Source organism: Pan paniscus, chromosome 13 (genome assembly GCF_029289425.2).
Source record: "Pan paniscus chromosome 13, NHGRI_mPanPan1-v2.0_pri, whole genome shotgun sequence".
Lineage (NCBI taxonomy): Eukaryota > Metazoa > Chordata > Mammalia > Primates > Hominidae > Pan > Pan paniscus.
Window position 1 is genome coordinate 77,098,181 of NC_073262.2, and position 114,936 is coordinate 77,213,116.

Below are 114,936 nucleotides of genomic sequence, written 5' to 3' on the forward strand. Positions count from 1 at the left end.
GCCAATGAGACCAGTTCTTCCCATCTACCATGTGGGGACACAGCAAGAAGGTACCATCTATGAGCCAGAAATTTGCCTTACCAGACACTAGATCTGTTAGTGCCTTAATCTTGGACTTCACAGCCTCCAAAACTGTGAGAAATAAGTTTATGTTGTTTATAAGCTATCCAGTTTATATTTTGTTTTAGTAGCTAAAATAATAGACTAAGAGAAAAGGCAACATTTAGTAATTTTAAAAATTATATATTTTTATACATGGACACTTTAAAAAGACTAAATTCTAAATGTAATCTTTAGAATTTTTTTTTTTTTTTTCTGAGACAGAGTCTCACTCTGACACCCAGGCTGGAGTGCAGTGGCACGATCTCAGCTCACTGCAACCTCTGCCTCCTGGTTTCAAGCAATTCTCCTGCCTCAGCCTCTTGGGTAGCTGGGATTACAGGTGCACACCACCACACCTGGCTAATTTTTTTTTTTTTTTTTTTTTTTAGTAGAGATGGGGTTTCACCACGTTGGCCAGGCTGGTCTCGAACTCCTGGGCTGAAGCAATTCACCTGCCTCGGCCTCCCAAAGTGCTGGGATTACAGGTATGAGTCACCATGCCCAGCCTAGCTTTAGAATTTTTAAATATTGGCTTGAACTATATAGTTTTTTTTTTTTTAACTATAGGGAATAAAGTAGAAGTTATCCTGCATTACGATGCTTTGTTCAAACACAGAAATGATACATCATATGGCAATAATTTTGTTGATAAAATTCAAATTAATCTACTCAAATTATTATTTGTAGCATGAAAGTTAAAGATCAGATTGTACTTCTGCAGAAGGACTGTGGAGATAATAATACATATGGAGGTTCTTATTCCTTTCCTTAATGGCATAGATTAGTAATTTGGGTAGAAAAGAAAAGACAAACTTTAAAAAAAAATAGTGCCTATAGGTTTTTTTTGCTTGTTTTTTGTTTTTGAGACAGGGTCTTGCTCTGTCACCCAGGTTGAAGTGCAGTGATGTGATCTTGGTTCACTGCAATCTGCGCCTCCCAGGCTCAAGGGGTACTCCCACCTCAGTCTCCGAAGTAGCTGGGACTACAGGCATGCACTACCACACCTGGGTATTCTTTTTTCTTTTTCTTTTCTTTTTTTTTTTTTTAGTACAGACTGGGTTTCACCACGTTGCCCAGGCTGGTCTTGAATTCCTGACCTCAAGCGATCTGCCCGCCTCAGCCTCCCAAAGTGCTGAGATTACAGGCGTGAGCCACTAAGCCTAGCCCTCTAGTTTTTAAATGAGTACTATTTGTCAAGGAAATGGAAAAAAGAAAAAGAACCTCTTATTAGAATCATTAAAATTCTTTTTCAAGAGATGCTATCAAAAAATATAAAGTTGTCATAATTTAAGGTCCATCTCCTGCTAGCAATACACTTGCCAAATTTGATAATTTATAGGAACAGTTAATAGGATATTAATTTTGAAATTATAGTAAACGGTTGCAGAAAGCAATGATTATATAATGTTGGCATATTCGTATTATTTATAGTACAGTTGACCCTCCATATGCACAGGTTCCACATCCATAGATTCAATCAACTGCAGATAAAAAGATGTAGTCAGGCTTACAATGGTTGCATCTGTAGTGAACATGTACAGACTGTTTTTCTTATTGTTATTGCCTAAACAATACAGTATAACAACAACTATTTACATAGCATTTACATTGTATTAGGCATTATAAGTATCTAAAGATGATTAAACTATATGGGAGAATGTGCATAGGTTATATGCAAATACTACACCATTTTATTAATTATTTTGTTTTATTTTATTTTATTTTATTTTATTTTATTTTTGAGATAGAGTCTTGCTCTGTTGCTCAGGCTGGAGTGCAGTGGCACGATCTCGGCTCACAGCAACCTCTGCCTCCCGGATTCAAGCGATTCTCCTGCCTCAGCCTCCTGAGTAGCTGGGATTACAGGCACCCGCCACCACACCCAACTAATTTTTTGTATTTTATAGTAGAGACGGGGTTTCGCCATGTTGGCCAGGCTGGTCTTGAACTCCTGACCTCAGGTGATCCACCTGACTCGGCCTCCCAAAGTACTGGGATTACAGGCGTGAGCCACCATGCCCGGCCTACACCATTTTATATAAGGGACTTGAGTATCCTCAGATTTTGGGATCTTCAGGAGTCCTGGAACCAATCCCCTTGGATACTAAAGGACGACTATATTATATTCATTATCAGAACTTTAATTTGGTTTTCTCTTTTTCCTAAGTCAGCTTCCTATGTGTTTTACATACATGTAAAATCACAGACCCTGAGCATGTGGTGGGAGCACATCTTTTCACATTTTACAGAAGAGACAACTGAGGCTCAGAGAGGTTGCCTCTGTTAACTTGCCCAAGGTCACCCAGCTAAAAACTAATGAATACGCGGCTAGAATATGATTCCATGTAGGGTTCTCCCCTGCATAATTTAGGTCTTAGGGGAATGTGAGGGTGGGGATGAATGCTCAATTTCTTTATATCTTTCCTGTTGGAGAGTGTTTGCATTAATAGCAGGAGGACTCTGTTCAGGACTCTTTTGAAGAAATCTGTAAAACAAGTACTCATCCCGGAATTCATACTCGTTGGTAATATGTTGGATGACTCCCCCTTGTACCAGCCTGTCTCCATATATCACAGCTTCACCACGGTCGGAGGCAAGGCCGACTTCAATTAGCCAGTTCACCAGGTCACAGCCACAGAAAGTTCCAGCAGAAGTCTTTGCACCACACCTGTGTCAAAGGAATGATTCACCCATATTTTCTGTAAATCTGGTATCAGCACTGCATGATAGAGGACAAGCAAGAAAAAACAGAAGGAAACAAGGAAAGACAGCATGGTAGTTAAAAGCATGGCAGGAAGGAAACTGTTCTGAATAGAAAGGGTTTGTTAACTCTCCTGACCTAGAAAGACCCACTGGAGAAAAAGAAAATATGCCAGTAATGCTTGTGAAAACAGAAATGCTTAAACAATACCAAAAAAAGTCATAGATAATGTAAATGCACTTACAAAGAAATACTTTTTATAGTAGCCTGTTATCAGATCTGTCCTGTAATAGCTGAATATGATATATTTTATAATTTATACTTTTAGTTATACTAAGTAATTTGTGTCAGGAACACTAAATATTTTTCACGAGCTCTTAAGAAGTGATTATTTTCACTATTCAAATCAAACTTTATTTTTAGCTCCATATACATCATGTATACGTATGCACTACATACATCATAGTGCCCCACAAGTAGCCTTTCTTCTTGCCCTCAGCAGGCAAGACAATCCTACTGATATGTTTGTCAGAAATTTGCTTCATTAGGAAGCAAGGAAAGAATAAGTGAGATCTAACTTGCTACAAATCTAAGACTTTTAAAATGTGCTTTGTGAATCTACTTCTTGAATATTTAAAAATCTGTCTTCCTGATGCAAATATGGGATGTCTTAAGTATGTACAAATAAACAAAGGATAGAGAGATACAGGGAAAAAAATCCAATTACACGAGTGCTGTACATTTCCACACAAATACACTATAGATAGACAACATGAATCTGTCCACAAGCATCCTTCAGGCTACAAAACCTAAAGTGCTTGACGTGGGAAATGGTGGATGAAGATCAAGGTGAAAGGGGAAATAGGTGACAAAAATTTAAAAACATTTCACCATAAATGAATATTCATTAGAGTTTATATAAGAATTAGAAAAAAAGGTTAATACTCATGAAAAGTTTTCTCAAATACATAAAACTACATTATTTTAACATCAGTATTTCATTTAGAGATAAGTTATCTTAATTTATGCCTTGCAACTAGAAACACCACATTCGACAAAAGCCTGGATATTATACTCTGTGTTAGCCTCCTTTTTGCTTGTTGATTTTTTTATTTATGGCCTAACACCTTTTTTTTTTTTTTTTGAGACAAAGTTTCACTCTTGTTGCCCAGGCTGGAGTGCAATGGCACGATCTCAGCTTAGCCCACAACCTCCGTCTCCTGGGTTCAAGTGATTCTCTTGCCTCAGCCTCCCGAGTAGATGCGATTACAGGCATGCGCCACCACACCTGGCTAATTTTGTATTTTTAGTAGAGACGGGATTTCTCCATGTTGGTCAGGCTGGTCTCGAACTCCCGACCTCAGGTGATCTGCCCACCTCAGCCTCCCAAAGTGCTGGGATTACAGGCGTGAGCCACCGTGCCTGGCCTATAGCCTGACACCTTCTATTCCAGACACCAACAGAGTATTTATTTCCTGATGACTGTGATCAGGCAGCTATAATAACAGCCCATGGCTGGGTATGGTGGCTCACGCTTGTAATCCCAGCACTTTTTTTGGGAGGCCGAGGTGGGCAGATCACTTGAGCTCAGGAGTTTGAGACCAGCCTGGCCAACATGGCAAAACTCCATCTCTACTAAAAAAATACAAAAAATTAGCTGGGTATGGTGGCACGCACCTGTAGTTCCAGCTTCTCAGAAGGCTGAGCCCAGGAGATTGGGGCTGCAGTGAGATTGCGCCACTGCACTCCAGCCTGGGCGATGGGAGTAAGACTCTGTCTCAAAGAAACAAACAAAAAAACCAGCCCATGGAGCTGTACAAAGTGGCAGAGAATGTGACACTGTACAGGCTGTAGAGCCTGGAAAGGGGCAGGAAACAGGCTGGCACGCTCCCAGCCAGTGTCCATTCAGCCAAATGGGACTGAGGCAGACTGGCAGCCCTGCAAATTGCAAAAGCTATGCTTCCTTCCCAAGAGCTGGCAATCACACTGGGCCTCAAAGAGCTAACCTGGAGTTCTCTTTTTTAATTTTAAAAAGCAGGGTTATTTTGTGGGTTTTGTTTGTTTGTTTTTGAGACAGAGTCTTGCTCTGTTGCCCAGGCCAGAGTGCAGTGGCGTGATCTCAGCTCATTGCAACCTCCACCTCCCGGGTTCAAGCGATTCTTGTGCTGCAGCCTCCTGAGTAGCTTGAATTACAGGCGCCCGCCAACACACCCAGCTAGTTTTGTATTTTTAGTAGAGGCAGGGTTTCACCATGTTGGCCAGGCTGGTCTTGAACTCCTGACCTCAGGTGACCCTCCCACCTTGGCCTCCCAAAGTGCTGGGATTACAGGCGTGAGCCAGCACGCCCGGCCCTAAAAAGCAGTTTTAAATTGTCGAAACTATTCATAGATGGCACTTTGAAATAATTGTGCTCAGAAGGGTGAAAAACTAACTTTTCTTCATAGTTTACTATTGCCAGAAAGTGGGCTATGCCTATCACAGACATTCTGTCATCTAATTCAACAATCCCAAGAATTCGATATTTTAAAGAAGAGGAAAACTAAAATTTAGAGAATTGAACTTGCCCAATGTCACACAGCCAACAAGCGGCAGTTCAGGAGCTGAGTTCTAGTATTAGTCCACACCCACTGCAGCCCCTTTTCCACTCTCCATACCAGGCTACCTTCTGATTATAATGATATATGTTAAATACAGTGGCATAATATATGTAAATAAATTATCCTCCATACGAATTTTCATACATTTCATATTTTCAGTTATAGACATAAAAGTATTTGGTTCTTTATATTTTGTTTTGTTTTCTCTTTTATGACAAAGAGAAATACTGGTAGTATAGTATTTATTCAAAGTTCATAATTTCCTGCTGTATACTTCGTTTATAAAAAAATTTTTTTCCTCATCCAAAATTAAAAGAGAACCTGCTATATACTTCATACCTTAAGGATTAGCATAATAAATATTATGTCACAGACTAAAGATTAGAACTTGAAGTGAAACATAAGCAACAAAATTAAGAGGCAGAAATTTCATTTCATTTTCTTGACAAATACATTTGTCAAGAAATGCTGAGGTGGGAATATAACATCACTTCTAAATCCAATGTATCTCAAAGTTTTGTGAGAGACACTACTGGCCAACTTGAAATGAGTGTCAAAATTCTATGACATTTTGGTTCACTCTAAACTGAAGTGTTCACATTTTATATGGCAATCAGAAGTTATATGACATTTTTAAAATATTAAAATCAACGTAATATGGTTCTTTTATATGCCATTTCTGAAACTATAAACTCACTCATAATTCCTTTAACTTTTACATGCATATGTAAAAATAATCATGTAATCAGTCACAACCACCTCATTTAGCCTATTACAATCCAAAATTAATTAATCATTTAAAATATAATTGTCTAGAACCTGTACTGGCACTTTGCTTACCTTCTTTCTTTGACAATGTTTCGGATACAGAGGTCACGGTGATAATGGATAAATTGTTGACAGGTCATTTTTATTTCCTCTGAAACAGGAGAATCCCTGTTTTCTGCTGTTTCTTTATTGTTCCATAGGAATTCAAGTCTGAAAATCAAATTTATGGCCATTTTTAAGGAAAGAAAAGCACTGAGAGAGAACTCTTCCTGCCTTATCACCCCATCAAAATGGCTGTTCCAAAGCTGTCGATCACCAAAGCTGTCATCTACAATACCCAGACATCGTTAGTCTCAGAAGCAAAAACATTCTACATTCCAGACATCATTAGTCTCAGAAGCAAAAACATTCTACATTCAATTTCCTATTCAAAGCATACTGGGGTGGAAGACTTAATCATTTTATAAACCCTCCAGACATGTTTGATCCATTTCAGGTTCTACTAATAAATGTTCCTTACTCTACATTCTACTGTTTTGAAATGCAAAGATAAATTAGAGATCAAATATTTTGTTTAATCACTTTTCTATTTTAGTACCACAGAGACAAATACCAAAAACTCGTACTCCAAAAACTGGAGTACGAAACAGTTTTGTTTCAGCAAGCCTACACATTAGAATCGTTGATTATTTTACCCAGTCAACAAATGAAGCTGATAACTAAGTTCAATGACTTTCCAATTATGCTTTTCTTCTTTCATGAAATGATTATGAACCTAGCAACTACATCTTGATGATAATGATAAAGATGAAGAAGAAAGAACCATTAGCATTTACTGGGCACTTTTCATAGCGCTGGTGGGATACATTTCTTTAGCACTTCCAGTTTCTACAAATTTTGACTTTGAAAACACAAGAAGTAGAAAGATTTGTCCCGGCTTCTTCCTCCTACCCCCACATTGGAGTATTACTACTTGTTATTTTTCATAAAGAAATCCCTGATCTTAATTCAAAGAAACCCTTCACTAAGCTGATAAAAAAACCAACAATTTAGAAAGAAACTTGAGTTTTCTGTAAGCTGTCAGTTTGATAAAAAGAGAAATTGTGTTGTCAAAGGAGACAGACAATCAAATATAGACCATGGGGTCACACCACCTACTACTTCCATTTCCAAAGACATTTTCAAGTTTCATTTAACTTTATGTAATAGTTAATAGCATAGATAGAAATCAATGTCCATCAATTCTTGTTAAAGTGCAAATTACAATGCCAGATTTATAATAGTTCCTCCAATTTTTTTTTTGCAGTTGTTTATAACCTTTGTGTGGCATTTAGTGGTGTCTTCGCAGTTACTAAAGATTTAAAAACATGAGTATCTTTTTTTTAAGCATAATATAGCAAATTTTTATTTGACATTCAAGTGTTGAAATTAAGCATTTTATGTACCATCATTTGGACACTCAAATATATTTTCTTAGGTTTATAATTTAGGCATTAAAAATACGTCCTAGTAAAAGTTTCACCATACAAAGCCTAGGATAGGGGCATCACAGGGCTAATTTTACCAATCAAATTAAAAAATGTATATATTTAAAAAATTTATTTTTATTTTTATTTTTATTATTATACTTTAAGTTCTAGGGTACATGTAAAAAACATGCAGGTTTGTTACATATGTATACATGTGCCATGTTGGTGTGCTGCACCCATTAACTCGTCGTTTACATTAGGTATATCTCCTAATGCTATCCCTCCCACCTTACCCTACCCCACGACAGGCCCCGGTGTGTGATGTTCCCCACTGTGTGTCCAAGTGTTCTCATTGTTCAGTTGCCACCTATGAGTGAGAACATGCTGTGTTTGGTTTTCTGTCCTTGCGATAGAAAAACATCAGTATCTTTGTGTGTGTGTGTGTGTGTGTGTGCGTGCGTGTGTGTGTGACAGGATCTTGCTCTGTCGCCCAGGCTGGAGTGCAGTGGCACAATCTTGGCTCACTGCAACCTCTGCCTCCCAGGTTCAAGCCATCCTCCTGCCTCAACCTCCTGAGTAGCTGGGACTACAAAAGCATGCCACCACACCTGGCTAATTTTTGTATTTTTTTTTTTGTAGAGACTAGGTTTCACTATGTTGCCCAGGCTGGTCTCGAACTCCTGAGTTCAAGCAATCTGCCCACCCTGGCCTCCCAAAGTACTGGGATTACAAGTAGCCACCATGCATGGCCCCATATCAGTATCTTAATATAATGGCTTTGTCATCACATTTACGGATACAGATTTATTTCAAAACTTAATTTACCTTCTTTTGAAAGGCAGGATGATTAAATGTTTATCTAATCCAAAGATTCCAAAGGAAATAAATCCCTAGGGAAGAAAACAAAGTTATTTTTTTCAGAATTCAACAATAACATTTTAAAACAGAGAAGTTAAGGAAGTCACCAAATTTAGTGTTTGAGGAGACAAATCTATAGTGACAAGAGCAACATTTTAAGTGGAACACACAAAGTAGGCCCTTCAAAGGCAGGTATGATGCTTTGCTGCCTTTTCCCAATCATTCTATCCCACTCATTGTGATGGGTGATACAAACCAGGGCTGAGCAGCTGCATTTACATGATAGTAAAATGAAAACGTTTAAGGGCATATATGTCTTTGTTTCCCCTTTATAAAAAGAAAATATTTCCCACTGTGCGTAAGTATTTATTATTTTTCCATGAAACCTCACAAATTATATAATTAACAAGTGTTGCAGTATCTAATAATAATGCAGTAATTGAACAGACTTTATGTAAAGTGAAACTGGCTAGTGGTTAGGGGAAGAGTTCAAGGATTTGTGAGTGTCAAGGCAAACGCCTAGCACCAGGTATCAGCCACAGGTTAGGACAATTTAAGACTCTTTTTGAGAGACAGGAAGTTGGGAGCTGCCATTTGTGTCACACTGGGATAAGGATCTGAGTGCAAGTTGGTGGAAGTAGAATGGAGAATGCAGAAGGACCCAAATTTCTTCATCCCCCATACTATAAACAGCCAGAAGGGAATGAGCTTACCATACCACCTCCCCAAGAGGAAAATGGGATGGGAATGGGGTTTCTGTCTGTCTTGCTCCATTGAACCACTTCGGCCTTAAGTTGTGGGGCAGCATTTTAAATGCAACATTCCTGGCATTAGCTGCTGTTGATGACACAGCCCTATGGAATGAAGCTCATCCCAGTCCCAGTTCTGGATAGCTCAGCTTAGAATGGGCTTTCTGAATGCAAAATGCTAAGTCAGACTATGATTTTTCAACTCAGTATTTTATAGTTCTTAGATACAAAATCAGATCTTAAACAGTATCACAAAGTGAGATATCAAGTAGGATGCTCATGTCTGTCTGTAATAAACTGATTAAGGTCATTTGTCTCTGTGGGCATAGCCATTTTTGCTCCCATCATAATGGCCAAACAAACTGTAAATATTGTAAGAAATTAATATTAGGAAAAACTTACAGCGACATCTATTGACAAATGTTAACTCATTCATATGGCAAATTATTTTAGATTTAATAGACAAACTCAGTGATTTCAAATGTGTGGGTTTTTTTGTTTTTTGACCTGATACTCAGTCTGTGGACTAATATTCTGTAGTGCAAAAGTAAGGGCTGGGTGCGGTGGCCCATGCCTGTTAATACCAGCACTTTGGGAGGCCAAGGCGGGTGGATCACTTGAGGTCAGGAGTTCAAGACCAGCCTGGCCAACATGGTGAAACCTCATCTCTACTGAAAATACAAAAATTAGCTGGGCATGGTAGCAGGTGCCTGTAGTCCCAGCTACTCAGGAGGCTGAGGTAGAAGAACCACCTGAAACCCAGGAGGTGGAGGTTGCAGTGAGCTAACGCCAATGCACTCCAGCCTGGATGACAGAATGAGACTCCATCTCAATTAAAAAAAAAAAAGTAAGGAGTTAAAGGTCAAAATTTGGAATTTGCACATAAAAAATATTTTCCCAATATGTAAGATGTAATTTATCCTTAAGTATCCATTTTAATAGTGACATAAACATAGACAATAGCACCTATCATATTACTTGTTTATGGAATTTTAGTTTCCTAATTTATAAACTGGGGGTGATAATACTACTTTGCAGGTGTTGTCATGATGTTTAAATGAGATAATGAATGTAAAATGCTTAACGATGGTTGGCACATAGTAGACTATCAAGGAATGGTAACTGCTATCCCTATCCAAAATTTATTTATATACCACATGATTTTTCTTTTTAAGATTTAAGTATCTATTGTTCAAGAAACATCAAAATGTAAATGAAATGATGTCCACTAATTTAAGGAGATGGCCGGGTGTGGTGGCTCATGCCTGTAATCCCAGCACTTTGGGAGGCTGAGGTGGGTGGATCACCTGAGGTTGGGAGTTGGAGACTAGCCTGAGCAACTGGAGAAACCCCGTCTCTACTAAAAATACAAAATTAGCCGGGCGTAGTGGTGCATGCCTGTAATCCCAGCTACTCAGGAGGCTGAAACAGGAGAATTGCTTGAACCTGAGAGGCAGAGGTTGCAGTGAGCTGAGATCACGCCATTGCACTCCAGCCTGGGCAACAAGAGCGAAACTCCGTCTCAAAAAAAAAAAATTTAAGGAGCTAAATTAAAAGTTCAGGGAAATTAAGTTATTTTCCCAAAGCGACCTTTTTTTTTTTTTTTTTTTTTGAGACAGTCTCATCTCACTCTGTCACCCAGGCTGGAGTGCAGTAGCACAGTCTCAGCTCGCTGCAACCTCCACCTCCTGGGTTCAAGTGATTCTTGTGCCTCAGCCTCTGCAGTAGCTTGGATTATAGGCATGGACTACCATGTCTGGCTAATTTTTTTGTATTTTTTGTAGAGATGGGGTTTCACCATGTTGGCTAGGCTGGTTTTGAACTCCTGGCCTCAAGTGACCTGCCCACCTTGGCCTCCCAAAGTGCTGGGGTTACAGGTGTGAGCCAATGAGCCCGGTCCCAATGTGACTTATTAAGATCACACCAAAGTTACTACCTGGCATTTTTCTGGTGGAAGCACTCAGCGTACATTCTGATGACTTTAACCAATATAATAATTCGTCTCTACTAGAAGACAAGCAGCAGCTGTCAGCTGCCATGCATACCAGCAGCTGGCAAACAAACTAAATCCTTTTTATGTGAAAGAAAACAACATCCTAATCCACTCCCCACTTCCCCCGACCCCCTACCAATCAACCTATCCAGGAAGACAAAAACCCCTCAAAGTTCTCCATAAATAAATACCTGACCAAAGTTAAACACGGCACAGAAAAACTGTAACTCAACATAAAGTCTTCCAGGCTCTTGGTTGAATAGCCACCATAAACAACTGGAAAGATTCTGTAAAGAAAGGAGAAAAGAGTATTTTAAAATCAAGCAAGCTGATAATTCCTCTCCATCCACAGCATAGTACAATAACTTACCTACCTAGTAATTACAGGGAAAAAGACTAGACGGAAAAACACTGAGAGAATATAGAGGCTTTATCTTTTCAATAAGAAAGTTTCAACCTCTCCTCCTGACAGATGTCATTCAAACAGTTATCTATTCTGATCAGATTTGAAGCAAGAAGACATGAGCCATAATACAGAAGCTTACATAATGTATCAAGATTGCCAACTAGCCTAAGACAGGCCTGATTTTAAATTTAGTTCTACACAATGAAAACAATTACATCACTAAGCAATTCTTGGCAGCATTTCTTATTTTTTGATTTTTGTTCTTAAATGGTACTTAAAGTGGTATTGGCTGATATCACACTATCTCACGAGCATCCCAGTGTGCAAAGCGTTCCTTCATAGGTTATCTGGTCCATCTCCTACCTCTGGACGAGTTACACTTGAACCATCTCAAAGAATTATATAATAAGAACTGATAATTCACAAATAGGACATTTAGTAATCAAAGAAATGCATGTAGTCTAAAAATAAAATACTGTATTTTAATTTTCTCTATTTTGTAAGGGTCTATTATATGAAGTAGTTATGTTATTTTGATAATTGAAAATTATTTTTTAAAGTTTATCTGGGGAATATGTTCTGAGAGGTTTTTTGGTTTTCTTTTTTTTTTTCTGGTGGACACTGAGGTTTCATGTTCTGAGACATTAATGTAGGCATTTATCCACTTTGGTCAGTCAGGTATGTTAGGAATAAGTGGCCCTGTGTACATTATTGAAATAGCTGCTTTTGGGCCTGGCGCGGTGGCTCACGCCTGTAATTCCAGCACTTTGGGAGGCCAAGGAGGGTGGATCACCTGAGGTCAGGGGTTCAAGACCAGCCTGACCAACATGATGAAACCCCGTGTCTACTACAAATACAAAAATTAGCCAGGCATGGTGGCACGCGTCTGTAATCCCAACTACTCAGGAGGCTGAAGCAGGAGAATCGCTTGAACCCAGGAGGCGGAGGTTGCAGTGAGCTGAGATCATGCCACTTCACTCCAGCCTGGGCAACAGAGTTAGACTCTGTCTCAAAAAAAAAAAAAAAAAGCTGCTTTTACCAAATTCTAGGTTCAGAGCATAGAATGAATAAATGATTCTAAGCAGAATAAGCTATTGGAGCACTCAGGCCTCAGAGTAATGTGAATGATTCATCTCTTCCCCTCACACCCGCAAATATTTAGCTCAAGATCCAAATTCAGGTGACCTAGCTACCACACTTCTGGAAAGCAGCAACTAAGTTTTTCCCGGATGCCTGAATAAAACCTTAGCCAGAAATTTAAAGAAATGGCCCCAAAACAAAACCAGAAAAAACCATTACAGCGAACAGGCCAATGATGAGAAGTAAACACAGCAACACATGTCGGGTCAGTTGCTGGTCTCCACTCTGTAGATACTGTTCTTCTTCCTGGGCTAATATGCAGCTCTGGGAGTTACAGCGACTCACACAATGATTGTCTATGAAAGAGTAAGCACAACAATTTGTAATCAGAGCTTTTTATCTAAATGCATTTTAAATTTGTAATGACTTCCTAAGAGAAACAACAGAAAAGCACATTCAGCTAAGAATCAGTATATTATTTTAGATGAAATTGGAAGAAAGCTCCTTCATGTTGCTTTAGAAGAATTCTAGCTGAAATGTTTTTATCTCAAAAAACATAAGTAGAATACAATAGTTCCCTTTTATACTATTCAACAATGTTATATATATAATTATCTAACATAAGTTATATAATTTGGTCTTTAAAAATTATACATAATTTGCCTGGGTGCGGTGGCTCATGACTGTAATCCCAGCACTTTGGGACGCCGAGGCAGGCAGATTACTTGAGATTAGGAGTTCAAGACCAGCCTGGCCAACGGTGAAACCTCATCCCTACTAAAAATACAAAAATTAACTGGGTGTGGTGGCGGGCACCTGTAATCCCAGCTACTTGGAAGGCTGAGGCAGGAGAATCGCTTGAACCCAGGAGGAAGAGGTTGTGGTGAGCCAAGACTGCACCACAGAGTAAGACTCTGTCTCAAAAAAAATTAAAAAAAAATTAAAAATTATATATAATTTTTATATAATTAATATAATTAAGTATAAATTATATATAATTTTTATTTATTTTATATATTAGTTATATAAATAATATATACACATTACATATATAATTATATAAAAATTATATATATTATGTTATAAATGTATATTATATATAAGTATATATTATAATCATATAAATTTATATATAATTATATATGTAATTTGTGCATATTATATAAATTACAAATTAATATATAAGCATATATAAATAAAAATTTTATATTTAATTATATTTATAATTTACACATATAAATTATATATTAAATATAATATATATATTAGATACTATATATATCCTAAGTGAATTAACACAGGAACAGAAAACCAAGTACTGCATGTGCTTACTTATAAGTGGGAGCTAAATATCAGATACTCATGGACATAAAGATGGAAACAATAGAAACTGGGGACTACTAGAGGTGAGGAGGGAGGAAGGGGGACAAGGGTTGAAAAAGTATATATTTTTATTTTTATATTGTATATATTAAAATTATATACATATAATTTTAAAGGCCGAATTAATAACTCAACTTTTATCACTGATAAATCTACATATTAGTCATGAATACCCTATTTTGGCTAACTGTAAAACAAATTACTATTATCTCTTAACCTCTCATTAAAGAGTTTACAATTTGCCTTAACCCCTGCCTTTCACCATATACAAAAATTAACTCAAGATGGACTAAGATTTAAATGTAATGTCTCAGCCAGGCACGGTGGCTCACGCCTGTAATCCTAGCAATTTGGGAGGCTGAGATGGGCGGATCACTTGAGGTCAGGAGTTCAAGACCAGCCTGGCCAACATGGTGAAACCCTGTCTCTACTAAAAATACAAAAATTAGCCAGGCATGGTGGCGGCCGCCTGTAATCCCAGCTATTTGGGAGGCTGAGGCAAGGGAATTGCTTGAACCCGGGAGGCAGAGGTTACAGTGAGCCAACATCGTGCCATGGCACTCCAGCATGGGCAACAGAGCAAGACTGTGTCTCAAAAAAAAGTAATGCCTCAAACTATAAGAATCCTAGAAGAAAACCTAGGAAACACCATTCTGGACATCGACCTTTGGGAAGAATTTATGACTCAGTCCTCAAAAGCAATTGTAACAAAAACACTTTACTGGGAAGTTTTAAGGTAAAAACAAAAACAAAACCAAAAATTGACAAGTGGGACCTAATTAAACTAAAGAGCTTCTGCATAGCAGAAGAAACTATGAACAGAGTAAATAGACAACCTACAGAATGGGAGAAAATATTCGCACACTATGCATCTAACAAGGCCTAATATCCAGAATCTATAAGGAACTTAAACAATTGAACAAACAAAACACAAATAACTCCATTAAAAAATGCGCAAAAGACATGAACAGACACTTCTCAAAGAAGACATACAAGCGGCCAACAAACATGAAAAAATGCTGCACATCACTAATCATCAGAGAAATCAAAACCACAATGAGATACTGTCTTGCATCAGTCAGAAGGGCTATTATTAAAAAATCAATAAACAACAGATGCTGGTGAGGCTGCAGAGAAAAGGGAATGCTTTATACCATTGGTGGGAATGTAAATTAGTTCAGTCACTGTGGAAAGCAGCCTGGAGATTTCCCAAAGAACTTAGAACAGGACTACCATATGACCCAGCAATCCCATTACTGGGTGCATATCCAAAAGAAAAAAAATGGTTCTACCAAAAGACTCATGCACTTGCATGTTCATCACAGCACTACTCACAACAGCAAAGCATGGAATCAAACTAGGTGCCCATTGATGGTGGACTGGATAAAGAAAATGTGCTACATATATACCATGGAATACTATGTAGCCATAAAAAGAATGAAATAGGCCAGGCACAGTGGCTCATGCCTGTAGTCCCAGAACTTTGGGAGGACAAGGCGGGCAGATCGCTTGAGCTCAGGAGTTCGAGACCAGCCTGGGCAACATGGCGAAACCCTGTCTCTAAAAAACTAAACAAGTCCGGATGCGGTGGCTCACGCCTGTAATCCCAGCACTTTGGGAGGCTGAGGTGGGCAGATCACCTGAGGTCAGGAGTTTGACACCAGCCTGACCAATATGGTGAAATCCCGTCTCTACTAAAAATATAAAAATTAGCCGGGCATGGTGGCAGGTGCCTGTAGTCCCAGCTACTCGGGAGGCTGAGACAGGAGAATTGCTTGAACCTGGGAGGCGGAGGTTGCAGTGAGCCAAGATTGTGCCACTGCACTCCAGCCTGGACGACAGAGCGAGACTCCATCTCAAAAACAAAACAAAACAAAAATTAGCCAGGCATGGTTGCACACGTCCGTAGTCCTGGCTACTTGGTAGGCTGAGGTGGGATGATGGCTTGAGCCTAGAAGGCAACAGTTGCAGTGAGCTGCGCACTCCAGCCTGGGTGGCAGAACCAGATCCTGTCTTGAAAAAAAAAAAAAAAAAGAATGAAATAATGTCCTTTGCAGCAACACAGATGCATCTGGAGGCCATAATCCTAAGTGAATTAACACAGAAACAGAAAACCAAGTGCTGCATGTGCTCACTTATAAGTGGGAACTAAACATCAGATACTCATGGACATAAAGATGGTAATGATGGAAACTGGGGACTATGAGAGGTGGAAGGGAGGGAGAGGGCAAGGGCTAAAAAACTACTGGGTACTATGCTTAATACCTGGGTGATGGGATCATTTGTTTGTACCCCAAACCTCAGCATCACACAATATACCCAGGTAGCAAAACTGCACACGTACCCACTGAATCTAAAGTAAAAGTTGAAAAAAACTTTGCCTTAGGAAACACCTTTGAGGAACCATAAAAGTATTATATGCCATGTTTTGTTCACATATGGATACAAACACAAGTCACAGGCATGACTCTTTTCTGGCCAAAAATAGAGGTGAGGGACTTTTCACAGGAAGCCTTTGTTTTTCTACCTTAGCTCCATTCTATATATGGGAGCAAAAGCAAAGAAAAACATTTTTTTTACAAAATAGATGTCTAGTCCAACATATAGTCTTATACAAGTCAGTGATTAAAAACCACAATTCTATAGCTCTTGCCCTCAAGCTAAAAGAAAAAATTTGTATTTCCTAAAACCACATTTTAGAAAAGGCCATGTATACCCATTAAACATGGTCTAGCACAATTGCTGATGGCATGGGGGAAGGTTCATAATGTTGCTAAGTATAAAGAAAGTAGGTTGCCAAACTGTCTCTGTAGTATGATCCTATTTGAATAAAAATTATTTGTATATATGTGTGGAAAAATCCTGGAAGTATACCTATATATAATAAATCTGGTTTTAAAATATTGTGTACAAGCCAGGCACGGCAGCTGACGCCTGTAATCCCAGCACTTTGGGAGGCCGAGGTGGGAGGATCACTTGAGGTCAGGAGTTTGAGACCAGCCTGGCCAACATGGTGAAACCCCGTCTCTACTAAAAATACAAAAAAAAATTAGCTGGGTGTGGTGGCAGGTGCCTGTAATCCCAGCTACTTGGGAGCCTGAGGCAGGAGAATTGCTTGAACCCGGGAGGCAGAGGTTGCAGTGAGCCAAGATTGCGCCACTGCACTCTAGCCTGGATGACAGAGCGAGACTCCATCTCAAAAAAAAAAAAAAAAAATTTCTACAGATATTACAAAAATGGATAAAAATAAATCTTCTATCTTTCATTTGCTTTTTCATACATTGTTGCCATTCAACAATCTAAATGTGATACTTATTTTTGCCTTTGTACTATGCCAAGGGGTAGAGAATAAATTATATTGTCAACTCTAAAAATTCTAATTTGCCCATGGTTTAATTTCCTTCAGGCTTTATTTTAGGCTTAGGGATGACACTAAATTGTATGATTAGATGAAGTCCCTATATAATGGCTCTCATTCTATATAATTTTTATAAAATATGATCAGAAAATCCAAGCCCCTACAATTTAAGAGAATTTTCAACGATCAACTTTTTGTTTGTTTATTTTTGAGACAGGGTCTTGCTCTGTTGCTCAGACATGATCATGGCCTATTGCAGCTGCAACCTCCTGGGCTCAAGCGATCCTCCCACCTCAGCCTCCTGGGTAGCTGGGATTACAGGCATGAGCCACTGCATTCAGCTAATTTTTTTGATTCTTTGTAGAGATAAGGTCTGGCTATGTTGCCCAGGCTGGTCTTGAACTCCTGGGCTCAAGCACGATCCTCTTGCCTTTGCCTCCCAAAGTGGTGGGATTACAGGAGTGAGCCACCACGCTCAGCCGAGAATCAACATTATTAATGAAGAAAATGACAGATAAGCAAAGCCTAAGGAGATTTGGGGAGGGAAAAAGAAATTTGCCAAATCAGATTACATGTTGAATTTGTTAATGGATTTTACTACTAGGTATATTGTGTAGGGAGATAACAATAAGGAGGAAAACCTTGGGAATTCTGATGTAAAGACACGATTTTAGAAAAAAAGCAGACAGATAAAACAAAGACAGTGTAACTGCCAGAAAGAGTTTCTTGTAAAAGAAAAAAAAGTCAATGAATGTTTCATATCTGATATGTTTTCACTACTTTTTATGGAAATGTGAATTCTATTATTATTTAAGATTCATTCCTTGCCAGCAGATAGCCAAATATAAATCCCATCTGAATAACAATAATTACTACTGCTACTACATATTTTAATGACCATTTACTATGTATACCACATACTGTGCTAAGTGATTTGCATACATTGTTTTCTATAATCCTTACATTTCTTATATAAAAACATAATGCCTTTAGCAATAATACAGTTGACATAGGCCTTATCAAAAAGAGCATTTTTGGGGGTTTCCCTTTTTAGTTTGATTATAAATAAGTATAATCAATGAAAAATGCACTGCAATTCCACATAAGTATGTTCGGTTGTTTTGAATAATTTGAAATTTAGGCCACAAATGTAATTCAGCCTCTTAGTCAAAAGGTTATTACTTTTTTTTTTTTCCCCCTAGAGGGAGTCTTGCTCTGTCACCTAGGTTGCAGTGCAGTGGCGTGATCTTGGCTCACTGCAACCTCTGCCTCCTGTGTTCGAGCAATTCTCCTGCCTCAGCCTCCCAAGTAGCTGGGATTACAGGTGCCCACCACCACACCCAACTAATTTTTGTATTTTCAGTAGAGACGGGGTTTCACCATGTTGGCCAGGCTGGTCTCGAACTCCTGACCTTGTGATCCACCCACCTCGGCCTCCCAAAGTGCTGGGATTACAGGTGTGAGCCACCTTGCCTGGCCAAGAGGTTATTACTTTTAAAGGTGTTTGTTCCTTATTTTATAAGAATGGCCATATTTAAAGCATAAAGATTCAAAATATAATTAAGAACTAATTAATTAGTCCTGGTCCTAGGGGATGAGAATGGGGGAAAAGTCTGTTTCTACAACAAGAAAAAAGCTTCCCTCTCTCCACCTCCCACCAAAATGCCCTTTAGGGCAAACTTCCTGGATTTGTCACTTGGGTTAAATTTATTGGAAAATGTGTGTATGACACTACCTATTATCACTTTGTGAGAACTTTATTTTTTAAAGTGAGTATTCTGTCTATGCACAATTATTCCCTATTAGCCCTTCTTTGCTCTTAATTGAGGATCTATATTCTTGATGTTTGTAACTTCTATAGATATTCTATGTAGAGTTCTTTTGAGGGATAAGAATAAGGAATCTTCTGGCCGGGTGTGGTAGCTCACGCCTGTAATCCCAGCACTTTGGGAGGCCGAGGCAGGCAGATCACGAGGTCAGGAGATCAAGACCATCCTGGCTAACACAGTGAAACTCCGTCTCTACTAAAAATACAAAAAATTAGCTGGGCATGGTGGTGGGCGCCTGTAGTCCCAGCTACTCAGGAGGCTGAGGCAGGAGAATGGCGTGAACCTGGGAGGCACAGCTTGCAGTGAGCCAAGATAGCGCCACTGCACTCCAGCCTGTGACAGAGCAAGACTCCGTCTCAAAAAAAAAAAAAAAAAAAAAAAAAGAATAAGGAATCTTCTGTCCCTTAATCCCATCCTCATAGTCCAGAGGCACTTACTTTTCTCAAACGAAGGAATCACAGGCTCACTGGTGCTTGTGTTTGCTATCGGCTCTATTGATGGGCAGTGTAATTCACCATTTCCCATGGAGCAGGAGCAGCAACCTATATCAATCAAATAGTATGTGAGAGTAGAGCCCAACCACAACAGAAATGGACAATTTTAAGAAATGCCAAAGAAAACAAAACAAAATCCACTCACACACACTTCCCATGTAGCCTCAATAGTTTTCACATGGTATCTATCCAAAAGTATTCAAATGTTCTCACTCATATACAAAATAAAAAAAACTTAATCTCATAGAAGCACTGAATGTGGCCAGGCATGGTAGCTTACACCTGTTGCTTCAGGAGGCTGAGGTGGCAGGATCACTTAAGGCTAGGATTTTGTTTTGTTTTTTTTTTTGTTTTTTGAGGTGGAGTCTCACTCTGTTGCCCAGGCTGGAGTGCAGTGGCGCAATCTCGGCTCACTGCAACCTCCGTCTCCTGGGTTCAAGCGATTGTCCCGCCTCAGCTTCCGAGTAGCTGGGATTACAGGCACCCGCCACCAGGCCCAGCTAATTTTTGAATTTTTAGTAGAGACAGGGTTTCACCATGCTGGCCAGGCTGGTCTAGAACTCCCGACCTCAGGCGATCTGCCCGCCTCGGCCTCCCAAAGTGCTGGGATTACAAGTGTGAGCCACCATGCCCAGCTGAGGCTAGGAACCTAAGATCAGCCTGGGTAATACAGCAAGACTCTGTCTTTACAAAAAGCTTTTTAAAAAATAGCTGGGCATGCTGGCATATGCCTATAGTACAGCTTCTTGGGAGGATGAGGTGGGAGGACTGCTTGAGTCCAGGAGTTCGAGATTACAGGGAGCAGTCACACTCCAGCCTGGGGAAAGAAGGAAGGAAGGAAGGAGGGAGGGAAGAAGGGAAGGAGGGAGGGAGGGAGGGAAGGAAGGGAAAGGAAGGAAAGGAAAGGAAGGGAAGAAAGGGAAGGGAAGGAAGGGAGAGGAAGGAAGGGAAAGGAAGGAAAGGGAAGGAAGGGAAGGGAAGGAAGGGAAGGGAAGGAAGGGAAAGGAAGGAAAAGGAAGGAAGGGAAGGAAGGGAAAGGAAGGAAGAGAAGGAAGGGAAAGGAAGGAAGGATGAGTAGTGGGTACCGGATACTTGGGCGGGTAGGGGGTGGCAGGGATGGGGTCAACAGGTACAAAGTTACATTAGAATAAGTTCTAGTGCCCTATCATACAGTATGGTGGCTATAGTCAACAAAGATACTGTACATCTCAAAATAGAAGAGAGGATTTTGTATGTTCCTACAAGAAAGAAATTATACATTTTGAAGTGATAGATATGCTAATTACCCGATTTGATCATTACACAATGATCTCCAGCCTGGGCAACAGAGCGAGACTCCATCTCAAAAAAATAAAAATAACAACAACAACAACAACAAAAACACAAACAAATGACCAAACAAAGAAATTAGTGAGCTTCGGTTTTAAAGGCCCTGAAGAGAAGTGATAACATGAGTGCCGAGTGCTGGACGGACCAAAGAATGGAAGGTTCACTGGGTAGCTCAGGCAGCTGCAGGAAGAGGTGGCAGAATAGGCTCGGAGAGGGATATGGCTGGCAGTGGAAGGGCTTGGGCACTACGGGCACTGCAAGGCCCTTGCAGCCTCTGAAGCAGGAGCCTGATGTGGCCAGAACTCCGTGAGGAAGGTTAATTTGGCCATTTCCCTTATAAAACAGACTGGACCAGAGTGACAAGAAACAGGAAGTTCAGTTAGGAGGGAATTACAAGAATCCAGCAGAGAGACTGGAGGCCCAAGTGGGGAGATGGGAGGTCAGGGGGAGGAGGGGGACCCTACAGAGGGAGAACTCCACGCCCTGAATGGCTAATTCACCTCAAGGGGAAACAGCAGAGATGTTGCTGAGCTGGGAAGTTCTAAAGAATGATGGAACCACTAAAAGAAAGATAATTGTTTAAAAAGCTCCAGTACCTTTGACAAAGAGAACAAGTGCTGTCCACATATTCAGAAAGAGACGTAAATAATTTTTTTTTTTTTTTTTTAGATGAAGTTTCGCTCTGTCACCCAGGCTGGAGTGCAGTGGCACAATCTTGGCTCACTGCAACCTCTGCCTCCCAGGTTCAAGCGATTCTCATGCCTCAGCCTCCCGAGTAGCTGGGTCTACAGGCGTCTGCCACCACAGCCTGGCAAATTCTTGTATTTTTAGTAGAGACGGGGTTTCACCATGTTGGCCAGGCTGGTCTCAAACACCTGACCTCAAGTGATCTGCTTGCCTTGGCTTCCCAAAGTTCTGGGATTCCAGGTGTGAGCCACCACGCCTGGCTGAGATATAAATAATATATGTGTAGACAGCAGGAAATCTGGGATTGGATCTGTATAAAGGGGTCAGGTTAGAGATGAAACATTAGGAACAAAGTACAAAGGGTTCACATTAAAGCCATGGGAACTTACCTATTTCCTGTGACCCAGGAATTACCATCCTAGGTATAATTTTTTTTTTTTTTTGAGACAGTGTCTCGCTCCGTTTCCCAGGCCAGAGTGCAGTGGTGCACTCTTGGCTCACTGTAGCCTCTGCTTTCCAGGCTCTGGTGATCCTCCCACCTCAGCCTCCTGAGTAGCTCGGACTACAGGCACATGCTACCATGCCTAGCTAATTTTTTATTTTTTGTAGAGATGGGTTTTGCCATGTTGCCCAGGCTGGTCTCCAACTCCTGAGCTTAGGCAATTCACCTGCCTCAGCCTCCCAAAGTGCTAGAATTACAGGTGTGAAACACTGCACTCAGCAACATCCTAGGTATAATCTTGATGTATCTTGATGTATACTCAAGGAGATGTGAATAAAGCTGTTCATTACAGCATTGATTCTAATAGCAAAATATTTTAAAGCAACTTAATCCATCAATAAGGAAATTAATAAATAAAATTTGGTATATGCATATAATTGATTACATCTACAAAATGAATTCAAAAATATTGAGTGCAAGAAGACAACTACAGTATAAGATTTATATAAAAATGTAAAAGCATATAAAAATACTATATATTGTTGATGGAAAACCACACATATTGTAAAAGTATAGTAAAATTGTGCTCTGGAAGGATACAATCCAAATTCATAATAGTGGTTACTTCTGGAGTTAACAGGAATGAAAGATTCTAACAAACATTCTGACTTTATTGGTAAGTTTTATTTCTTTTAAAAAAGAAAACTGGGCCAGGCGCAGTGGCTCATGCCTGTATTCCCAGCACTTTGGGAGGCTGACACAGGCAGATCACTTGAGGTCAGAAGTTCGAGACCAGCCTGGCCAACATGGTGAAACCCCACCTCTACTAAAAATACAAAAATTAGCCAGGCATGGTGGCACACACCTGTAGACCCGGCTACTTGGGAAGCTGAAGAGGGAGGATTACTTGAACCCAGGAGGTGGAAGTTGCAGTGTGCCAAGACTGCTCCACTGCGCTCCAGCCTGAGAGACAGAGAAAGACTTTGTTTCAAAAGAAGAGAAGAGAAAGACTTTGTTTCAAAAGAAGAGAAGAAGAGAAGAGAAGCACCATACAATAAATAAGTTAATATATTTGATTACAAATCAAGACACAAAGAAATCTCAGTCCTGATAGGCTTAGGCAAATACTGAAGTCCTGTCTTAGACTTTTTTTGAGACAGAGTCTTGCTCTGTCGCCCAGACTGGAATGCAGTGGCACGATCTCAGCTCACTGCAACCTCTGCCTCCCTGGTTCAAGCGATTCTTCTGCCTCAGCCTCTGGAGTAGCTGGGATTACAGGCACCCGCCACCACACCTAGCTAATTTTTGTATTTTTAGTAGAGATGGTGTTTCACCATGTTAGCCAGGCTGATCTCAAACTCCTGACCTTGTGATCCGCCCACCTCAGCCTCCCAAAGTTCTGGGATTAGAGGTGTGAGCCACCGCACCAGGCCTTGACTTTTTTTTTAAAGACAGGATCACGTCTATTGCCCAGGCTGGATTGCTGTGGCGTGACCATGGCTCACTGCAGCTTCGACCTCCTGGGCTCAAACAATCCTCCTGCCTCAGCCTCCTGAGTAGCTAGGACTACAGGTGTGTACCACCACATCCAGCTAATTTTTTATTTTTTGTAGAGTCAGGGTCTCACTATGTTGCCCAGGCTGGTCTTGAACTCCTGGGCTCAAGCAATCCTTCCAAAGTGCTGGGGTTACAGGTGTGAGCAACCATACCCAGCTTTGTCCTAGACTTTTAAAGGCCAGATGCAAAAATTCAGGATTGGAGAGAAATTGTTCAGTAATGTACTCGGGGTGGGAGGCAGGTTTTTAGTTGCTCATAAATTCAAGATGAAATCATCAGAGTAAGTTAATGCAATGTTAGGCAGAATTAAAAGTTCCTTTTCTAAGTAAGGACAGGAATGATTCTCTTATTCTTCACTCCGTCAACAAGCATTCATCAAATATTGAATGCTCACTGTGTCCTAGGACCATGGTAACTGGAATGTTATATTCAGATCTAAGCATCCCATTTTAAGAGGTACACTGAGAAACTAAAATGAATCCTTGGTGTCTCATGCATCTCAAACTTAGAAGGGTCAAATTGAACTCATTATCTTCCCCTACATATTCTGTTCTCTGTGAATTCTTCTTAGGTAATACCCACAATTATACATTCACTTAAACTAGATTTCTGGAAGTTGTTCTCAGTTTCTCTCTTAGCCCTCACCCAGCTTCTAATCAATTACCAAACCCTGTCAATACAACTTTGCCTGAGTTTGGCCTCTCCTGTTTATCCAATACCTACTGCCTTAGTATAGGCCCCAAAGACTCAACTCTGCCATTATAGCATGAAGGTAGCCATGCTATGGCTTCATTTCCTAGTTAGGGCCTTCCTTCAGTTGTTACTTTTTTCTATATTCTCAGGTCCAGGGAAGTTTTAGGATTTAACAAAAGTGTATACTCACAATAAGACTTATAAACAAAAATCTAATGAATAATTTTACAAGCAAGTTTGTTGACTATGATTCAAATTCTTCATTTGACAAGCACTCATGATATTCAAACTAGTTCAAGGAAGTTTCCCATAAACAAAACAAATATGGCTATCATATTTAGATGATATATAAATGAATGAGCATGGCTATGTTTCAATAAAATTATGGACATGAAATTAAAATTTCATGTAGTTTTTAAGAGTCACGAAGTATTTGTCTTGTTTTAATTTTTCTTCAACCCTTTAAAAATGTAAAAAACATTTTTAGGCTGGGTGCAGTGGCTCACACCTGTAATCCCAGCACATTGGGAGGCCGAGGCGGGTGGATCACCTGAGGTCAGGAGTTCTAGACCAGCCTGACCAATATGGTGAAACCCCATCTCTACTAAAAATACAAAAATTAGCCAGGCGTGGTGGCGTGCGACTGTAGTCCCAGCTACTGGGGAGGCTGAGACAGGCGAATTGCTTGAACCCAGGAGGTGGAGGTTACGGTGAGCCAAGGGTACTGCACTCCACCCTGGGTAACAGAGCGAGACTCTGTGGCAAAAATAAATAAATAAACAAACAAACAAAGAAAAAAAAACATTTTTAGCTGGTGGACCATACAAAAACAGGTGGTGGGCCAGATTTGGCCTATGGACTATAGTTTGCCCAAAACTGACTTACATCATTAATCTGGCTTTAAACAGGCATCCTTTAGTTCATATTATTGATGGTGCTTGCCTGATACAATATTGTTAAATTAACTTATGTATGTGCTTCGTTTCCTAGTTAGGGCCTTCCTTCAGTTGTTACTTTTTTCTATATTCTCAGGTCCAGGGAAGTTTTAGGATTTAACAAAAGTATATACTCACAATAAGACTTATAAACAAAAATCTAATGAATAATTTTACAAGCAAGTTTGTTGACTATGATTCAAATTCTTCATTTGACAAGCACTCATGATATTCAAACTAGTTCAAGGAAGTTTCCCATAAACAAAACATTTAGGATACATGCTATAAAGGCATGTAGCAGTTTCTTTATATTTAAAGATCAGGCTGGCTCATGCCTGTAATCCCAGCACTGTGGGAGGCCGAGGCGGGTGAATCGCCTGAGCTCAGCAGGTCGAGACCAGCCTAGGCAACATGGCAAAACCCCATCTCTACTAAAAATACAAAAATTAGCAGGGCATGGTGGCAGGCACCTGTAGTCCTAGCTACTCTGGAGGCTCAGGTGGCAGAATCGCTTAAACACAGGAGGCGGAGGTTGCAGTGAGCTGAGATCATGCCACTGCACTCCAGCCTGGATGATAGAGCAAGATTGTCTCAAATAAATAAAAATAAAATTAAAAAGATCATACTTGTTTCTGGAATAGAGCTTGTAAAAAGTTCTGGTTCATTTATTGGTGCTGGACTCTCCTCAAAAGCAGTATTTCCAGGCTCCACCACTTTGTGGCTCTGAGACTGATCGAAACCTTCATAGCTTCCTGCTTGGGCAGTCCGGTTCATGCACATGAGGGATATGCCAGCTATCAGGATGCTGCAGAACAGGGTGACCGCTGTGGTGATCATCTGCCGACATGAACAAAAGATATCAGGCCACTTTTCACAACTTCATCTTGATAATCTTAGGGCACATTTTTTTTTTTTTTTTGAGATGGAGTCTTGCTCTGTCGCCCAGGCTGGAGTGCAGCGACACAATCTCGGCTCACTGCAACCTCTTCCTCCCAGGTTCACGCCATTCTCCTGCCTCAGCCTCCCGAGTAGCTGGGACTACAGGCGCCCACCACCACACCCAGCTCATTTTTTGTATTTTTTAGTAGAGACAGGGTTTCACCGTGTTAGCCAGGATGGTCTCAATCTCCTGATCTCGTGACCCACCCGCCTCGGCCTCCCAAACTGCTGGGATTACAGGTGTGAGCCACCGCACCCGGCCATCTTAGGGCACATTTTTGATGGACAATATATCTCCACAGTTTTAAATACTCTAGAACAGTAGCTCTTTTAAAAAGGTAAGTGTATATAAGGAATGTAAGTTACTTGGAGAGAAATTAGGGTTTGCTTGTAATTACACAAGGTTTTAGATGATGCTTTCATTGTATAACAATTGGTTACCAACATAGCGACTGGTTTCCTTTACAAGGAATCTAAATGATTTCTCTCCGATGTTTTCTTTACTCCTGTTTCTGCTCACTTTCACATATAATTCACACATACTTCAGTCACTAAGATGTTTTTCTGGTAATGATATTAAAAATAATTATAGCTAATATTTACTGAGCACTAACCAGATGCCAAGACTAGTCTAAATCTTTTATATGTATAATCTTATTTATTCTCACAAAAACACAATAAAATCCAAAACTGCAAAACAGAAAAAAAGAGTAAGAAATCAAAATTATGTGGAGAGGCTTTTTAAAAACACATCTTTGGACTCCACCCCTAAAGAATTCTGCAGGTCCCACAAGCCACCTACTCTATAGCTTTTCAAGAATATTTTTCCTAGATACGTTTTGTCCTGAAATTTATATTTATGATAGGATTAAGAGTCAAGAATTTGACCTTTATTATTACTGCTAACTTATTAAATGGTTTTAAATTAATCACTCTTTTCTCCAGCACAGGAAACACAATTCCTAAGTGTGATTAAGAACATTCAATGAGTTTTAAGCATTTAGAAATCTTCAGCTAAAAATGGACTTAGACATATAAAATGTTCATGTTCTAGATGAGACAAAGTGATATAGGATCACCAATCTGATATGCAATAAATTGAAATAGATTTTCAAAGTTAATTTTAATGTAAGTCTAGCAAGGCACATAACGAGCTAAAAAGAGACATTCTCAAGAACAGAACTGCCAGTAAACTCTTCCCACCTGTTCTTTTCCATAAAAGAAGGCTGAGTCAATGCTATCTCCATTGTGTTTTCCAGTTATCAAAAGAACACCAACAAGGAGAGCAGGAATTCTGTAATCACAAGGGATATTGGGAGAGAAAAAGAAAGGATGAATAGTAACTGTCTATATGGAAAGGTGTAAGCAAACAGAGAACTACCAACTTACCCCCAGCCAGATATTATGATTATTCCAACAGGAATTTGTACCCTCTCTCGCTTTTTCAAAAGAAACAAAGAAATTGCTAGAAGGCCTAAGAATAAGAAGATTGAAAGAGAGACAGTTACTCAACATTGATCAGACTTCATGAAACTTTATTTCCTTTTTATTTTTTTAAACCAAGCTTATTTCATAGTAGTGTGCAGTTTTTGCTTTAGAATTTATTCCTTCTAAATAAATGCTATCCTCAATATTTTGAAGCAAGTTTTAATTCAAAATCATTCATTGTTTCCCTCATATATTGTTTCTTTACTCAATTCTTTTTATCTGTGAGGATTTATTTTATTTTCTCTCTGGTTTTTGTTGTTTGTTTTTTGGATAGGGTCTCACTCTGTTGCCCAGGCTGGAGTGCAGAGGTGTGATCACAGCTCCCTGCAGCCTTGACCTCCAGGGTTCAAGTGATCCTTCCACCTCAGCCTCCTGAGTAGCTGGGACCACAGCCACATGCCACCATGCCTGGCTAAATAAGAATTTTTTTTTGTAGAGACAGAGTCACACTATGTTGCCCTAGCTGGTCTTGAATTCCTGAGCTCAGTGGATCCTCCCACTTCTGCCTCCCAAAGTGCTGGGATGACAGGCATGAGCCACTGCGTCTGGAGAAGTATTTCTTTCCAAAAGCCCTAATCATTTTATTGTTTTGATTCATGTGTTTGGAATCTAAGTATAACTGAAAAACTTTTTTTTTTTCTTTAGACAGAGTCTTACTCTGTTGCCCAGGCTGGAGTTCAGTGGCACGATCTTGCTTCACTGCAACCTCTGCTTCCCGGGTTCAAGCAATTTTCATGCCTTAGCCAAACAAATAGCTGGGATTACAGGTGTGCACCACCATGTCAGGCTAATTTTGTATTTTTAGTAGAGATGGGTTTCACCATGTTGCCCATGCTGGTCTTGAACTCCTGGCCTCAAGTGATCCACCTACCTTGGCCTCCCTAAGTTCTGGAATTATAGGCATAAGCCACTATGCCCAGCTGAAAAACATTTTTTAATTGAATACAGGACAATTCTAAAAATAAAAACATCCCCCTCTTCTGGTGCTAAGAAGTATGGGCAACTCTTACCCAGGTTATGTTTTTAGAAAACGCCCTAAGTGTAATGATAGCACTTAATACAAACACACTCTGAATTTAATACAAACACAAATGTTTTGAAGTTCTTGAACTTTCCTTACAACTTATATGTAATTATGTATGCAAGTAACATTTTATTTAATAAGTTCTACATAGTTATAGGATCTTAGAACTTTAAAGTTGAAAGGGACCTCTATTTTTAAATGAGCACCTTAGATGTGGAAATGAGGGTTTGCCCAAGTCATACAGCCAGCAGAGGGCAGAGTGAGACTAGAAACCTAGGCTTTTGACACAAGCTAAATTCTTTGTTTCTTGAATCAGTTTCTCAAACTCAGATTTGTGGACCCCTAGGGTACCTAAGACATATTCTTCAGGATCTGGGAATTTCTATGAGAAATTTTAAGTCTTTTTTTTTTCTTTTCAATGGTAGTCAGCTGTGTATCCACCTTGCAACCAACGTGCAGTCTCATGATTTCAGAATTTACATTGGGTTTATTTTTATTTTATTTTAGAGATGGGGGTCTCACTTTGTTACCCAGGTTGGGGTACAGTAGCACAATTACTGCTCAAAATTCTGGGCTCAAGGGATCCTCCTGCCTCAGCCTCCTGAGTAGCTGGGACTAGAGGCATGTACCAGCATGCAAAGCTAATTTTCAAATTTTTTATAGAGAGAGGGTCTTACTATATTGCCCAGGCTAGTCTCGAACTACTGGCCTCAAGCGATCCTCCTGCCTGGATCTCCCAAAGTGTTGGGATTACAGGCATGAGCCACTGTGCCTGGCCAGAGCTTACAATGGGTTTTATATTAAGTTTGAGTCAAGTGAAGGCCAAATGATATTACAACACACAGTCCAAATGAAATGGTAGTTTGAAGAAAGAATACCAGTGAGATAACAAGGTCAAAACCCCACATATGGAAGTAAAGGCAAGGCAAAAAAGCCATAGCAGTGAGTTCCATTTTATGTTTCAAGCTATGATTTACATTAGCAAAACAAGATCCTTTGTCGTGTTAATTAATGTTGCTAATTAGAATTACTGGGTTTGTAGTTTTGTTTGAATAGAATCTGTGAATTTGCTTTGGTTTTAGAATTGCATATCAGCTGTATATAAAGAATACATACCTAGATTTAAGATTGTCCAGATTAAATAACACTGTGCTAGATTTAATATAAATTGACATTGAGGTCCTTGAGAATTGGTTTTCTTTACCACTTTTCCTCCCTCAATCCATTTGTACACTGTGTAGTTGCAGTGCCAGGGAAACAAGTAACCAATCACAAAAGGGTGCCATCTTTGTTACAGTAGCAAAGGCAGTCTTTAAAATTCTAATGTGCATCACTCCTGCCTTGTGAAAAGAACTATATACAAACAGGCAGAATCCAGCTAGCCCTGGATGTCTCACTGAAGCTGTGAGAGCTCCTGCCTAAATCAGTCTATCTTTTTGGGCCTATTTCTCAGTTTGCAAAATGAAGGATTTAAATTAGACCAGTGTTTCCTAAGGTGTAGAGATTATAGGTGTCACAAAGGTGAAAATGTTTTGACTAGTTATATGTTTATTTTAATGCAAATTTGAAAAAACTAATTAGCAAATGAAACCTGGGATTTTACTGATATAAGGCTCAACTGATTAAAGTTTAAAAAAAAGTAAATCAATTTTAAGGAAAAAAGAACAAGTAGTATGCAGACATGGCAAAAATTGTGGGGATGGTATGAAAATGAGTAGAACTAAAAATGATCGAATGGGATGACTTAAAATGACATTTTCAGGTCTAAAATTCTGTCATAGCATAATACTCTGATGGTTAAAGGGCACCTTTATTGGGTTTTGGGAATTCAGAACGACTTCTTTGAATAGACTTTGGCGTGCATGCTTGAAGGGGGTTTCAGAGAGACTTAGGACATTTTAATTGATTGATCTAGTTGCTGCTCTCTTATTCTGATTATAAAGTTAACCTGAATAAGCCTAGTTATTAGACATCAAGTTGGTCCATCGATATTTTGAAATATAAAGTCTTTAGGCTCTTTTAATTTGACATTGCATAAAAACTCATGCTATGCAAGATGTAGTTGCCTTTAAGAAGCACAAACCATCTTCTGTTTGTGCTGAATTTTTCATTCCATGATTCCTCACCACATTGTTGCTTCACTTCAAAAGGCTGTTGACTGAGATGGGACCTGCTTTTGATCCTGAAGGCATGAAATCAAAGGTCCGTCCTTTGTGGACACTTCCTGACACCTGCCTCCTACCATTCTACTATTTCCTTTCATGTGCCATTTTATAGGTTCAAATTTGTAGGATGAATACAAAACAGCCAGACAGAATTTTTCACAAACATACCAGAATGCATGCATCCACATAAATATTATATTTCAAAATAGCAATGTGCTACAACATTTTGAATATCCTTTTTGGAGCCAGCTGAAATGAGAAACAGTCTTTCTCACTGGGTCCTTTTCTATTTCCATGCCTTTTTATTCCCCTAGTTTTCTTCTTCTCTTATTACCTCTAATTCTTCTATTTAATAACTAACATAGTTCCATTTATTTAATGCCTACCATGTACCAGACATAAATGCTCACATTTCATTTTGTCCTCAAAGTAACTCTGTAAGGTGCTGAACCTAGTTTTACAAATGAGGAAACTGAGGCTTCAAAAGTTAAGTAATTTGCATGAGGCAGAGCCAGAATTTCCCTGTTCAGCAGGACTCGATAGTGAGCTCTGGAGCACACCTCACGCATCTTTCCCATTCCTGCCTTTCTCCATCTGCCTTCAGTATCTTCCCTCTTGTCTCCAAAAGGGAGCAGCACTGACAGCAGCCTAGAGCCACAGGCCCTGGGGAAAAGGACCATGTGACTGGAGAAGGCTCTAAGCCCAGGCAGGAATAGAGTACATTAGGAAACAGAACTCAGCTTTGCCGATGGCCTCTGTGGGTGGGCTGATCTGCCTCAGTGCATGCCTTGATCCTGTACTACCAGACTTCAAATAGATCACTAGAAGCTCAGGGCTATTAGGAATGGGGTGGGGTGGGGAACAGATCTCAATTTCCATTCATAATCCAACTCACCTGTCCACAGGTAGGTGCTATAGAGGGAGCTGTACAATAGAACAAACACCAAAATTTGTCCAACAAAATTTTTTTCTTTAACAAAATTCCATATCATCATTCCAGCACAGACAATAGACTAAGGAAAAAATTATTAAAAGACTTTGTAAATAGCTAAGAAAACCATATAATTCAATACTGCAATAGAAAATTCCAATTAAGCCAGCCATATTCATCTTTCATTCACAGCAAATATAATTATTTGTTTAAAATTTTTTGTGAATAATTATCAAGCATTACACACTACTTATACTAAAACTTCAAACTTTATGTTAAAAATCCATTTTATAACAGAGCCTTTGACAATATACATATCCAATTGAAACAGATGACTACATTCTAAATATTAATTTTATACCTGTATTTAGTAATGGCTTACATTAAAATTGCTAAAGTTCTTTCCATTATAATTTGAGACATGCAAAAATTAATTAGAAAAATGATTGTGAAGAAGTTCAATTATTAATGATTAAATTGTTTCTATTAAAAAATGCAAAGTTATCATCAAATGCCATTATTAGCCTCAACTATAGATAGTTTAAGACATTTTGCAATATTAAATATGTTAGGCATATACTAGTTGTAATCAAACTGTAATTGACTGCATTTGGTAATACTTCTGACTTCATAACTGGAAAAACCTAGCAAAGTTATTTTCTCCTCTACAGTAGAATAATCCATTAGAAAAACATAGTTCTAAATATCAGTAGTTTTACTAACCTGAGCAATGAGTAAATTAGTTGTAAGCATATGAGGAAGCTGTTTATATTTCTTACTCAAAAGAAGAATAGCCAGAGACCAGATCTTGAAGACAAAAGGTTCAAAAGTTATTCATGTTTCTTAATCTTTATAATTACTTATTAAATAACACAATGATTAGCCTCTTTAAATAACCCTCTTTGTCCTGGTTTGGAAAGAATTTCCAATATTTTATTTAATCTGTCTAGTTCCAAAAAGGTAAATTATTATAACCAATGTAAAATAAAAAGCATGGAGAGATCCCATAATAAATTAACTCTCCAAAAATTACAGGGTCTTTAAGAACTTATGTGGCCAGGCATTGTGGCTCATTCCTGTAATCTTAGCACTTTGGGAGGCCAAGGCAGGTGGATCACCTGAGGTCAGGAGTTCGAGACCAGCCTGGCCAACATGACAAAACCCTGTCTCTACTAAAAATACAAAAATTAGCTGGGCACAGTGGCGGGCGCCTGTAATCCCAGCTATTCAGAAGGCTAAGGCAGAAGAATTGCTTGAACCTGGGAGGTGGAGGTTGCAGTGAGCCAAGATTGCGCCACTGCACTCTAGCCTGGGTGACAGAGCAAGACTCCGTCTCAAAAAACAAAACAAAACAAAGCAAAACAAAAAAAAAACTAATGCCTTGGCCAGGTGCAGTGGCTCACGCCTGTAATCCCAGCATTTTGGGAGGCCCAGACAGGCGGATCACTTGAGGTTAAGAGTTCGAGACCAGCCTGGCCAACATGGCGAAACCCCACCTCTACTGGGTGTGGTGGTGTATGCCTGTAATCCCAGCTACTTGGGAGGCTGAGGGAGGAGAACTGCTTGAACCCAGGAGGGAGAAGTTGCAGTGAGCCAAGCCAAGATCATACCACTGCACTCCAGCCTGGGCAACAGAGGGAGACTCTGTCTCAACAAAAAAGAACTAATCCCTTGACCAGGGCCATGTTCTAACTATGCCTACCTTCCGTGTCTGGGGTGGGACACAGGGTCACAGACAACTATTCAGGGAAGGAGCTTTAGTGGGAGATAGTTATAATAATGCACTATTCTAAGTTTTTTTCCTTTTCTATTTCCACCATATTGTCTCATGGGGTATCCAAATGCCAGGCTGTTTTACTTCAAACAACACATACCACCCACCTTTAAGATTAATCATCTTACATTCTTCATTTTTTATTCTTTGTGTGTGTGTGAGACACAGTCTCACTGAAGTGCAGTGGTGCGATCTCGGCTCACTGAAACCTCTGCCTCCCAGACTCAAGTGACTCTTGTGCCTCAGCCACCCAGGTAGCTGGGATTACAGATGCATACCACCATGCCTGACTAATTTTATATTTTTAGTAGAGATGGGGATTCTCCATGTTGGCCAGGCTGATCTCGAACTCCTGGCCTCAAGTGATCTGCCTGCCTCTGCCACCCAAAGTGTTGGGATTACAGGCATGAGCCACGGTGCCAGATCACATTCCTCATATTTTAAAGGATTGGGTTTCCATTCTACCTACGTAGTGGCCAGGTAAGTATCCTGGCTGACTTCCTTCTTTCCTCATTGCCAACTGAAATGTATATGGTCTCTTTCCCCAAACTGCCCTGTTATGAATGGGTGTAGTAGATTTTAAGAACATGTGACAGAGGTGGAATTTCTTTAAAATTAATCACACATTTATTTGTTACCAATATACGTATTCACCCCCACCTCCATTAACTGTACACATTGTCTTTTTTTTCAGCCAGAATATCTGTAGTTTTACTAACATGAATTCAATAGGCCATTTGATCTGTAAGATACTCTAGCTGTCATATACTTAATTATTTAATTTTAGTTAGATATATTCAGTTTGAGAAGTAACCAAAAGTTTCATTAACATTAAATAGGCGGTTGGACTTGAACTCAAAGATACCTTCTGACCCCATGATTCTAGAACAGCTAGGAATTCTATAGTGATTCATCATTTGCAGAATGCTTTTCACATATATTATTTCATGTAATCCCTTAAAAAACCCATGGAAATATGTGAAATTATTGTCATTATTTTATGCTGGAAAACAGAAATTTAGAGAGGTTAAGGTAACTCCACAGAGGCATACAGCTAGTTTGTGAGAGGGCCAGGAATAAAATCCAGGTCTGACTAAATCTCATGTCTTGTCTGCTATAGAACTCTAACTCCCAAATAGAAAAACAAAACTCAGTTAATCAGAAGGCTGACATTATATTTTATGGGCAGGCTTTAGCTTTCTTTATTTCATAAGAAACTAGATTTTTAAATCCCTTCTATTAACAATCTATTCTCAAAACTCATTCTGTGGTTTCCATTCATTTTGGGATGCAACGTACTTACCAAGGAGATCAGGCTGACAATACTTATATCAAAACTAACATTCTGGATGGCATATGCCAATGGCTTAGGGTCCATAGTGGGAAAGGTCAGTAACCAGGCAGAAACATACATGATGGGAGCAGACACAAACGTGCTTATCACCATCCCTGAGGTTATCTGCAAAAATGAAATCAAACGGAGGAGTTACAATCTCAATTAAACAGTATTTTAAACTTTAAATAACCACGGCACACTAAAGCATTCTAAAATAAAAATGAGACACAGTAAAGACATTATAAAATCCAGCATGTTATCCAATACCATACTTCCCCTTTCTGAGAATCCTTAATACAAAATACAATTGAGTTACCTTGGTTCCTCTTCTAATCTATGCTTAATTTATATTTACGCATAATAAATACTAGAAATTTACTGTTGATGGTTAGTTATCCTCTAAGTTCTAGAAAATAAACTGTAGCAATGATATAAATAAACCTGTTTCACAAACTATGCGGCAAAAAAGAAAAGGAATTCAAAAAAAGAAAATTACCATGCAAATATTTATTTTACAGATTAAATAACAGAATTGACCTCCATTAAACAACTTAGTTCCTTTGTATTATATTTAAAAATCATTTACTCTGATGCTGTAGATACCATTTACAATACATTTAGACACTTAATAATTTGGTGTCAATTGATTTTAGCTATCTGCTGCAGTTATGCGGTATTTTGCATCTGGTGCTTGAAATTATCAATGATAAAATAGGCATTTTTTTCTTCAAAATTTCAAAGTTACCTTTCTGTAAATAATTTTTAGGTTTCAGTCTAAGTACAGAAATAAAATAGTTAAAACTAAAAAAACTGATTTAAAAAAGTCATGGCTGACTAAAGACCCCAGATTAAATGACTGTTGTTACATTATGTTACATGATGCCTATTTCTTATAATGAGATAGCTTATAGGCATCAAATTCTCATAAAAAACAATGCTGCTTGCTCTGTCACCCAGGCTGGAGGGCAGTGGTGCAATCTTAACTCACTGCAACCTCTGCCTCCTGGGTTCAAACAAATCTTGTGCCTCAGCCACCCAAGTAGCTGGGATTACAGGCAACTACCACCACACCCAGCTAATGTTTGTATTTTTAGTAGAGACAGGGTTTCGCCATGTTGGCCAGGCTGGTCTCAAACTCCTGGCCTCAAGTGATCTGCCCACCTCAGCCTCCCAAAGTGCTGGACCTCATAAAAAACAACATTGCTTTCTATGTTTAGAAATTAAAATGGGCTGGGCACGGTGGCTCATGCCTGTAATCCCAGCACTTTGGGAGGCCAAGGCAGAAGGCAGGAGTTTGAAACCAGCCTGGGGCAACATAGTGAGACCCCCGTCGTCTCTATTTTTTCATTTTTAAAAAAGAATTTTAAAAAATTTGAAATGAATTTAAAAATTTTTTTCTACTAAACACACCATCAAACTTAGAAAGTACTATATACATACAATTTCTACTTCCATGTTGAACTGTGTTGCAAAGATAGCCACTCCTGGTGCTACAGGAAAGACACCATACAGAAATGCATAATTTGATAAACTTGTATGGTTCACCACACTGTCGCCCTTGTCCAAGAGTTCCACCATTTCTCTGCACAGAAGTGGCAGCACCAGACTGAAGAAAAAAGAAAAACATCATTTACCTGATATCAAAGCATGGTTGTCCCCAGTAGCAGGCTGCTCTGGTGAATTTGGCATCAGGTTCTCCTGCCCAGAAGGTATGTCTATTTGCATGCACATATTCTGTGCATGTCTACCTGGGCACATTTTGTTGAAAAAATCAAGAATTCAACTTGGAGCCATTTAAAGTGTAACAATATTCTGGAAATACCTCACACATCAGGGATTAGGAGGGAAAAAAAGATGTTTTTGGTTCTACAAATAATTTTTGTTTTTTGCCAAAAGATGGTAAAAGTTGCAATTCTAGCTACTTTCTTGCTTCCTCTATCAGTTTACTGAAATGTTCAAAGAAAGAAAGAAGGTTGACAATCTGCATAAAAACTTCTTTCAAGAGAATCACTAAACTCTTTTTCTTTCTTTCAAAGTATTCTAGAGAGACAGAAACTCCTGTGTTGAAAAAAAAAAAAAAAGCTGAACTTTATCATGATTAGGGGTTGAAATGGTTCAGTTAATAACAACATTGCTTAATAAGATTCTAAAATCCTGCCGGCATGGTGGCTCAAGCCTGTAATCCCAGCACTTTGGGAGGCTGAGGCAGGTGGATCACGAGTTCAGGTCAGGAGTTGAAGACCAGCCTGGCTAACATGGTGAAACCCCATCTCTACTAAAGATACAAAAAATTAGCCGGGCATGATGGCACATGCCTGTAATCCCAGCTACTCGGGAGGCTGAGGCTGGAGAACTGCTTGAACCCAGGAGGTGGAGGTGCAACGAGCTGAGATCATGCCATTGTACTCCAGCCTGGGTGACAGAGCAAGACTCTGTCTCAAAAAAAAAAAAAAGATTCCAAAATCCTGTAGAAAAATAGGTATCTTCAAGTAGCTCTTCATCTTTGTAAAAAAAAAAAAAAAAAAAAATTAGCAAAGGAACTAAAACAACTGAGATGGAGCAGAAAACTAGTGAAATGCAGACCTGTTGAAGAGTCAATTATTAAACAAATTTTTCAGGATTTCATAGAATGAGCAAATCCACAGTAGTTGAGCAAATAGGGCTCTCCTTTAAAATCAGCAAGACCAAGATTGTTAACATTTTCACAGCAGCACCTAGCAAGGCCCTCTGGGATGGAGTAAAGAACTACTTTGATCTGTACTTTTTTAATTAAAAAACTTAAATATCTAATTAAGTATCAAAGATCCCCCATCTTTAAAATTAGAATATTTAAATTCTACTTATAAGCAAAAGTTGATAATACCATTATTGTTAAAACTATACTTATTACTTCCACAATACTAATACTTTGTTTCTGAAGAGCATAACATCGCCATAAATAATTTTCAGTACTTATATTCATTTTTATTATTATGAAAACAGTAGATTATGTTGTACTGGTCTCATGAATATAACTGTCTATACATGAGGGGAATTCCATAGTTAAGTATGCCTCAAGTACTTTGGGATAATCTTGCAGTAAAATTATGTCACCTGCACCATCAAGTAGAACTCCATGGCTAATGGACCAAGTAAGCTGAAGAACTATTAACTAAGAAGTTGAGGCTGGGCACGGTGGCTCATGCCTGTAATCCCAGCACTTTGGGAGGCCGAGGTGGATGGATCACCTGAGGTCAGGAGTTTGAGACCAGTCTGACCAACATGGTGAAATCCCGTCTCTACTAAAAATATAAAAATCAGCCAGGTGTGGTGGCAGGCACCTGTAATCCCAGCTACTTGGGAGGCTGAGGCAGGAGAATAGCTTGAACCTACGAGGTGGAGGTTGCAGTGAGCCAAGATTGCATGACTGCACTCCAGTCTAGTTGACAGAGCAAGACTCTGTTTCAAACAAAAACAAAAACAACAACAACAAAAAAGAAGTTGATGAGCACTTTTCATTTGGCAAGCCAGGATCATATGGCTGATAATAATCATTCATATTGACTTGGCTGTATTTAGAAAATTTGGCCAACCTCAGAACTACAAAATACTTTTCCCAAATTCATGAAAAAAAGTTTGTATTAGAAATTATTGTTCTGGTTATCACTAAGATGCTTTTGTCTTTAGGGTCTTTATGGATTTGGAAAAGTCAGAAATGCTGCAAAATTTATTTGAAAATACTGTCAAACTGGGACATGAGGAGATACTGAGTAAACTTTATGTAAAAGCTGAAGGGAAACCCATCATCTTTATCCTCTGACAGTAAGATGGAAAGAATAAGCTACTGGGAATAAGGAAATGACTTTCCACAATACACCATCACATTTTCCTTTATCTCACAACTATTCTACAAGGAGGGGTTATTAATATTCAAAGGGGAAAATGGTTGCAGACATACCCCTGATGAATTGGCTAAATACGGCTTTCAAAAAGTACAATTCTCAAGTTAAATAAGTGATGCTTACAGTTTAGCTGTGATGAGAAGAATTAGTACTACAAATGCCGACTTCTTCAGTCTCTTTATTTTTCCCACCATCGTGAGACCAAGATAAAATAGGGCTGATCCAGAAAAAGAATTTCCAAGTCCATCAAGAAAATTTTCGACATATACAGGTACCTTTCGATCAAGAATAAAATTGAAGGCGATGCCAATGAAGACCATAAATACTATTGGGTTCTGTAATACACGCAGGAGTCCGAGTCCCACAATTTTTATTTTATTTTGAGAAGCATTTTGAGTGTCTTTCCACTTTTGGATTTCACAGAAAATAAACCCTATAGGGTTTAACATCATAAGAGATATTGGTGCCACCAAATAAATGTACTGGAGATATTCTGGGTATGTAGTTTGATATAAAGCTTCAACTGCAAAACAAGAATATTGATTTTTAAATGATGACCACAGAAATACAGATATATGTTATGTATATAACATTTTCTGTACTTTATAGCAATGATAAATCTAAAATTTTCAAAATGACCCAAATAGCCTATTTTGGAAAAGTACATTTTAGTAATAAAGCTGAAAAAAGAAAAACGTGATAAATATCATATAGCTTATAAAATGATAACCAAGTTTACACATTATTTTTAAACCTCACTAATTTTTACCATCTAAGGGTTAAAATTAGTCTCCAAAAATGAGCAGAATTGTAGAATTTTTAGAAGAAACAATTCAAAGTAAAAATCTAGGGACAAACTAAACATTTAAGTAGTAATAGCAAAAATGTGTTTATTGGTATCCATGGAGAGAACAGTTTTACTGGAGTGGTAAGAGACAGAAGTCAGATCACAGAGGGTTGAGGAGAGAGTAGGAGTTATTTCAGGAACTAAAAAGGAGCACGGATGTGGAATCCAAGCTGTGTAAGAAAAGAAATGAAGATGGGAGATGTTTGGAGGCCTCTAGGAATTAGGGGCAGTTGGAAGTGCGGGAGTTCAGAGTAAAACAGCTAATGAGCTACTCAGTTAAATATTTTCCAGATGACAAGGTCCAGGATGTGGCTATGGGACTTAGTGGCTGAAATGGAGTAAAGGAAAACATCACTGGAGAAGAGGAGGTCAAGGAAATGACAGGGCAGAGAATTTCATGGTAGTTCACAAGACAATGACAAAACTTGGGATAAAGGTAAATGAGAGGGAATGCCTAGAATGAGGTCAGCAGGTAACAGCAGAGAGGATCAGTGGTCTAGCCGGAAAGCATGAACCTCAAAGCAGTTTTTAACAGCAGAGCAGAGGGATGGTCTAGCAATGGTCCACAGTAGCTGTGGGGATGCCAGTCCTACCTTCCACTGCTCATGTGGTGTGCTGGCAATGGGAAAATGAACAACCTCCATTTGAGAGGAATGAAAAGGAATGAATGCCTTCAAAGAAGACCAGTGGCGATACTTAAGGAGTAGAGATAGAAAGGTGGATCTTACAGTGTTTGGGAGGGAAATACAGTAGAGTCACATCAATGCACATTTAGTTAACATAAATTCAACCATACCCTCTTGGGAAAACAAAAGCTTCATTTCCCCCCACCCCCCATAGCATGTTTCCAAGCGCAAACAAATTATTTCAACTGCTGTTCATTGAAGAACAATGCTAGCTAAAAAAATCTGGCTGTGTTAGACTTATGAAAAATGGTACAATATAGACAAAGTATGTGTGCTGTATTTGGTGGGCATTTTCAAGAGTTTGAATATACAAGATGACTTTAGGACTTAACCACTGCATAAGATTTTTTTTTTTTTAATCTCATGAGGGAGGTGAGTGAGTGGGATCAGACTTCTAGCAGTTTCCTGGTAGACGTGAGGGTTGGTGACCTAGTCTTTAGTTTATTAGAGCAACTTAGGGCCTTTCAGTAAACAACTGGTCTCTAGCACATTTTTGGCAATGGGTCCCGAAATTATACAATCTAATGCAAATAAAGGCTGATTTATAATTGATTTGAAGTTGAGAAAGATAAAAAAGAACAGCCACAATCGCTCACAAGGAGAGAGGCAAATGTGAAAACATGTAAAAGATTAGGTTTCTCAATTTACACTAAGATAAAATGATATAGGTAGGAAAATACACTTGTTTACTTACTCAGGATATGTAAGTTCAGTTAATGTCATGCACATGTCCCATTAAAGTTATATAACTAGATTATGCAACCTGTAGAAGGTCACCTTTTTCCTAAAAGCTAAAACCTGTTTTTTTTTTTAACAGATTCAATCCCCATTTTCTCAGCTAAGTAAATTCAAGATCTATAATATCTCCAAAATGAAGCAGTGGCTAAAAAATATTTGATTACATAAAACTTTATAAGTTCTTTCCACTGGTTTCCAAATTAGATATGCTACTTATATAAGTTAGTGGTTTTCTTTCAGGTTTCATAAGGCTTCATCTTTTAAACAAAAAGCAGCACTTTTGATAACTATTTTTAGATAATTATATTTCTGATTCTCTTGAGATATTTTATCTCAAGAGAAAGATGTTCATACCTGCCCACCAACTTTTATAATAGAGCAAATATTTTCGAAAAGTCTTACGTTTTCATCTGAGTATCAGAATTTTTCCTAACCAGCCACAACAATAAGATGCATAACATGTTTTCCTTTGACAACACAGCTATACAGTTCTGTGATCTACTCAAAGCCCCTTATATTAATGCCTTTTTCCAGAAATTTACTTTCCTGGCACACTAGCATTTAATCACTACCGCATAATGAACTTTACATTGTTTTAAGAACTCAGTGCAAATTTAAGCAACAGTTTTTATATTTGGCCATTCACCACGTACTTTCTTTCTTCTTTGGAAGGATGTTCTCCTCTTGATTGCTACTACAATTATTAGTCAAAAATCTCAAAATTAGATTACTTCATGTGTTTACCAACCAACATTCTCTTGGATTTTCTCAACCACCTTCTTCATCCATTTTATTCACAGCTAACAGTACCATCTAAATCTAAACTTTCAAAAGGTAAGATTTTCTCACGGTTCTCACTGCCCACAGAAACAGCTACAAAACCTTTCTTTTACCAGGCATGGTGGCTCACGCCTGTAATCCCAGCACTTTGGGAGGCCAAGGCAGGCAGATCATGAGGTCAGGAGTTCAAGAAGAGCCTGGCCAACACGGTGAAACCCCATCTCTACTAAAAATACAAAAATTAGCCGGATGTGGTGGTGCACTCCCGTAGTCCCAGCTACTTGGGAGGCTGAGGCAGGATAATTGCTTGAACCTGGGAGGCGGAGATTGCAGTGAGCCAAGACTGCACCATTGCATTACAGCCTGGGCAACAGAGTGAGACTCTGTCTCAAAAAACAAAACAAAAAAAAACCTTTCTTTTAACATCCACAGTCCAGTCTCCACAACTGGCCCCTTGCTTATCCACCCCATCCTTAATGCAAAGACTCCATCAGCCAGTTTAATAACAGTTATACGAGACAACCACCACATTCATAATTAGTAGTTCTTTATGCTGTTCATACCATCACCCCCTAACTTCTTAATATCTCTTTTTTTTACCTAAATCTCACCTACTACTTAAGGCCTGTCTCTGGCACTACATTTCCCACCAAGTCTTCAACCTACATCATTAATCTCCCCTCCTCTGCTATTCTGTAGTACTTTGTTTCATACTAGTGCCACCTCAACAAATTCTAAGTTCCTTGAAAGCACCATTTTAATAGCCCTCAGTCCCTGGCATAATGCTTGAGAAAATCTGAAAATACTTGCTGAATGGTACGAACACATCAATGAACGTCAAAAGTTTCAGATGTAGTAAACATGTATTTTCTAATACACAGCTCTTTACATTGAATTGTTGTCAATGAATCCATTTTTATATCCATTTTTAAACTTTATTTTTACTTTTAAAAATTTATTTTTAATTGACAAATATAAATTATATATATTTATAATGTACATAATGTTTTAAAATATGTATACATTATGGAATGGCTAAATCAAGCTAATTAAAATATGCATAATCTCACATATTTATCATTTTTTCTGATGAGAACACAAAATCTATTCTCAGCAATTTTCAAGAATATGTTGTTATTAACCATCGTCACCATGTTATACAATAAATCTAATGGAAATTTTGTAACTTTTTTTACATTTTACACATTATGAATATTTATAAAGCAGGTTACTATTGAGGTATTTTAAGTCAGCTGAACAAGCATAGAGGCAGAAGAAGTGTAGTCTAGAGGGAACACACAGAAAAATTGTGATTAAATAAATACATGTTAAATTACTAGAATAGGGTTCAACATGGGAATTTCAGTCTACTTTCTGCCATTCATTTGCATAATTAACATTACATCTTTATCTATAAATTGGCAGTGCTTTTTTTTGCTATCAATCTGAAGATGGTTTTTAAAACCTGAAAAAATATACATGAAAGCAGTACGGTATAGTATAGTAACTAAAATTAGGTTTACAATCATTTTATCAACTTTTAAGTTCTAATTAATTAATGCTTATAAATAAGGCTCTTGGAGGGCGGGGAGAATCCCATTATGAGGAGTTATTATATAGCTTTGAAGAACTAAGAGACAAAATTAGCCACCCACTGTGCTTCCTATTTTGATTCCTGCAGGGTTTCAATCCCTAGCATATAACACAAAGACCCAGATAAAATCATTCTATTATGTAATGGCATATAGTTAAATGCTTCATTTCCTTTCTGTTTACAGCTCAAGCACTAGACCATAATTATGATTAGTCAGAGTACTTATGCTATCAGCATTGTTTGAAGAATAAATTATAGGACTTAACTATGCTCTATTAGTATCTTTTAATGACAGAGGCAGGGAACCATTCTGATATGCTGAAATCAACATTTTGCCACGGGAGATTCTTAGTTTCTTCTCATACTTGGATTTTTAAAAGTACTTTAGAAAAGAATTGCTCTAAAACACAGTGAGCTTCTTTTATTTTTATTTTTTGAGAGACAGGGTCTCACTGTCACCCAGGCTGGAGTACAGTAGCCATCTGTGGCCTTGAACTCCTAGGCTCAACAGATCTCCTGGCTCAGCCTCCCAAGTAGCTGGAACTACAGGCTTGTACCACACCTGGCTAATTTTGCTGTTGTTGTTGTAGAGACAGGGTTTTCACTATGTTGTCCAGGATGGTCTCAAACTCCTGGACTTAAGGAATCCCTCTGTCTCAGCCTTCCAAAATGTTGGGATTACAGGCATGAGCCACCATGTCCAGCCTTCTTTTTTAGTTGCAACATGCACTATTCTGTTACTGGAGTAATAATACCTCGTTTTAATGTAATGTCATAGACTGTTATAGTTGTCATAGTATGTAGCGAAAGAAAACGTAACTATCTTTTTTCTTTGTTCATTAACTTATATGTCTTCTCCTTGCCAGCATTTCCTGTGTTACCTGTAAATTGGACAGATGTGGAACAAATGCAGTCTTAAAAAGGACATTTCTTATAACCCATGATCGATGCTTGTCTGTGAGCAAGAGAGTGGGAATTCCTTGGAGAGGCCAGGAAACAAAAGACAGAAAGGTCTTCTCTCTGGGGACAGTATTCTCTGTTCACCGAGAACAAGGCCAGAAGGCAGATGGGCACAGCAGCAGTAATAAGTTACCTCATCAGGCAGCAGATACTCACCCCTACTAGTTCTACATCACACCTTCCAACGTCTAGATATATGAGAAAGCACTTGTCTAATATATTGGTTTTTAGCAAAGTTATATTCTACAACTTAATATTACAAGAGCTTTTGTTATTGTGATTTAAAAAAACAAAAACATAAAAACAAAAATTATACCTCGAAATCAACAAACAACCATCAGGGAAATTTGGGCTGGCACACGGCTAGAAACATGATTATTACCAGATTCACTGATTTAATGTGGGACATAAGAAAAGCAGTGATAAAATGGCTGATTACATTTTTTATTTGGAAAGTCTGCCTCAATATGACAATAGATTAACTATTCTAATAGGTCTTTTTCCACTACTACTCATTTTATGGAATATTTTAGAGGAAAAAAACCCTTTGATTTTTTCTGGAACTAGTATATTACAAGGCTGGTTGGGTCTTCTGAAAATTGAACTGGCACATTATGTAACTGCATGGCATAAGAGAATGCCCAGGATTTGCAACCAGAAGACCTAGGTTTGGGTATCAGTCACCTGCTAGTTGTATGACCTGGGATAAAATAATTAAATCTCTGTAAGCCAGTTTCCTTATTTGAAAATGAGGATAAAAATATCTGCCCTACCCAAATGAGATAAGTATATAAGAAAGTACTCTGTAAACTACATAGTTAGAAATGTTAGCTCTATTTCATTATCGGCTCACTAATCTATGGGAGCATGAAACTATATACTTCTAGTTTATGTCTAAAGATACATAATATTTGTCAGATATTTAACACTGTGGTGCCGAGTCAGTTCTAAGGTCCTTATACCATAAATACCTTGAGAAATTTACCTTATTAATTCTCCTGAGGAAATGGACAAACATGTTAACTCCTTGCTGTTTTCTTTCCAAAAGTCTTTATTTCCTTTTGAAATTCAATAACCTTAAAGGAACACCTATCTAGTTTCTGACTATTTATAGCTCAATTATCTATGAGCCCAGTTTTTCCTGTCTCTTAAACCTCCAGCTTTACTGACAGTTATTTAACTTCTTAGGTGTTTCTCTCTTTCTGGTAACAAGATAGAGGAAAGTCAAAAGTAGAGACAGAAGTGAAAAGTATAGTTAAATAGAATCTTTTTGGTACCAGCAGTGAAATAAGTTGGGGTTTGAGGGGAAAGGATAAAACTGCTAGATAAGAAACTTGAAAGTTAATTGTAGATTTCAATTGCATCCTTCAATAGGCTCAAGTCTCTGCTCAGAAGACATATCATCAGAGAGGCCTTCATTGACCACCCTACCTCAAATAGCACCTCCACATTCCTATCCTTCTACGTGACTTTATTTTTATGGCCCTTGTCACCACCTGACATGATTTTAATTTTATTATTCTCCCATTACAATATAAATTTAATATGTGCAATAACTTTGTTCACAGCTATAATCCCAACAGTCAGCACAGCCACTGGCACGAAACAGTTCCTTATGAGTGAGTGAGTGAATGAATGAATGAATGAATGAATATATCTGTAATATTCAAGTCCTCATACTTGATAGATGATCAAAGTATATATAACTTTAATTTAAAATATAAAAAAGTAATTTAAAATATACATTTTCTTGGTGACAGAGTGTTCTGAAATATAGAATGTTTCCTTTCAAGATATGTCAATATCCCAAACTGGTACGTTTACTGTTTCATTAGTAAAACATATACACATAGAAACATAAAATTAGGCTGCTGAAAGAGTCAGAAACATAAAAAAGGAAAAGTTAGAAAGGTAAAAAAGCTCTCACCATTTTTTTTCTTAAACAAGAAATTAACTGCAACTAAAATACATTAAAATTTTGAATAACAAGCTCAAAAACAATTTTTTTTTTTAAATTTTAGACAGGGTCTCACTCTGTCACCCAGGCTGGAGTACAGTGGTATAATATTGACCCACTGCAACCTCTGCCTCCTGGGCTCAAGCAATCCTCCCGCCTCAGCCTCTTGGGTAGCTGGGACGACAGCCCTGTGCCACCACAGCTGACTAATTTTTTTTTGTTGTTATTTTTTTATACAGACGAGGTTTCACCCTGTTGCCCAGGCTGGTCTCGAACTCCTAGGCTCAAGTGATCTGCCCCCCTCGGCCTCCCAAAGTGCTGGGATTATAGGTGTGAGCCACATCTGGCCCCAGAACAATTTCTGATATAAAATAATACATATTCTAGATGGTAGGAAAAATAAATTCCTTTCACAAACACTTAATAATAACTATTTTTATATAGACATAAATCTACTTTTTTAACATAATTTAAATCACAATTGGATCCTTTCTAAAAATTAAGCTTCTTTCATATGTGCTTACCGGGAAGAAAAAAATACAATTAGGACTGTTCACAGTGGTTATTTGAATATGACCATTTATTTTAGGTAGATGTTTAAAGGATCCTCAAACTCTGAAGTTTAGGAAAAACTATGATTCATCCTAAGACATATTTGAGAAAAAAATGAAAAACTTCTTAGATATGAGAGTAAGAATCTGTTACTAACAAATGCCTAAATAAATTAAAATTGAATTTTTTAAACACTTGAAAAATAAAAAATAACTTACCTATAGGGTATCCCAATGCAAAGTCATTACTTTGTGTAGCAAAAATAGGGAATAGTCCAGCTTTGCTAAATCGACTATCAGGACTGGCAACCAATAAGGTTAATACACATACAATGAAAAATACAGAAGCTTTGGCAATTAAGATACTATATAGGAAGGACCAGTCCACATTGGAAAAATTAAGTACAACCATGTTTTTGAATAATAAAGCTGGAAGTGCAAATCTGGAGACAAAATTTCCTAGTCCTTTGGCCTGGGTTGATGTTATGACATTGGCCCTTCCTGCTATGTAGCCACAAAGGACAATGCCAAAGCATTCCAGTAAGGCTGGAAAAAGCCTTGTAATTGACATTGAAGGTGAGTCATTAGTGGAATTAAATCCATGCGTTACTGCTGTAGGCAAAGTCTTGGTCATATTGACTGCAATGGTTAAGTTCTCTGCAGGTAAATTAGAATTCATTTTCTCTCACCCTCCAACTCCAACCAGATCTCTGGAAAGAAAGGAAGAAAGATTCAGTATGGCCATCAACAAGAATTCTAGTTGAAATAATACACTGGCAAACCTAGATTTATTTACTTATTAAATGGCCAAATAAATATACATACCCCTAGATTTATTTACTTATTCAATGGCCAAAGAAATATACATACCATCAGGGAAAATACAATGGAAAAAAAAAGTGGGGGGTTGCTAACAATAATTGCTTCACTCTCAAAGGCAGGTCAGCTCAAAATATTTATGTTGCTAAGTTCTATATTCAGTATTAGACATGAGTAAAATAAGATCCACAAATATTAGAGCTGCAGTGATGCCCTGTGGTTCTCTCCAGTGATTCTCTCCATCAGTTGAGCTCCGCCTGGTGGATAAGGGCATTGGGCACACATAGTCTCCGCTGAATGTCCCCATGCATCCAAATTCTCTGGAAATTTCAGAAGTTCTCAAGGCTACATTGAGGAGTCACCCAGGGACCAGAGTCCTTTCCAGCCCGTGGTCATATTTGAGTATAGGATGGGAAGAAGGGTATAGTAGAGAACTACTAATCAACTTTAAACCAATAACTTTCTTTCCTAAAGACAGGGTCTTGCTCTGTCTCCCAGGCTGGAGTGCAGTGGTGCAATCTCAGCTCAGTGCAACCTCTGTCTCCTGGGTTCAAGTGATTCGTGTGCCACCATGCCCGGCTAATTTTTGTATTTTTGTAGAGACATGTTGCTTAGGCTGGTTTTGAACTCCTGACCTCAGGTGATCTGCCTGCCTCAGCATCCCACAGTGCTGGGATTACAGGCATGAGCCACCGTGCCCGACCTGAACGAATTAACTTTAACTTTTCTGTGTCTCACCTTCTTCACCTGTAAAATGGCAATAATAGTAATACCTACTACACGGGAACTTGCGATTATTCCACTGAAGACTTTATAATCACATCTGGAACAGAGTAATTACTTAACGGAAGTTAAATATAACTTTTGGTAGAATATGAGAGAGAGAAAAAAATGACGACCTCCCACCAATATACCTTTAGCTCCTTCTATACCCGCCACACACACTGGCCCCAGGGACTCTGTGCCACAGGGACTTTGCACATTCAGTTCACTCAAGTGTCACGGAAGCAGGGACTATGCATGTTTTTGCTCAATGTTGTGTCTTTAACATCTAGGACAGTACCTGGCACGCACGAGACAGAAAAAAAAATTTTTTTAATGAATAACTATAATAACTTATACTTAAATAAACCTTTTACCCTTTCATTGGATCAATGTTCCCTTTCAGGCACTATTTAGTTTACAGACAGAATTTTTTTGTTGTTTTCTGAATGATAAAGTATTATAAGTTTTCCACTACAGCAACAGAACCAAGAACACAAAATATGTCTAAAGGTGTTCATGAAATGTTAAAAAATACAAAATGTTTTGTAAAATGTTCTAAAGAGGTTCAGAAAATGCTAAAGCATGGAACAAATTCAAAACACGAATAGTACAATAATTATCAGACCCCCTCTTGCTGCCAGGAACACAATGAACATGAGGTCTGGATAACTCTAAAGCTAATCAGCTTTTATTACTATCTTGAAATTAAAATGACGACAATTGCCAATTTCTTTTTCTTTTTTTTTTCAGATGGAGTTTTGTTCTTGTTGCCCAGGCTGGAGTGCAATGGCGTGATTGCGGCTCACCTCAACCTCCGCCTCCCGGGTTCAAGAGATTCTCCTGCCTTAGCCTTCCCGAGTAGCTGGGATTACAGGCATGCACCACCACGCCCGGCTAATTTTGAATTTTTAGTAGAGACAGGGTTTCTCCATGTTGGTCAGGTTCGTCTCAAACTCCCAACCTCAGGTGATCTGCCCGCCTCGGCCTCCCAAAATTCTGGGATTATAGGTGTGAGCCACCATGCTCAGCCAACAATAGCCAATTTCTAAGTGATTATTCTGGGTTTACCATCTAAAGTAGACTGATATAAGGTAGAAAGTAAAAAGCTCATGCTTCCAGAAATTTACAATGCTCAGGTTAAGTCCTCAAACATCTATATCACATTAAAAAGACTTAGATGGCAGCCCAGAGATCACCAACAACTGATACCTGGCGTGGGTATAAGGGAATTTTCTCTGTGCTACCCTTGTATAAACTGAACCATTTGAAAATCTTATATTTAATCTGGATTAGGACAAGTATTTTTCTACTAGGATTAGATAGCAGTGATCAATATAGTACATGAAACCTACACTACTCACATACTTGAAGTTTACCAAATAAGCATCAAATTATATCTTGGGAAAGCTACCAGTTGGTACAGATACACATACTTGAAGTAAGGAGCTGGTAAACAATTAAACAAAGGCGTTAAACATTTGGAGCCCTTAAGACAGTGTGTACTTGGAAAGGCAGTGCTAAAGAGGAAAGTGATAAATTAGTCCAGTCTTCTGTTCACTTTCAAAAGTGCCTAGAGTATTAATAACTCATTCTGCTTATAAGCCCTTACTTGTACCACAAGAGCATGTCAAGGCATTCCAATAATATTTTTTAACCAACAGTTTTAACTAAACTAGCAGAAGTTCAGTGGAGAGTCAAACAGATTCTGAGCTTTATGGTTTATCAACTCATAAGTTACTTAGCCTTTCTGAACCTTTGTTTCCTCAACTGTAAAATGAGAGTAAAAACCTCCCTATAGGGGTCAGTCATAGCAGCTCACGCCTGTAATCCCAGCATTTTGGGAGGCCCAGGCAGGTGGACTGTGTGAGCCCAGGAGTTTCAGACCAGCCTGGCCAACATGGCAAAACCTTAGTCTCTACAAAAAATTAGCTGAGCTTAGTCATGCGTGCCTGTTGTTCCAGCTACCTGGGAGGCTGAGGTGGGAGGATCACCTGAGCCTAGGAGGTCTCTGCAGTGAGCCATGATCACACCACTGCACTCCAGCCTGAGTAAGACCCTGTCTCAAACAAAGACCTCCTTAGAGGGATATTGTGTGGATAGAATATTTTATATACAGCTTCACAGAGTAGGCCTTCAAAAAATGGCAGCAATTGCTATTAGGAACTGTTGTCTTACTACTAATAATGATAAAAAAGTAAACATGTTAGTTCTTCAAACATAACTGATAAAAGATCCACCAACTAAAAAAAGAGGGATGGGATGCGTCATAAATTTATCAGTTTTTGTTTTATACCAAACAATTAAGATAAGTTGAATTTAATTTGGTTTGATAGTAAATGGTTAACAGTGAAGGCAGAGCTCTTCATTTTTCTCAGGGTGATGGTCAAATAGTTGTAGCAATGTCCAAGATTAACTTGCAATTCGTTGAAAAATTAAAAAAAAAAAAAAAAAAAAGGGGCCGGGCGCAGTGGCTCACGCCTTGTAATCCCAGCACTTTGGGAGGTCGAGGCGGGCGGATCACCTGAGGTCGGGAGTTGGAGACCAGCCTGGCCAGCATGGTGAAACCCTGTCTCTACTAAAAGGACAAAAATTAGCCGGGCTTGGTGGCAGATGCCTGTAATCCCAGCTACTCGGGAAGCTGAGGCAGGAGAATCTCTTGCACCCGGGAGGCAGAGGTTGCAGTGAGCCGAGATCCTGCCATTGCTCTCCAGCCTGAGCAACAGAGCAAGACTCCGTCTCAAGAAAAAAAAAAAAAAAAGCAATCTGCCCCTCCCCATGAGGTTTCTTTTAACGTTTTTCAGTATTATAAAAGAAATACCTGCTGAGGTAAAGTCAAAATAATCAAAATGACTTTAAAAGTTTCATTTCATCCTAATCTTTTTTAAACGGGAAGATAATATGCTTTCTAAAGCATATTTTAAAATGAACAGGAACCACAGCAAGGGAAGTTTTAAAAAAAAAATTACATCCAGCCTTTTTATCTATAAAAACAAAGCTTGTTACAGAACAAACACGTTCACAGTAAAAGACCACTCGCTGAGGCACGAACTGAAGAAATGCTACTGTACTTACAAACCGCTTCTAGCCACATCATATTTGGCTTAGATCACATAAACGAACCACTGATACTGTAAATAACTGCTATTAAGTGAAAATGCGGGGGGAAGGCGAGGGTTGACTAACTTCATAGAGAAAGCTTTAAACTCTCAGGCTATTTCTCAAACATTCAACATCCTTTATCCCGTGGGATAAGTGTAATACAGTGTGGTACTATTAAAGCACTCTTCAACATTAGTAGTCGCACCATTCACCCACTCCTACCTACTTGCAGGGCGCCAAATGTCCTCCCTAGAGACCCAGGGTAGGGAGCGCTGAGCACTGCCTCCTTGCCTCGTCTGCAGGGACAGACTGTGGCCCTCCAAGATAAGGGGCGCAGAGAGTTCCTAACCGAATAGGCTGCTCGGAGAGCAGCTGCCAGCCAACGCCTGGGAAGGCAGCTGTGGAAGTGGAAAGGCAGCCACGGGTCTTTGCCTGGCGTAAGAAAAAGGTGGTCGCTAGTCTTCCCAGGGCACGGGAGTCACAACGTCATGGTAACTAACATACCCCAAAAACGGGTAAGGGAGAAAATTTGGCGCAGTGCTCCAGATGCCTGGGCAGAAGCCTTCGGAAGGGCCAGATACTGAGGGTACCCTCGGGATAAAGGGAAGAGTCTAAGAAAGACAGGGTGGACGCCCGTGCAGTGAGGAGCTTCCCAAACTAGGGATGGCAGTTCTGTCTCCCGAGGGGACGAGACACCCCTTCCCCCGCGCGAGCCTTCCCGGGTGATCTCACACGTTCCACAGGCAGGCGCTGCGGGGCAGAGACAGCAGGTCCAGACAACGGGACGCGGGGCCAGGGCGCAGAGGGTCGGCGGCTGCCCACGTGCCCAGGCCTGAGGGGCAGAGGCGGGGGTACCCCGTGCCCGCAAGGGAGAACCAGGACCCAGCAGGTCCGCGCTCCAGGGGCCCATCTCACCTGCTTCGTCTGCAACCTTGGAGTGGCGAGGAGAAGGGAGCTGGTGCTCGCAGGGTGCCAAGCAGGGAGAAGACCACCGTCATCTCCCGCCCCCAGCCCTCTTCGCCGAGCGCAGCCGGGTGCCAGCTGCAGCAGCTTAGGCACGTTCCGATAAAGTGAGGTGGGGTAAGCCGCTGCGGCCCTGTCAGCTCAGCCCCGAGCCGGCCGCGAGGCCCCGCCCCCGCCCCGCCTTCAGGCCCCGCTCCCTCCCAGTCCCGCCTTCAGACCCCGCCCCCAGCCCCGAACTTCCAGCAAGACGGGCCGCTTCCCGCCCTCGAGCCCCGCCCATTTCCACGAGCCTTGAGCCCAGAGTCCCCGTCCCGCCCTCAGGCCCCACCCACAGCCTCGGGCCTCCGAGCCACACGTTCCCCAACCCCGCCTTCAGTCCCCGCCCCCTCCTCCAGCCTCGGAGCCCCAGTGTACCCGGCCCCGCCCTGCCGGCTGGGAGCCGCCCTGCCGGCTGGGAGCCTCCCAGCCGCGATCCTCCGGGGCGGGACTTCCGGCCTCCCTGCTGCCACAAAATGGTAACCGCCGTGGGGGATGTCCAGTTTTTTTTTCCTCTTCCCAAGTACAGACGCAGAGCGGGCTTGTCTTTCCGCTTAACCTCAACCTCGTGTGATCTGCCAGTTTCGCTCCCGGTTAGCCCAGGACTTTTTATAGCATAGAATTTTAAAGCAAGGGCTTAGAATCAGACCTGGGTCAAAATCCTGCCTTCCACCTTCACCAAGGTAGTGTGACCTTGACGTTCCTACATAAGAGATTAAAATGTAAACCCTTAGCCCTGGGCTTGTTTTAGAATCTGGGCCCCGTCCATGACTGCTTCTATTCTATTGCGGTACGGGGGTGGGGTGGGGGTGGGGAACTACATGCATGTCCACTCAGTATACTGAAACTGGTTACATTGATGGAAAACTTCCAAAGCTTCTTGAAATAAAGGTATTGAAACTATCCTCACAGGGTTTATAAGAATTCTGGACAAAAATATAATTAAGCATTAATCAGGCTACACTTTGACCCACTTCCTTGTAACCCGAAAGTCGGGTAGAGCTAGATAGTACATTTGTATCCCCATTGTCCCTATAGATAGGCTTTCTGATGTTAAGAGTTGTAAGGCGTTTTAAGAATTGCTTAAGATGTTTTTCAGACCCCAAATTCCAGCGAAACAGCTGATGCCAGCCAGCTTGAAGACCCCTGCCACAGAAGAAGGGAATCAGCATGAGAATACAGCTTCATCTCCCTGTCCCATGACTTCGCCCTGTACTCTTCAGCCAATTAATGATCTCCACACTTGGGACCACTCCAAAACCCTTAAGAACCTGAGCCTCAAAGTCCTCCTGGAGACGAATTTGAGGTTTCCTACTATCTGTGTTTGGTGGCCCTATGATTAAACCTCTTTCTCTTCTGCAACCTGGTGTCCCAGTGTATTAACTTGCCATGGGCATCAGACAACAAACCTATATATAGTATCCCAAATATGGTGCTCCACTTTGAAACCTGAAGAAATCCTGCAATTGAGTTAGCCTTTTGAAATAAAAATTATTTCAAATTTAAAAATATTTATATATGTTCCCACTTAAGATATCCACAAACATTTGTATACAACCTTTTATCTTGCTTTGCATCTTAAACATTTCTGTATGGCAATTTCCGTGTCTTCCTATCATCTCGGCCATCTTAGTGCAAAGATACAAAATTGTGTGGCTTATTAAGAAAAATTACAGTAAGCTAAGAGTAGGTTAAAGGATCTGAAACTTAGCAGGAAAAAATGAGCAGAAATTAAAGCTATAAAAGGCATGGATCCTGCTCCAGTTCTCTTTGCTTCTCCTTTGTTCTCTTGTCTTCCTCACTTTTAACTGCCTTCTTTGTTTCCCTTGAACCTGACTACTTAAAAAAAAAATTGAATATCTAAATTATCTCAAGGCTAAAAGGATTTTTGTTTAGGAAGTATGAAGATTAATTCAATTAAATAAATACTTATTGAGCATTGACTATCAGGGGAATACTGGAAGACAGGCCTGCAGAGGTAAGTTACGGTCAACCTGTAGGAGGTTTCTTGGGTTAGTTTGAACCTTATCCTTTGGCCACAGTAAAACATGTAACTTTTCTTTCCCCACAGGAACATGTCAGAATGATCACACTATTTGTGGGTGTATAATCTGGAAGCTGTACCATGATTAGTTGAAAGAGAGACTGAAGGCAAGAAAAACAGTGTGGTGACTTGGAGAAGAACCAAGACATAAGGAAATGAAGACCTACTCTTGGGTGATGACAGTAAAAAGAATGGAATAGGCCTGAGAGACAGGAAAAGGGAGAACTGATGAGACTCAGTTACTGATAGGGCTAAAGAGGAGGAAGGACAGGGCGAGTTGGCTCACGCCTGTAATCCCAGCACTTTGGGAGGCAAGGCAGCACTTTTGAGCCCAGGAATTCAAGACCAGCCTGAGCAACATGACAAAACCCCATCTCTACAAAAAATACAAAAATTAGGCCGGGCGCGGTGGCCCAGGCCTGTAATCCCAGCACTTTGGGAGGCCGAACCGGGTGGATCACCTGAGGTCAGGAGTTCGAGACCAGCCTGGCCAACATGGTGAAACCCCATCTCTACTAAAAATACAAAAATTAGCCGGGCGTGGTGGTGTGCACCTGTAATCCCAGCTACTTGGGAGGCTGAGACAAGAGAATCGCTTGAACCCGGGAGGCAGAAGTTGCAGTGAGCTGAGATTGTGCCATTGCACTCCAGCCTGGTGACAGAGCAAAACTTGGTCTTTAAAAAAAAAAAAAAAATTAGTGGGGTGTGGTGGCACACACCTGTGGTTCCAGCAACCCAGGCAGCTGAGATGAGAAGATTGCTTGAGCCCAGGAGGCGAAGGCTGCAGTGAGCCGAGATCGCACCACTGCACTCCACCCAGAGCAACAGAGTGAGACCCTGTCTGAAAACGACCAAAAAAAAAAAGAGAGAGAAGGAAGGATTTAACAAGCTTATGTATTTCCTCATCCATTAAAATAAAGAAATTGAGCTAGAGAGCTTCTAGTATCCTGTCCAGCCATAAAATTTCGTTGTTTTCTATTATTCTGTTACCTGAAAATGAAAGGAAGAACTATTTCAGTGGGAGAAGCAGTTTCAAGGAGAAAATAATGAATGTGGTTTTAGACCTCAAATCTAAAACCTTGAGAAATTTTCTAGTTCAGTTTTCTCTCTTGAAGTTATCATCCTCTCCATCTGAGACTCTAGGAGATTAAGCAGTTGGTCTAAGAACACTCAACTAGTCCATGACAGAGAATGAGAATAAAAGCCCCCCCTGTCCTGTAAACAAACTTCTCATAAAGGCATCAGCACATGTATGTAGAGATTTCCGGTAGACTCCTAGGGAGAAAACAGAAAAGAGAAAGAGCAGAAATAAAGACATGGTTTGAGAAGACATCCGTACAGAATTGATGAAGTTTCTTGTGGAAACCTCATTGGTGAGGTTTCCTTCCACAGAGCAGCTTGTGGAAGGAAACTCTAAGAACAAAATGTATACAAAGATGAAAGACTTCATTAAAAAGTAACCCTCAGAGAAGTAGTTACCAATGAACGCCACGAGAAACTAATTTAATTCCACTGCCATATGTGCTAATCATTCTGTGAGATGCTGACTTATTCTATACTATTAACTGGAAAAAAATGAAGAAAAGCTAAAAGTAATGCAGAATAATGGAGGGAAAACTGTAAATTAATCATAACTTTCATTTACAAATAAGTGGGACCTATAAACTTCAAGCACACTGATATCCCGATTTCCCTCAAGTCCCGCTGATCAAAATTGACAGGAGAAACAAACCAAATGGTTTGATACAATGACAAAGGTCATGTAGGATATATGTTGAGGCAATATGATGTACATGTGTGTTCCTAGTGAATTTTATTTTTTCCAAAATGAAGTACTTCTAATGTTTCTTTCTATGAAACTAATAAATAACAATGATAACATATTCAGATAATACAGAAAGGAATGAAGAAAGTGAAAATCATACCTATGGATAACTTCTTTAATATTATACCATATATGTATCATTTTATGCAAATATAGATTAAGAAAAATAGGATTATACATATGATTTTCATACACATGATTTTAGTCACTTCTCATTTAATAATACCTTTTTAATCCATAAACAATTTATTCATATAGATAGATTTATATCATTTTTAATGCCTATTAAATACTCCCTAGCGAAATTTTGAGGATGATCTTCCTTGAAAAAGTGGAAACTGGGCCATCTATAAAGTCTAATCAAAGTTGAGTAAAGAATAGAAAAATAAAAGAGAGTGACTTAAAATGTGCTGTTTGAACATGTCTAGTACGATGCCAGATTTTGTTTAAAAACTTTTAGTTTCTTTAAAACTCCCCTTCCCCTTCCCAATAGCATCATTTTCTCTAGGGATTCATGTTTCCAGAGAAGTTGACTTCACTATCCCTTCAGAGGTGATGTAACCAATGTAGGCTGTCCAATCAGTATATTTCATCCCTTCGCACTTAATGATTAGTCAGGGTGGGCACTGATCCTAAAGTAGCTCAGTTGAATAATTTTCAGGGCTTTTGCAGAGAATGCTGATCTTCTCTTTCTTGCTAGACAAGAGGAAGATGCTGACAGCCATTTTAGAACCATAAGAGAAGCCAGTCTTAGAATGGTGCAGAGACCAAGGTAGCCACAGCAGAGAGAAGGAAATAAACAGGGACCTTGATGACATATTGAGTTGTGGGGTCAAGCCCCACCTGAAGCAGCCTCACCGCTTGGCCTGTGGATTCTTCATTGTTGTGTACCAATCAGTTTTCTTCATTGTTTAAACAAGTTTGAGTTGGGTTTTCTATTACTTAAAATCAAATGCATAGGAAAAATGCTAAAGGAAAATGCAACAGTAATTATCTCTGAGTGGTAAGAATACACATGATTAAAATTTTTTTTTTCTATGCAGAAAAGTTTCCCTTTTTCTTGATAAAATTAATATACAAAGTATGTATTTTGGCTATATGGAAATCTTCTAAAACAAATTTTAAAACGACGATCGTTTATTAAACCAGGAATATATATGAAATCCACCCATAAAATAGAACGATTTAAGAGCATGGATATGATGCAGCCTATGACCTTAGAGAAGACAAAGGCCTTGCTTTTGTTGATCTTTGTATTCTCAGCATTTAGAACAGTGCTTTCCCTGACATATGGCAGGCATTCTGTAAATGGTTTTTGAATGATTTAATAAAACATAATTGCCTATCAGCTATCTAGGAAGTTGGATTGTAACTATGGGAAGTATTTGATACAAGCAACTGTGACATAGATCTTTTACAGTAACTGGATTTCTTGTTTCCAGCTTTTCACTTGGCCAAGTTTTATAGCTTTATTTAAATATTCCCCCTGGCTAGACGTGGTGGCTCACACCTATAATCCCAGCACTTTGGAAGGCTGAGGTGGACAGATCATGTGAAGCCAGCCTGGCCAACAAGGTGAAACCCTGTCTCCACTAAAAATGCAAAAATTAGCTGGGTGTGATGGCGCGTGCCTGTAATCCCAGCTACTTGAGAGGCTGAGGCAGGCGAATTGCTTGAACCGGGAAGGCGAAGGTTGCAGTGAGCCAAGATCACGCCACTGCACTCCAGTCTGGGCGACAGAGCAAGACTTCATCTCAAATAAATAAATAAATAAATATTCCACCAAATTGTTGACTTCTTTTTGTGATTGTAAATGCTAGAATTAAATAATTATTTCTGATCTGTCAAGTTAAAACCCTGAGTATTATCTTTTAATATACATATATATGTTTATGTGTGCATAAATATACGATAGCTTTTTTTTCTTTCGATCTGCTACTGAAATATTCTCACAAAAGCAATAAAGTGGAACCTAAACATCTCACGTGGCTATTGATCTTGTTATTGACCCCAAGAAAGGCTCAAATGTGATTAAATGGGCAGAGGCTTTTGTCTAGGCCAGCACTTAAGAAGTTAAGCAGAGGCCGGGCGTGGTGGCTCACGCCTGTAATCCCAGCACTTTGGGAGGCCAAGGCAGACGGATCACTGAGGTCAGGAGTTCAAGACCAGCCTGGCCAACATGGTAAAACTCTGTCTCTACTAAAAATACAAAAATTAGCCAGGTGCAGTGGAACGCGCCTATAATCCCAGGTACTGGGGAGGCTGAGGCAGGAGAACTGCTTCAACTTGGGACACGGAGGTTGTGGTGAGCCCAGATCATGCCACTGTACTCCAGCTCGGGGGCCACAGAGCAAGACTCTGTCTAAAAAAAAAAAATGTTAAGCAGAAAAACAATGAAACCAGAATTAGCTTATGAAACTGAAAGTTAAATCGGTGACTTACATAAGATAGGCTGCAGAAATCATACAATAGAAGCATGGTAACTTTGGGGGCCCCACCAGTCTGTTTCAAGACTTAGCTTCTTGATACTTGTGGTTTTGTTTTGACCATTTTTTTTTTTGAAAGGAGTTAGAGACTAGGAACATGAAGATGAAAAACAAAAAAGTACACTTGTTCCTACTTCTGAATTGTTCATTTAAAAGTGGGCTCACTAACAAATTTATTTAATAGGCAGCCTTTAAAGAAATAATCTTTTAACTGTGCAGAGCACTTTCTAATTTGAATAATGCCTAAGTTGAAAAACTAAAACTAACCAACATTGTAAAACACAAGCAGGAAGTGGAGAAATCTCAGATTTTAACCTTGACTTTAGATTAAGAATGTTTTTAGCTGATTCTAGTTAAAACATTTTCGAGTAAATAGCTAGCTCAAAAAAAGGCTATCACATCCTCAGCACAACAGTGAAGCACATACCTCAGGTGCATTCTTCTAGTAGAGGAAATTTTTCGGGGGTTCCAGTCTCCTTCCCTCCTTGAAGGGGCAGGTCCTCTATCTGTGTTGATTTCTGTAGTCTCTTCAGTATCAGAACAGTATTTGGTAGAATAGAAAGTAGAAACTTGATAAACTTTTGTTGCCCTACTAAATCTTACAATAGAGCTAAATAAGTTGGTGACATTTTTGTATTTAGAGAATCACTCAAAACAGAAGCACCTGTTCTTTTTTCTTTTTTTTTTTTTTTCCTCGAGACAGTCTCACTCTGTCGCTCAGCCTGGAGTGCAGTGGCACGATCACAGCTCACTGCAGCCTCAACGTCCCAGGCTCAAGTCATCCTCCCACCTCAGCCTCCCGAGTAGCTAGGACCACAGGATGCACCACCACACCCGGCTACTTTCTGTATTTGTTTTTGTAGAGATGGGGTTTTGTCATGTTGGCCAGGCTGGTATGAAACTCTTGGGCTCAAGTGATTCGCCCACTTCAGCCTCCCAAAGTGCTGGTATTATAGGCATGAGCCACCACGCCGGGTCCCTGCTCTTTCTTAGACTGCTTCTTTCCGCTATTAACAAAAGTAACTGATAGAGAAGAATTATCAAAACTCAAGTGTCTACGTGGCAGCAGAGGAACTAGACAATTTTTATAAATGACAGTGGCTGAAACAGAATAAATCATGGGGAATCATCATTGATATTACATAGACTAAATATGATAGTGTTCCATTAATTAATTCTACAAATATTTAAATGTTCTCAGAATTTCAAACATTATTTAGACTTTTCTTCACCTTAACTGTTATGTAAGCTTTCCCTAGACCTTCCCAAAAAGTTGAGACAGGAAAGGAAACTTAAGACTTCTGAAACACAAGAGCATTCACCAGGCCTACTCACTAAGAGGTCTGGACACTAGATTGGAGATTGTTACTCTTGGAGAACAACCTTGATAAAACTATGCTTCCTAGTGCAGTGTGAATTGGGGTCTCAGTCTCTATAGTCTATAGCTAATAGCATAATTAACTATATCAAGTCTGACCTATTATTAGTCCAAATGGCGTCACTCAAACCCTGTCCCATAGGTTTATTATACTCATATATTTTGGAGACAATAAGATGTTTATAGTAATGTTAAAACTTGAGGCCAGGCACAGTGGCTTATACCTGTAATGCCAGCACTTTGGGAGGCCAAGGCAGGAGGATTGCTTGAGCCCAGGAATTCAAGACCAGCCTGGGCAACAAAGTGAGCCCCCATCTCCACAAAAAATAAAATAATTAGCCGGGTGTGGGAGTGTATGCCTGTGTAGTCCCAGCTAATCGAGAGCCTGAGACAGGAGGATTGCTTGAGCCCAGGAGTTTGAGGATGCAGTGAGCTCTAATCGCATCACTGCACTCCAGCCTGAGTGACAGAGTGAGACCTTCCCTCTAAAAAAAAAAAAAAAAAAAAGACAAAATTCCTAGAGGATTCTTAAAAATTTCCTTTCATATATTGTCTCAGTGGCTGGTCAAGGATTTGTTGTTGTTGTTTTAACCCAATAGTCTTTGTCAAACCAAGAACTGGTATTGAAAATTTCAGCCCAACATTTGCCATGGTGAATAAATCATTTATCTTACAGGAAAAAGAAGATCAAATCTGAGCGCAATTGAAGCAGTTTTTAGAAATCTTCAAACCACAAGCAGACATCCCAGTGAAATTCAGAAGTCCTTGTCTGAATCTCTCTTCATAACCACTTTAGTCTCACCCATCCAGCCATGAGTGTCAAAAATTAGAGTCTGTAGGTAATGTTTGTCCAAAACCAGTTTGTCCAGATTTCCGCTGTTAACTTCTGAAGGTGGTAAGCAGGGAAGGAGCATGAGCTCTGTTACAGAGAACTTAGCCTGTGTGAAGGTTAGAGAGGAAAAAGCCTTCGTGGGATTAGCTAGACATTCCAAACAGTGTAGAACATCAGTAAGAGTAATAGCAAATGAACTGAAGAAGAGGCAGTGGTCTCCTCAGCTCTCAGAAAGGGAAATAACAGAAGGTTTGTATCAGTCCCATCGAGGCTGGCGACCAATGGGAAGCTGTTGCTAAGGAGATGGCTGGTGCAAGGATTACTACAGGCAGGATGAAGGGAGGAGGGTATGGGTTTATGCATTTGCTCCCATTCCTTGTTTCCTGTTTTAGGCTTGATGTGCTTCCAGGCTCTCGATCATTCTTTCTCTTTCTCAGCATTTTCTCACCTTCTCAAGTCTTCTCATTTCATTGTTATTACATGCTAGGGACTTGGTGCTACCAGGCTACCTGCTTGCTCCATACATTATTTGTTCAACATTATTTGCATATATGGGTTACTGATCAAGAACCTAAGAAGGTCAAGTGAGCAAACAGATGGAAGAATAAGGGGGCGGGGACAGTCATAAGGATTGAGGGCTATTACAGAGCATTCTACCAAAACCTTAATCACAGTCAAGAATCCAAAAGTTCTGTCAGAGTAGTTCTCAACTGGGGCTTCACACCAGAATCACAGGGGGAATATAATTTTTAAAAACATGGATGCCAGGGCCCAGCCAGGCTTTACTCAATCAATGCCACAGGAATCAGGTCCAAGGCCTGTATTTTTTCCGCCGGATTCTGCAGATTATTCTATTGCAAATTCCTAGTTAAGAGCTTCTGATTTAGGGAATAAACTAGAAATTTAGGGAATAAACTAGAAATTATGTCTTTTTTTTTTCTTTTAAGAGACGAGGTCTTGCTTTGTCACCCAGGCTGGAGTGCAGTAGTGTGATCATAGCTCACTGCAGTTCCAAATTCCTGGGCTCAAGTAGTCCTCTTGCCTCAGCCTCGGAGTAGCTAGGTGTGCGCCACCACACCCAGCTAATTTTTTTTTTTGTAGAGACAGCGTCTGGCTATGGTGACCAGACCGGTCTTAAACTCCTGACTTCAAGCAGTCCTCTTGCCTTGGCCTCCCAAAGTGTTGGGATTATAGGTGTAACCCACCATGGCCAGCCTGTAAGTCTGTCTTAAGAGTAAGTAGGAATATTTATCTTAGAGAAGGGCGAAAAAATTTTTCTATGGTCTCAGTGCTCATTGGGAGAAATATGTTTTCATCATTAAAAAAGGGCACATTGAGTCTGGCATTTTCCATTAGAAATCCATTTCAGTAACTGTTTTCCTATGACATTGTTCCTCATGTGAAACCCATTTCTTTTGATTTGCTCTTTGTGAAGAAAAACAAAACAAAACAGTTGGCTGTCTTCATTCCTTGTACATATACACCATGTCTTCACTATGATGTCATTTCCAAACCCCAGTTAGAAAGTTCACATTATAGGTAAAACTAGGTGAGGTAATTTTCTGACACATTCAATAACTAAGCCAATACATTGAATGTGTTGTCGATTATGTAGTAAAACCCCAGTGTAGTCTTTTCACCATCTCTTAAAGCTTTGGTTTTTGAGAAACAATTATAATTCCTCTTATCTTTCCTCAGAGATGTTATTTTCTAAAATTTGGCTTTTTAATAATCTTTTCCTTTATAGTTTGTGCATTTGGTATCTTTTAAAGAAATCCTTCCTTGCATCAAGGTCATAATGATATTTACCTACATTTTCTTCTAAAAGCTAAATGTTTTGTAAAATTGTTTTTCTTTGTATCATTTTTCAATTCTCATCTGTTATTAGAGCCCCACTCTAGATCCAGAATGTAGAAAGTTTCTGTCCCACAGAGAATAATACTTCTGCAGCTCCTGCTAGAGTCTGGATCAAAAAACTCTCAATGTAGAATAAAGTGAAATAGGAGTGTTCAAAGAGATTTTAAAATTTATAAAATGTGGTAAAAGAAGATAGCAGATGGCTGGGTGTGGTGGCTTGCACCTGTAATCCTAGCACTTTGGAGGCCAAGGTGGGAGGATTGCTTGAGCCCAGGAGTTTGAGACCAGCCTTGGCAACACACTGAGACCCTGTCTCTATTTATTTAAAAAAAAAAAAAAAAAAAAAAAAAGGCCAGGTGCGGTGGCTCACACCTGCAACTCACTTTGGAATGCCAAGGCAGGTGGATTACTTGAGGTCAGGAGTTCCAGACCAGCCTGGCCAACATGGTGAAACCCTGTCTCTACTAAAAATACAAAAATTAGCCGGGCATGGTAGCACATGCCTGTAATCCCAGCTACTCGGGAGGCTGAGACAGAAGAATCACTTGAACCCGGAAGGTGGAGGTTGCAGTGAGCCAAGACCATGCCACTGCACTCCAGCCTGGGTGACAGAGCGAGACTCTGTCTCAAAAAAAGAAAAGGTAGCAGAGCAGTAAGAGCAGTATCAGCTAATGGAAATATAAATTATCTTAAAGCCAGCCCTCCAGAGATACTGAAGAGATGAGGCCTTAAACCTTGAGAAGAGTGAGCAAATGCAGTATGTGTGGTCTAATGGCCAGTAGCCATGTTGTGGATAAACTTATCACATGTTTGTCAAATGTCTAGCACAGATATGCTTATCATATATTTGTCAAATGTCTAGTAGGACCTTGAAGATGCCCTTGAAGAAAAGTCACTTCACAGTCTTATGTCATGTCTAATAAGTAGCCAACCACTCAGAGTGAGGTGAGGTGTTTCATGCCTGTAATCCCAGTAACTCAAGAGGCTAAGGCGGGAGGATCATTTGAGGCCAGGCGTTCAGGATCAGCATGGGAGACAGAGTGAAGCCTTGTCTCCAAAAAACAAAAATCAAAAAACAAAGTCATCTCAAAGACAGAACTCTTTGGTGGTACACTCCTGTAGTCCTAGCTACTCAGAAGGCTGAGGTGGGAGGATCACTTGAGCCCAGCAGTTTGAGGCTGCAGCGAGCTATGATTGCACCACTGCACTCCAGTCTGGGTGACAGAGTGATGGTCTGTCTCCAAAAAAAATTAAATTAAAAAAATTAAAAATAATATAAGAAAGAAATCCTTGGATACAGTTCCTAGATGTGCCACACAGCTGAACCCTGCTATGGCTCCAGCCTCCCATGTCCACCTGCTCCCTCAGGTCCTTGGCTCAACTTTGGAACTGGTTGTTGCACTTTGGGCTCCAGCCCTTGTGCCACTCTGTGAACATCTATCACCTCCTGTCTTCTGCCTGCCCCAGTGGTGCTGCTCTATTATTGACTTGGCTCACTTGTACACTCAGAATCAGAGGGACTTCGTGATCCCTAATATCACCTCAAGCTGATACGAGTAAGCTTCTAGCCTTACCTGACCCGCTGTTACCTGGTGGAGACTATTGCTTGTACTGGTAAAGCCAAACCATTATGAGAGCTCCACATACTCAAATGGTCTTGATGACAGTCCTCTAGCAAAGGAGGCATTTCCATAGATACGAAATCATCTGTTTTCAAAGGCGTGACCTGTGTTAGGCTACCCTGGGCTGAGTAGGCCCATCCTTTGTAGGAAGACCTATTTTCCCACCAAGTGACTCTGATAGTTTGGTGGGTTCGAGGGATGATTCCCCTCTTCACCAGCAGCCGACTTCCTGCTGTCCACTATAAGAAGTGTTACTTCTGGCTGGGTGCGGTGGCTCATGCCTGTAATACTAGCTCTTTGGGAGGCCGAGGCGGGTGGATCACCTGACTTCAAGAGTTTGGGACCAGTCTGGCCTACGTGGTGAAACCACGCCTCTACTAAAAATACAAAAATTAGCTGGGCGTGGTAGCACCTGCCTGTAATCCCAGCTACTGGGGAGGCTGAGGCAGGAGAATCGCCTGAACCCAGGGGGCGGAGGTTGCAGTGAGCCAAGATCGTACCACTATACTCCAGCGTGGGCAACAGAGCGAGACTCCATCTCAAAAAAAAAAAAAAAAAAGAAATGTTACTTCTGTCACTGCAACCCTGCCCAGGACTGCCTGGGCCTCTGGACGTGGGAGTGAACTGACAGTGCTGGCTCAGCTGCCTCGGCTGGCAGGGCAGATGGCCCTTTCCTTCCTCACTATTTTGTGTACTTTCCCCCAAAGTTTACCTCCTCAATAAAAAGGCACTGCCTGACACGCTTTCCTTTCTGCCACTTCCAAATTCTCTCTGCCCTGGAATAGCCAAGGAATCTCACACAGTCAGACTCTGACATCTTGGATCCCCTAAAATCATTGCCTGTGGGCTCTCCTTTGTGCCATGCTGTGAACTCCCCAGTGGTTAGCATTCTACATGGAAGCAAAATTTGTGCCTGGAGAAATCTCGGGCCATAGGTCTGACCTGTCACCAGGGTCCCTGTAGCAGCATAGGGCCCTGGCCACCATAACAGCCACTGAAACTTTGCTTCAAGAATTATAGGTGTAGAGGACTCTCCTCCTGCTTCCTTAAGTCCCAGTGGACTACTAGCACTCCTGGTGTTTCTTCTCTGAAGGTAAACCTTGTAAACCAACAAGTATCTCAGAGACGTCTCCATCAGTTTAGAGGCTTATTTTGCAAATATTAAGGACCATGGTCTGTGACACAGCCTCGGGAGGTCCTGAGAACATGTGCCCAAGGTGGTTTGGTTACCGCTCAGTTTTATGCATTTTAGGGAGACAGAAGTTACAAGTTAAAAACATAAATCAATACATGGAAGGTATATATTTGTTTGGCCTGGAAAGGCAGAACATCTTGAATGAGGTGGCTTCCAGGTTATAGGTGGATTCAAAGATTTCCTGACTGGCAATTCGTTGAGAAGTTAAGCTTCACCCCTTAAGAGTTTGAAGTCAGCATAAAGAAATTCTTGAGTTAAGATAAGAGGAGTTGTGGAAGCCAAGGTTCTGGTCAGGTAGATGAAGCCTCCAGGTAGCAGGCTTCAGAGAGAATAGATGGTAAATGTCTCTTATTGGACCTTAAAGGCATCAATCTTTCTGGAAAAGACCTAGTTATGGAAGGAGATTCTCTACAGAAGACACATTTCCCACAAGAGACAGCTTTGCAGGGCCATTACAAAATTTGTCAAAGAAATACATTTTGGGGTGAAATACTTTGCTTTCCTTCAGGGCCTGTGATCTGCCATGGGATGCTATACCAGAGTCCAGTTGGAATTTGGTATCTTACTGCTACAGTCTGTTGTCAGTCTTTTGAGTTAGTGCTGGTCAGTTGTGCCTAAACTCAAAAGGCAGGAGGGTAAAAGAAGGTGTATCCAGCTTTGCCATTCCCATCATGGCGTGAAGTAGTTTTTCAGGTTTCTTTTGGATCCTGTTGGCCAACAGAAGGGTCTATTTAGCCAACTGGGGTGCTTAGAATTTTATTTTTGGTTTCCATTCTCCCCTTTCTGGCCAAGATTTGCCAGAAGCACCATCAATGGCCAAACTTTTATTTTGTTGCGTATTGTTGCCGCTGTGGTGTGGCCACCTGACCTGCACCCATCCTGTCCCTTGCTGGGACCTCCATAGCCAAGACACTTAGATCTAAAAGACTCATAGTCAATTCAAGCATTCTAGGCCAGGCAGGAATGGAGGTGGGCAGGCGTTCATCAAACCTTTAAAATCTTCTAAGTAATATAAGAGTCAAAAAGCCAAAAGGCAAGTTTACAGAACTGATTTATCTATAAATTTTATGCATTGAGCTACTGCAGTCTTGGTTTTAGTTACAGACTTGTAGCAATTAGCTATACAGAACATAAGCATTTTGTTAAAACCATTTAAACTAGAGAGTTTAGAGACTTTGTTGTATTGCAACACTTTTTGCAGTCTTTTTAGTAATTTGTTCTAAGATGGCTAATAAAAAATAATAAGATCTCCCCAGGCACAAAAACTATACATAATTATATCTGTCTATCTTCATAAATCTCATAACTGGGAGCACTATACCCAGGAAGTTTTGTCACTTGATATCCTCTCTGCAATTTTCTTTTAACTCTACAGGAAGTAGGAAATTCTTTATGGTTGGGGTAGATGGAAAGGGGCCACAGAATGACCCAGGAGGAAAAGTCTCTCATTTTGTCAGCTGTTTAGGCATCTGCATACCCACCCTTGATGTGGAGGGTCTGAACTAATTCTGTCCCTCATAATCCATACTTACAATCCCACATGCCCACTGCTTCCGCAGTAATCCCTGCCTAGAGGGAAGGTGCTTATATTTCCCCTAGAGGTAAGTTTTAGCAGTGGGACATTAGCAATGAAAGTAGATTCAGCCCAGTGGGATTCTAAATAAGTTTTAAATTTTGGAGCTTTCAGGTACAGAGAGAAAGGTAGTATTTGTTGCTTTACCCAATTTTGTAAGCTATAAATAGCTCAAAAAGAAAAAGGGGTTTTTCGTGGTTTTCCCGTCCACTGCAGTGTTGGACCATAATCATGGTGGACATGATGGAGTTGCCCAGGTTGCGCATCAACGCTGGCACGCTAGCTCAGTTCATCGATAAGCCTGTCTGCTTCATAGGGAGGCTGGAAAAGATTCATCCCACTGGAAAAATGTTTGTTCTTTCAGATGGAGAAGGAAAAAATGGAACCATCAAACTGATGGAACCCCTTGATGAAGAAATCTCTGGAATTATGGAAGTGGTTGGAAGAGTAACTGCTAAGGCCACCATCATGTGTAAACTTATGTCCAGTTTAAAGAAGGTAACCATCCTTTTGATCTTGGACTTTACAATGAAGCTGTGAAAATTATCCATGAGTTTCCTCAGTTTTATCCTTTAGGGATTGTGCATCATGATCTTGATGGATTTTCATATGATTGCAAATGAGCTATATTAAAGACTATTAAAGGAAGCCCCTCTTGTTTGAGGGAGAGATTTCTGTGCTTTCTCATATTTAATTTGCTCTTTTTAAGGTATTCCAACCTAGAGTTTTTGATGGAACTGATATATTGACAGTTCTCACCTAAGTCCTTTTATAAAGAATTGCTACTCCAATTTATGGTCAGATTATATGCAAGAACAAAGCAGTTGTCTGAGTTTAGGTTTCTATTTTATTAATAAAAACTAAAATGGTAAAAAGAAAAGAAAAGAAAAGAAAAAGCGGTTTTTGTTTGTCTGTTTTTTCAACTGTGGAAAACAAAACAAAAGGACATAAGCCCTGCCTGGCTCTGACAATGACAGGAAAGGGAAACTGACAAACAACAAGTAAACATTTAAATTATCTAGTATTAAGGCACAGAACAATGATTTTAATTTGGATAGAGGACTGTTGCCAGGCTGGAGTGCAGTGGTGCAATCTCGGCTCACTGCAATCTCTGCCTCCCGGATTCAAGTGATTCTCCTGTCTCAGCCACCTGAGTAGCTGGGATTACAGGCGTGTGCCACCACACCTGGTTAATTTTTGTATTTTTAGTAGAGATGGCATTTCACATGTTGGCCGGGATGGTCTTGATCTTCTGACCTCATGATCCGCCCACCTTGGCCTCCCAAACTGTTGGGATTACAGGCGTGAGCCACCGCACCCAGCCGAGGAAAAATTATTAAATCAGTATTTATGCTTTTGAATATAGGTCTTGTCCAGTGTGATTTAAAAAAATTTTTTAGCTGAATTAAATTTAAGAGTTTAATTGAGCAATGAATGATTCACGAATCAGGCAACCTCATGAGCCAGAATAGGCTCTGAGACTGCAGCACAGCCACGTGGTGGAAGAAGATTTATGGACAGAAAAAGTAAGGTGATGCACAGAAAATACAAGTGAGGTAGAGAAAAAGCTGGATTGGTTACAGGTTGGCATTTGCCTTATTTGAACAGTTGGCCTAATTTGAACAGTTGAACAGTTGGTTACATCTGATTGCCCAAAAGTCGGTGATTGGCACAAGTGTAGGCTACAGTCTGTTTATACCTCCATTTGTTCACAATATACAGAGAAACCTTTAGGCCAAACTTAAAATATGTAAGGAGGCAGCTTTAGGCTAAACTTGATTTAACAAGTGTAACATGAAAGTGGTTTATTTTGGCTGTTACCATCTCTCAGTTCTGAGGATGAGGTTTTGGTTAACTTAAGTTTGCTGCCAGATAACAGTATTGACATTTAAGATTTACTAGGAGTCAGTGTTCCTTTGAGATGACATAGGAGTACCTAGGAGTCACACCCCTTCAACTTAACAGCACAAGAGCTAGTTAACATATTTGATAAAGACCCTATTTAATGGGAATGGAGGGAATCTCTCAACTGATGTCTAATCATCAGGCTGGAGGTGATGATACTAAAGTTTATCTTAATTGGAAGCTATAGAAAGATTCTATAACCTTGGGGTGATTTTTATAGTTCTGATAAGGCCCCAGCAATAAATCTAAGTCAGAGGCTTAAGTTAAGATTTGATTTTTGAGACTGTCAAAAAATGTGAAAAGAATCAAAACATTTTATTGAAACACAATCACGGGTCATTATAAAATAATAGTTATTCACTTAACCAGAGTGATAATAAAAAGACTTTATTTTTATTGTTATTATTTTTGAGACAGTCTTACTCTGTTGCCCAGGCTGGAGTGCAGTGACCTAATCTTGGCTCACTGCAACCTCTGCCTCCCTGGTTCAAGGGATCCTCCTGCCTCAGCCTCCTGAGTAGGTGGGTTTACAGGTTCACGCCACCACGCCCAGCTTATTTTTGTGTTTTTAGTAGAGATGGGGTTTCACTATGTTTCCCAGGCTGGTCTCAAACTCCTGGCCCCAAGTGATCCACACACCTTGGCCTACCAGAGTGCTGGGATTACAGGCGTGAGCCACCGAGCTGGCCAAAAGACTTTAAAAGCTGTATAGGAAGTTATATGGATGTAAAAACCTTAACTCTTTTAAAGTTTAGTTTTTAAGAGTAATTTTAGGATGGGTGCGGTGGCTCATGCCTATAATCCCAGCACGTTGGGAGGCCGAGATGGGTGGATCATGAAGTCAGGAGATTGAGACCATCCTGGCTAACACAGTGAAACCCTGCCTCTACTAAAAATACAACAACAACAAAAAATTAGCCGGGCTTGGGGGCAGTCACCTGTAGTCCCAGCCACTCGGGAGGCTGAGGCAGGAGAAAGGCGTGAACCCGGGAGGTGGAGGTTGCAGTGAGCTGAGATCACGCCACTGCCCTCCAGCCTGGGTGACAGAGCGAGACTCTGTCTCAAGAAAAATAAAATAAAATAAATAAAAAATAAGTAATTTTTAAAAACCTAATAAAAACAACATAGAAATTATCTTAAAATTTTTGTTTCTTAGGCTAGTTGCCAAAAAGGAGGAAAAAAAAACTCTTCTACAGTGATTGTTTTTCATTATGGGAAGCCCATTTGGATAACCTGAATGTCAGACTTGCTGAAAAGATAAATTAATCAGACACACAGAAAGAGTGTGTCCCAGGTTGAGTGACCACTATATTACAGAGGCCTTGAGGGGGGAAATATGTGACTCTAAGCTACAGCATGGGAAGTTGGTTATGTTAACCACTTTAGACGTATCTTGGGCTTCAGAAAACAATACCCCAAAATGATAACTGTGAACCCAGAAAATCTGAGACAGGCTCAGTTAATTTAGAAAGTTTATTTTGCCAAGGTTGAGGACCTGCCCATGACGCAGCCTCAGGAAGTCCTGACGACATGTGCCCAAGGTGGTCGGGGCACAGCTTGTTTTTATACATTTTAGGGAGACATGAGACATCAATCAATGTAAGTAAGAAGTAGGAAGTTGCCTGGAAAGGCAACTTGAAGCAAAGGCAGGAGGACTGGAAGTCCGGAGGGAGCTTCCAGGTCACAGATAGTTGAGACACAAATGGTTGCATTCTTCTGAGTTTCTGACTGGCCTTTCCAAAAGAGGCAGTCAGATATGCATCTATGTCAGTGAGCAGAGGGATGACTTTGAATAGAATGGGAGGCAGGTTTTGCCCTAAGCAGTTTCCAGCTTGAGTTTGCCTTAGAGATTGTGGGCGGCCATGGTATCTTCCTTTCACATAACCAAAGGAGCAGCCTCAGAAGTAAAAGTTTCTCTTTGGCCTTCTCTTGCCCTCTTGTTTCTCAGTCCCATTTCCCCTTTAGACTGGCTATAGAAACTAGAATCTTTCTTCCCCAAGGTGGGCCCCAGAAACCAGAGCCCATTTTCATCAAAGCCAGCCATAACACTTAAAAATATTCCTCTAATTTTTTCTCCACTTTTCTGTGTAAAAACTGGCCATGAAGAAATTCTCTGAACTTCCTTGTTGGACAATAGGTTATAAGACCCCTACACCCAGAAGGATGGAAATGCATACTCAGGGAGGTGAAGAAGAATCTAGGCAGACAGGCCTTGCTCCTTTCCCCACACAGTCTACTAGCGTTCAATTGTGTCTGTAGTTTTTTACATGGCTGTTCATACTTTGTTGAACCTAAGCATAAAAATGAACAATTTTCCCTGTATCTTGGGTCTTTACTCTGAAGATTCTCACATATATATGCCGAACAAATCTATATGCTTTCTCTTCAACCAATCTGTCTTTTGTGAGTTGATTTTTTTCAGCAAACCTTTGGGGGGCCCTTGGCCCCTAAATATGTTAGAAAAAGCCAAGAGTACAGAATTAAGTTATACTGGAGGAAAATATGGCCTTCTTTTTTTAATTATTATTTTTTAATTTTTAATTTTTTTGAGACAGGATCTTGCTCCATCACCCAGACTGGAGTGCAGTGGCGCAATCTTGGCTCACTGCATTCTTGACCTCATGGGCTCAAGCAATTCTCCCACCTCAGCCTCTTGAGTAGCTGGGACTACAGGCGTGTGTCACCATGCCTGGCTAATTTTTTAAAAAAAAATTTTCTGTAGAGATACAGTGTTACTATGTTGCCCTTGCTGGCCTTGAACTCCTGGGCTAAAGCATTTCTCCTGCCTTGGCCTCCCAAAATGGCTGGGATTACAGATGTGAACCACTATGCCCAAAATATTGCCTTCTTTAAAAACTTTCAAGATAAAACATTTTACATCAGGCCATAAAAACAGATTTAGAACTGGAGGAAAAAGAAAAAAAAAAAAGTCACAGAAGCCAACAAAATTTGAAGGAGAGCATTATCATCCTAGGCCTTTCCAAAGGGATAAAAAGCTGAAAGCAGCAGAGTATGGCAGAAGTTGAACTTCTGAGATATCAATCTGAGAAATTTTAAAAAGAAGCAGATTAGGGAAGTGGAGCAAGATGGTCAAATAGAAGCATCCAACGATTATCCCTCTCACAATCCCCTGCAGGAACAACAAATTGAACAACTATCCACATAAGAACACCTTCATAAGAACCAAACATCAGGTGAGTAATTATAGTGCCTGGTTTTAACACCATATTAAAGAAGGAAGCACTGAAGAGGGTAGGAGAAACAGCCTTGAATCACCTACATCACCCTTACTTCATCTCCTGGCACTGCATAGAGAGACCCTGTGCATCTGGAAGAGAGAAAGCACAGCGAGTGTCGGGGGCTTTGCATTGGAATCCAGTGCTGCCCTGTCATAGTGGAAAGCAACATGGGGCAAAACTCAGCTGGCACCCACAAAGGGAGCATTCAGACTAGCCCTAGCCAGAGGCAAATCATCCATCCTAGTGGTGGGAACCTGAGTTCTGGCAAGCCCTGCCATTACGAGCTAAAATGCTCTGGGGTCCTAAATAAACATGAAAGGCAGTTTAGGTCACAGGACCTCAATTCCCAGGCAAGGCCTGGGCTGTGCTGGCTTCAGGTCTGACCTAGCACTGTCCCATTAGTGGTGACCACAGGGGTGCTTGTGCCCACCCTCCCCCAGCTCTAAGCAGTCAGCTGAGAGAGAGAGACTTCATTTGTTTGGGGGAAAGTAGGGGAAGAGAGGAAGAGTCTCTGCCTACTAATCCAGGGAACTATCCTGGATCTTACCCAGGTGTTGTGCTGGGCTCAGAGCCAGGAGACTTAGGAGACACACAACCCAGTGAGATACCAGCTGGGGCAGCGAAGGGAGTGTTTGCATCACCACTCCCCCAGCCCCAGGCAGTGCAGCTCACAGCTCCAACAGAGACTCCTTCCCATTGCTTGAGGAGAAAAGAGGGGAGAGTAGAGAGGACTTTGTCTTATAACTTGGATACCAGCTCAGCCACAGTAGAATAGGGCAACAGGCAGAGTCCTGAAGCCTGCATTCCAGTCTCTAGCTCCCAGACAACATTTCTAAACACACCCTGGGCCAGAAGGAACCTACTGCCTAGAAAGGAAGGATCCAGTCCTGGCAGGATTCATCACCTGCTGACTACAGAGTCCCTGGACCCTGAATAAGCAGCAGCAGTAGCTAGGTAGTACTCTCTGCAGGCCTTGGGTGAGACTCAGAGCTGTGCTGGCTTCAGGTGTGACCCAGCACATTCCCAGCTATGGTGGCTATGGAGAGAGATCCTTTCTGCTTGAGGAAAGGAGAGGGAAGAGTAAAGAGGATTTTGTCTTATAGCATGAGTACCAGCTCAGCCACAGTTGGGTAGAGCACCAAGTGGACTCCTGCGGTCGCTGATTCTAGGCCTTGGCTCTTGGACAGCATTTCTGGACCTGCCCTAGGCCAAAGGGACCACACTGTCCTGAAAGGAGAGACAAAGGACTGGCAGAATTCACCACAAGCTGACTGAAGAGCCCTTGGGCCTTGAGTGAACATGGTGGTAGCCTGGCAGTGCTTGCCATGAGCCTGGGAGTGAGTGGGCTATGGTGGCCATGGTGAGAGACTCCTCCTCTTGAAGTAAGGGGAGGGAGATGTGGAAAGGACTTTGTCCTGTGGCTTGGGTGCCAGCTCAGCCACAGTAGAGTAGAGCACAAGGTAGATTTCTAAGGTTCCCAACTCCAGACCCTGGCTCCCAGACAGCATCTCTGGACCCACCGGGAACAAGGGGAACTCACTGCCCTGGAGGGAAGAACACAAGCCTAGTTGGCTTTGCCACCTGATGATTGTAGGGCCCTTGGTGCTTGAGTAAACACAGGCAGTAGCCAGGCAGTGGTCACTGCAGGCCTTGGGTGAGACCTAGGGCTGTGCTGGCTTCAGGTCTGACCCAGCACTGTCCCAGTGGTGGTGACCACAGGAGTGCTTGTGTCAACCCTCCCCCAGCTCTAAGCAGTCAGCTGAGAGAGAGAGAGAGACTTCATTTGTTTGGGGGAAAGTAAGGGAAGAGAGGAAGAGTCTCTGCCTACTAATCCAGGGAACTCTCCTGGATCTTACCCAAGACTACCAAGGCGGTACCTCTATGAGTTTGCAAGAGCCACAGCATTGCTGGGCTTTAAGTGCCTGCTAAAGCAGATATGGCTGCAGTGACCAAAGACTTAGATCACAACATTCAAGTCCCTTTGAATACCTGGAAAGCCCTCCTAAGAAGGATGGGTACACACAAGCCCAGACTGCCAAGACTATAATAAATACCTAACTCTTCAATGCCCAGACACTGACAAACATCCACAAGCATCAAGACCGTACAGGAAAACATGACCAAACGAAGTAAGCAAGTCACCAGAGACAAATCCCAGAGAGACAGAGATATGTGACCTTTCAGACAAAGAATTCGAAATAGCTGTTTTGGTGACATTTAACAAAATCCAAGATAACATAGAGAAGGAATTTAGAATCCTATCAGATAAATGTAACAAACAGATTGAAATAATTAAAAAAGAGTCAGACTGGATGCAGTGGCTCATGTCTGTAATCCCAGAACTCTGGGAGGCTGAGGTGGGTAGATCACATGAGCCCAGGAGTTCAAGACCAGCCTGGGCAACATGGCAAAATCCTGCCTCTATAAAAAATACAAAAATTAGCCAGATGTGGTGGTGCACACCTGTAGTCCTAGTTACTTGGGAGGCTGAGACAGGAGGATCTATTGAGCCCAGGAGGTCAAGGCTGCAGTGAGCTGTGATCATGTCATTGCATTCTAGCCTGGGCAACAGAATGAGACCCTATCTTAAAAAAAAAATCAAGCAGAAATCCTGGAGCTGAAAAATGCAATTGACATACTGAAGAATTCATCACAATCTCTCTCTCTCTCTTTTTTTTTTTTGAGTGCAGTGGCATGATCCCAATCGGCTCACTGCAACCTCTGCCTCCCAGGTTCAAGTGATTCTCCTCCCTCAGCCTCCTGAGTATCTGGGATTAGAGGCGAGCACCACCACGCCCAGCTAATTTTGTATTTTTAGTAGAGACAGGATTTCACCATGTTGGCCAGGCTGGTCTCAAACTCCTGACCTCAGGTGATCTGTCCACCTTGGCATCCCAAAGTGCTGGGATTACAAGCGTGAGCCACCACACCTGGCCAACATCACAATCTCTTAACAGCAGAATTGATCAAGCAGAAGAAAGAATTAGTGAGCTTGAAGACAGGCTATTTGAAAATACACAGTTTGAGGAGACAAAAGAAAAATGAATAAAATAGAATGAAGCATACCTACAAGATTTAGAAAATAGCCTCAAAAGGGCAAATCTAAACTACTGGCCTTAAAGAGGAGGTAAAAAGAGAGATTAGGGTAGAAGTTTATTCAAAGGGATAATAAGAGAGCTTCCCAAACTTAGAGAAAGATATCAATATTCAAATACAAGAAGGTTATAGAGCACCAAGCAGATTTAACCCAAACAAAATTGCCTCAAGGCAATTACTAATCAAACTTCCAAAGGTCAAGGCTAAAGAGAGGATCCAAAAAGCAGCAAAAGAAAAGAAACATACAAAGAAGCTCCAATATGTTTGCAGCAGACTTCTCAGTGGAAACCTCACAGGGCAGGACAGAGTGGCATGACATAATAAAGGTGCTGAAGGAGAATGCAACATTTAAAACTTCCTGTAATTCAATTTTATTAAGAGTAAATCAACACTTTAACAAAATCTTGGGCTGGGCGCAGTGGCTTACGCCTGTAATCCCAGCATTTTGGGAGGCCCAGGCAGGCGGATCATGTGAAGTCAGGAGTTTGAGACCAGCCTGGCCAACATGGTGAAACCCCATCTCTAATTAGCCAGGCGTGATGGTGCATGACTGTAGTCCCAGCTACTCAGGAGGCCAAGGCAGGAGAATCACTTGAACCAGGAGGCAGAGGTTGCAGTGAGCTGAGATCACACCACCACATTCCAGCCTGGGCTACAGAGTGCAACTCCATCTCAGGAAAAAAAAAGAAAGAAAATATGTTGTTCTAATCAATTATTTAGTGTCTTAGTGTGTTTTTAATATCAAAGCCCAATCTCTAGAAAGATGATTATAATTTCCTTTTAATTATAGACACCTTAATCACATACAAAATTTCTTTCATAAGTTCTCCTTTTGTGAACCTTAACACGACTTACACAGACCATTTATGACTTGCTTGGACTTTCTGTTTTGTCCTAAGCATCCCTCTTTTTAAAATAACCAGTCATTTTACCATTTACCAGGGTGAAAGGAGGCATGTCCAAACTTGCCTTTCCCATCATGGCCTGAAGTAGTCTCTCAGGTTTCTCTGGGATCCTGTTGGCCAAGAGAGAGGCCTGTTTAGCCAACTGGGGGGCTTAGAATTTTATTTTGGTTTACAACCTCCACTCAACTAACCCTTGAGTTACAGTTGCTCTGTTAGGCCCATGTGACATTCTACTTACAGTTCACAGCTCTCTTCTGGGCTTACAGGTGAGGCTTAGGTCACAGGCACATGCTAACTTCTGGCAAAAAATGCAGAAGGCCACTGAGGGTGCCTCATGGTGTGATGACTACTTCTGACTGATCTGGTCTGTGTGCTGTAAACTCCTGAGGTTTATCGGCCAGAGAAGGAACACTGGCCACTGGCCACAGTTCATTTAATTCATTTTATTGTTTTTTTTTTGTTTTTTTTTTTTTGAGATGAAGTTTCGCTCTTGTCGCCCAGGCTGGAGTGCAGTGATACGATCTTGGCTCACTGTAACTTCCACCTCCTGGGTTCAAGCGATTCTCCTGCCTCAGTCTCTCATGTAGCTGGGATTACAGGCACCCACTGCCACGCCCAGCTGATTTTTGTATTTTTTTGTAGTAGAGATGGGGTTTCACCATGTTGGCCAGGCTGGTCTTGAACTCCTGACCTCAGGTGATCCACCCACCTCAGCCTCCCCAAGTGCCGGGATTACAGGCGTGAGCCACTGTGCCCGGCCCATTTAATTAATTCTATCAGTGGGAACGAAGGTAAATTCCATGTTCTTCCTCATAATAAGGTCTCATAGTGTCTTTATAAATGTTTTTAGTGTTTTTACCCTTTAGCTGTTAACTTTTGCATTTAACTAAACCTACAAAGCAACCCAAAAAGCCCAAAGTCCAAGATTTATCTCTGATCACTTCCTGGACTTTCCACACTTACTAGAGAACAAAGCTCACTCCTGCTTTTCCTCCATCTGCCTTGTCAGTATTGCCAAGAATTTTAGTTTTGTTTCTTAAAAGAACACATAAGAATTCAATTCTCTCAAGTTTTAAAAGCATATTACCCTCATATTGCTACTCATTTCTGTGCTTGCTGCTCTTTCCTGAGTCTGACTCCTTCCCCTGGGCTCTGGGAGTGGTGAGGACGTACACAGGCTTCAAAGCCAGGCTGCCTGGTGTAGAGCCTTGACTGCCACTTTACAGCTGTGTGATCTTGGATAAATAACTCAACCTTTCTGTGCTTCAGTTTTCTTTTGTGTAAAATCAGGGTAATTATAGTAGCTCCCTCAAGATTGCTGTGAGAATTAAATGACTTTTGGGCTTTGAACACTATCTTTGCATATAGTAAGTATTCAATAAGTGTTTGCTGTTATTATTATTTTTCTATACTATGTCCTTTTCATCAATGGTCTTTCAGTTATAGTTCTCAGGTGCTTTTAAATGATAGTTTATGTGGGTACAGATTTTTAGGTTGATGGTTATTTATCATCAGCACTAACTTCCATTATTACCAGTTGTCCTCTGGCACTTGTTTTTGGCGATGAAAAGTCAGGGGTCAATCTAATCATCATTCCTTTGTAAGCAATCTGTACTTTCTTTCTGGGAGCTTTAAGAGTTTTCCTCTTCAGCTTTGATTTTCTGTTATTCCACCGTAATGTGTAGGTGTAAGTTTACTTTCACTTTTCCTGCTCTGTACCTCCTGTTACTTTTAATCTGAAGGATTCTGCCTTTGTCAAAGTCTATCAGTGTATTAGCTATTATCTCTTCAAATAGCACTTCTCTTCCATTTCCTTTGTTCACTTCTGGGACTCCTGTTTGAAGTAGTTTGGAACCTCTCCACATATTGTCTGTGTCTCTCAATGGCTATTTTCATATTGGATAATATTATCATATTTAATATTCACTATTAGCACAGTTAGGATAATAAAGAAGTGGGTCGTTATATTTGAAGAGTGTCCAGGAAGTTATGTTTTCAAAATTATCTCATAAAAATCATCATCTGCCTGATACTGCTCTTGTCTAATATAGGGCTGCCATTACAAAGGAAAAGATGTCTGACTCAAGCATTCAGTTGATTCTGTTTGCCTTACGTTTGGTTCAGTGATAGGTTATCCCTAAATCATGAAGACCTCTGGCCAACTCCCATACTCCTCTTCTCTCTCTCTTTTAATAGATGAGGAAACTAAGGCCAAACAGTTCATTGATTTCCGGAGAGACACGTCTATAAATCTTATTCCCCTCTTGGGCCAGCATGTTTTCATCTTCTCCTTTGTGGCCACCTGAGACCAAACTAGCACCATCTCTCACCTGGACCACTGCAGTTAACTGTTCTTCTACACCCATTTTTGTTCTTTATTTCCACCCACATGGGTCAGTGAAGCCAGAGTGACCTCTTAAAAATAAAAATCTGATCATGATTTCCCCTCCTAAAACTCTTTTTTAAAAAAATAGACTACTTTTTAGAGCCAGTTTTAGGTTCATAGCAAAATTGCCCAGATGTTTCACAGTTTACTTATTCATTCACTTACTGAAGGACATCATGGTTCCTTCCAAGTTTTAGCAACTATGAATAAACCTGCTATAAACATCAGTGTGCAGGTTTCTGTAAGGACGTAAGTTTTCAACTCCTTTAGGTGAATGCCAAGGAGCACAACTGCTGGATTGTTTGGTAACAGGATGTTTAGCTTTGTAGAAAACGACTAAACCATCTTCCAAAGTAGCTGTATCATTTTGCATTTCTACTAGCAATGAATGGAGAGATCCTGTTGCTGGACATCCTCATCAGCATTTGGTGCTGTCAGTGTTTCAAATTTTTTTGTTAGTATTAACATGGTATGTCTTTCTCCATCTGTTACTTTTAATATTTATATGTCTTTATATTCAAAGTGGGTTTCTTGTAGACAACATATTGATAAGTCTTTTATGAACCACCTTGACAATCACTGTCTTTTAACTGGTACATTTAGGCCATTGATGTTAAAGTGATCATTGACATAGTCTGATGGACATCTACCATATTTGTTACTGTTTTCTATTTGTTAAGCTTATTTCTTTTCTTCTCTTTCTTTCCATGCCCCTTGCCAGCGGGGATCTATTTTTTTGTCTGTCATTCTTTTTCTGCCTTTTATGGTTTTAAATAAGCCTTTTATGTTATTCCATTTTCTCTTATTTTTTGGCTATACTTCTTTTGTCACTTCTTTATAGTGATTGCTCTAGAGTTTACATTATACTTTTACAACTAATCCAAGCCAACTTCCAAATAACCCTATACCATTTCACAGGTAGAGTGAGTATCATATAAGAGCAAAATAATCCTAATTCCTCCCTCCTGATCTTTATATCATTGCTGTCATTTATTTCACATATATAAGCATATATAGACTATGATATATATGTAATATATAATGTGCATATATGTATAATATACAGAACATATACATAAGCATATACAATTGAATGCATTATTTCTGTTATTACTTTGAATGAACTGTTACCTGTTAGGTCAATTAAGAATAAGAAAAATAAAAGTTGGGCGGGCATGGTGGCTCACACCTGTAATCCCAGGACTTTGGGAGGCCAAGGCAGGCAGATCACCTGAAGTCAGGAGTTTGAGACCAGCCTGACCAACATGGAGAAACCCTGTCTCTACCAAAAATACAAAATTAGCTGGGTGTGGTGGCGGGTGCCTGTAGTCCCAGCTACTTGGGAGGCTGAGGCAGGAGAATCGCTTGAACCTGGGAGGTGGGGGTTGTGGGGAGCCGAGACTGCACCATTGCAGTCCAGCCTGGGCAACAAGAGCAAAACTCCATCTCAAAAAAAAAAAAAAAGAAAGAAAGAAAGGAAGGAAGAAAGAAAGAAAGAAAGAAAGAAAGAAAGGAAGGAAGGAAGAAAGAAAGAAAGAAAAAAGTTTTTTTTTTGAGATGGAGTCTCACTCTGTCACCCAGCCTGGAGGGCAGTGGTGCAATACCTGCTCACTGCAGTCTCCACCTCCTGGGTTCAAGTGATTCTATGCCTTAGCCTTCCAAGTAGCTGGGATTACAGGCATGTGTCACCACACCTGGCTATTTTTTGTATTTTTAGTAGAGACAGGGTTTCACCCTGTTGGCCAGGCTGGTCTCGAACTCCTGGCCTCAAGTGATCCACCTGCCTTGGCCTCTGAAAGTGCTGGAATTACAGGCATGAGCCACTGTGCCTGGCCTCTCCTTTACTTTTGAAGGATAATTTTTCTGGGTGCAGAATCTTGGGTTGGTGGTCTTTTTCTCTCAACACTTTAAATATTGCACTCCACTATCTTTTTGCTTGCATAATTTCTGATTAGAGTTGGATATAATTCTTATCTTTGGTCTTCTGTAGGTAAGAATATTTTTCCCTCTGGCTTTTTTAGAATTTTTCTTTCCTTTGATTACCTGTAATATAAAAATGATATGGTGGCCGGGCGTGGTGGCTCAAGCCTATAATCCCAGCACTTTGGGAGGCCGAGGCGTCACAAAGTCAGGAGTTCAAGACCAGCCTGGCCAAGATGGTGAAACTCCGTCTCTACTAAAAATACAAAAATTAGCCAGGTGTGGTGGCGGGAGGCTACTTGGGAGGCTGAGGCAGAGAATTGCTTGAACCCAGGAGGCAGAGTTTGCATTGAGCCGAGATCGGGCCACTGCACTCCACCCTGGGTGACAGAGCGAGACTCTGTCTCAAAAAAAAAAAAAATGATATGGCAAGGGGTGATTTTTTAGCCCTTATCCTCTTTGGGGTTTTCCAAGCTTTCTAGATCTGTGGTTTGGTATCAGACATTAATTGGGGGAAATTATCAGATATTGTTGTTTCAAATGTTTCTTCTATTCTTTTCTGTCTTTCTTCTCATTTTAGTATTCCCATTATGAGTTTGTTATACCTTTCGTAGTTGTCCCAGTTCTTGGATATTTTGTACTGTTTTGGGGTTTTTTTTTTTTTCAGTCTTTGTTCTTTGCTTTTCAGTTTTAGAGGTTTCTACTGATGTAGTCTCAAGTTCAGAAATTCTTTCCTCAGCCATGTCCAATCTGCTAACAAGCCCCACAAAGACATTCTTTATTTCTGTCACAGTGTTTTGAAAATCTCTAGCATTTCTTTTTTTTTTTTTTTTTTTTTTTTTTGAGACAGAGTCTCGCTCTGTTGCCCAGGCTGGAGTGCAATGGGGTGATTTTAGCTCACTGCAACCTCTGCCTCCCGGGTTAAAGTGATTCTCCTGCCTCAGTCTCCCAAGTAGCTGGGATTACAGGCGTGTGCCACCACGCCCGGCTAATTTTTGTATTTTTAGTAGAGATGGGGTTTCACCATTTTGGCCCGGCTGGTCTTGAACTCCTGACCTCAGGTGATCCACCCTACTTGGCCTCCCAAAGTGTTGGGATTACAGGTATGAGCCACTGTGCCTGGCCTGTTTTTGTTTATTTTAGGATTTCTGTCTCTGCTTACATTGTCCATCTGTTCTTGCACACTGCCTGCTTTATTCAGTAGAGCCCTTAGCATGTGAATTATTGTTATTTGAAATTCCCTCTCTGGTAACTTCAACATTCCTGTGGTGCCTGTTTCTTCAAACTGTGTTTTTTGCCTTTTAGTATGCCTTGTAATTTTTTCGTGATAGCCAAGCATGGTGTATTGGGTAGAAGGAAGTGCTGTAAACAGGCTTTTAGTGATGAGGTGGTGAGGTGTGGTGGGGAAAGGAAGCTATATTTCTTAAGTTTTTCTCTTTGTCTCTTATGTAATGAGGACATGCTGGTCACATTGATATAGTTTAGACTTCCAAATGAATTCTCCCCTTCCAGTGACTCAGGCTGTCCCTCTTCTCCTTCACACTGCCATCTCATATGCTATCACTTTGTGCCTAGTCTCCTGTCTGCTCCAGCTCCCTTCAGCATTTCCTCATTTCATGTGATTTCGCTGTGACAATGAAATACTTTCAATTTCAAGGGATAGATAACTCAGACAAATGTAAGCAATGGAAGTGATTTATTGGCTAAAAAGTCTAAGGTATGATAGGCTTCAGGGGAGGTTTAATTTAGTTGTTCAGCCATGTTATACAAGAACTGCCTTCTTTACCTTTCTCTTCTCTGTCTTCGGTCTTGTCAACTTCATTCTAGATCTTGCTTCTCTCAGGGTGGCAAAATGAATCTAGAGATTCAGGTTTCATATCCCTATACCATTCTGCCCAGAAGAGGAGAGAGTGTCCTCTGTGGTGGCTCTCAGAAAAGTAAGAAAGTGTCTTTCTAGAAGCCCCAGTGAACATCCTTTGCATGTTACTAGACAACATTTGCCAGATGCCCTTCCTGAATCAACATCTGTGCCTGCGAAAGAGCATGCACTAGTTGGCTTAGGTCTGGGTTGTATGAACCAATACTGTGGAAAGAGAGATAGGATAACCTGATGGACTTCGACTCATACAGCTGGGAGTGCAATCAGATTCTCCTTAAACATGTGAGAGAAGTAGGCATCTGATGGAAAATCTGGACAGAGTGTGGACCAAGGACAGGGAAAATGGATGCCAAGTAGCTAAAAATGCCCACTACCTTTGTACGTGGTTACTTCAAAAATCCTAATAAAACACCATTTTTATTTTATTGCTCTACTGCTCTAGCCCAAAGGCCAAGTCCAATCTGCCAGTGTTTTTGTTGTTGTTGTTGTTTATTTTTTTTATTTTTCGAGATGGGTTCTCCTTCTACCACCCAGGTTGGAGTGCAGTGGTGTGATCGTAGCTCACCATAACATCAAACTCCTGGCCACAAGGGATCCTCCCACCTCAGCCTCCTGAGTCACTGGGACTGCAGGCATGAGCCACCATGCCCCACAGCCACCTGTTTTCTTTCTTCTTCTTCTTCTTTTTTTCTTGAGATGGAGTCTCATTCTGTCGCCCAGGCTGGAGTGCAGTGGCGCGATTTCAGCTCACTGCAACCTCTGCTTCCTAGGTTCAAGCGATTCTCCTGCCTCAGCCTCCCGAGTAGCTGGGACTACAGGCAAGTGCCACCACGCCTGACTAATTTTTTGTATTTTTACTAGAGATGGGGAGATGGGGTTTTACCGGGTTAGCCAGGCTGGTCTCAATCTCCTGACCTAGTGATCCGCCTGCCTCAGCCTCCCAAAGTGCTGGGATTACAGACATGAGCCACCGCACCCAGCCTATCTGTTTTCATTAGTAGCTTTATTGAAACAGCCATGCTTATTTTCAAAGTTTTGTGTATGGCTCCCTTCATACTACAATGAAAAAGTTGAGAGTTGAGATGAAGATTGCATAGTCTGCCAAAAGAAAAATATTTACCACCTAGCCCTTTTCAGAAAAAGCTTACAGATCCCTGGCATAAAAGAGTAAATTTATTTTGTTTTATTTACATATTTATTTTTGAGACAGGGTGTTGCTCTGTTGCCAAGGCTGGAATGCAGTGGTGTGATCTTGGCTCACTGAAACCTCTGCCTTCCAGATTCAAGTGATTCTTGTGTCTCACCCTCCCAAGTAGCTGGGATTATAGGTGGATGCCACCACGCCCAGCTAATTTTTGTATTTTTTGTAGAGTTGAGGTTTCACCATGTTGGCCAGGCTGGTCTTGAACTCCTGACCTCAAGTGATCCCCCTGCCTCAGCCTCCCAAAGTGCTGGGATTACAGGCGTGAGCCACTGCACCCAGCCTAAAAGATTAAATCTAAACTCCTCCTGGATTTCAGTCCTCTATCATCTATCCTCACTTTACTGACCTAATTTTATTGGCATTATTTACTGTATCTAAGCTCTCTAATCTGATCAAATCAGTTTATTCATCCACCCTAAATATTGCACAATCATTGTCCACTTTTCTCTTTTCTTTCGTTCATGCCTAATCCACCCTGGAATGCTCTCCTGTCTCATGTATCTTCAAAGGCCCATCTGAAGTCCACGGAGCCTTCCTTGTTACCTTTATCGGCACAGGGGCCTTCTTTCCTACCTTTATTGCCTCTATCAATCACACACTAAGGCATTCTGAGTCTGTATATATTTTATAAATATGTCATATGTATACCATCTTTTTTGTTCAATTTAATGTAAACCTCCTGAATATTAGTCTTAGTGATATAATATTTTCTATAAGGTATTCCCTTATAGAATTTCAAGTAACGGTGGACCAAGAAAAGGCACTTAACTAATAATTACTAGTCCTGTCAAACTCTACCTCACACATATCTAGAATTAGCCCACTTCTCTCCAGCTCACTAACTACTTGATTCTGAGCCCCATTTACTCTCATCTGGCCTGTGCTAGCCTCCCAGATGCACCCTACCCACTTTGCCCCACTGCAGGTTTTTTCCCACGTAGCAGGTGGACCCACTAAATGTTTAAATCAGCAGGTGTTACTCTCCTGCTTAAGTTTCTCTACCGGGTGTGGTGGCTCACACCTGTAATCCCAGCGCTTTGGGACGCTGAGGCGGGCGGATTACCTGAGGTCAGGAATTTGAGACCAGCCTGGCTAACATGGTGAAACCCCATCGCTACTAAAAACACAAAAATTAGCCGGGCGTGCTGGTGCATGCCTGTAGTCCCAGCTACTCGGGAGGCTGAGGCAGGAGAATCACTTGAACTCGGGAGGCGGAAGTTGCAGTGAGCCGAGATGGCGCCATCGCATTCCAGCCTGGGGGACAAGAACGAGACTTCGTCTTTTAAAAAAAAAAAGATTCTCCACTTCTGTGATGTGTCTTAGAAAGTAAGTCATGAACTGTCTCTGCCTACATCTTCCAGTTTATCTCCTTCTGCTTGTCAGTGGTCCCTCTGCTGCAGTTTCTCTCTGCTCCCTCTGCCTGGAATGCCCTTCCCTCAGCTCAAGAATGTCTGACTCCTCATGATTGGGTCTCAGCTCTCTTCTCCTTGCCTGACCACCAATCTGAACGGGCTCCCCACTTCCTGTCCATCATGTTAGGTCACATCATCCGGCTTTGCTCTCCTCTTGGCTCTGATCTCAACCCCAATATGTCTTGTTTACTGTTAACCCTCTGAGTACCAGCCCTCTGAGATTAGTGAGTCTGTCCCATTGGTTCACCCCTGTATTTCCAGGTCCTAGAATGTCCCAGCACATAAGAGGGACTCAATAGCTCTTTGTGGCATAAATGAACTAAACCATTCATAGATTTATTCTCTTTTGAAATAAAAAGGAATATACTGTCACAAAATGTATTCACTGTCACAAAATGCATTTGCCATGTGCCTATTCTCATGGTTTCACTTCTTAGGGTTTTGCCAAAGAATCTGCTCTTAGGGGTTGCATTAGGTTCACTGTCACAAAAATGCATTTGTATTCACAGTCACAAAAATGCATTTACCATGTGCCTATTCTCATGGTTTTACTTCTTAGGGTTTTGCCAAAAAATCTGCTCTTAGGGGTTGCATTAGGTTCCAATGGCTGCTATAACCAAGTGGCACAAAATGAATAGCTTAAAACAACAGAAATGTATTCTGTCACCATTCAGGAGGCCAGAAGTCCCAAATCAAAGTGTGGGTAAGCTTAGTTCCTCCTAGAGGCTCCGAGGGAGAAACCTCCTCATGCCTCTTTCTTAGCTTCTGGCGACCCGGCAATCCTTGGTGTTCCTTGCCTGGTGGGTGCATTGCTCCAATCTCTGCCTCCGTCTTCACATCACTTGCTTCTCTGTGTGTCTCTGTGCTTGCTGTTTTGACTCTTATAAAGACAATCATTAGATTTACGGTCCACTCTGATCCAGTGAGGTCTCGTCTTGATCCTTAACTAATAACATCAGCAGTAACTCTATTTCTATACAAAGTCGCATTCTGAGGTTCTGCATGGATATGCACTTTTCAGAGACACTACTTGCCCCACGCTAGAGCTTTGGAATACAACACAGAAACTTACAATCTACTCTTGCTGTAATGTAATGCACATACGTTGTTTTTTCGCTGGCCAGCAACCAAGAGCACCCTTCCCAGGAGTACCCCAATTTCCTATTGCATCTTCCAGTTGGAGGACAGTCTTGATCGGAATATAACTCAATATTTCTCATCTCCTCTCTGCAACCAAGGAGCTACACGTGACCCAAAGTAAGACAACTGGACTCCTGGGATACCTTCTTTTCCCAAATGTATGCTATTTTATGTTTTGGCAAACTTTCAAGAGAGCTTTCATTCCATACTAAATTTCCTTTTTTTTTTAGAGAGAGAGAAGATCTCTGTCAGTCACTCAGACTGGAGTACAGTGGTGCGATCACCACTCACTGTATGCAGCTTTGAACTCCCTGGCTCAAGCAATCCTCCCATCTTAGCCTCCCAAGTAGCTGGTACTACAGATGTGCACCACCACGCCTGGCTAACTTATTTATTTATTTATCTGTAGAGACACTGTCTCACTATGTTGCCCAGGCTGGTCTCGAATTCCGGGACTCAAGTGATTCTCTTGCCTTGGCCTCCCAAAGTGCTGGGATTACAGGCATGAGCCACTGCACCTGGTCTCACATATTTTTAGTACTATAAATCTGTGAATGCCCAGCAAACATCAAGCAGTCTGGACTCTTGGAACTTTTCATCTTGAGTGGAGGCGCATAAGGAATGGGAAAATATTGGAACACATATACTGGAGGAGCAGCACCCAGATAAGATCTTTCAGTTGTTCATGCTGCCTGGACTCCAGGAATTGCCTTCATTCCTGTCTTGTGTCCTGATTTGGCTCTCCAGCCTCCCATCTATCCTGAGTTCCTAGCTAGCACCCTGTTAAAAGTCTCTTTTTGCTTCTGTTAGTCAGAATCCATTTCCATCATTTGCATCCAAAGACATTCAACTATTACACCGAGATCCAAGATTTTTTTCAGCACTGTCGCTGTTTTGCATATTTAGCTCTGAGTTCTGACATGCTGAGTTTACTACTATATGAGATACTACCTTCAAAATGTCAGTTTCATCCAAACCCACACATTAGTGCAATTACAAGACAGTATATTAGCATTATTATTAATTTATTTATAACCCAGCTTGTTCCAAAAGGATTTCATTGTGTTAAATTATCCTACACAGGTATGGCAAGAAAAAATACATTTAAAATAAGGAACAAAAATGAAACAAAGGAAGAATAAGAGGTAGAAAAGTGAGATGAAGCCACAAGGGAACCTAATCCATAAAAATGATTACTGCCAAGGCTAGACAATAGGTAGGGGAAAGATGCAGTATCGTGAAAAGGTCTTCAGGCTACAGTTGTTGCCATGGTATTTGGCAACAATATTTTCTATTTTTCATAGTTCCTTCTCAACCTGAATTTCTGTTAAAAGCTTGCAATCTCTCGACATTAAAATGGGACCATGAGATAATTAAGCAGTTGCCAAATGGGAACTAACTGAATTACAGAAAAGAATACATTTGCTTAAAGTCTTTACGTTATTACTTTAAAGATGGTAAAAACCCTGAGATATCTGCTTTAATCTTCATCTCTCTTTCTTTTGTTCTTTTTTGGTTAATATTAGTCAAAACCTGGAAGCTGCAGTGCCTTATTTCAAGTTATGATTTTTTAAATTTTGCTTTTCACAATAGATGGACCTTGAAAAATTTATTCCGTTATCTGTTTTTACAAATTCAAACACTCTAAATGGAAGACAGAAACTATTTAAAAGAAGATTTATAGTCAATCTTTTTGCAAACCAGGCATTACATTTTTACTTATTATTTTAGCGATGTGGGGTTTTCACATGTTATAGAAATGTCAGTTCCCGTCTTGCAGTTTTTATCAAGAAAGCAAAGCTCAGATTTTAAATGCAAATACTGCATAAAGATATTGCTCATACATAGTAACATAGTAAACACAATCATGCTGATCTTCATTATTGTAATGACGATTTTCCCGTTTTAATATTTATTGCATTTTTTTTTCTATCAAACCTTTTCCAAAAAGGATCGGAGGCAACTATGGAATACATCACAAGTGCCACCTAGTGCTTCTTTGAAAATAATGCTTTTTTTTTTTTGGTCTTCAGAAATAGGAACAAAACAAGATGTAGAACACCCATGCTCGTAGGCTGGATCTTGCTTAAGTAGTTCTGCTTCCTAAAAATGAGTGCATTTGTTTTCAGCCAAAACATATGTTGAAAGAAGAATTTGGAAGTGAGTTTCCTTGACTGTGCTCAGACCTCCCAATACTGCTTGGTTTTAATTCTACATAGGTAGACATGGCATTAAGTAAAGGATGCTAAAGAAAGGAAACATAAAATGAGGAATTTCATTAAACAAGAAGTAGCAGTAATTATTTCAAAAAGTATTTTTTCCATCTCCCAGTAGGAGTTGGCATCTTACTAAGTTTGATTTCCATCATCATCATCATCATCATCATTATTATTATTTTTTGAGACTGAGTCTCGCTCTGTCGCCCAGGCTGGAGTGCAGTTGCGCAATCTTGGCTCACTGCAACCTCCACCTCCCGGGTTTGAGCAATTCTCCCGCCTCAGCCTCCTGAGTAGCTGGGATTACAGGTGCCCACCACCATGCCCGGCTAATTTTTGTATTTTTGTAGGGACGGGGTTTCACCATGTTGGCCAGGCTGGTCTTGAACTCCTGACCTCAGGTGTTCCACCTGCCTCAGCCTCCCAAAGTGCTGGGATTACAGGTGTGAGCCACTGCACCCGGCCCCATCATCATTATGCCCCAAATTACTCCTCTTCCCCATTTTCCCCATCTATAAAGCACTGTGACATCATCATCACCACCACCACCATCAACCACACGCATCAGCTGAGTGCCTATGGTGGTAGGCCTCAGAACTGGTTGTCAATAAAACACACTCAGGCTTTAGGCTCTGCCTTCAAGGAGCCTAAAATTAACCTGGGAAGAGGAAGAGGAAAAGAAGAAGGAGGAGGACAAGAATGAGGCTGAAAAGTATGTGTACAATGATCAAACAGCAATACTAGATAAAAGCTTTCACCATTTTCCTGGTTCACAGACCAGAAAACTTTGGAACCATCCCCTCTCCTCTATCCAATCCTGGTACTTGGGTCCTATAGCATCCTCCTTTGGAATGCCTTCCTGATTTGTTTTTTCCTTCCCTATTGTGGGTTTACTCCTCCACCTCATGCCTGGAAAATGGCAACAGACATACCACTTGGCCTCCTTCCTCTCCTACTGCCAGGCTACCTTGCCTAAAATGCTGCCTTTAACTTTTCATTCTCTTCCTTAAGAACAAGTTGTGGCTCTCTGGTGCTTCTCAGACCACGGGTACACATCTCAGAGCCAAATTTTGAAGATCTTTCCTAATCTACACAGACTTTATTCAATTTGATGAGCCATTACACTGCAACACTAAATTTTTACTCCTAGAGAGCAGGTCTCTCTTTACATTGGAAGCAAGGGGGCACATTATGCTTTCATTTCCTTTAAAAAAAATTATGTTTTTGTTTTGTTTTGTTTTTTCTTTTCTCTTGAGATGGAGTCTCCCTCTATTGCCCAGACTGCAGTGCAGTGGCACAATCTCAGCTCACTGCAACCTCCACCTCATGGGTTCAAGCAATTCCCCCACCTCAGGCTCCTGAGTAGCTGAGACCACAGGTGCCCGCCATCACGCCCAGCTAATTTTTGAATTTTTTTAGTAGAGACGGGGTTTCGCCATGTTGGCCAGGATGGTTTCAAACTCCTGACCTTAAGTGATCTGCCCACCTTGGCCTCCCAAAGTGCTGGGATTACAGACGTGAGCCACCACTTCTGGCCAATGGTTTTGTTTTTCTTTTTCTTGTGGTATTTCTAGTTGCCTTTTTTTTTTTTTTTTTTTTTGCACCTCTTGTGTCATTTGCCTTTATAATATTTTCAACCTTTTTTCAGTTACTTCATTTTATTACTTAAAACCATTCCCCTCCTCCATGTACACTTTTTTCACTGGTGACTTTCCTCCTGCGGCATCACCTTCTCCTCCAATCTCTACTGGTTACTCTTTCATCTTGCCTCATAGCAAGTCACATTGCAACTTCCCTTTCCTGTTTTTTGGGTTTGTTTCACTGTTTCCTGGATCACTGGTCTTCCTCTTTCTTCATTTTCTCCTTGTTTTGCTGCAGAATATTTTTTTAAAAATGGGCACATGGGAGGTAATTGCTTCAAGTCCTTGTATGTGTGAAAAATGTCTTTATTCCACCTTCACACTTAATTGTGCTTGCCTGGCCACACTATTCCAGTTTATAATCATGTTACCAATAACAGTAGCTATTTCCTCATTGTGTTTTAGTATCTTTTTGTCTTAGTCCGATTGTGCTGCTATAACAAAATATCATAGACTGGGTAATTTATAAAGAACAGAAATGTACTTTCTCACAGTTCTGAAGGCTGGAAGTCCACAGTCAGGGTGCTGGCAGGTTCAGTTGTCTGGTGAGGGCTGTCCTCTGTTTCCAAGATGACCCTTATTGCTGCATCCTCCAGAGGGAAGGAACGCTGTGTCCTCTCATGGCAGAAGACAGAAGGGCAAGAGAGCTGAAAGCTGCCTGAAGCCTGTTTTATAACGGCCTTCATCCCATTTGTGAGGGAGAAGCCCTCATGGTCTAACCACCTCTTAAAAGCCCCACCTCTTAAGAGTATCACATTGACCAACAAGGTTTAATCTAACATCTGAATTTTGGAGGGGACACATTCAAACCATAGCACAGTGTTGCTGATGAGAAGTCCAATGTCAGTCTGACTCTTGTTCTTTGTAACATGGAAGATAAATTGTTCCAATTGCACTGCTGTCAAGTTAAATCCTAACAACCCATTTCCCATTTCTAAAATTGAGACTCACAGGTCACACTGTGCTTTTAGTGCTAACTAATGACATATCAGAGTCTGGCTCTGAAAATACAGAACTTCATAATTTAAAAAAATGTCTAATAAAGCAGTGAAAAAGATATTTCTTCTCCATAGCAACTAGAGAGAGGGAGAGAAAGAGATCGTTTCATAGCTTAAAACTTTGTAAAAGAATCTGATGAGGTAAGATGTTAAATGTGAACTCTCACAAGATATCAGTCTTATTTCCAGTGTGACATAAAGTCTTGCACAAATATTCCCAACTTCTACCAGCTTTTTCTGTTTTAAGTAAATTTATCATTGAAATTATTATTGAACAAAGAAGTCCTGTAGATGCTAGAAATTTTAGAAATTGTTGCCATATAGCATAAGCATGACCTTCAACAACATTAGTAATTCTGGCTCATAGTCTTACTTGTTGGTTTGTTGCCTTGGTGATAATGTAGTTGACGCCTATGTTCCCAGTGATATAAACATTAACAGGGTTTCTCAGTCAAATCAAAAAGAGGATTGGCTTTCTCTCCTTTTTCCTATTTGCATAATGGACAAATAAAAGTCTATTCTGCTAGAGTCTTCAACACAAAAAAAAGTTTGAAGTCTTGTCCTAGTTACATCTCCACAGAGATACCAGTTGCTTCAGCATTGTGACTTCTCAAACTAAGTGTTGGTTTTACAAGATGTTTTATTTAGGATACCTGAGCACTATTCACAACATGGTACCTTTTCAGTATTATCTGCAACATGTATTGTTTAGATGCCCTTAAGGAAACTTTGGAAGGGGGAAGGAATATTTGATATCAATGTAAAAGGCAAAGGGGGGCCGGGCATGGTGGCTCACGCCTGTAATCCCAGCACTTTGGGAGGCTGAGGCAGGTGGGTCATGAGGTCAGGAGTTCGACACCAGCCTTACCAACATGGTGAAACCCCGTCTCTACTAAAAATACAAAAATTAGCAGGGTGTGGTGGCAGGCACCTGTAATCCCAGCTACTCAGGAGGCTGAGGCAGGAGAATAACTTGAACCCGGGAGATGGAAGTTGTAGTGAGCAGAGATCACACCACTGCACTCCAGCCTGGGTGACAGAGCGAGACTCCGTCTCAAAAAAAAAAAAAAAAAAAAAAAAAGGCAAAGTGGTAGTTCCCTTAATTTACAAAAATTCAAAACCAAAAACATTTTCTATATTACCGTAGTATTAAATCTTTACTAAATGTATTATTGTATAGAGTAACCAGCTCCACAACATAGACTAGTAGAAAAAAATAATGCTGTGGAAAGAAACCTTTTTCAGGTCCATATGAGCCTTTATATCATCATTGAAAGTGATCTAATAGACAGTAGATAAACAGAATGGAATAGAGTCCAGGCATAGACCCGTACACAGAGGATTACTTAATTTATCACAAAGGTGCCAATGAAATTCAATGTGGAAAGGAAGGGCTTTTCAATAAATGGTGTTGGTTCAAAGGATATTTGCATTTGAAAATTGGATAAATGTTATCAAATTATTTCTTAGAAAGCTTATACTAATTTATAGTCTCACCAACTTGATTGAAAAGTGTTCTGTGGTCTATTCATGTAAATGTTCAAAGATGTTTGCAAAGAATGGATATTTTGTTTATTGGGCACAAAGTCCTCTTTCTATGTGTGTGTATAATGCATTGTATTCATTATTCAAGCAACAAGGGTTTATTGAATGCCTCTGTACATGCTAGGTACTGTTCTAGGCCCCAGGGATTTGGCCGAAGGCAAAGTAACCTACTTTCTTGGAGCTTACATTCTTGTAGGGGAAGACAGATAATAAAGAGACAAAAATAATATAGTTTCACATGGTTGTGTAAGTTGTGTGAGGGAAAAACCCATCAGTTTAAGAGGATAGAGGGAGACTGGGGTGAGGGCTGTATTTCAGATCCGAGAGTCAGGGAAGGCTTCTCTGCATGTTGAGAAGGAGGGAGCCACGTGGTCTGAGGGGAAGGCATGTGTCCCAGGCAGAAGCTCAGGGAGTATGTGGGAAAGGGTCAGAGGGAGGCCAGGGTGGCTGGAGAGTGTAGGAGATGCTCAGAGAGGTAGGTAGGCAGGGGCCATATCACACTGGCCTTATTGACCATAGCATGATGTTTAGGCTTTGTTTCAGTGTAATGGGAAAGCATCAGAGGCTCCTCAGTCCTGGTGTGGCATGATCTGATTTATGCTTTTAAGAGATAATTTTGTGCTGTGGGGAAATGAATTGGAAGGGGACAAAAGAAGCAAAAAGACTGAGTTGTGGCCAGAGTGACAGTAGCATGGACTAGGTGGTAGCTGGGGAAGTGGTAAAATGTGACCAAGCTTAGGCTGTATCTGGGTGATATAACAAGATGTGCTGATTGTTTGTATGTCAGAAGTGGGGTGGGGCCAAGGGAAAGAGAGGAATCAAAGGTGACTGCTAAGTTTTGAGCCTAGTACCTGGGTCAGTTGTGGTGCCACCAGCTGAGATAGAGATGACTGGGGAGGAGGAGAGTTGGGGCTGGGGTGCAATGGGAAGAAAAACTTTGGTATGTATTGACGGAAACAACCCAGTGTGTCCATCAGCAGACAAATGGATAAACAAAATGTGGTATATCCATACAGTGGAATATTATTCATCTATGAAAAGGAATGACAACATACTGATATATGCTACCATATTAATGAACCTTGAAAGCATCATACTAAGTGACAAAAACCACACACAAAACACCCCATGTTGTATGATTGCATTTATATGAAATATCCAAAATAGGCAAATCTATAGAGATAAAAAAAAAAAAAGCCAGGGGTTCACGTCAGTGAAAGAGTAACTGGGAATGACTGATTAATAAATATGGAGTTCCCATTTGGGGTGATGAAAAAGTCCTGGAGCTAGATAGTGGAGCTGGTTGAACAGCACTGTGAATGTACAAGTGCCATGGAATTGTGCACTTTAAAATGGTTACAATGGTCAATGTTCTGTTCCATGTATTTTACCATAATAAAAAAGAATCAGACAACAACCAAAAACTTCAGGATGTACGTAGTGAAGCTGAGAGTTTAGTTTAAGATATGTTAAATTCGAGATGCTTATCAGATATTCATGTGGATTTGGATAAAGGAATCTGAAGCTGAGTGAGTTCAGGATGGGAGAAATAAATCTGGGAGTCATCAACATGGGGATGGCACTTAAAGACTGAGGACTGGCTGGGCATGGTGGCTCATGCCTGTAATCCCAGCACTTTGGGAGGCCGAGGAAGGCAGGCAGATCACGAGGTCAGGAGTTCGAGACCAGCCTGGTCAATATGGTGAAACCCTGTCTCTAATAAAAATACAAAAATTAGACAGGCGTAGTTGTGCGCGCCTGCAGTCCCAGCTACTCAGCAGCTGAGGCAAGAGAATCACTTGAACCTGGGAGGCGGAGGTTGCAGTGAGCCAAGATTGCACCACCGCACTCCAGCCTGGGCGACAGAGTGAGACTCCATATACAAAAAAAAAAAAAAAAAAGTGCTGAGGACTAGTGAGATCCCCTAGGAAGGCAGTGTAGAGAGAGGAGAGGAAGGAGAAAGGGAAGACTGCGTCCTGGGCTATCTCAACACTAGGAGGTCACAAACAGGAGGAGGCATCAGCAAAGCAGACTGGCCACGCTGGACCCATAAAGTAGCAGGAAAGTTAGGAGAGCATAGAATCTCCAGAGCGCAGTGCCAAATGTGTCCATTGCTGCCTGGAGGTGGAGTAAGGTGAACATAGTTGGATTTTGTGCAAGTAAGCTTCCTGCCATCTATACAAAGTTGTTCAAGGTGGTTAAATGCACTGCTCAAATACGCTTGATGACTTCTTTTGTCTATCAATTTCTGAAATAGATGGATTACGGTTTTCCCCCATTATAACAGATTGATTTTAATTTCTTCTTGTATTTCTAACATCTTTGTTTTCTGAATTTTGAAGTTCTATATTGAGTGAATAAAAGTTCTTGGCTCTCGTGTCTTGTTAGTGAATTGTGACTTTTATCATTTGGAAATAGCCTTCTTTTCTGTTAATATTTTAGGTATCTGTTTTGTAAACAGCATACACAGTAGTCCCCACTTAGCAGAGGGGAATAGTTCCAAGGCCCCCCAGTGGATGCTGAAGCCTCGGGTAGTACCAAACCTGATTGCCATCAGTCAGAACACATTTCTTTCCTTGTCTTCAACCCACAAACTTAATGCCACTTCACTTAACAGAGGGGAATAGTTCCAAGCCCCCCAGTGGATGCTGAAGCCTTGGTTAGCACCAAACCCAATTGCCACTGATCAGAACACATTTCTTTCCTTGTCTTCCACCCACAAACTTAATGCCATTTCCATCTTAACTAAACACTTAGCATACACCGTGGCTGAGACTTTTGCAGTTTGAGGTGCACCAGCAAAATTAGCATGAATTTCTTTTTCTTTCTTCTTAATTTCAGGGATAGAAAATTCATTCTTAAAGTAGATCTTAACAACCTCAGCATACGATTTTTTTTCTTCCCTTAAGTTGAGAACTTTCACCTTTTCACTTAAAGGAAGCACTTTACAGCTTCTCTTTGGCATATCCAAATTACCAGCATGACTAGTCTTGTAAAATAAGGGTTACTTGGACACAAGCACTGTGATACCATGACAGTCAATCCGATAACTGAGAAGGCCAAGTGACTAAGGGATGGCTGGTGTCTCCAGCGTGGATACGCTGGGCCAGAGGGGTGGTTCATGCCCCAGGCAGGGCTGAGCAGGGCAATGTGGGATTTCATCATGCTACTCAGAATGGCTCACAACTGAAAACTTAAGACTTGTTTATTTCTGAATTTTCCATTTAATATTTTTGGACCACGGTTGACCATGGGTAACTGAAACTGCAGAATTGCTGCAGATAAAAGAGCCTACTGTAACTGCAGTCTTTGTAACCCAAATCAGGACTAAATTTTTAAATAAAGGAGCACAGAACATGCAGCCAATTTTGGATGTGTGGGTTTTTATTTTTTTCCCCACTGTCAATGTTGTTGATCTTATTTAACGTCTATCTACCAGACATTTCAAAAATGTTCTGATAATGGACACCCTTTCCTATTTTCCAGAGACTCTAGCATTTGTGATTTTTAATTCGTGGTTTTAATCCAGGCATTCATGGTTTTTAATTCATTCACATTTATTGGTAGTAGTATGCTTAAATATATTTCTGTTATGTTGATACGTGCTTTCTTTCCATGTTGCTTTTTTGCTGTTTCTTTTTTCTCATTCCTCTTTCATTAGATTGATCAAGTTTTCTTTGTTCCATTTGTTTTCCTTCAAGGGTTGGCAGAGTTACGTATTCTTTTTTTTTTTTTTTTTTTTCTTCAGACAAAGTCTCACTCTGTTGCCCAGGCTGGAGTGCAATGGCGCTATCTCAGCTCACTGCAACCTCTGCCTCCCAGGTTCAAGCGATTCTCCTGCCTCAGCTTCCCGAGTAGCTGGGATTACAAGCACCCACCAACATGCCCTACTAATTTTTGTATTTTTAGTAGAGACGGGGTTTCACCATGTTGGTCAGGCTGGTCTCGAACTCCTGACCTCAAGTGATCCACCCGCCTCAGCCTCCTAAAGTGCTGGGATTACAGGTGTGAGCCACCACGCCCGGCCAGAGTTATGTATTCTATTTCAATTATTTACATGGTTAACTTAAAATGTTTACTCCCACGATTATATATGGTTTCTATGAGCACCTAGAATTAATCTATCTTTATATTGTAGGGGAGGCAAAATTTGACTTCTACCCTCTTAGAGCTTTCAGTTGGGCCTGAAAATTAAATTGACATAGAACAGATTAACAGGGGAAAAGTATACAAATTTATATAAATTTTACATGACATGAGGACCTTCATGGAAACAAAGGACCAAAGAAGTGCTAAATCTACATACTAGAGAAGCAAACGAAGAAAAGTAACCAAGTCAGCCGGTAGCGGTGGCTCATGCCTGTAATCCCAGCACTTTGGGAGGCCGAGGAGGGCAGATCACCTGAAGTCAGGAGTTCGAGACCAGCCTGGCTAACATGGTGAAACCCCTTTTCTACTAAAAATACAAAAAATTAGCCAGGCATCATGGCACACGCCTGTAATCCCAACTACTCAGGAGGCTGAGGCAGGAGAATGGCTTGAACCCGGGAGGCAGAGTTTGCAGTGAGCCGAGATCATGCCACTGCACTCCAGCCTGGGTGACAGAGCGAGACTCCATCTCAAAAAAAAAAAAAAAAAAGAAGAAGAAAATTAACCAAGTTATGTGGGGAGGCTACAGGAAGATAAGAACTATTTTAACAAAGGCTGTTTGTACAGGATTCTCTTGGCTATGACTCCTTGTTGAAGAATGTTTCCTTTCTCCTGGTACAAGGAGGACATCTTTCATATGGGAGTTTTTATTTCCTGTTTCCAGGAAGAAAAAGGGAGATGAGAATGTGCATTTTTCATCTGCTATTTTTCAAGTGCCTTCAGTTTAAAAATAATCTTTAGGCCAAAGTGGCATTTTTTGGGTGGCATATTCTGCCACCCTTCAATATTTTCCTATTAAACAAGAAATTTACACTCTCTGACTTCCTCCTTCCTCTACTGCTACTTCTACAGGGTAAGCACTTTTACAAGATTAGTTCTATTCTTAGTTAAGTATAAGTTTTACAGTTTTTTTGGGGGTGGGGCGGGGTGGGGCAGGGGGCACTTACCCTTTTACTTGTATCCCACATTATATTTTTCTTTGGAGTACTTTTTGTCATTATTGTTTTGTTATAGCTCATTTTGTAATTATTTTGGAGATAGTGTGTTTGTGGCAAAACTTCTGAGTCCTTGTATGTTCAAACATGTTTTCACATTTGATTGTAAGTTTATCTCCGTATAGACTTCCAAGTCAAGACCTGTTTTCCTCTCAGAATTGTGAAGATAATGTTTTGGTGTCTTCAGCAGCCAGGATTGTTGGTGAGAAAGTCTGATGCCAATCTGCTCATTGTTTATTTATGTGGAATTTTTCAGAACGATTTTCTTTATCTGTGGGTTTCTTAAATGTTACTAGTACTTGCCAGTGGGCCCCTTTCATCTAAAAGTGTGCTTTCTTCAGCTCTGGTAAGTTTTATTTAATTTTTTCCTTGATGATTTCACTATCCTTTGCTTCTTTACTTTCGTTCTGGAACTCCTGTTAAATGGATTTTCAATCACCTGGATTAATTCCGCATACTGCTTAAGTTCTTTCTTTTCTTTTTTTTTTTTTTTGAGACAGAGTCTCCCTCTGTTGCCCAGGCTGGAGTGCAGTGGCGAAATCTCGGCTCACTGCAAACTCCGCCTCCCGGGTTCACGCCATTCTCCTGCCTCAGCCTCCCAAGTAGCTGGGACTGCAGGCGCCTGCCGCCACGCCCGATTAATTTTTTGTGTTTTTAGTAGAGATGGGGTTTCACTGTGTTAGCCACGATGGTCTCGATCTCCTGACCTCGTGATCCGCCCGCCTCTGCCTCCCAAAGTGCTAGGATTACAGGCAGAGCCACCGCGCCTGGCCTGCTTAAGTTATTTCTTATGTCTCCCATTTACTTTGTCCTTTTAATTTCTTTCTTTTCTTTTTTGTTTTTTTTGAGACGGAGTTTTGCTCTTGTTGTTCAGGCTGGAGTGCAATGGTGCGATCTCGGCTCACTGCAACCTCCACCTCCCGGGTTCAAGCGATTCTCCTGCCACAGTCTCCCAAGTAGCTGGGATTACAGGTGCCTGCCACTACACCCAGCTAATTTTTTTGTATTTTTACAAAATATAAAAATACACCTTGGCCTCTCAAAATGTCGGGATTACAGGCGTGAGCCACCATGCCTGGCCTAATTTCAATTTTGAAAGTTTCTTACCTTTATTTTTCAGATCACTAATTTTATTTTCTATTGTATAGGTTCCACTGATCTTTCATTCATTCAACAAATATTTAGTGAGTTTCTAGCATGCTCTACCACACCTGGATAATTAAAAACATTTTTTTTTTGTCGGTATAGGGTGTCACTATATTGCCCAGTCTGGTCTGGAACTCCTGGGCTAAAGTCATCCTCCCACCTCAGCCTCCCAAAGTGCTGGGATTACAGATGCCACATGCCCAGCCTCTCAGTCAACATTCTTGATTATAAGTAACATATACTGGCTCTGGGTAATTTATGCAAGAAATAATTTATTGGCAGGCTTTAGGTAGCTCATGAAATTAACCAGAAGGCCGAGAATCAGGCTTGGAAAACCAGCAGGAACCAAGGAGGCCACAGTCTGGTCAAGTCATTGTTGCCTTGGCTGATATCACCTCAGATTCAGGTCCTGAGGGGAGCAGCCAGGGCTCCAGCTGCCAAACCAGGCTGCAGGTCATCTGCCAGGCAGCCAATGACCACACGTAGGGGCAGAATAATGGCCCTGAATCCCCACAATCTGTGCACATGTTCTCTTATGTGGCAAAAGGGACTTTACAGATTTGATTAAATTAAGGCACTTAACATGAAGAGATGGGCCGGGCGCGGTGGCTCACGCCTGTAATCCCAGCACTTTGGGAGGCCGAGGCGGGCGGATCACGAGGTCAGGAGATCGAGACCATCCTGGTTAACACGGTGAAACCCCATCTCTACTAAAAATACAAAAAAAATTAGCCGGGCATGGTGGCAGGTGCCTGTAGTCCCAGCTACTCGGGAGGCTGAGGCAGGAGAATGGCGTGAACCCGGGAGGCGGAGCCTGCAGTGAGCCGAGATTGCACCACTGCACTCCAGCCTGGGTGACAGAGCGAGACTCCCTCTTAAGAAAAAAAAAAAAAAACATGAAGAGATGATCCTAAATTATCCAGGTGGGCCCACCCACATGATTCCTTAAAAACAGAGACTCTTTCCCAGCTGTGGCCGGAGGAAGAGATGACTGTGAAAGAAGGGTCAGAGAGGTGCGACACTGCTGGCTTTGAAGGTGGAAGAAGAGGGCCAGGAGCTAAGAAACATGGGTGGACACTAGCAGCCAGAAAAGCCTCCCCTAGAGTCTCCAGGAAGGGATGTACCCTGTGGCCTGAGGGCACCTTGGTTGTAGCCCTGAGGGACCTATGGCAGACTTCTGACCTAGAACAATAAAATAGCAAATCTGTGTTGTTTTAAGCCACCAAGTTTGTGGTAATTTGTTATGGCGGTGATAGAAAACCAATACACCACACATGGGCAGGACTTCCCTGCCATGATGCTGAAGAAAGGCAGGTTTCACACTGGTGGCGGACCCTGCGCATTTTTTTCTTGTAGGGCTGCTTGGCCTCCTCCTAACACTTCCTCTTGCGCATGCGCCTCCCAAGCCCCACTCAGCACCCCAACAACACTCCCCAGGCCAGACACTACTGATGTTTTCTTTCAGCCAGCTTAGGAGTAGGGGAAGGCCATGGGCCCCATGTGCTGGCTACAGCTCTTTAATAAATTATACTGTTGGTTGGTCCAGAGCCTTCTTCTGGATTCTTGATTATTGTAAATGTCCTTCTGAGTTTGGAATCTGTCTGGATTTGTTATCTTTCCATTATTTTAATTATTCATTTGGTTCATTTTTTGCAGCCAATTTTGTTCTTTTTTTTCCCCCCTCAATCCCTGGGAGCTCAGAACATGCAGCCAATTTTGGATGCGTGAGGTTTTCTTTTCCCACTCTTGTCAATGTTAATTTTATTTAACTTCTATCTACCAGATATTTCAAAAATGTTCTGATAAGGGGCACCCTTTCCTATTTTCCAGTGCTGAGTGGATCTCATCTTTAAAAACAACACACTCCCCCTTGTTATTGTAAAAAAAATTGGGTGGAAGGAGATAGGATCTTATGAGCTCAGCTCACTATCTTAAGCTAATCACTGCTCATTATTTAGACTGGTTGTTCTGTACCTGGGGCTCAAACAGAATGCGAAGGACTGGAACATCTCAGAAGAGTGGGCCAAGTGGTCCTGCTGCAATGGCAGGCAGTGGGAGACATGCAGATGGATGGTGGGTCAGCACCAGGCCAGTCCAGGAGGAGGCAGAGGTTGGGAGGGTCTGGGTTGGCATCAAAGAAGCCCTTTAACAGAAAGAGAAAAGACAGACCTCATTTCAAATCCTGATTTTGCCCCTTGACAACTACATAACCTTAGGCAAGTTTAGTCTCATTGAGCTTCCGTTTCTTCACTTGCAAAATCAGGATAACACCATCTGTCAGAGCGTTGCTGCAAGGATAAAGGAGATCATATTGATAAAGTTCTTACGATAGGCTTGGCATGTAATACTACTGGATATTTCCTGAGTAAATTTACATGGATTAATCTGGTATAATCCTGATCATTAAGCCTATTACACAGATCAGGAAACTGAGGAATAGAGAATTTAAGTAAGCTGCTTAAGGTTATAACCATTAAGTGGCAGAACAGGGATTTGAACCTAGGCAGCCGGGCTCTGTCATCTTTGCATATAAACACCGTGCCACAGAGCACCCTGTGGGCGAGGACTATGGGGCTGAATGCTCTTCTCTAGCTTTTTAAATTTCCTGTGCAGTTCTCGGGGTAGGGAGCCAGATTCATTTTATGAATTGGGATGGGATTGAGTCAGCAGGCTGGGATAAGTGGCCCCAGTAACAGGCAAGCTGCAGCTAGCAAGTCATTATAGGTTATTGTGTCTGTGTTTGTTTATTGGCTTGTTCGCTTTTATGATGTATTTATTTTTGTGGAGGTAACATTCACGTAACAGTAACTGCACAAATATTAAGTTTGCAGCTCAATGAATTCTTACATATGTATACACCTGTGTAATCACCATGTAGATCAAGAAATAGAGAGTTTCCAGTCTCATAGAAGACCCGGCCAAAGGTAACTAGCGTATGAACCTCTACAGGCGAGTGTAGTCTGTTTTTGAATTTCATATAAATGGAACATACAGTTTGTGCTCTTTCATGTTTGGTTTCTTTTACTCATCCTGTTTGTTATTTTGATAAAAAACAAGATGCATTACAGGCCAGGAACTGGTGAGCAGATGGCCACAAGGAGCAGATAGCTAAGATCTCCCAGCATGGCCCCCCAGGGCTCTGGACACAGATATAAACCTTGGTGCAGCCAGCAGTGGGGGATGGAAATGAGGAGAAAAACCAGACTGGGTAGGGCCGCCATCTGCTCTGACACGCCACTGGGAGGGCTCTCAGGACGCCCTGGGCCCCAGGGGAAAGTGTTCTTGGAAACTTACAGGTGTGCAGTGAATGTCAGTTCCTTTTCTCTCAGTTCCCCGTGAGTCAGGTTTGAAGATGGGACAACTGCTGAGGTTTGGCTGAGGGTGGCACATTCCTCGCCCTTTTGCAGCTGTGGTGGAGCGGAAAACTCTGAATTGCTCCACACACTTGGGAGCAAGAGATGTGCACCCCTTTTTCCTGCCTCTGGGATCCCCTCTTCTTTGAGGAGCAGCGTATCTGTCTCTCCTGTGAAACAGTGGCTTCCATTGCTTTCCTTTCTGGATAATTCCATTTCTTTCCTGAAGAGCCAAGAACTTTCTTTTTTTTTTTTTTTTGAGATGGAGTCTCACTCTGTCACCCAGGCTGGATTGCAGTGGCATGATCTTGGCTCACTGCAACCTCCGCCTCCCGGGTTCAAGCGATTCTCCTGCTTCAGGCTCCTGAGTAGCTGGGACTATAGGCGAACGCCACCACGCCTGGCTAATTTTTGTATTTTTAGTAGAGACAGGGTTTCACCATATTGGTCAGGCTGGTCTTGAACTCCTGACCTCATGATCCACCCACCTCAGCCTCCCAAAGTGCTGGGATTACAGGCGTGAGCCATTGCGCCCGGCCAAGCCAAGAACTTTCAAAAGTCCTGGTTGAACTTTTTCCAGGACAGCTTATAAAACACACAGAAGTTCTGAGAGCTCATTCACTTGAGCATACGAGAGTCTGAAACCTCAGAACAAAAGGCTAGTTTTCTTTCCAGAGAGGAAGCGCAGGGAGAAAGCACCCTCTTCTTCTATCAATATGTCTCCAATAGAAATAAGAACAGGGCACAAATTACCACATCAATAATTTACCCTGCCCCACTGGATTCCCAATCCCTCTGGGACTAACTTCGAGAGCCTAGAAAAATTTCCCTCTCAGCCCCAGTTTCTTCAGCTACAAACGGTGCTGATACTGAGCTTACAAAGACATTGTGACTAGGAAATGAAATAGCTATTTGTGAAGCTCAATACTTAGGGTCCTAATAAGTATATTTTCTTTTCTTTTTTTCTTCATAAGAGGAATTGCCTGCTTTCATGGAATTACAATATCTGAATTGGGTGGCTCAGATTACAGGGGTCTGAGAACAGAACATTGTGCTGGGGGGTTGGGGTGGGGGAAGGGGAGAGCAAGTGGGGAAGGAGCAGGGTGGGGTTCCCAGAGGCTTGTCTCCCCTTCTCTTTGCGGGGAGGTGAGGAGCAGGACTGGGGGGATATGGAAGGAGCAGGCTGGGGCTCCCAAAGGCTTGTCTCCCCTTCTCTTTATGGTTCTGAGCAGGTGTCTTAGGTATTGGGAGGCCCCTTTGTATCTTCAACGGTGGCTCCAAACCTGACTGATCACTAAAATTACGTGGAGAATCTTAAAACATTCCTACCCCAGCCCCTTACAGCCCTTTCTCTCTGGCTAAGAATCTGATTCAGTAGGGCTGGGTAAGATGAGTGAAAATGTTTATTTTTTAAAAGTCCCCACGTGATTCTGATGACCAGTAAGGTTTGATTTATTATTCTAAAATACATAAAATATACGCTATTCTAAAATATACTCCTGCCTGAAAGTCTGATAGTGAAAAATATGTCCATATTATCTCAGTGAGGTGCATAAAGAGTAGTGCAGGGAAGCCATGAGCTGCCTTGACTTCCCAGAAGGGAAGATACTTCTGTGCCACTATCAAAACCACACGGACATTGTGGCATACTTCATAAAGCCTGAGTCTTGATTTCTTTTCTGTGAGAAAATTTTCATCAAGGTAGAGAAGATCAAAGCCTACCAAGTGCCTTGCTCAAGTAATCTGAGCCACTCTCATTCCCAAACACTTTAATGAGGGAGACCTTACTTTTTTCTTTTCTTTTCTTTTCTTTTTTTTTTTTTGAGATGGAGTCTCACTCCATTGCCCAGGCTGGAGTGCAATTCTGCGATCTCGGCTCTCTGCAACCTCTGCCTCCTGGGTTCCAGTGATTCTCCTGCCTCAGCCTCCCGAGTAGCTGGGACTATAGGCACATGCCACCATGCCTGGCTAATTTTTGTATTTTTTAGTACAGACAGGGTTTTGCAATGTTGGCAAGGCTGGTCTCGAACTCCTGACCTCAGGTGATTCGCCCGCCTTGGCCTCCCAAAGTGCTGGGATTACAGGCATGAGCCACCGTTCCTAGCCCGAGGTAGACCTTTAATTAGTAATTTCTTTTTATGTGAAAGTAAATCATAATGACCAGAAACACTTGAAACCTTTTTTTCTTCTCTATATTCTCTCTTTTGTTCCAGTTATTGAAAGCATGGGAACCCCTACCTCTCTAAGATGCAACCTCTGAGCATTCTGGGTTTTTTTGTTTGTTTGCTTGATTTTTTTGAGACGGAGTCACTCTGTTGCCGAGGCTGGAGTGCAGTGGCACAATCTCAGCTCACTGCAACCTCCACCTCCCAGATTCAAGCAATTCTTCCGCCTTAGCCCCCTAAGTAGCTGGGACTACAGGAAGGAGCCACCATGCCTGGCTAATTTTTTGTATTTTTAGTAGAGACAGGTTTTCACCATATTGGCTAGGCTGGTCTTGAACTCTTGAATTCAAGTGATTCGCCTGCCTTGGCCTCCCAAAGTGCTGGGATTACAAGTGTGCGCCACCACGCCCGGCCTCTCTGAGCATTCTGATGAGAGAAAATATGAGGATAATAGGCCTGAGGACTGTGAACTGGCTACTGAGAGGGTCTATTAGAAGCTGGTTAATCAGATTTATTTCCTAACTACTAGATTAGATCAGCACACTGAAAAAATGAGAATTAGAGTTTTGGCGGAAGAGAGTTTGGGGAATCAAAAGAATTTGGGAGCATTTAACATTTAGAGAAAGGCTCAGGGAGGCCAGAGGACAGGAGAGCACCGTGAGCCTAGGTGGGGAGGAAGAGGGAGGGGCCAGAGACTAAGAAGATCACAGAGGTAGAAAGCTTCCAAAAATAATAATTATTTCCCTCAGTCCCTTATGGTTCTTGCCAGCCTATTCCCATCCCACATTTCCCTCAGCTCTTGTCTCTCTCTCATCCTGGTAGAAGTGAGAATCAAGCTAGTTTCTTGAGCTAGTTTCAAAATGACCAAAGTGGAAGTCTAGGAAACCCTTGGATGTAGTCAGTAAAATGCCCAAATGTCTCTACAGCTTTGTGCCTTTGTAGAGATGCTTTAGTGGGGCCGTGCTCAGGGATCTTTCACAAGCATTCTGGAGCTTGGAGGACATCTTCATTACTCACATTTTAAAAAACGTTTAAATAATGTCTGTCTATGCTGTTTGCGGTGTGTGTATGCATTTTGCATTTTTAAATAGGGCTGGGATACTGAAGTCATGTTGAAACAAAACTGGCTCACTACTGTTAAGAGGTTTGGTTTTTGAGTTTGCTGTCATTTATAGCAGGCAAACAAAATCTAAAAATTAAGTTTCCTGATTCTAAGTGCACTGACTTACACCTTTTCAAAAGGAACAAAGGATGTACTGAAAGTGAATAAATGATTGCAGGGCTTCAGACACCAACTTTAACAGCACCAAGTAGTAAAATATTACTAGATTTTTTTATTTTTGTCTAAAAAATTATGCTTAGGCCAGGCGCAGTGGCTCACACTTGTAATCCCAGGACTTTGGGAGGCAGAGGCAGGCGGATCACCTGAGGTCAGGAGTTGGAGATCAGCCTGGGCAACACGGTGAAACCCCACCTCTACTAAAAATACAAAATTAAACGGGCGCAGTGGCACATGCCTGTAATCCCAGCTATTTGGGAAGCTGAGGCAGGAGAATCACTTGAACCTGGGAGGCGGAGGATGCTGTGAGCTGAGATCGTACCATTGCACTCCAGCCTGGGCAACAAGAGTAAATCTCCGTCTCACCAAAAAAAAAAAAAAAAAAAAAAAAAGTTATGCTTAGGACCTCATTGGATAGAATTAACATTCTATAACCTATAACACTTATTTCAATGGGGTTAAGTTTACTTGGGGGTACTTAGTATAGGATAGTCAGGAAGACTTTTCTGCATTTTCTTATAATAATGATGGTGATATCAGAAGTTCTCACTTCCAGCCTGCTGCTGTAAGTACTCCCTTGAGACATCCTTGACTGGGTGACCTGGAGGAAGCAGATGGACTGTTCCCAGGAGCCTGAGGTGCACATCACTGTCAGTTTCTGCCCTGGGCCATGAAATCCCAAACTGAAGTCCATTGGCCCAAACTGGTGACTGAGTCACACAGGATTGTTTACCTGACTTTCCCTCTTTTCTTATTTTTATTCTTTTCTCATCTCTTGTGTAAAAAAATGAAATATACTTTGGGAGGCCAAGGCAGGAGGATTGTTTGAGTCCAGGAGTTCGAGACCAGCCTTGGTAACACAGTGAGACCCTGTCTCTACAAAAACTTTAGAAATTAGCCAAGTATTGTGGCATGTTCCTGTAGTCCCAGCTACTCAGAAGGCTGAGGCAGGAGGATCACACAAGCCCAGGAATTCGCGGCTGCAGTGATCCATGATTGCGTCACTGCACTCCAACCTGGGTGACAGAGTGAGACCCTTTCTCTAAAACAAAACAAAAACAAAAAAACCAAATGTATAAAAATTGTTATTTCAAAATAAATAAAAACAGAATTGTATAAGGAACGCCCAGGTACACATCACCCAGCTTCCCAACTATTATTCACAGCCAGGCATTTCCTACCCTCACTTCCTTACTTCTACTGGATTTTTTGGAGACATTTGACGTAAATCTCAGATGTCATATTTCTGCTATAAATATGTCAGCATGTGCCTCTAAAAAATACTAACTCTTTTAGAAGACATAACCACAATACCTTTATCCTTTCTAAAAATATTGACAATAAGTCCTTAATATCATCAAATATCCAGTCAGGTTTAAATTTCCTCAATCATTTTATAGGTGTCATTTTACAATTGCTGTGTTTCAATCAGGATCCAAACAGGGTCCAAACATTAAACATTTTAATCTATAAATGCTCCTTCTCTTAAGTACATTTTAATCTAAGATGCTCCCTCTCCTTTTTTTTTGAGACAGGGTCTTGCTCTGTTGCCCAGGCTGGAATGCAGTGGCACAGTCTCAGCTCACTGCAACCTCCGCCTCCCGGGTTCAAGCGATTAACCTGCCTCACTCTCCTGAGTAGCTGTGATTACAGGCGCGCGCCACCATGCCTGGCTAATGTTTGTATTTTTAGTAGAGACAGGGTTTCACCATGTTGGTCAGGCTGGTCTCGAACTCCTGACCTCGTGATCCGCCCACCTCAGCCTCCCAAAGTGCTGGGATTATAGGCATGAGCCACCGCACCCAGCCTCCTTTTCTTTTATTCACTAAGCCAGGTCATTTGTTCTGGATTTTGCTGACTACAACCCCATGGTTGTGTTTAATAAGTTGCTTTCTTCCCTGTACTTCCTGTAGGTTGGGTGTTAGATCTAGAGGTTTAATCGGATTTGATTTGTGTTTTTGGCAAGAACACTTTATAGGTGGCATTGTATACTTCCGTAGGAAGGCATTTTGCTTATCTCTTTTTTTGTGATGTTAGCAGCAATTAATTATCACTGTCTAGAATATTTTCTTTCTTCATTTTTGATCACCCCTCAACCCAACCATCAAGTTACACACCCCTTCAGACCCCCTCCTCACACCGACTCTCTCCTTTGTACTGTTTCAACTGATTAGAAAATGATTTACTTGAGGCCGGGTGTGGTGGCTCATGCCTGTAATCTCAGCACTTTGGGAGGCCAAGGTGGGTGGATCACCAGAGGTCAGGAGTTTGAGACCAGCCTGGTCAGTATGGTGAAACCCTGTCTCAACTAAAAATACAAAAAGTAGCCAGGTGTGGTGGCGCATGCCTGTAATCCCAGCTACTCTGGAGGCTAAAGCAGGAGAATCACTTGAACCTGGGAGGTGGAGGTTGCAGTGAGCTGAGATTGCGCCACTGCACTCCAGCCTAGGCAACAAGAGTGAAACTCCATCTCAAAAAAAAAAAAAAAAAGTAAAGAAAAAGAAAATGGTTACTTGGTTCTAAGTTCATTTCACAGAGACAGTCTCCATGGGAAATAAACAGAATGCTCATTAACCTTCAGTGTATGTACATAGAGTTTTCTAAGTTCCCACCTACAGCAGCTATTTTTGGCTGTGTCCTGTTTTAAGTGCTGGTAGGGCCTCCTCCCACTATAGGGGCTGATCAGCCACTCACTATTTGAAGCCTGGGTGTTTTCTGGGGAGCTCTTTCTCCTCATCATAATGAGGACACTCTCGTCCTTTGGCCTTCAGGTGATGTATTAGGAAGTTATTAGAGCTGCAGTGGCCCTCTTCTGACCATAGAGGCAAGCTTTAGGATTAAAACCGATGTGCCCAGGATGATGGGTTGAAATGTGGAAAGAGTCTAGGTCCTCAGTAAGACACTGAGTCACTGAATTATTAAATAGGAGAATTGGAATTTGTGAATTTTCTCCCTTGCAACAAAACAGTTCCCGAGTTTCAGATTGAATGTACAAGCTTAGCAAGCAGAGCCAACCTGCAAATGCCCTACCTCCACACTTCTTATTCTAGGGGATTATGAATTTAATCTACTTTAGTTGATTACTTGCAGCTGCAAACAACCAAGCAGACACAGTGATTAAATACAAATAAATCTATTCTATGTTTCTGTTTACTATATATTTAAAGCTTTGATGGAGAGAAGAAGCCAATGGAACCTGACCTTGAGTTTTTCATAAAACTGAACTCTTCCTTGATGACCCTAATAGAGCTAAAACTATGATTGAGATTGCACAAAGCATTGAATCATCAAAAGTAACGTATTATGATGTCATATATTAAATAAACTCAGCTTTTGGTAGGATATAAGTTGAAAAAGCACACAACAACTTAAAAGTGGAGATGGAGGCTTAGAAACTTCTATGTTGGTGAGAGGAGGTGGAATTAGAATATTTTCCAAGGATTATTCTCAAAGCACATAACTGAGAATTGACTTTGAGTGTTGGCAATAAAGGAAGACTTTTCTCCGATTACGATATGCTAGACATAACATTCTTATTAAAGTAAGGAGGAGAATTGGAATTTCTGAATCTCCTCCTTTGCAACAAAACAGCTCCCCAGTTTCAAATTGAATGTACAAGATTAGCAAGCAGAGTGATGAAGATTTAAGAAAAAAAGTATGGGCTGGGTGCAGTGGCTTACACCTGTAATCCTAGCACTTTGGGAGGCCGAGGCTGGAGGATGGCTTGAGTCTAGGAGTTCAAGACCAGCCTGGGCAACATAGCAAGACCCTATCTCTACAACAAATACAAAAATTCGCCGAGTGTGGTGGCATGCACCTGTAGTCCTAGGGACTTGGGAGGCTGAAGTGGGAGGGTTGCCTGAGTCTGGGAGGTCAAGGCTGCAGTGTGCTGTGATGGTGCCACTGCACTCTAGCCTGGACAACAGAGCGAGACCCTGTCTCAAAAAAAAAAAAAAAAAAGAAAGAAAAAGAAAAAAAGTATGATGTTCAAAATCTATTTAAGAGGGAGCCATAGAGCTTGAGAAAGCAGAGGATAGCTGATGATCTGCCCTGTTCTTGCTCCTGCTTCTTATATTTTGCATTCCCACATTGTGTTGTATGGAAGCAAAACATCATTGTTTTACTGGTGAGTAGATTGCACCTTCCTCCTTGCAGACAAGGTGGTGACAGCAACCGGTTCCAGGAAGCCCCTGGTAACAACCCTTCTTTGTGTTGTGTGAGGAAGCTGTGGCTCATAAGTGACCTCAGCAGATTTCCCACCCACTACGCTGGGTCCCTCAACTCACAGAGACTCATTGTTAAGGGCTTTCACTCTGAACAGCTGCTGGCGCTTGCTGGCTTCATTCACTATGAAGATGGTGATCAAACACCCCAGATTTCAAATAATCTGTCCTATGATCAGACCAGCCCATTTGCCATGGTGTCTGATTAGGAAAGTATGATCACTGTCACCATAGTATAACGCCTCCCAACTTCTCTACCCACTTGGATGTTTTCCCCACTCATTTCATTGTTTTGGATATCACTTTAGATTGTGGCCCTTCTCTTTCTGCCAGAAGCAAAATTCCCCCATGTGTCTACAGTAGAAATGCCCTCTCTTCAGGGATCATGCCTGAAATTCCATTTCGTCAATTAAAATTAGACAAAGTATGGCAGGAGCCTAGCTCCCTTTGAAAAGCTACCTACCTAATCAGTATTCCAAGTGATTTAAACGTCCATTATCACAATAAAGTTCAAAGCCTTTAAAGATGCATGAAGTGATGCATTCAAGCAGGTGAACATTACTTGTCTTGGAAAAGTCACTGGAGGGTGGAAGGCAGGGTTAGGGTTCAGGTTTTGAGATTAGATAAGAGCAAAGAGCAACTTCAAAACTCCCTGGGGGCAGGCTTGCTGTCACCAGTGGTGGGGCAGGCAGTGGGCTTACTGTTCTCTCTGACACTGTGACTTGTGTGACCAGGGCACAGAATATGTCAGAATCTTGGGTATCTTCTATGGTACTTAGCCCCGTGAGTCAGATACACCAGAGGTGCTGAGGGGATGCTTGTAGACTCACTTTTACAGATAACTTTCACGTAGATCTAATGTGTGTGGCACACCAGATCGATGCATTTGCAACCACCTTCCTGGTCCACAGTGTCAAAACATGCCTGAAATGCCAAGAAGAATGTTTGTATTTGAGCATAATTTTTCAGGGAGGCAGGGCTTTGATTTTCCTGATTTTTTTGTGTTTCATTTTTTTAACCTATGTAGCAAGAATATTAGAAATAAAATTTAGGAGAGGATAGACAATCCTTGGGTGTATGGAGACAGGGAATGGCTCCCGGCAGCTGAATAAATAGCATGCATGTATCTGGCTTTCTGGGCCCTACCCAAGCCTTTTTACAACTACCAGGTGTTTTATAGACACATTTTTCTATGTAGTAGTCAAACTGTAAACAGCATGAATCCTGAATGATAATCGTGTCTTAAAATAATAATAATAAAAGAAAGAAAATAAGAGACAAGCATCACGATTTTCCCAATTGAAATGCCTTTTGGTTTTGCCTTTGGTGGCACAGGGTCAAGGGTGTGGGGGCATTTGTGTGGCATTCACTATTCTTTCAACCTGTCCTGATTATGGAACCCTTTAAGGTCCGTCCTCCACTTGGAACCACGGTGCTCTGAGAGGACGCTGAACTCACAGCAGCCCACACACAATTCCAGTGATACTACTGCAATGTTTTGTACACAGAATCTTAGGTTTGTTGGGTAAATGTGGCATCATATTTTGTTTTAGCAATTTGTGAACAGTCTTGCTTCTCCTTCATACTTATAAGTTCATCAGGCCAAGGATTAAATCGTATGCACCCAAATACCTCTTAGTATACAAACGTCTGCACTCAGTAGCGTTTCTGGCTGAGCAGGTGGAAGAAGGGCCACGTTCGCCAATGTCATGAGGGGCCAGCATCTTTAACCTTCACGCCCACATCACCAGCCTTGCCTTCTTCACAACAGAAATGTTGTCCCACTTCCTTTCCAGGTCTCTCAGATTCATGGTACCAGTTGGAAAGGGACCTGAGAGATTATTTAGGCTAAAGGTTTCATTTTATAAATGACAAAATTAGGGTTGAGCAAAATGGGGTGATTTAGTTTGTGCAAAGCCAAGAAAAAAAATTAGAGCCTCTTAAAAGTCATTTTTCCCCTGAAATAAAGTATCTTCATTTCACCGTTATAAATATATGTCCTCATGTAGTTGCTATAATCAACCACTTCTCAAGAAAACTCTAAAAGCTTTATTTCCCATATGACACATTTCAGAATATTACATAAGAAGCTCTCACCAAGACACCAAGGTAAAATATATATGACAAGCCAAAGACAGGTGCCATAAAAAAATAAGAAATCTTCAAAGGGGAAATCCGAAAAGTGGCCACATGACATCACTCTCTGCCTACTTTCGAGGTAAGACGATGTTGAAGTTCTGAGGGGGCTCAATAAATAACACCTCTCTTCCCCCTCCAGGTCCTGCACAAATTGAAAACATAAAAGGTAGGAGATGGACTCAAATGCCACCTTCATGACTGAGGTGCCAAGCTGGAGGGCAGGAGTTGCCCTCCGGTCCTGGTTTAGGCTGACCTTCTGAACGGGGCCTGAGTGCAGGACCACACGGGCAGGGAGCCGAAAGGAGCCGGAGGGGAGCTCAGAAGGGAGGGCGGGCCCAGCTCTCCTGGCGGCCAAGGAAAAAGCCTGGAATGTTAGAGCTGGTGCAGGACTCTCCAGGGTGACCGAGCCACCCAGAACAGGGAGGAGCCATTCTCCAAACCAAAAAGTCAGGACCGGCTGAAAGCCCCTCCCAGCCCTCCACCCTCCGTCGGCGGGGCTTCGCCCCATCCCTGCCCGGTGCTGGTGACTGGTGTTTGACTCTCTCCTAGAAAAAGAGATGGGCCTGGGTTGGTTGAGAGAGAGAGAGAAAGGAAGAGACTGAGAGGAGGCTTAGCTCCTGTCCAACAGGGCCACCTAGAGGGACTCTCACGCCTGAGCGGGGAGCAGCAGAGTTTTGAGACAGAGCTGATCAAAGGAACCTCAACAAACAACCCCAGCCATGGAGGCGGCGGTGTCTCTGCAGACCCCATGAGAGCTTCAAACAAGGGAGAGAGGTAACTTTAAATATCACAACCTAGCCCAGGAAAAAAGAATCTGCCCTCTGAGACGATCAATTAAGAGCTTTTCTCCCTTTCTCCCTCCTCCTCCTCCCGCTTTGAGCCTGGAACAAATCATGGTAGTAAAATGGCGGCAGAGAGCTAGTAATGTGTCTGGAACTGGTGGGTTCTTGATCCCACTGACTTCAAGAATGAAGCCGCGGACCCTCACGGTGAGTGTTACAATTCTTAAAAGTGGCGTGTCGGGAGTTTGTTCCTTCTGATGTTCGGATGTGTTCGGAGTTTCTTCCTTCTGGTGGGTTCGTGGTCTCGCTGGCTCAGGAGTGAAGCTGCAGACCTTCGCGCTGAGCGTTACAGCTCTTAAGGTGGTGTTTCTGGAGTTGTTCATTCCTTCCGGTGGGTTCGTAGTCTCGCTGGCTTCAGGAGTGAAGCTGCAGACCTTCGCAGTGAGCGTTACAGCTCTTAAGGTGGTGTTTCTGGAGTTGTTCGTTCTTTCCGGTGGCTTCATAGTCTCGCTGGCTTCAGGAGTGAAGCTGCAGACCTTCCCGGTGAGTGTTACAGCTCTTAAGGCGGTGCGTCTGGAGTTGTTTGTTTCTCCTGGTGGGTTCGTGGTCTCGCTGGCTTCAGAAGTGAAGCTGCACACCTTCGCGGTGAGTGTTACAGCTCATAAAGACAACGTGGACCTAAAGAGTGAGCAGCAGCAAGATTTATTGCAAACAGAGAAAGAACAAAGCCTCCACAGTGTGCAAGGGGACCCCAACAAGTTGCCACTGTTGGCTCGGGCAGCCTGCTTTTATTGTCTTATCTGGCCCCACCCACATCCTGCTGATTGGTCCATTTTACAGAGAGCCGAGTGGTCTGTTTTGACAGGGTGCTGATTGGTGCGTTTACAATCCCTGAGCTAGACACAAAGGTTCTCCACCTCCCAACCAGAGTAGCTAGATACAGAGTGTCGATTGGTGCATTCGCGAACCCTGAGCTAGACAGAGGGTGCTGATTGGTGTGTCTACAAACCTTGAGCTAGATACAGAGTGCCAATTGGTGTATTTACAATCCCTTAGCTAGACATAAAGGTTCTCCAAGTCCTCACCAGAGTAGCTAGATACAGTGTGGATTGGTGCATTCACAAATCCTGAGCTAGACACAGGGTGCTGATTGGTGTGTTTACAAACCTTGAGCTAGATACAGAGTGCTGATTGGTGTATTTACAATCCCTTGGCTAGACATAAACGTTCTCCAAGTCCCCACCACACGCAGGAGCCCAGCTGGCTTCACCCAGTGGATCACGCACCTGGGCCACAGGTGGAGCTGCCTGCCAGTCCCGCGCCGTATGCCTGCACTCCTCAGCCCTTGGGTGGTTGATGGGACTGGGCACCGTGGAGCAGGGGGCGGTGCTTGTTGGAGAGGCTCTGGCCACGCAGGAGCCCACGGACGCCGGTGGGGGAGGCTCAGGCATGGCGGGCTGCAGGTCCCGAGCCCTGCCGGGCGGGAAGGCAGCTAAGGCCCGGGGAGAAATTGAGCACAGCAGCTGCTGGCCCAGGTGCTAAGCCCCTCACTGCCCGGGGCCGCAGCCGCTCCGAGTGGGCCCGAGCCCACACCCACCCGGAACTCGCACTGGCCCACAAGCACAGTGTGCAGCCCCGGTTCCTG

General features: G+C 41.2%; 1 protein-coding gene, 1 long non-coding RNA gene and 1 pseudogene across 4 annotated transcripts; 2 read left to right on the forward strand and 1 right to left on the reverse strand.

Annotated features, from left to right (window-relative positions):
* Positions 1 to 664: 664 nt before the first annotated feature.
* Positions 665 to 52,930, reverse strand: GPR155 (G protein-coupled receptor 155). 3 transcript variants are annotated; one of them, XM_034954532.3, is made up of 17 exons: positions 52,680 to 52,915; positions 48,815 to 48,963; positions 47,301 to 47,791; positions 39,092 to 39,491; positions 36,528 to 36,693; positions 35,055 to 35,210; positions 32,701 to 32,784; positions 31,942 to 32,059; positions 27,759 to 27,843; positions 27,573 to 27,663; positions 26,057 to 26,267; positions 19,731 to 19,835; positions 12,943 to 13,079; positions 11,429 to 11,524; positions 8,463 to 8,527; positions 6,241 to 6,378; positions 665 to 2,770 (listed from the first exon to the last, which is right to left on the reverse strand). In XM_034954532.3, the coding sequence occupies exons 3-17, from the start codon at positions 47,758 to 47,760 to the stop codon at positions 2,470 to 2,472; spliced, it is 2,613 nt and encodes an 870-aa protein (XP_034810423.1). In that variant the 5' UTR covers positions 47,761 to 47,791; positions 48,815 to 48,963; positions 52,680 to 52,915; the 3' UTR covers positions 665 to 2,469. The 3 variants fall into 3 exon arrangements, with proteins under 3 accessions (XP_034810423.1, XP_003824286.1, XP_034810424.1); XM_003824238.5 differs by lacking the exon at positions 48,815 to 48,963 and having other exon boundaries at positions 52,680 to 52,930; XM_034954533.3 differs by lacking the exon at positions 48,815 to 48,963 and having other exon boundaries at positions 2,685 to 2,821; positions 52,680 to 52,919.
* Positions 52,928 to 58,614, forward strand: LOC117979315 (uncharacterized). Its single transcript, XR_008624543.2, has 3 exons — positions 52,928 to 53,446; positions 53,863 to 54,741; positions 54,835 to 58,614. It is a non-coding gene; the product is annotated as an uncharacterized LOC117979315 (long non-coding RNA).
* A 9,185-nt stretch (positions 58,615 to 67,799) lies between these two features.
* On the forward strand, positions 67,800 to 68,198 carry LOC100993517 (replication protein A 14 kDa subunit-like; annotated as a pseudogene).
* Positions 68,199 to 114,936: the final 46,738 nt, after the last annotated feature.

Excerpts from the sequence above, each read along its gene's own strand:
- GPR155 (XM_003824238.5), bottom strand. The coding sequence starts at position 47,760 with ATGAATTCTAATTTACCTGCAGAGAACTTAACCATTGCAGTCAATATG. Across the intron at positions 39,492-47,300 it reads TGCATTGGGATACCCTATAG|TTGAAGCTTTATATCAAACT; the intron begins GTAAGTTATTTT and ends CTTGTTTTGCAG. Across the intron at positions 35,211-36,527 it reads TCAACATGGAAGTAGAAATT|ATAACCTCAGGGATGGTGAT; the intron begins GTATGTATATAG and ends TCATTTTTGCAG.